At 47.2% G+C, this 129,394-nt stretch overlaps 1 protein-coding gene and 2 long non-coding RNA genes across 9 annotated transcripts; 1 reads left to right on the forward strand and 2 right to left on the reverse strand.

The window, feature by feature from the left end:
- Positions 1–3,724: 3,724 nt before the first annotated feature.
- Positions 3,725–23,504, reverse strand: LOC117086598. Its single transcript, XR_004438470.1, has 4 exons — positions 21,448–23,504; positions 10,211–10,249; positions 9,473–9,559; positions 3,725–3,818 (listed from the first exon to the last, which is right to left on the reverse strand). It is a non-coding gene; the product is annotated as an uncharacterized LOC117086598 (long non-coding RNA).
- Positions 23,505–30,713: 7,209 nt separating this feature from the next.
- LOC117086601 lies at positions 30,714–35,143 on the reverse strand. 2 transcript variants are annotated; one of them, XR_004438473.1, is made up of 3 exons: positions 34,491–35,143; positions 31,664–31,920; positions 30,714–31,109 (listed from the first exon to the last, which is right to left on the reverse strand). It is a non-coding gene; the product is annotated as an uncharacterized LOC117086601 (long non-coding RNA). The 2 variants fall into 2 exon arrangements; XR_004438472.1 differs by having other exon boundaries at positions 34,435–35,143.
- A 178-nt stretch (positions 35,144–35,321) lies between these two features.
- On the forward strand, positions 35,322–92,625 carry DUSP22 (dual specificity phosphatase 22). Of its 6 annotated transcripts, XM_033216023.1 has the most exons (8): positions 35,322–35,799; positions 47,202–47,235; positions 54,135–54,217; positions 76,371–76,420; positions 87,145–87,219; positions 89,359–89,530; positions 89,966–90,038; positions 92,089–92,625. In XM_033216023.1, exons 1-8 carry the CDS (start codon positions 35,779–35,781, stop codon positions 92,133–92,135), a joined length of 555 nt encoding a protein of 184 aa, XP_033071914.1. In that variant the 5' UTR covers positions 35,322–35,778; the 3' UTR covers positions 92,136–92,625. The 6 variants fall into 6 exon arrangements, 5 of the variants coding, with proteins under 5 accessions (XP_033071914.1, XP_033071912.1, XP_033071915.1 ...); XM_033216021.1 differs by having other exon boundaries at positions 35,488–35,799; positions 89,966–92,625; XM_033216024.1 differs by lacking the exon at positions 47,202–47,235 and having other exon boundaries at positions 35,663–35,799; positions 89,966–92,625.
- Positions 92,626–129,394: the final 36,769 nt, after the last annotated feature.

The following is a 129,394-nucleotide window of genomic DNA, read 5'->3' on the forward strand; positions in this document are numbered from 1 at the left end:
AAAAAAAAAAAAGAAAGTTGTGCCTGATTTGTGCGTGAACACCTCATTCTCCCAGGCCTGGCTAACATGTGCTACATCAAAGTTAGGATGCATGGGTCTGAGCCTTGCCAGCCCAGAGTCAGGGTTCCCGAGAGGTCACAGGTTTATACTGACACTGTCTGCCAAGCAGGTAGCACATGGAGACACAGTGGTGGGAGAGCTGTCTTTTTTTTTTTTTGAGAGAGTCCTGTTCTTGTCGCCCAGATTGGAGTGCAGTGGTGTGATCTGGGCTCACTGCAATGTCCGCTTCCCGGGTTCAAGCGATTCTCCTGCCTTAGCCTCCCAAGTTGCTGGGATTACAGGCGTGCACTGTCATACCTGACTAATTTTTGTATTTTAGTGGAGTTGGGGTTTCACCATGTTGGCCAGGCTGGTCTCAAACTCCTGACCTCGGGTGATGGTCTCACTTTGGCCTCCTAAAGTGCTGGGATTACAGGCGTGAGCCCCCATACCCAGTCGAGAGCTGTTATATTTTATGTCAAATTGTATTTATTTGACTTATACTTCTATAAATTTATTCCATAATTTTGTTCAATATTAAATTATATTTAACATACATTATATACACACTTTTGTGACAGTGTTATACTTTCTATAATTTATCTATTTCATATCTCATGGGGACTTTTTAAAGAAAGGAATCTTTGACATTAAAAAAAAGTAAGCTGATCAGGATCTTAAATCAATAGTCTAAAATTTTAACTTAGATCTAAAATTCCTTGAAAAATAAAGTCTGTAAGAAATTTCTAAGCATGACAATTCCACTCATGTTATTGAAGGACAACATATCCATTTACAAAGTCAACACATTTTCCTCTAAAACATTAAATGTGTGCTAGAAAAAAATACTTCCTGGAGAAGCGGTTTCCTTTGTGAAATAATTTTATCTTTTTCTGGCTGCCTTTGGTTGACTAATCATGAGAAATCTCCCCTTGATGCGGTAATTCTAATTCTGACGCTGTCTCCACGGGGAAAAGAAAGCTTCCAATTTCTCTTTAAGAGGAAGTCAGTGCCTCAGACAGACAATCACTTCCCTGGAAGAACATCTCCTCACAAGTGGAGTTTTTAAGTTTAAGAAGTTAATTTTGTAATGCTTAAAAATGAAAACTGCTGCTGGATTTGATAAGCTTAGGAGGGAAGCCCAGAATACCTTCGTCACTACTCGTCGGGCTGATGGTTTAGTTCGAGCCTCAGGTGGGAAGGGGAAGTGCTAATTAGGGCTTCCATGAAGACACCCGCACTGACAAGCGTCCAAGTCCTCCGCGTCTCCAGAACTAAACCTTGATTTCAGCCTTGCCAAAGCCCTGCATAATTATTATGTAAGGGTATTGGCTAATCTTTATTTGCTGACTTTTAAATGTCTTTCGTGCCTAAGGAAAATCAAACCCATTGTTGTTGGGGTTTGAGAAGGTAAATTTACCACACCTCTGCCAGTTACAGCTTTAAGATCAGGTACAGAAAGCAGATATAAGTCAGTGTATTAGCTTTATTTCTGGCAAGGCTGAGTTAAAAAATCTCCACTTGGACCCAAGGTCCCAATGATCTTCCACTGAACTTAACCAGGCCCACCCACCCACAGGCAGGACAGCTGTGAGCCTCCCCCTCAAGGGCTGCACCTGGCTCCTTGGGCTCACCCCATGGAGGGGAGGAGGGCAGGTGCATCCTGTGACCAGGCTGTTCTAAAAAAATGATGAGAGAGAGAGAGAGAAAGCACACCAAGGGGAGGGGAGTGGTGAACTTTACACAGTGACCCCAACTCTTAATGAGCAGCAGAATTAGTCATCCATACTGAAGAGTTAGAAAGGGGTAAGGAGAAGAAAAAAGTTCTTTCCGATGTTTGAAAGGTCAGGCGTTTCCTTTTCCTTGCAGAGGCAGGAGCAGGTGGGGACAATAGAATAGGTCTCCCTTTGGTTGGCCACTCCAGTGGGTCACTGCAAATGCTGCCATGCACACTAGGCTTTGCCAAGTGTAGCTTTGCCCATAGGGCATCAAAATTTGAAAGCCCAGAAAAAGTTTTATTTTATGATTTCAACTTGTATTTTAGATTCAAGACGTACATGTGCATGTTTGTTACATGGGTTTATTGCATGATGCTAAGCGTTAGGGGTGTGAATCATCCCATCACCCAAGTAGTGAGCATGGTACCCAACTTAGTTTTTCAGCCTTGTCCCCATCCCTCTCTCCTGCCTCTCGTAGTCCTCAGTGTCTACTGTTCCCATCTTTATGTCCATGTATACCCAGTGACCAATGCTTAGCTCCCACCTGTAAGTGAGAACAGGCAATGTTTGGTTTTCTATTCCTGTGTTAATTAATTTACTTAGGATAATGACCTCCAGCTGCAAAGGACATTTTATTTTATTTTTTTCGTAGAGGTAAGATTGTGCTCTGTCGCGCACTGCAGCCTTGACCTCCTGGGCTCAAGCAACTCTCCTGCCTCAGCCTCTCGAGTAGCTGAGACTGCAGGTGCATGCCACCACACTTGCCTAAGTTTTTGTTTTTTACTTTTGTAGTGACAGGGTCTTGCTATGTTGTCCAGGCTGCTCTCAAGCTCTGGCCCCAAATGGTTCCTCCACCTTGGCCTCCCAAAATGCTGGGATTACAGGTATGAACCATTGCACCTGGCCAAGTTCATTCTTTTTTTATGGCTGCATAATACTCCACACAGTATATGTACCACATTTTTAAAATCTGCTCCACAGTTGACGGGCACCTAGGCCGATTCTATGTCTTTGCCATTGTGAATAGGGCTGCGATGAAGTTTTAAATGATCGTTTGAAAACTCTGTGAAAGCCATTATATCTCACCTCTTCAGTAAACACTGTGTTCCCAGTACTGCCAGCATGGTCCCACCAACAGAGGCAAAGAGCTGAGCTCCAACCTCAGACCAGGACAGGCACCAGCAAAGCTGAATAGGACTAGGGACCCAGTACCCCTGTGTGGGCTTGGGGGCAGGCAATCGCGTCCTCCTCCCCTCTTCCCTTTCTCTGCTGCTGACACTGGTGCCTCTTTTGTTTTGGGAGTTTTTCCATGTTGCTTGTCCCTAACATCAAAATTAGGCTAAGAAGCTGAAGACAGAAGGATTTCTTTCAAATTAGTGTTAGAATTCTCTCCACAGTTATTCGTTGAGCACTCACTATATGCTATTCTAGTAGCTAGGCATGCAGCACTAAACGAAATAGAATGTACATTCTGGTGGGAAGAAACTGCAGTGATCAAGTCATTAATCTTTGGAGAGAATTTCACATATGTGTGCATTTGCCTCTTATGTACGTCCACATAAATCCAGCTTGTCCAACCCACGGCCCACGGGCCACAGGTGGCCCTGGATGGCTTTGAATGTGGCCCAACACAAACTTGTAAATTTTCTTAAAACATCGTGAGACTTTTAAATTTTTTTGCAACTTTTTTTTTAGCTCATCAGCTATAGTTAGTGTATTTCACGTGTGCCCCGAGACAATTCTTCTTCCAGTGTGGTCTAGGGAAGCCAAAAGATTGGACACTCCTGCATAAATCAACATATTAATAAGGCACATGACAGTTACTTTGAGGATTCTCATTGAGACAGTTCTTCAGGGAACATATAAGAGAGCATAGGTGACAAGTCACAGACACCAACAAGATTTACACAAAGAATTTATTGACCATCTAGGCTGTGCAAGAGACACTTTCGTTTCAAGGCTTACTACATTGCAGGAAGCATGACAACCACAAACTGACTGCTCTTTAAGGGTCAAAAATAAACCCCAAACTCACATCTTTGTTTTGTTTTAACCAGGTAGCTGAAAAGCAAAAATGAAAGTTTAGATAAATTTTACTGCGGTAAAAGACACATAACATAAAATATACCATTTGAACAATTTTTAAGTGTACAGTTCAGTGGCATTAATTGCATTCACATTGTAGTGCAACCATCACAACTCTCCATTGCCAGGACTTTTTTCATCTTTCTGAACTGAAACTCCAACTAATAAATGATAACTCCTCCTTCCCTCCACATTCTTGCCCCTAACAATGACCATTCTGCTTTCTGTCTATGAATTTGCCTAACACAGGTGCCTCACATAAGTGGAATTGTACAGTATTTGTCTTTTTGTGACTAGTTTATTCCACTTAGCATAATGTCTTCAAAGTTCAACCATATGTAGCATGTATCAGAATTTTATTCCTTTTCAAGGCTGAATGATATTCCATTGTATGCATATACCACATTGTTTATACATTCATATGCCGATGGATGCGGGGTGTTCCCGTCGTGTGGCTATTGAGAATAAATCTGCAATAAACACTATTGTACAAGTAGCTGAGTCCCCACTTTCAGTTCTTTGGTTATGCACGTAAGAATGGAATTGCTGGGTCATGTGGCAATTTTACACTTAATTTTTGAAGGAACCAAACCAAACTGTGTTCCACAATGACTGCACCATTTTAAATGCCCGCTGTCAATGTACAAGGGTTTCAATTTCTCTACACCCTTGTAAACATTTATTTTGTGTTTTTAAAATTATAGTCATCTTAGCAGCTGTAAAGTGGTGTCTCGTGGTTTTGATTGGCATTTTTATAATGATTAATAATGTTGAGATTAATGACCAATGTGCTATTTGCAAATCTTCTTTGGAGAAGTGTCTATTCAGGTCCTTTCTCCTTCTTATTTATTGGGTTACATGTTTTGTATTTTTGTTGTTGAGTTCTAGGAGTTATTTATATATTACGGACATTAATCCCATTCCAGATAGATGATTTGCAAATATTTTCTCCCGTTCCGTAGTTGTCTTTTACTTTCTTGGTAATGTCCTTTGATATACAAATATTTTGATGAAGACAAATTGATCTAATCTTTCGTTTCTCGTGCTTTTGGTGTCCTGAGTGTCTACTACTGAACTCAAGGTTATAACAGCTTATTCCTATGTTGTCTTCTAAGAGTTTTAAGACTTTATTATTTTAGAGGAGTTTTAGGTTCACAGCAAAATTAGGTGGAAGATACAAAAACTTCCCGTGTGCCTTTTATCTTACGTATGCACAGCCTCCCCCACTATCAAAATCTCTCATGAGAGCTGTTCATACAATTAATGAACCTACCTTGACACCTCGTAGTCATCCCATAATCACCCCAAGTTCACAGTTTACCTTAGAATACAACTCTTGTGTTGCATATTCTACAGGTTTGAACAAACGTATCCATCATTGCCATATTTCACAGAATCTTTTCACTGCCCTAAAAAAAATCTTCTGTGTCTTCAAAGATTTTATGGTCATCGACCCATGAGTTAACTTTTATGTATCATGTGAGGTAGGGGTCCAACTTCATTCTCTTGCATATAGAAATCCAATTGTCTTTGCACTGTTTGTGGAAAAGACTTACTTCCCCATTGAATGAACTTGGCATATATGTCAAAAATAAATTGGCCATACTGGGCACGGTGGCTAACGCCTGTAATCTCAGCATTTTGGGAGGCCGAGGCGGGCAGATCACGAGGTCAGGAGATTGAGACTATCCTGGCTAACACGGTGAAACCCTGTCTCTACTAAAAATACAAAAAAATTAGCCAACTGTGGTGGCGGGCACCTGTAGTCCCAGCTACTTGGGAGGCTGAGGCAGGAGAATGCTGTGAACCCAGGAGGTGGAGCTTGCAGCAAGCTGAGATCGTGCCAGTGCACTCCAGCCTAGGCGACAGAGCAAGACTCCGTCTCAAAAATAAATAAAGTAAAATAAAATAAAATAAAATAAAATAAAATGGCTATAGATACATGGGTTTATTTCTGAACTCTCATTCTATTACATTGGTTTATATGTTTATACCTAGGCCAGTACCACATTGTTTTGCTTTTTGTATCTTTGTGAGCTTTGAAATCAGGAAGTGTGACTCCTCCAAATTTGTTTTTCTTTTTAAAGATTGTTTTGACTATTCCAGGGCCCTTGCAATTGCCTATGAATTTGAGGATTGACTTTTTCATTTCTGCAGCAACAGCTGTTGGAATTTTGAAAGGGATTTTATTAAATCTGTGTATTGCTTCAGGTAGTATTAACATCTTAACAGTATTAAGTCTTCTAATCTGTGAACACAAAATTTCTTTCCATTTATTTCTTTAATTTCTGTCTTTAATTTCCTACAGCGAAGTTTTATAGTTTTCACTGTACCATTCTTTCACCCCCTTAGTTAAAGTTATCTCTAGGTGTTTATTCTTTTAGAAGTTGTTATAAATGGAATTGCTTTATTTTAATTTTCTTTTTTGATTGTTAACTGCTGGCATATAGTATATTATATACTATATATATATATTTCTGGTATAACACAAACTAAATTTTTCGTGTTAATCTTGTAGCCTGTAATTTTGCTGGATTTGTGTTCCTGTCGACTCTTTAGAATTTTCTATATATAGGATCATGTCCTCACTAATAGAGATAGTACTACTTTTTCCTTTTTCATTTGAATGCCTTTTCTTTCTTTTTCTTGTTTAATTTTTCTGGCTAGAACTTATAATGTTGAATAGAAGGAATGAAAGTGGGCATCTTTGTCTTGTTAGGAGGAAATTTAAAAAATCTTAATGGAGATAGCTTCACTATTGAGTATGATGTTAGCTGTGGGTTTTTTATAATTGCCTTTTATCATATTTAGGCAGCTCCTTTCTATTCCTAGGTTTCTGGGCTTAAAAAAAAATCATGAAAGGGGGTTGAAAATGCCTTTTCTGCATCAATTGAGATGAGCATGCATCTTTTCCCTTTGTTCTATTAATTTAATTGATCTGTTATATTGATTTTTAAAAAAATTTTGAGCCACCTTTGCATCCTGGGTTAAATCCTACTGAGTCATGGTGTATAATTCTTTTAATGTGTCATTTGATTTGGTTTGCTAGTATTTTGTTGAAGTTTTTGCATCTCTATTCATATGGGATATTGGTTTATACTTTTCTTCTGATGTCTTTTTCTAGTTTGACATCTGGGTTACGATGGCCTTATAATATGAGTTCCCATAAAAAGTATTCCTTCCTCTATTTCAAGGATGGGAGGAAGAGTTTATAGAGAATTGGTGTTAATTTTTTAAATGTTTAGTATAATTTACCAGTGAAGCCATCTGGTCTTGGACATATCTTTGTTAGGAGGTTTTGATTACTGATTTAATCTCCTGTTTTATATTTGTTGAGATTTTCTATTTCTTCATGAGTCACTTCAGGTAATTTGTGTGTTTCCAGAAATTCATCAATTTCATCTAGGTTATCTAATTTTTTGGCATACAGTTGTTCATAGTATTCTCTTATAATGTTTTATTTCTGTAAAATCTGTGCTAATGCCTCCACTTTGGTTTCTGATTTTAGTTATCTGTGTCTTCTCTCTTTTTGGTTTGCTACTTTAGCTGAAGACTTGCCAATTTTGTTGCACTTTTTAAACAAGCCAACATTTGGGTTTATTGAGTCTCTACTTTTTTTTTTTGAAACAGACTCGCTCTGTCACCAGGCTGGAGTGCAAAGGCACGATCTTGGCTCACTGCAACCTCTGCCTCCTGGATTCAAGCGATTCTCCTGCCTCGGGAGGATCCTGAGTAGCTGGGACTACAGGTGTGCACCACCACACCCAGCTAACTTTATATTTTTAGTAGAGACAGGGTTTCACCATGTTGGCCAGGATGGTCTCCATCTCTTGACCTTGTGATCCACCCGCCTTGGCCTCCCAAAGTGCTGGGACTACAGGCGTGAGCCACCATGCCCAGCTTATTTTTTTCATTCTCAATTATATTTATCTCCACTCTAATCTTTATTTCCTTCCTTCTAACTTCACAGAAAGAAGTTTAGTTTTCCTCTTCTTTAGATCCTCAAGGTATAAAGTTAGGTTTATTGATTTGAAATCTCTCTTCTTTTTAAAGGTAGGCATTGGCCAGGCACGATGGCTCACACCTGTAATCCCAGCACTTCGGGAGGCTGAGGCCGGAGGATCACCTGAGGTCAGGAGTTCACGACCAGCCTGGCCAACATGGTGAAACCCCGTCTCTACTAAAAATGCAAAAATTAGCTGGGCATGGTGGCGTCCACCTGTGATCCCAGCTACTTAGGAGGCTGAGGCAGGAGAATTGCTTGAACCCAAGAGGCAGAGGTTGCAGTGAGCCGAGATCACACCACTGCACTCCAGCCTGGGTGACAGAGTGAGACTCCATCTCAAAATAAACAAACAAACAAAAAAAATAAAAAAAAGGTAAGCATTTACAGCTGTAGATTTCCTTGTAAGCGTTGCTTTTGTTGCATTCATAAGTTTTGGTATGTAATACTTAAGTTTTTAATCATCTCAGTGCATTTGCTAATTTCCCTTGTGATTATTTCTTTGATCATTGGTTGTTTAAAAGCATGTAATTTAATGTCCACATATTTGTGACTTTTCCATTTTTCCTTCTGTTCCTGGTTTCTGTTCCTGGTTGAAAGACATACTTTATATACTTTCTTTTAAAATTTGTTGAAACTTGTTTTGACTCAACATATGATCCATCCTGGAAAATGTTCCACCAGCATTTCGGAAGAATCGTATTCTGTTTCTGTTGGGTGGAATTGGGTGGAATGCTCTGTACATGTCGAGAAGATCTCATTGTTTATTATGTTGTTCAAGTTCTATGTTTATCTTTTGCCAAGTTGTTGTATCTGTTCCTGAAAGTGGGTATTAAAATCGCTAATTATTATTATAGAACTCTGTCCCCTTCAAGTCCATTAGTTTGTATCATATATTTTGAGGCCCTGTTTTTTATGCATATATGTTTATAATTGCTATATCTTTTTAAATGAATTTATGCCTACACTTTTCCCAATACAAGTCTTGCTATCAAGTATTTTCATCTCTGCTAATGTTCTTGGTTCTTGAATTTTCATTATTGAGTGCAATTGAGCATCTTTTCACAAGATTAAAAGTCATTTTTTTCCTTTTCCTATAAACTTAAGGCTCATAGCCTTAGCTCATTTTTTATTTTAAAATTATTGTTACACATAACAATTATTTTATGCTATTGTTATAATAACATAATTACGTTATCTTAATTTACTAGAAAAGTTACTTCTTAATTCCAATGTACTTTGTAAATATTCATTTTCCAGTATGCCATTTGTTCCTTGACTTGTTCATAATGGCTTTTGCCATGCAGAAATACTTGACTTTCATGTATCTGAATTTATAAAAGTTTTCTGAGTTGTATAATAGCCAATGATTCTTCATTCAAAGGGTGTTTTGAAACATTTTTCCTTAAATGATTTTAGTACTTTTCTCATTTTTTTTAACCTATTATTAATTTCTTCAGAATGTATGCTGATACAAAGTGTAAGGGAGGTATCTATATTCACTCACCTTTCTGGGTGGCTTTCTAGTTATCCCAAACTATATAGTAACAAGTATAATCAATTAGCTTTGATGTGATCTAATTGTGAAAACAATGTGTTGTATCTGCCGAAGCCGACTTGCACCTACCAGAGGATTTTCTAATGCAAGACAATGCAGCTAGTCCCGTATTTTGTTTCCAAATCTGTCCTTAGTAGAAAAGACATCTAAGGGTTCCTAGGTCAGCAAGGCAGATAATTTGTCAACAAGTCAATATTCCTGTATATTCCATTTAACCTTCTGTTCCAGGCTGGGAAATGGGCTTGCTATAACCTGGACTTTATCTGCACTTCATTTCAATGATTATATCTTTTTACAACTTTCAGTGGGCCACTGCCTTGAAAACCTGTTAGGTGCCATTAGGTTTGCTTTTTTTTTTTTAATGAATGAGGAATGCAGCCCTATTGTAATCTGCTGTGAGACCACCCCAAGATCAACCATTGATCTACTGAGTTGTATCTCTGTTTTCTATTCCTATTATGATGTGCTACCCATCCAGAAGAAAATATTTTTAAATCACATACCTGATAAAGAACTTGTATCTGCTATATATAAAGAACTCTTAAAGTCCATTTATAAGAAAACAACCATTAAAAATGGTAAGTTTTTACAGACATTTGAACAAAGATGATCATACGAATGACAAATAAGCACAGAAAAAGATATTCAACACTTTATGTCATTGGGGAATAAGACACCACTTGATACTAATTAGGATATCTCAAATTACAGATGCTGACCAAGCCAAGTATTGGTGAGGATGCAGAACAGCTGGAACTCTCACTAATTACTGGAGGGAATGTAAGTTAAACATAGTCAAATACAAACTTGCTACATGATCCAGGCATTGAACTTCTAGTTATTTACCTAAGAGAAACAAAAGCATAAAATGTGGACATAAATATATATGGCAACTTTATGTGTAATCACCATAAATTAGAAACTACTTAAATGTCCATTAACAACTGCATGGATAAATAAATTGTAGCATGTCCATACACATACAAAGGAATATTCATACTGCTCTACCATAAAAATGAATTAAGTATTAATGCATGCAGCAACATGAATAAATCTCAAAATAACTATGCTGTGTAAAAGCAGGCAGACAAAAAGAGTGAACAAAGTACATTATTCCATTTATATAAACTCCTGAAAATACAAAATACTCAAGAGCTGGTATGGAGTCAGCTGGGTGCAATGGCTCACACCTGTAATCCCAGTACTTTGGGAGGCCCAGGTGGATGGATCACTTGAGCTCAGGAGTTCCAGACCAGCCTGGGCAACATGGTGAAAACCTGTCTCTACTAAAAATACCAAAAAAAATTAGCTGGGCATGGTGGCACATGGCTGTAATCCCATCTACTTGAGTGACTGAGGCAGGAGAATCGCCTGAACCCAGGAGGCGGAGGCTGCAGTGCCTAGAGACCGTGCCATTGTACTCCAGCCTGGGCAACAGAGTGAGATCCCGTCTCAAAAAAAAAAAAAAAAAAGAGTTGGTACTGAGTCTGTATGCAATGGGGGAGCCACTGGAAGGTGTTGCCCATGGTGCTATGTTTTAGGGTTCTCTGGAATTAAATGTAAAACTGCATTCATAAGCTGATATTTCTGGCGAAAAAATGTCAACGTATCACTCCTTGGGAAGGCTAGAATGAACTCTGTGGTACTGGTGGTACTGTATTAGAGTTGGAGACATCAATATGAATTCAGGTTAACTTAATACAGATGGATAGATATAGAATAATTTCAGCAATGTGTGTCCATGAGTTTGTATACAATGTACATCCTAGGTCTGCCCAATGAGAGGCCCTTGAGTCAGTGAGCCCCCAGTGGCAATGGGCACCGCCAGCACCAAGGTCTTAATTTCTAATCATTCTTCAACAAAAGGAGCCAGGGTTCCTTGGAGAACTGGCTGACTGTGGCACTGAGAGGGAAAATACAAGATAGACCCGCAGTGTCTTGCAGTGCCAGCAAGAAAAGAAGTACCAAGACACAAAGCAATTGGGATGTGAACAAGGGACGCAGGAGCCAACTTGGAAGAGCTCCCATCAGCCAAAGCTGAAACCATTTGAACAAGAAAATAGAGAACATGGTATTGAATTATAACCCAAAGTGTAAAATAAACATCACGAGTCTATACTAACATAAACTGCATAAACAAATAAATATGTAAACAGACGAGAACAGACAAATCTTTCATATGGAAGGATTACAAATAATTTGTGTAATACCTTGCCCTCCAGGAGATCCACTTCGTCCTCCCTCCCCACCTCTGCCCACTCGTGCATGTGGGGCTTTGCTGGATGACTTGGTCCCAAAGTGCAGAGCATGCCACATTCTGTTTCCTCATGTATTCATCAATGTGCCTTTGGGTTATTTCTATTCTTGACTAATTTTGAGTGATGCTGCTATAAACATGGTTACAAAAGTATCTGTTTGTGTCGGTGCTTCCAATCCTCTTGTGTCCCTGTGCAGAAGCAGAATTTCTGTATCATATGGTCATGTTATGTGTAATTTTTTGAGGAACTGCTGCGCTGTTTCCCACAGCAGCTGCATCATTTTATATTCCCACCGGCAATGCACAAGAATCCCCATTTCTCTGCATCCTTGTCAGCACCTGTTTTTGTTTTCTATTGCTTTTATATTTTTTATAATAGCCATCATAATGAGTGGGAAATAGTGTTTCTTTGTGGTTTTCAAGTGAAATTCTCTGATAATTAGTGATGTTGAGCATCTTTTTTTGTGCGTATCAACCATCTGCATATCTTCTTTGGAGAAATGTCTGTTTAGTCCTTGGCTCATTTTAAAATGGAGTTGTGTGATTTTTGTTAATGTTCTTTATATAGTCTGGGTATTAAACCCCATTAGATATGCAAATATTTTCTCTCATTAAATGAGTTGCCCTTTTAACTGTGGTTATAGTGTTTTCTGGGCAAACATTTTTAAATTTTGATGAAGTACAATTTGTTTATTTTTTTCTTTTGTTGCCCATGATTTTGGTGTCATATCTAAGAAATATTTACCAAATCCAATGTCATGAAATCTTTCCCCTATGTTTTCTTAATTTTATAGTTTCAGCTTTTATGTTCAGGTCTTTGATTCGTTTTGAGTTAATTTTTGCCCATGGTGTTAGGTAAGGTGCAACTTCTTTTTTTTACAATACGGATGTTCATGGTCCCAACACCATTTGTTAAAAAGATTTATTTTCCCCTTGAATGCTTTTGGCATCCATGACAAAAATCGTATGTCTGTATGTATGAGGGTTTGTTTCTGGGCTTTCTGTTATACTCCATGGGTCTATACGTCAGTTTTTATGTCACTACCACATTGTATTGATTACCCGTGGCTTTGTGGCAAGTTTTGAAATCAGGAAGTGTGAATGCTCCAACTTGATATTTCTTTTTTTTAAGATTTTTGTTGACTATTCAGAGTTCCTTAAGTTCTATATGAACTGTAGGAGTTTTCTATTTCTCAACATAAAACAATGTTAGGATTTTGATAGAGGTGTCATGAAATCTGTGGATTATCACTTGGGGGGTAGTATTGATACCTTAACAATATTAAGTCACAATCCATAAATATGGGATGTCTTTCCATTTATTTATCCCTAATTTATTTTCAACAAAGCTTTATAGTTTTTGGTGTACACATCTTTCACCTCCTTGATTAATTCCTAAAGATTTTATTCTTTTTTAAACGCTATTATAAATGGAATTTTTAAGTATTAATTTTGAATTGTTCATTGTAAGTGTTTAGAAAAGCAATTTTTGTGGTTGATTTTGCATTCTGCAACTTTGCTGGATTTTTATATTAGTTGTGTGTGTGTGTGTGTGTGTGTGTGTATAATCTTTCAGGTTTTATGTGATATAAGATCATATCATCTACAAATAGAAAGAATTTTACCTATTCCTCTCCAAATTAAATGCTTTTTATTTCTTTTTCCTGCCTAAGTTCTGTGGCTATGCTATGGACTAAGTGTTGTATCCTCCCTAAATGCATTTGTTGAGGCCCTAATCTGAATTGAGATAGTAATTAGAGGTGTTGCTTATCCATGAAAAAGAGTTAAACTTTGTCAAATGCTCTTTCTGCATCAATGGAAATTACTGATGAAGAAGAAGATAACTTACTTCTATCCTCTATTTCCTTTATTCTGTTAATGTCATGTATTACATGATTGATTGCCATATGTTGAAGCATCTTTGCATTGCAGGACAAAGTTCCATTTGCTCACTGTGTACGATCCTTGCAATATGCTGCTGAATTTGGTTTGGTAGTATTTTCTTGATGATTTTTACATCAATATTTATAATGGATATTCATCTATAGCTTTTTTGTCATGTTCTTGCCTGGTTTTGGTATCAGAGCAATGCTGTCTTCTGAATAAGTTAGGAAGTGTTTCTTGCTCCTGAATTTTTTGAAAGAGTCAGGAAAGGATTGGTGTTTTTTCTCCTTTTAATATTTGGTAGAATATATCAGTAAATCCATCTGGTCCTGGGCTTTTCTTTGATTGGAAGTTATTTATTTAAGTTTTTTATTATTGATTCAATCCTCTCACAAGTTATAGGTCTACTAAAATGTTTTATTTCTTTTTTTTTTTTTTTTTTTTTCAGAGACGCAGTCTTGTTCTGTTGCTCAGGCTGGAGTGCCGTGGCGCCATCTCGACTCACTGCAACCTCTGCCTCCGGGGTCAAGCAATTTTCCTGCCTCAGCCTCCAGAGTAGCTGGGATTACAGGCGCCGCCACCGCGCCCGGCTAATTCTTGAATTCTTGTGTTTTTTTTTTTTTTTTTTTTGAGACGGAGTCTCGCTCTGTCGCCCGGGCTGGAGTGCAGTGGCTGGATCTCAGCTCACTGCAAGCTCCGCCTCCCGGGTTCCCGCCATTCTCCTGCCTCAGCCTCCCGAGTAGCTGGGACTACAGGCGCCCGCCACCTCGCCCAGCTAGTTTTTTGTATTTTTAGTAGAGACGGGGTTTCACCATGTTAGCCAGGATGGTCTCGATCTCCTGACCTCGTGATCCGCCCGCCTCGGCCTCCCAAAGTGCTGGGATTACAGGCTTGAGCCACCGCGCCCGGCCAATTTTTGTATTTTTAGTAGAGACAAGGTTTCACCATATTGGCCAGGCTGGTCTCGAACTCCTGACCTCAGGTGATCCGCCTGCTTCGGCCTCCCAAAAAATGTTTTATTTCTTTATGACTCAGTCTTGGTAGATTTTGTGTCTCTAGAATTTTGGCCATTTTGTCTAGGTTATCTAATTTATTGGCATACAATTATTCATGGTACTCTCTTATAATCCTTCATATTTCTGAAAAATTGGTAGTAATGTCTCCACTTTCATTTCTGATTTTAGTAATCTGAGTCGTTTCTCTTTTTGTCTTAGTCAATCTTGCTAAAGTTTCTCAATTTTGTTGATCTTTTTGAAGAACCAACTTTTGGCTTCACTGAGTTTCTCTATTGTTTTTCTATTCTCTATTTCATTTATCTCTGCTCTAATCTTTATGATTTCCTTCCTTCTGCAGCTTTGGGGTTAGTTTGTTCTTCTTTTTCAAGTTCCTTAAAGTGTAAATTTAGGTTGTTGATTTGAGATCTTTCTTCTTTTTTAATGTAAGTATTTACAGCTTTAAATTTCCCTCGTAGCAGTGTTTTCACTGCATCCTATAAATTTGGGTATATTGTTTTAATTTCCACTTATCTATAAGTAATTTCTAATTTCCCTTGTGATATCTTCTTTGATCCATTGATTGTGTAAGAACATGTTGTTTAATTATCACGTATTGTGAATTTTTCAGTTTTCTCTTTTTGTTATTGATTTCTAACTTCAACTTGCTATATTCAGAGAAGATACTTTTATAAAAATAATATCAATCTTTTAAAAATGTATAGACACTAGTTTTGTAGCCTAACATATGTTCCATACTAGAGAATGTCCCATCTGCCTTTGAGAAGAATATGGATTCTGTTTTTGTGGGGTGTGACTTTTTCATATGTCTGTTGTGTGTAGTTGATTTATTGTGTTTTTCAAGTCCTCTATTTCCTTGCTTATTTTCTGTCTGGTTGTTCTATTGATTATGGAAGTCTGCAACTATCATTGTAGAACTGTCCATTTCTTTCTTTACTTCTGTCCATATTTGTGTCATGTATTTCGTGGGTCTGTTATTAGGTGTGTAAATGTTTATGACTGTTACATCACCTTGCTGTATTAAAACTTTTATTACTATCTAATATCCTTCCTTGTCTCTTTTCAACATTTTTTTTAACTTAACTCTATTTTGTGTAATTTTTCTATCCCTTCCCCAGCTCTCTTTCGGTTACTATTTGCGTGAAGTATCTTCTATCATCCTTTTACTTTCAACCTTTCTGTGTCTTTGGATCTAAAGTGAGTCTCTTGTAGACAGCACATAGTTGAATTATTTTTAAAAATTTATTCATCAATCTCTGTCTTTTTGTTTGATAATTGACTTCATTTATATTTAAAATATTCACTAGTAAGGAGAAACTTATTTCTGCCATTTTGCTATTTGTTTTCCGTTTTGCCTTTTGTTTTCACCTTTTACATGACTGTCTTACTTTGTGTTTGAGTTTTTGTAGTGAAGCATTTTAATTGCTTTCTCATTTCTTTTGGTGTATATGTTATAGCCATTTTCTTTGTGGTTTCCATGGGATTTACATTTAACATCTCATATTTATAACAGTCTAATTTGAACTCACACAAGCTTACATTTCTGTCTTTACCTTTTAATTATTGATGTCATAAATTACACATGATCAAAAACAATGACTAAAAATCGTTTCTCTATGTATTTGTCTTTTAAATTAGAAAATAAAAGGGGAGTTACAACACAAAATTACAATTATATTAACTTTTATAATTGCCCATGTAAATCCTCTGTTGGCTGTCTTTATTTCTTCATATGGGTTTGAGTTTCTGTCTAGCATCCTTTCATTTCAACCTGAAAATCTTCCTTTAGCATGTTTTACATTTATAGCCACGATATATTTAAATCTCTTTCTTTCTCTCTTCTTCTTGAACTGACACAACACACATGTTTGTCTGCTTGACCAGGGGCCCCTTGGACTCTGTTTACTTTTCTTCAGTCTTTTTCTGTTTCTCTGACTCAGTAATTTCCATTGTCCCATCTTCAAGTCTTCTGATTCTTTCTTCTGCCTGCTCAAATCTGCTTTTGAAACTAAAGAGTTTCAAAACTTCACCAAAGTGAATTTTATATTTGTTATTGTACTTTTCAGCTCCATCATTTCTGTTTTCTGTCTTTACTGATATTTCTATTTGTTCATATCTAATTTTCATGAATTTGTCCACGTATTTCTCCATGTCTTCCTTTAGCTCTTAGAGCATCTTTAAGACACAGCTGTTTTAAAGGCTTTGTGTAGTAAGTCTGACACCTGGTCTTCCTCAGGTATGGTTTCTGTCCATTTAGTTTGTTACTCTGAATAGGCAACTATTTCCTGTTTCTTTGTATGCTTTGTAATTTTTGTTATTGTCACTGTTGAAAACTGGACATTTGAAGCTTACAATGTAAGTAGCTTTGGAAATCAAATTATCTCTGTTTACCAGAGTTTGCTGTTTTTAAATATACATATATATTCTATACTGGGGATCAGCCTGAGATGTAAACTTAGGATACTTCAGGTCTTTTCTGAGTCTGTATCTTTCCCTAGACATGCATACTGACTTTCTAAATTTCCTCATATAAGCAATTTCTTTCAAATGTCCTAATCCTTAAATCTCAGCCAAGCCTCTTTCTGGAAGCTAGACACCTTCAAATCGACTCCAGAGTTCCAAAACTCATTACATCAGTCAGGTTCCGGCATTCCTCTGTAGGTATGTGTGCATATATATATATGTGTGTGTATATATATGTAAAATGCACACTCAGACTGAAGATGAGTCCTTAAAAGTGGAAGACAGTGAAAGAAGAGTGGGTCAGAGTGATGCAATGTGTGAAGGATTCAAGCCACCATTGTTTGAAGATGGAGGGAAGGGGCCATGATCAAGGAATCCTGTGACCTCTGGCCTCAATTTACAGCAAATAAGAAAACATGGGCCTATGTTCTACAGCTGCAAGGAACTGAATTCTTCCAACAAATCATATGAGGAGGAAAAGTTCTCCCCTACAATCTCCAGAAAGGAATGCAGTGTGCTGAAACTTTGATTTTAGTCCAACAAAACCCATGTCTGACTTCTTTTTTGTTGTTTTTCTTTTTTCTTTTTTTTTGAGATGGAGTCTCACTCCGTAACCCAGATTGGAGTGCAGTTGTGCAATCTCGGCTCACGGCAACCTCTGCCTGTGAGTTCAAGTGATTCTCCTGGCTCAGCATCCCAAGTAGGTGGGATTACAGGCATGCACTGCCACACATGGCTAATTTTGTATTTTCAGTAGAGATGAGGTTTTACCACTTTTGGCCAGGCTGGTCTCAAACTCCTGACCTCAGGCAATATGCCTGCATTGGCCTCCCAAAGTGCTGGAATTACAGGTGTGAGCCACTGCACCCAGCCCATGTCTGACTTCCGACAGATGTTACAGATGTTACAGATGTTACAGTTACAGAACTGTAAGCTAATAAATTTGTGTTGTTTTATGCCGTTAAAATTGTGGTAATTTGTTATAGTGGCAATAGAAAACTAATACATGCATCCAGTATTATTCTAGTAAATTCAATTTCTTTCTGCTAAAACCAAAAGAATCTTTGGTTATTTAAGAATTTAAGATTAAATCCATATATTCCCTGAATTAGAAAGAAAATGTGTTTTCCTAAAACCTGTGATATGCTCAGTGTTATCTTTCCTTTGTTAGTCCATAATCTATGAAGACAAAGACATTTCTACACTGCCATTGATTTTTCTTCAGAATTAGATCTGAAGTTTTGTTTTGTGTTGTTATTGCTGTTGCTTCCTCTGCCAACTTGGATAAACTCAGCCAAGCAAAGACAAATAGCTAGCAGATGTTCTTCTTTTAGCAGAATTAGAATTACAGCAGTTAAGAAATATGAAATATGGTATATGAAATAAAAACAAAAGTTCTCGCCTGTGATTCTGCTAATCAGTTTAATCTATGGGAACTTTAATGATGCTATTGAGAATTAAAATAACTTTATTATTTGTTTTAAAAATAATGATTAGGATTTTGGGTAGGATTGTTCTGTGATTATCTCTAGTGGAATACATCATAGTGAATGAGTGTGCATAAAAAATATGGAGGGATTTCATGTAGCAGAGTAGTAGTCAAGTGTTCTCCTCCGAAGCCACACTACCTGAGTGAAATTACCACTCTTTCCACTTACTTAGCACATCACTTTGAAGGCTTACCCTCTCTTCAGTTTTTGATCCATTGAAATGAGGATAAATACAGTACCTGATTTATAGAACTGTAAGTATTAAATGAGTTAATATATTTAAACTACTTAGATGAGTTCTGGCCCATAGAAAATGCTTAATATATTCTATTATTATCATAATAAAAATTATTATTACTATTCAATAAATATTAAGAACATTTAAAGTGGATATTTCAAGTATTTTCAATGGGCTGATTCACTATTCTGAATTGTCAAGACTATTTTATTTTACCTTCAGATATCAAGCAACGTCGTTGCCAAAACAGTTGACTTCTTATTGGTTAGGATACTTTTCACTACAACATAAAACCCAGCTAAATGTGACTTAAGCCATAATGATATTTATTGTTTACCCAACAATTACAGTTTCTTTGCCTTCCATACAAATTTAAGAACAAGCTTATCGATTTCTACAAATAATCCTTCAGGGATTATAACTAGGATAGCACTGAATCCACAGATCAACTTGGGGGAAAACTGGCACTTTAGAAATATTGAGTCTTTCAATCCATGAACATGACATATGTGGTATACATCCATTTATTTAGATCTTTGATTTCTCATCTCAGTGTTTTATTATTTCCAAACATACAGACCTCATATAAACTCTATTAGGTTTATATCTAAGTATTTTCTGTTTATTGGTGTAATTGTAAATAATACAGTTTTTTAAATTTCAATTATTACTTTTTATTGGTATTATATAATAAAACTATTGATATTTTAGCATTGACCTCGTATCCTCTGGCCTTATTAAATTCATTTGCTAGTTCTAGCCATTTTTATGTATTATTTGAGATTTTCTAAGTAGGTAATCATGTCATATGCAAACAGAGATAGTTTTAACTCTTTCTTTCAATGTGTATTCTCTTCCCCACCTCACTTTAGTGTTTTGGCTAGGATCTCTAATACGAGGTTGAATAGGGTTGGTTAAAATGGGCATCCTTGTCTTGTTCCTGATCATAAGGGGAAAACATTTAGTTTCTCACCGTTAAGTGTGATGTTGGCAAATTTTTGGTAGACGCTCACTTGGAGGAAGTTCCCTCATATTCCTAGTTTGCTGATGGTTTTTATCAAAAATGGATTTTGGATTTTGTCAAGTGGTTTTTCTGAATCTAGTCAAATGATAACTTATTTTCTGTAGTCTATTGATATGGTGAATTACATTGTTTAATTTTCTAATATTTGAACCAGCATTGCATTCATGGAATAAATTCCACTTGGTCATGATTTATTATACTTTTATATATTGTGTATTTGACTTGCTAATCCTTTGTTGAGGATTTTTGCACCTATATTAATGATGGGAATTGGCCTGTAGATTTCTCTTCTTGTAATGTTTTCATCTGGTTTTGGCACCAAGGCATGCTAACTTCACAGAATGAATGGATAACTGTTCTCTCTCAATTATCTGAAAGCTTTGAAAAGGAATAAAATTCTGATACATGAGTGAACCTTGAAAACATTACACTAAGTGAAAGAAAATTATTATGCTAAGTTTGTGTAAACTTGGCACTGTTTCTTTCTTAAATGTTTGGTAAATCTGCCCGTGAAGCTATCTGAGCCTGGAGATTTTTATGAACTCTTTTAAAAATGTTATTTTAAAAATTGTAAAACATATGTAACATAATATAAAATTTACCATTTTCACTATTTTTTTATTTTTATTTTTTGAGACGGAGTCTTGCTTTGTCGCCCAGACTGGAGTGCAGTGGTGTGATCTTGGCTCACTGCAACTTCCACCGCCTGGGTTCAAGCGATTCTCCTGCCTCAGCCTCCCAAGTAACTGGGATTATAGGCACCCGTCACCACACCCAGCTAATTTCTGTATTTTTAGTAGAGATGGGGTTTCACCATGTTGGCCAGGCTGGTCTCAAGCTCCTGACCTTAAATGATCCACTTGCTTCAGCCTCCCAAACTGCTAGGATTACAGGTGTGAGTCACGGCACCTAACCCATTTTAACTACTTTTAGATGTCCAATTCGGTGGCATCAAGTATGTTCACAATACATGCAGCCGTAAGCACCATCCATTTCTATAACTTTTTATCACCCCGAATATAATAATTCCTCACTTTTACCTTCCCCAAGCTCCTCGTAACCTCTATTCTACTTCTGTCTACATGAGTTTGACAACTCTTGGTACCTCTTGGATAATTACTGTAGAATTATACACTAGTTTTCCTTTTGTTCTAGCTTATTTTACTTGGCATAATGTTTTCAAGATTCATTCAAGTATCAGAACTTCATTAGTTTTTAAAGCTGATTCATATTCCATTGCATGCATAAGCCATGTTTTGTCTATCTGTTCATCTGTTGATAGACATTTGGATTGCTCCCATCTTTTTCTCCCAGGAAATTTGGCCTGAAGCATCTTTTTGAGTTCCTGCCTTTAATTTTGTTGTGATATACTGAGGTATACAGTATCTATCCCTGGAAATGGTTATAACTCTTCTTCTAGGTAGTTTATTTGGGAACTTGACTCAATTTGGTCAGGAGTTGAGTTCAGCTGGGCTTCTGTTGCTGCTCTGGTTCACTTCAGTGCACCACTGGCTTCAGCAGTCTCTGGTGTTACTTTGTGCTTAGGTCCTGGAGCGTTTTCCTCAATGTTCCTGCTTCATCCTCAGCTTTGGTCTCCTTGGTACTCCTGCACCACAGACATTTTCTCTCTCTGTGTGCTCTTGCCACCTCCCAGGGGTAGACTGTTTCTTCTTACCTGCTACAAACAATCCTTGCGGTGGGAAGCAGGAGAATTCTGTGTTGTCCTGGTCCAGCCTCAACTTCAGGCAGGCCCTGTGTGTCTGGGACTTCAGGGCTGGGGTTTCCGCTCCTTCCCTTGGAGCTGAATTCTCCTGCATATCTTTGGCAGGGCTTGTGTGCCTAGGGTTGTCAGGTAAAATACAGGATTCCCACTTAAATTTAAATTTCATGTAAACAATGAAGTTTGTTAACATTACTATGTCCCGAATATTGGAATATACTTATAGTAAAAATTATTTATTGTTCTATGAAATTCAAATTTAACGTATTTTTATTTGCTAAATCTGGTAACCCTAGATGTTTGGTGTTTTCTACCCTCCCCCAGTAGTAGGAGGCCCAGTAGGGCTCTGGGACCAGGACTGTTTTCTTCTCTTCCCCAAAGGTTAGAGGGTTTCTTGAAAAAATTCTTCCTCAGACATATGCATGTTCACCTGTGCCCTGGGACTGACTGAATGTTTCCTGCTCCTCAAAGTAAATTAAAGCTTTAGTTCCACAGAAGAGAGGGTCTGGGTGGGACTCACGAGTATCCCGCAGTGACAGCGCTTTCCCAGTCCATGTCTGCACCACCGTGAGGCTCTTTCTAATCCTCCAGCTGCAGCCCTGAAATCTCTCTCATGAGAATCTGGTGGAAGGCTGTAGAGAGAACCTGGATGTGGCTTTCTGTCGTACTAGCTCATTCTTGGTTTCTAGAAATCTGTCTTGAAGGTTTATCTTCTTACCTACTTGTATGGTAGCTGGGGTTCTGTTTCTCCCATTCACCACTGGTAGACAAACGCTCATATCCTTTCTACCCTTGGAAGGAATTGTCTTTTTTTGGATTTGGAACTATTTGGTTACCCTATGACCTCAGGTGTTTGCTGAGCTCAGGAGAAGTTATAATTCTATGGTATATCTAGTTTTTACTTGTTAGAGTGGGGGCAATACTCTTGCCTTTCTGTATATTTTCAACTCCTCATCTGTCTTTCTTTATGAGTGGAAATCTCAATAAAGACATCATAAAACAGAGCTTTAAATGTAGGCGTTAAAATCTTTTTTAATTGGTCTTGCAAAGCACATAGGTTCCTCTGTTGTAATAAATAATAAAGATAGTGCCTTATCTTTAATATTCTCTAAATATATGTTAGGGACATTACTTGACCAACAGTATAACTGCAAGGATGTTATTGCAAGGAACTTTCAGGAGGACTGAGAGCCATCTCTCTATGAGGTTGTCTCTCTTTCAAACTATTTCATTCCTAAGGCTACCTGCTGAGCACAACTGGGGCTGCCAGAACTACCAAACTACTGGAAATGAGGTGCATGATAAAATAAATTATTTCAAGTTAAGATCTCACAAAACCATCTTTGAGGTTACTTCTTTAGCACACATTGACTTTTAAAAATTATCTTTACAATTTAGGACATTGCATAGTTCACTTCCTCAATATCCGTTGCCTATTTAAGCTGACAAATTTGAAATGATAGATGAGAAGGAGGCCTACTGCGTGACATGTGTAATTCACTCTGTCAGTCAAATTTAAGAGTCGTTGCCTTCATCTGGCCTTCATGCCTAGCACTACCTTCCACTGCTGACAACAGGACTGGAAGTGGCTCTCAGAGAGGCTGCCTGTGAGGCTGGAGGCTGCAGTTCAAGATGCAGGTGTAGGCAGAGTGCGTTTCCTCTGAGGCCTCTGTCCTTGGCTCATTCTCCCTGTGTCCTCACATGTGTCTCTGTGTCCTCACCTCTTCTTCTTGTAAGGACATTAGTCAGATTAGTCAGATTGGATCCAGGCCACCCTGATGGCCTCATTTGACCTGACTTACCAGAGGTAGCCATCCACCGTCATACGGGTGTTCAGGTGGGAACCTCGGTATCTACCATGTCCACGTTGATTTTGCATTCAGCACTCCATCCTTTTTTTTTTTTTTTTTTTTTTTTTGAGATGGAGTCTCGCTCTGTAGCCCAGGCTGGAGTGCAGTGGCGCGATCTTGGCTCACTGCAAGCTCTGCCTCCCAGGTTCACGCCATTCTCCCGCTTCAGTCTCCTGAGACTACAGGCGCCCACCACTACACCTGGCTAATTGTTTTTTTTTTTTGTATTTTTAGTAGAGACAGGGTTTCACTGTGTTAACCAGGATGGTCTCAATCTCTTGACTTCGTGATCCGCCCGCCTCAGCCTCCTAAAGTGCTGGGATTACAGGCTGAGCCACCGCGCCTGGCCTCAGCACTCCGTCCTCTTTAGCCACCTTTGTTTCAGTTTTGCGACTCCACCATCAGCTCTTCCTGGAAGACTCCGTCTTACTCATCCTTCACTCTTACCTTTTTATCTTCCAATGCTTATTTAAGTATTTTTTGCAAAATTAGAACTCAGCTGCTTTTAAAATTATTAAAATAACATGCTTATAGCGATGACCTCCTCGTGGTGGCATGTGCTTTCACTGCTCCCAAAGGTGGGACAAGTGACCATTTTTAGAGTGATCAAAATCTTGTGATTTTGCTGTAAGATACTTAACAAAATTTAAGTTGTTGTTGGGTTTGCTGTGTTTTCTCATGGAATTTGGCTCTGTCTTTTCTGCTTGGGTAAGCCAGAGGCACCTGAAACTCAGGTGTCTGGACAGCAATCATCATTTTCCCACTGAACAGGTTCCTCCTCCTCTGTTCCCAGCCTTTGGGAAGGGCACCGCCATCCATGAAGTTCCCTAAGCCAGGAACCCAGAGGCACCCTTTGCGTCTTCCTCCTCCCCACTTCCCAAATCCAGTGAGTTTCAAGTCCCGCACATCTCATAGTCCGTGGCTTCTCCCACCAGCACCCTTCAGTCCCTGCTTCCCCACAGCCCATCTTTGGTCAAGGTCCTCATTATTTTTCACCTGGCTTTCTGCAAGTCTTCTAACTGATCGCCCCGCCTTCAGTCTTACTAGCAGTCTTCCTGCTAGAATATGACATCCTCTAAACTGCCCTCAAGATGTTCAATCTAAAATCTGAATACCTGGAAGCCTTCCCAAGCTCCCCGGGAGGAGTGTCAGCTTCTGGCGAGGCAGGAGAGGATGATCTTCATCTGTCCCTGCCCTACTTCCGCTCACTTCCTGCCTCTCTCCACACTGCACTCTCTAGTCCCACCTTGGTGCACCACCTCGGGTCCCCAGAGGTGCCCGTCTCTCTCGCCAGCACGCCTGTCGGTCTGCAACACCCTGCTCTGGAACTGCCCTTCACCCAGGCTTCCTCCTCTGGCTGAGGGCTTTTTCCTCATGGGATGCAGCCTGGAGCCAGGCAGGCCTGAGTGTGGATCCCGGCTTAGCCATTTGCTCAGCCTCCCTGACTCTAACATTCTTATCTGTAAAAAGGAGAAAATAATACCAACCTTCCAGTATTTCTAGGAGGAATTAGAAATAGTAATAAAAATCGGTATGTGGTAAAAACGACGCAGATACCTCTTATTATAGGCCAAGCAGGATTCTGAGTGCCTTCCTCATATTAACTCATTTGTCACTCTAGACTTCCTTCACGATTCACCTCCTCCATGTAGTCTGTCTTGATTTCTCAATACTCGACTGGATGCCTTTGCTGATTACTTTTTCCCTACCTGTTCGCGTTCCCTCTCTCTTTGCCCCACCGGTGTCCTGGGAGCTTGGCGCATATGGAACACACCAGTTGGACTCCTTTGCTGGCTGCCGGGTGGGTGTGGCGTTTGGATAAGGTTGAGAAAGTCTAGGGTGTTTCCTCCCCATGCTGTCCGTGATCAAGCTGTATTTTGGCAGCGGGTGTGTCCCTCCCTGTCTCAGTTTGCGAAGGCTGCAATGAAGCACTACAGACTCGGTGGCATAACCAACCATTATTTACGCACAGTCTGTGAGGCTGGAGGCTGGAAATTCAAGATGCAGGTGTGGACAGAGTGCGTTTCCTCCGAGGCCTCTGTCCTTGGCTCATTCTCCCTGTGTCCACACATGGGCTTCCCTCTGTGTCTCTGTGTCCCCACGTCTTCTTCTTGTAAGGACGTTAGTGGGATTACTGCTAGTAAGACCGATGGCCTCATCTGACCTGACTGACCTTTCAAAAGGCCCGATCTCCAAATGCACTCACTTTCTGAGGTTCTGGGAGTCGGGGCTTCATAGGAATTTGGGGAAGAGGGACCCAACTCAGCCCCTAGTGATTCCCACCTACTCCACAGCTGGCCCCCCGGCCGTGGCTCCAGTGGTCACTGGGCTCCAACCACGCTGTTCTTCCTCTACCCTTCAGGCCTGCGACAGTCACAGCTTCCCACCGTCTGGTCTCCAAGCCCAGGGCTCCTCTGGGTACTCTTCACTCTGCCATGCTGTTCATGAAGTGACTCTCACTGAAGGTGCTTCCGCTGACTGACTGGAGTTTTGTTTGCTGCCGCTGGGACACGTGATGGTGCCTTGGCCGCCAGTACCTTGGGCCACTTTCTTTCTCCTGCCCTGAACACCTAGGCGTGCAGCTCTGTGCTCCCTGTGGAGATGCAGCTTCCGTGGGGTAGAAACCATTCTTGCTCTTTGTACACCCTCAGGACCTTGCCCAGGGTCTGATGTGTGTAGAGTGGGTGCTGGGGTGTTTGGTTCAAGGCCATCGTTGACGATGGTTCCTGGCAACCTCTCCCCAGCACTCTCTCCAGCCTCCCGAGCACTGAGTGTCATGGACTAAGAAACAGCTCCTGGGGATCTCCCGCTCCCACGTCTTCCCCTACAGTCCTGCTCCGGTTCGTCTCATGAGGCGCAGAGAGACCTGGGAAGCAAGGCATCCTGACTCAGCCTCAAACGACCTTCAGTTTCTCTTGCTCCTGCCGTGCCGGTAACCACCACCTCCCACCTTCCAGCACATCCCTGGACTCCAGCCTTCGTGTGGCTGCTCACATCCCTCCTCCCACCAGAAGTGGTGGTTGCGCTCCTCACCTCCTGCTGGAATTGAACTCAGCCTTCCCGGGGATATGCTCAAAATATCACGATACCATGGATACCGCCCAAACACAAAACAGCTTGGAGCAGGACTGGGGTTTAAGGTCCTGTTAGTTGCTAGACAGTGGAAAGGTAGGGGAGCCCCAGAGGAGGGAATCTGGACAGCAAATATTTTCTGATTCTGTCACTTTGTGTGGCCGTGAAAAATCACCTAACGCCTCAGCTGCTCAGTGGCTTAGACTAGCATCTTGTGATCTTCAAGGACTTTTCAAGCTCTACAATTTGATTTTCTTCAACACACGTCAACTTTGACTTGCTGATTTAGCTCATGACCAACCATCTATCTCGCAATGCTGAGTTTTCCTCAAGAAGAAAAGGTTTCCTTTCATAGGCTAAAACGTTCCCAAACCTGTATTCATAGAATTATGCCACTTTTATAGATTTGTAGCCGTTCTAAATTCAAAGGCTTTTCTCAGAAATGGTACTTGTGAGCACCCCACATAAAGGAGAAGGGAAGGGGTGGGGACAGTGACAGGCAGAAATTCACCAAATCAGCTGTGGCTTAGAAGCAGCAGCACAGCCATACGGCCCTTCCACTTGGCATACGGCACCTGCATCCCTCCCTACATATGGTCCCTTTGGAAGTGATGCTTTGTAAACCAAGAGCTCCAGAATTGACCAAGACAGGCCAATCTTGTATTCTTTGCCCTAAGTAACAAAAGTTGTTCATCTGGAAACACATATAAGTATGTATGTTTGAAATAACTTCCCAGAAGTACAGAAAGGTAAGGATGCTCGTTTTCACGGAAAGGAAGAGCCAGCTGAGCCAGTTCCAAGCATGCCTTCCTCTAAGCTCCCAAAGCAAATTTTACAAATTCAGAGTACACTTCATGACACGGAAGTCATTTATGTGTGGATCCTTGTTTCCCACGGAGTTACAAAGCAACACTGAGTGAAGAGTGAGACAGGTTTTTATTTCTGTGTCCCCAGTTACTAGCACAATGCCTAGAACACACGAGGTTCTCAATAAATGTTGGTTGAATGAATTTAAAAGGGCCCTTAACGCTTGGACATAGAGAATGTGCACAGGGCTTGTGAAACCCTGTGACCTGGGGAGCCACCGGGGCTGAGGGACAGTATGGAGGAGGAGACTTAAGAGGGGAAATTAAAAGTGATTATTATCAACACATTGATGCACTCAGCCTCTCCATTTTATGAAAACCTAACACCTTTCAGGAGGCTGTCCATCTCCTTTTAGATAAATACTGTTTGAAGCCTTGGGATTGCCTCAATTTAATGTTATAAGAAAAAGTTATTAGACTCTCATCGTTATTGTAAGATGTTTTCCAGAGAAAATATTCAAATAGAACCTGATACCTTATTGACTCGGTTGAGGAAAAGATCAAAATGTGTTTTTCTCCATGAAGAAATATTGACATTGAAGTTTCCTCAGCCAGTATTTCCTTCTGGAAAGCATCAGTTGCCCGGTCCAAGCCTTGAGGAGAAATTCGTTCCTGCCATGTGTTCCAAGCAGCTGAGGGTGCCTGGCCCTGCCCAGCAATGGAAGGCAGCTGCTCTCCTTCAGCATCTCACACAGGGAATTATTTGTACCTAAAGAGGATGGTGTTTAAATCATAATTGTCTTTTTCTCGTTAAACCTAAAGTATATTTCACCAAAATATACCACGGTTATATGGTAACCAACTGTCCCAGATTGCTCATGACTGAACGGGCTCCTGGGACACAGAACTTTCAGTTTCAGAATCAGGAAAATCCTGGGCAAACCAGGACACGCTGGTGGCCCATAGCCCAGAGGCTTTTATACCAAATGGAAGAACCAAATTATGCCCCCTTTTAATGTGGTAACTAAACATTTTAGAAATAAGAAATTCTAGCAAATTAAATAGAAAGTAACCGATGCAACTAAAGCCGTACATTTAAGAAAACAGAAAAAGAAGGCCAAGGGATTATGAATGTTAAGTCTGTGAAAGAGTTGCACTTAATCCACAACTAGAAGAAAGCATGTTCTGTTTCCAAGGAGTTGTTCTGTGAGCACTTGATCAGATGTCTTACTTCCACAGCCCCGTGATACTCAGATATGTAATGTTACCAATCAGAATAAACTCTTACACTGACTCTGAAGTTCTAGAGTTGCTATGACTAAAAAAACATACTTTTAGACCAAAAAAAAGCTTCATACTGTGGCTCGGGTAAAACGCCAACAATGCTGAGAGCTTCCTGCCCCTTTGGCTTGGTGGTTATCACGGTAACAAAAACAGTGAAATTTTGAAAGCAAAAGTTTATTTTAAACTGTACGTATTTTTAAAAGCACTACAGTAAGATGTCCACATATCTGTCTTATATATCAGTTATCTCTCTGCCTATTCACTGCACCTGCCCACCTGTTAAGCTGCCCTGTAAACCTCAACAAGCAGGAGGGGGACTGCCATTTAAAAGTTACAACCCTTTCTGTCTGTAGAGACAAAGATCTCATCTCACCTTTAAGACAGACTGTGGCTTTGCTTGGGAAAAATTACCATCGTGGACACTTTAATCACATCAGAGGTAAGATAGGTACTGCTTTGTATTTTGGGGAAGGAGGGCAGATAAACTGTTGTCATTTAAGCCAAATATAAATGATTTTAGATTGACACATTGTTCTAGTCTGTTCAGTAATGCGAACTGTGCATGGATGAAACAGGGCAAGCTTAGCCCCAGACTTTTCTGCCCCCCCCCTATTTTTTGCAAGGGGCATATGAGAGATGAGAAAGAAATCTATCCCAGCCTTGTGTGATCAGGCTGCAATGGCTTGAGCCTCTTCCCAGCAGTTGTCCTCATGTTAGTTGTTGTTTGCGGGGTCTGGAGTTGAGGCCCCATGCAGAAAGGGCACACAGGTATGCAGAGAAGGTGAAAAGCACAGGTCAGACTGGGCACAGTGGCTCACATCTGTAATCCCAGCACTTTGCGAGGCCAAGGGGGGTGGATTGCCTGAGCTCAGGAGTTTGAGAGCAGCCTGGGCAACATAGTGAAACCCTGTCTCTACTAAAAATATAAAAAATTAGCAGGGAGTGTTGGCATGCGCCTGTAATCCCAGCTACTGGGGAGACTGAGGCACGAGAATCACTTGAACCCAGGAGGCAGAGGTTGCAGTGAGCCAAGATCGCACCACTTCACTCCAGCCTGGGGGACAGAGTGAGACTCTGTCTTAAAAAAAAAAGAAAATGCACAGGTCAACCTTCACTTGAAGGCCGACGGTCAATGATATTCTCATGAGTAAACATGATATCCTGGTACCAGGTTGTTGCTTCGGATGAGATTGTCTCATCTGGGCAAGGACAGCTCCTCACCTGCAGGCCAAGTGGTGTTTGGTAAAACAAACAAACAAACCAAAAAAAGACCCAGCAAGTTCTCTGTTGTAAAGAATAGAGAAAATGATTCTGGGTCCATCATCTAGCCTGAGGAACCCTCGATACATGATGATTTTCTCAGAATCCAGAGGGTTTTCTTGATGAATAACTAATCAAAAGAATGATAAATATTAACACATGAAACCCAATGGAGAGTTTATAATGACAGTGTTATATCATGTCATACGAAACGGACTTCCCCTCTCATGGTAAGTGAAATTTCTCATGGGACATTCCATTCTCTCAGGAAAACCCCTGCTCCCTGTAGCCCCCTACCCAGACATATTTTAGTGTCTTCAGACCCAGTTCAATTTCAGTTTTGCATGAAAGAGTGAATAACGAAAACAAACAAAAGCAGGGCAAAGCTCTGCACTGGGGAAGAGCTCAATAGTGACACTCGGCAGGCAGGCAGAAGCATCTTTGCGGAGGGCCACCCTAGCCCAGTCACTTCTTTGAGCTGGGGCTTCCCTTGCTGTCCTCCCTTCTGTCTTCACTTCTGGACTGCCCCCTGTCCCTGCAGGCATTTGAAGAAGCAGAAGTGTGCCTCAGAGAGGGTGGCTGACGGTGCAGGTGCAGCAAGTGCAGATGGTTAAGACTCTCTGTGCAGGGACACTTCGGGTCCATTTCCTGCTGTCCGCAAGATTGCAGTCCACATGATCATTTTGAACAGGATTTTAAGAGAGTTGGAGACCTCAGAAAGAGTACCACATCCAAGGCAAATGGTAAGACCTTCCAGCCATGTCTCCTTCTGCCCAGGCGAGTTAGGCTGAGAAAGCAATGCCCACGCTCTGTCTCACAGGAGTCCTGTCAGACACTGATGAAAATGATGATTATTCTCCTGAGACTAAAAAGGCATTCGTGGCTCAGATCTTGTTAATTGTTTTGGACTGGAGTCATTAGCCATAAAATGTTGTTTTTGTTTTGTTTCGTTTTTAAACCATGGAAAGTTTTAAGGGCCTAGTTTGTTGTCCCAGGTAGAGCTTCCTCTGTAGAGACAGGGAAGTACATGGGCCAAGTCAGACCATTCCACACATGGAAAAGGAATGTAAGCAACTTCCATCAGGGCCATGCATAAGTCAGGCATGGTTTCTTAACCAAAGATCAAAGAACAGCTTGATGCCAAGAGGCAGAACCACAGAGAGTATTGTGCTCTGCCAAGTACGGCTACGGCTGCAGACCAAGGGGTGGAGTACAGCAATACGTGGAAGCCTTGTGTGCAAGGGCGCCCTCCTCTCTCTCCTCTCTCTTCTCTTCTCATCTTCTCTCTCTCTCTTCTCTCTCTCATTTCTCTCTCTCTCTCTCTCTGTTGAGTGTGCCCCAATATCTGTTTCAGAAACAAAAGACAACAGGATTCTGGTTTCTCCTAGAGAGCCGCCTCACACGGAAACTACATTGCTCAAGAAAGGGAGACATGAGGAGATGGCAGCATCGATGGAGTCTCCGGCATATCAAAGGGTGCATTATTCGTGATCCTTATGCCTGAATCAATTCAGCGGCCTCCCAGATGTGTTTCTTTCCTAAATCGACAAACATCTACATGGTTTCTCACACACTAGGAACTATTTTAGATGCTGGATACTAAGATTGATTAACAACTGGTCCCTGCCCTCAGGCAGCTACCATTTGGGGGAAAACAATAGTTGTCCTGAGAATACACAGGCATACATGTTCTGACCTGCAGGCTGATAGTAATGTGACCTCCAAATTCTAGGAACCAGGGCTCTGTCTTATTTCCCCTTTGCTTGACACTGTTTTATAATCTGCCTGATAACTTCATTCCTGCAAGCCTCTGCCAATCCTCCCAGGAACTCTGTCCACAGACTTTTGTTGACTCCCAACTAAATGCCTGACATTTTCCCTTTACCTCTCCCAGATTACCTGGATATCCATTCCTCTTGCTGCTCGTCCCTGACCCCACACTCTCCAGATATCTCTGCTGAGATCTGAGCCCCCCAAATCTCTTAAGTGAAAGGAGAAAACCATGTTCGTAATCAGAAGACTGCTTGGAAGACTGGAAATTGTGACCTTTGAAGAGCTGAGGTCGTATACCACAGGGGCCCATCCTCATGGTCAGGCTGCTCTGCATGGCCCTGAGAACTCAGGTATTCAGCTGGGCCGCCTCTGTCTGGACAGTGCTGGAGAAACAGAAAATGTTTTGCGTTTTTGCTTCCGTAATTCCAGGTTCCACCTTTTTGCTTCTTTCCACAACTCTTCAGATTCTAGCTTTCTTTTACTTTTAGTCATGCTTTTGCTAGATTAGCTCCTCATTTTAGCTTCTTGTTCTGAATTTGTTAATAATGAACAATTGTGGCTTAAGAATTCTGCAGAGAACTAACATGATCTATTAGTGTAGATTTAGCGGGTTATTGAAGAGAGGGGAGTTGGAGACATTTCTGATTGTCATGACTGAGAGAGTGCTACTAGAATGCAATGAGCAGAAGTCAGGGATGCTTCTGAATATTCTGCAGTGCACAGGACAGCCTTCGAGAACAAAAATTTATCCAGCCTCAAAGGTCAGTTTTGCCGAAGTTGAGAAACCCTGGACTGCAATATGTTCAAGAGGCCAGTGAAGATTACATAATTACTTCTCTGTTGGGTAGAGGTTAATCTCAATGCTCTGAAATTATCACTAACACCTACAATGATTTGGCTAACTCTAATGGTTGAGCTTCTGTTTGTGGGCTTTTATACACCGCCACCTTAAAGTTTAAGGTTACTGCTCACCAAACACACCATTAACCAGTTATGCTTAACCATGTGTAAGTACGGACTCAGCTGTCCTCCGCACTTTGTAGACCATTCCTTATTGTGCACATATGAAGGCTTTACCTGTTTTGGAGTTGCTGCCAAAATTTGTGACACTGGCAGTACTGAGAGGAAGAAAATAACAAGAAGAAAAGTGGAAGTAAAAATCTTACATAGTGTGAAAATCCACTGGGCTTGTGATGCCTTAACATTTTTATGAGTGGGATAAAGAACAAATGAATAAAGATTCTACTTTGGATGTGAAATATGTCAGCTTTGTTGAAGAGTTTCCTCTCTTCCTTTCTTTCCATAATCAAGAGCTAGATAGTAAAAGTTATAGAACTGCAAGATGTGAACATTGGGAATTATTATTATAATAAAGACAGGTGTTCCAGGGTTAGGGTGGAGGAGAGTACAGGGGGTCTCTTGTGGGAAACTCCCCAACCCCACAAAATCAATAATTTTTTTTTTTTGAGATGGAGTCTTGCTCTGTTACCCACACAGAAGTGCAGTGGCACAATCTTGGCTCACTGCAGCCTGTGCCTCCTGGGTTCCAGCGATACTCCTGCCTCAGCCTCCCGAGTAGCTGGGATTACAGGCACACGCCACCACGCCTGGCTAATTTTTGTATTTTTAGTAGAGACAGGATTTTGCCATGTTGGCCAGGCTGGTCGAGAACTGCTGACCTTAGGTGATCCACCCACTTCGGCCTCCCAAAGTGCTGGGATTGCAGGTGTGAGCCCAGCCAAAACCAATACATTTTTTAAAAAACATCTTCCTCTTCTGACTTCTGGTGTTAATAGTCTCCTCTTTTCTCATTTAACCAAAAAGAAAAATTTGAGAAAAATTTGAGATTTTGATAGCAACTCTGGGCATGTGGACCTTTTAGGACCATACTGAATGCCGATTTTGACTGTAAGGAGGAAGCCATGGCAGGTTCTGAGTTTGGGGGAATTGCCAAGCAGATGGTCCAAGCTGGAGAAATATATCTATAAGAGTATGAATAAGAGAAGAAATATTCCAAGCGGATGACAGAAGAAAAAAATCGGTATGAATTTGTCATTCATGGTCAAGTACCAGTTTATGAACTGGTTGTGTTCTTACACGTTCATCTGACTGTTGGATGAACAGCCCAAGGAGGGCAGAGGGCTGCAGAAGTAATTCATTGGTTGCTGGATAGAAGCTTCAAAAATTCACAGTTTAATGGTCTTGTTTTAAAGAGAGAGAGAAAAAAAGCTAGCTCAGAAAAGTTGATCATCTTGCTCAAGACCTCCTTAAGAATTAGAAATAGAGGCTGATTACGGGATTCCCCAGGCAGTCCACTAACTATTCTGTGTTGTCTCTAAGCAGGAAGGCGTAAAAACAGTTACTTAATGGCAGTGTGTGGCAGAGGGGAAAGCAAGCTGTCCAGGTGACTGAGAAGCAGGCGGGAGAAGAGGAAGTGAAGGCAGTGAAGAAGGAACATTCTCCCAAAACAAGAGGCAGGAAGCACACTCTGGGTCTGGGTCCCATTCTATCCACAGAAAACATGCAAGCGCATATTGAGTGAGGGCTTTCTACATGGAGGGTTTTGATACCATTTCTTGCCCAGAAGATATGGTGTACAAGGACAGAAATGGCGACAGATGGAGTCTACAAGCTCTTTCCAAACGTTCACATTCCTCAGAACCTCACCCGTTTTCTTGGCCACAAGAAATTATTAATTTATTTCACAGATATTTACAAAATCACTATTTTGTGCTAGATTCTGTCCCAAGCCACATGGCTGTAGTATTGAATAAGACAACTTTTTTTTTTTTTTTAATCTGAAAGTTGCTGGCGAGTGAGACAGATAAAAAGAAAGTAAATACATATATTTTCCGATCAATAATACTGAGTAATATGATAGTGACTGGAGGACCCACCTGGAACTGGGTGGTTAGGAAAAGCCTCTTAGGAGAGATGGCATTTGGGCCGATACCTCAGAGACAAGAGGCAGCTATGCAGAGAGCTGGGGATCCAGGTGTCTGGATAGTGAGCACAGCCCAGCAAGCCTGACAGGTTCAAGGAACACACAGGAGACCAGCATGTCTGTAACTCCCTTAGCAAGAAGATAAAATGAGGTCAGCAGGGGTGAGCCAGGGCACATCAGACTGATGCATGTACTCATTCAGCAAATATTTATTAAGCACTTACTATGTTCAGGACATGGTTGAGGATACATACATTAAAAAGAAAAAATACTGGCTCAAGGATTCTGTCCCTGGAGAGAAACTTAAGAATTTACGAACGTTGATAGAATGCCCAAAACAATTCTGGACAGGTTAGAAATTGATCCATTCCAGACGGAACCACAATGCAGACATTAAGGGGTACACATCGCCCAAGGCCGTGAGGTCTGCGGTCAGAGATCCAGCCATCTGCTCCCCCAGGGTAGGGAGGTCAGGCCTCCCTGGGGTGAGTCACGTAGCCCACCTCTCCCCACCCGCGAGCCTTCTCGGTCTCGGTGCACCGGGCAGGGCCGCAGGAAATCCCCCGGCCTAAATCTGTCGCACTCAGAAAACCCAGGCAGGGGAGCCCCCAGAGACCAGGCCTCTGGTTAGCACCTGATTCACGGAGGCAGCCACGGCAGGGTAGCGAATGCTGGTAACTGGCCCCCGGAGTCGCCCCGGGGGAAAAGGCCAAAGGGCTCCGGGCACCCCCGACCTTGGAGCGGGCTAGAGACCGGCGCAGCCGCGGGGTCAGGGCAGCGCCTGCGCGTCCGCCAGGCCCCGCCCCCAGTCTCGGGCGCCCCGGCGGCCGGCTCGGGCCGCGCACGCGCTCTGGGCTTGGGGCCGCCCGACAGCCCGAGCCCGAGCCCGAGCCCCCTCCGCCCGGCGGCCGCGAGCCGAGGTCGGCGAAGGCGGAGCGGGAACCCGACTACAAGTCCCAGGGTGCGGGCGGGCGGACCGAGGAGGGACGCTGGGCCTGCCCGGTGCGCACGGGGCGGGGACTGGCCAGGCGGGACCACTGCCCGGCACAGGCTCCGGGGCCCCTGCGCTGCGCCCGCCGGGAAGTTCCAGGCCGCGGACAGAAAGCCCTGCCTTCCGCGCCGGGTCTCTGGAGCGCGCTGGGTGGCCCGGCCCGTCCCTGCCGCCGACTTGTAGACACTGCGCGCACTCAGTCCCGCCCGCGCGCCTCCTCCCCGCCCGCCGCCGCTCCTCCCCGTAACATGCCATAGTGAGCTGCGAGCACACGGCCAGGGGCGCTAGGGTTCGCCTTCAGCCACCATGGGGAATGGGATGAACAAGGTAACGTCTTCCCTCGTTCGCGCTGGGTGTGCTCCGCTCTGCAGCCTCCTCTGCGACGGGTGCCGGCCGCCCCGTCCTGGCTGCCCGGCGACTCGAGCCCGGGGTGCCCCTGCCCGCGGGGGGACGGGCGCGGAGGGAGGGGCGGCGCGCCTGGGCGGCGACTGCGGAGTCGGGGTTCGGAGGGTTCCCGCCCCCGCCCTGCCGGCTTCCGGGTGGGCAGCCCGGGCCGCCGCCTGGCAGCAGGTGCGTGTCTGAGGCTGGAACGAGCCGTGCGCTTCGGGAGCGTGGACACTTGTTCTGCCGAGAGATCAGCTGAGCGCCGAATGGATGTGGTTTCTTTTTTCCCCTCCTCCTCGCTCCCAAACTGCGCTCTTGAAGCATCACCCTCCCACATCATTAGTAAACGAGCGTCCGCTGTAATTTCCTCTTTCTCCTCAGATTCTGTGTGGCTGCCTGTGGGCGCAGAGACGTTTTTCTTGTGGACAGAGAAGTTAACAGAGTCCTCAGCCCTGAGCTGTTTCTAGATAAGTGGGAAGCAGAGAAGAGATTCAGAGCTGATTAGCTTATGTGACTTCTGCGACGAGGGCAACCTGTTGCTGGCTGCTTGCCCCATGAGGCCTTCTAGAAAATCTGTGTTGCTCCGTTTGTCCGGTCCGTTTCTGGGCCCCACCCTGTGTTCTGTTGTGTCCCCGCACCTCACTTCCCAGGCCGTGGGATCGCCTTTCCTGTCCAAGGAGGTTGCCAGATTCCAACTCTTGCGGCTGAGAGTTGCCGGGGTGTGTTCATGTGAACCACAAGGTTAAAGATTTTGTTACTTGGTACTTGGCTGGTTTCAAGGAAGGATTCACCAGACTTTACAAAGCCCACAACAAAGACAGTCCGTTTTTACAGGTCTTTGAATGGTCCTGGATTAGATGAGTCGTCTTTCCGCTTCACTTTTTGATTGTGCTCCACCCACCCACATCTCTACACGCTGTCAGCTTCCACACTGGGTGGGGATGGCAGCATGGCTGTGTTTTCTTCCATGTCTCTCAACACGGGGTCAGCAGTGGTTTGGGTGTTTGAGCTGGAGTGTTGCAAATGTGGATTCCCGGTAGGGAAGGGGAGATGCAGTGGGGAGTCAGTCCAGGGAAAACCTGTCTAACTTTTCACATGCCCATGTCATGTTTATTGTGTCCTGGTTACTCAGTTTGTGAAAGAACTATTGTGTGTTTGGGGCCTGCATACAATACTGAGGTATTTTGGTAAACGGCATTGTATTCACTTTTTTTTTTTTTTTTTTTTGGCGAGTGATCAAGTTTGGAAACAGACTATCTCTCTCTTGGATAAATACTTGTATTATATTCCCATGAGCACTGGAATCCATCGGCATCACGAGCCTTCTGCTTTTTAAATTAAAACAGAACAATAAAGATGGTCATCGTCAGTTTGTGGGCTCCGTTTGCCTTCCTGTTGATGATGGTGGTGTCTCAGCTTTCCTTTGGTTATTTCTACAGTTTTTCCCACTTGAGCTGTTCACTCTCCACCGTTTTCAGCATTAAATTTATAGTATTTGTGTAATACAATTAAAAAAATATATTTAGGAATACAGATGGTTGCCTAAGGGATCAACGTTATTTTCATGCTTTTCAACAAAAGTAGTAATATTCATACACTTTTTACCTTTCAAAATGGGTAATAAATTGCTTGACTTTTAATATCTTGTGAATAGAGACTCACAGTGTATAAATGAAGGAATATATGATCATGAGGTCAGGAGATCGAGATCATCCTGGCTAACACGGTGAAACCCCATCTCTACTAAAAAATACAAAAATCTAGCTGGGCGAGGTGGCGGGCACCTGTAGTCCCAGCTACTCAGGAGGCTGAGGCAGGAGAATGGCATGAACCCGGGAGGCGGAGCTTGCAGTGAGCTGAGATCGGGCCACTGCACTCCAGCCCAGGCCACAGAACAAGACTCCGTCTCAAAAAAAAAAGAAATATATGTATAGAGAGATTTAGAGACTTCTCTGCTGCAACACTTATTTATTATGTACATACTGTGAGCCAGGTGTTGTGCTAGTGGGTGGGGAGGTTCGAGGAAAAGGGGGTGCAGTGGTAAATGACCCAGAAATCCTTCACAGAACCTTCAGTATAGATCAACGCTTGTCCAGCACTAATATGATGCGAGCCGTGTTTATAACTTAAAATGTTCCAGGAGCCATATTAAAAAATACACTGGTGAAATTAATTTTAATAATATATTTTATCTAACAATGTATTAAAACTATTGTTTCAACATGTAACCAATATATAAAATTATTCGTGGAAGATTTCATGTTTTTTACTATGTCTTTGTGAAAGGAAAAATCTCGGGATCCCCAGATCACTTATATATTCAAAGCCTAGCATGTATTTTATACCTAAATCGCGTCTCATTTTGGACTAGCCGCATTTGAAGTACTCAGTAGTCACTTTGGCTGATGGCTGCTGTGTTGCACAACACAGGGTGTGTATGTGTGTGGGAGTGAGAGAGAGAGAGAGAACAAACAAGGTAGGGAGGAGTAGAGGCTCCAGAGGATAACACATAGGCAATTTCAGAAAAGTGGGGAAAGCAGAAGATGGGATAAAAGGGACCTAGAAGGGGCATATTCAGCCCAGGCAAGGAATCCTGCTGCAGTAAACATGTTTAGGTGAGATCAGGAGGAACTACCCCAAATCACAAGGTTAGTTCGTGGCAAAGTAGATGCTGGAGGCCAGTAACTTAAGAACCTTAACTAGAACTTTTCCACATATTACTGTGTGACTTGGAACGAGGCTTCGTATTTTTCCCATCTGTAATAAAAGAAGAATGTTGATTTGCAGAATCAGTGGAAGGTGCTACCCCTAGAACATTTTCTAAGAACATTTATAAATATGTGCAATGCCTTGGGAACTAACATAACTTGGAATGTGTGTGCCCTGAGGTTACTGGGACAAGATTTCTTTCCAATCTCATACACACACATTGGTCATTTTTGGCAAAAGAACATTTCTGGTCTAAACAGTGCAGGCTCCATTCTGACTGCTTTGGGAGAGCAGTTTCTATTATTTCACATCCCCATGATGGCTCTTCTTGTCAGTACATTCCGGTCTCCTGTATGGCAAAATACTGTGCTAATTTCCATTAGGTATACACAGCAGATTTTCAGAAGATGGAAGGGAAAAAGGCTTTTGTATTCTAGAAAATTAAAGATGAGGAAATGAAGGCAGGACTGGGTGCGGTGACTCGTGCCTGTAATCACAGCACTTTGGGAGGTTGAGGCAGGTGGACTGCTTGAGTCCAGGAGTTTAAGACCAGCCTGGGCAACATGGCGAAACCCTGTTTCTACCGAAAATACAAACAAATAAACAAAATCAGCTGAGTGTGTGGTGGCTTGCATCTGTAGTCCCAGCTGCTTGGGAGGCTGAGGTGGGAGAATCACCTGAGCCCGGGAAGTCTAGGCTGGAGTGAGTCGTGATTGTACCACAGCACTCCAGCCTGAGCGGCAGAGTGAGACCCCGTTTCAAAGAAAAAAGCAACACCGTTGTGAACCATTTTTTTTTAACACTTTATAAAATCTCAGCCTCATGATACCCATATAAGGTCAAACGACCTTATATTTGCCCAGATTGGGGAATGGAGATTTGGAGAGGCTAGGTAACATAAATAAGGTCCAATGCTAGGCAGGGCGGAACTGGGTTTGGACCCCAGTCTCTACTGATTTTGAGGATAGGAGAAGTCTTTCCTTTGAGCTGGGTGCCAATTCATCCCAAGTCAGTTTTAAAATTCCTGAAAAGTAATTTGAAAAGCTCCTCATAGCTTCGATTACTTGTCAAATAGCCAAAATCACCTCCTCTCTTCCTTCATGTTTGACATTGATAAAGAAGGGGGTAAAAGGCAGCAACTAAAACTATTTTTTTTATTGTTTTTGTTTGTTTGTGTGTGCAATCCCTAGGTAGATGCCCCACGCTGGCCAAAATTATAATCGCCAATGAGTTTATGGTGTGTTTTGAGTATGTTACCACGTAGAGTAAGCCGCAACTCCATGAAGCAGGTCCTGTTATTTCCGTGCCTGTTTTCTTGATGTGCACAGAGGTTAGGGAACTGCCAGGGTCACCCAGCTGGTGGGTAGCTGAGCCAGGACTCAAAGCCACAGTCGCTCAGCCACAATGCCGAGTGCCTCTAAGATACTCGTCTGCTGAGATGTTCGTCTAGTAAATGCCTCTGGTGAGATTAGGGTTAAACGAAGCAGGGTGTTGCATGCAAATGTCGTGTTCCTGTGGAGCCTTTGAAAACTCCTAGTTGACTCAAAGTTCTCTTGAGTCTGAACCCTCAAATCTTTTGGGGGAGAGCCTGTAAACAAAACTCCTGTCCTCACTGTCTACTTATTAGTCTTCAGTACTACAATACCCCATTAAAAACAAAACAACGACTAGTCTCTAGCCAAACATTATGTCAGAGAAGGCTGCCCGAAATGCTTCTCATGTGCCAGAAGTCTTTATCTTGATCAGCCTAAAAGTGGGCTGAAGCCTCGTGTTCTAGGGCAGGATATGAGGACCCTCTGGTTGGCGTCTTGCCCTCCACTGACTGCCAGGGTTCGTTCAGCTCGTCAAGCATCTGGCCTGCCTGGCCTTGTGGCCTCTTCCTCCCTGCTGTGTGTCCTCTGAAAGCACCCTGCCTGCTGGGAATGGCTGCCCTCCCTGTACTTCTCAGGAAGCCTCTCGTGATACTGGGAGGCCTCACTTCAGTGGGTGCATCTCGTTCCCTTGGGGAGCCCACTGTTGCTAAGAGGGGCTGGCTACCAAAAAGCCTGACCTGGGGAACCTCCGCCTCTCTGCTGCTTCACGGGTGTGATCTTGAACAAGTCACATAAATGTTTCTAAGCGTCAGGATTTTTTTCCTTCCTGGATTCATGGATGTATAGAACTAAAAGACCTTAGGTGGTTAGCTAATCCTGTCTCCTCACTGGCTCTACCATGAGGGTAATGATACCTTCCCCCAATTACCACTGAGTTATTGGGAGAAGCAAATGGGAATTTATTAGAACACATTTTTCCAAACTGTAAAGTTCAAATATAGTCTGTTTTGAGTATTCTTGGATGTGACTGACACTTGTTTGAGGATGGCTTTTGCCCTGTTAGGAAGATGAGGGAGTATAGTTGGGAAAGGATTATAATTCAAGGGGAATATGTTCCCTCCAGGCATAGACCGGTGTTCCTCAGCGGCTGCTCCTGTAGACATTTCAGGATAATTACTTGTGAGACTGCCCTGTGGATTATGAGAGGTTTAGCGACATCTCAGATCTTCACCCAATAGTTGCCAGTGGCACCTCCTCCCCACCTGTGACAACCAAAAATGTCCCTGACATTGGCAGATACCCCTGGGGAGTGAAATCATCCCCAGTTGAGAACCACTGTTGAGGGTTCTTCCTCTCAGAATTTCCTGAGGCCTGTGTGGTCTGGAACTGGAGAGTTATCAAAAGGTGGAATAGGGCTTACAGGGTTGAGAAGCTGTATTTTCATACGGGAAGGGCTGGAAGGTCAGGCACCTTCGTGCTGCTGAATTCATGTGTTTCCACCTGGCAGCAGGTGACTTGGTTGCCTGCATAGTCCAGTCATCCATCCATTCACCTGTTCATGATATTATTATAGAACACCTGCTATTGTCAAGGCACTGTGTTAGATCCTATAGTGGGTTGTTAATATGAAAGACTCGAAGACCCTGCCATGCAGATTAGTCCCAGGCAGCTTAGAGAGGAGCCTCCTGCAGGAAGTGAACACTCAGCCACTGCTGCAGGACTGACAGACAGATGGCCACGTGCTGGTGGGCTCTGGTTCCTTTCCTCTACACCACCCCCCGAGGGCTCTCTCTTTTCCCCATTTAATATTACATTTTTGTTTCATGTTGAAGAGCAGATGTTAAAGGCAATGTTCTAAGGGCCCAGGAGAATATTCTCATATTCTTCCCTTTTTATATGCAAACTGGTTAAGTCCATGGCCAAATGGCATTTAAAAAGTCTCTGTGACATTTAACCCTTCAAGGAATCCACCAAAGTTTTTCCCCTTCATCCCTGGCTTTGAAACCCAGAAAGTCCTTTCTGACATAGAAAGAATTAAGATTCCACCCCCACCCCCACCCCACACATGGCCTTGTGCAGCTGCTTGCCCGGGAATTTACTTCTCAACATCAGTTTGGGTGGGGTTCTTAGATTCCATGCATCCTGAAGGACTAAAGGAAATGTTTAAAAAATAAACTCAAAATATTTCCTGCCTTAGAAGCAGTATTCTTTGGTGCTTAAGTGCGTTTTTGTGGCTGAGGATTTGTGTTTTTGCATTTCTGTGAAGCTGGAGTTAGCACAGTGTAACACGTGGGTGGGAAGCTGTCCATCAAGAGGAACCATCAAGCATGGAGAATCTTTAGGATGATTTCAAAGCATTTCTGCAGAAGGGTTCTGCCTGTATTATCTATGCCCAGACAGTCTTGTATCAGAAAACAGGAGTCTTTGACCTGCGGAATGCCAGAGACCATCTTCCTCTGTGGCCTGTGCTGTTTCATCACCATTTATTCACTGACTTCCTCTCAGTGTGTTCGACTCTGGGCAAGTTTTAGGGACACATTAGGAGACAAGACAGATGCACCCCCTGCTGCAAGATCAATCCGAAAGTCAGGAAATGAATGAAGCCATTTAGCCACTGATAACTGTGGTGAAGAAAATGAAGCGAGGCCATACGACAGAGAGAGTGCCGGGGAGTTTGGTGGTCAGGAGAGACCTCCCTGGAAGTGGTCATCTCGTGGGAGGCCGCTCAGGACCAGCGTCCCCAGCACAGGGAAAGGACAGTTTCAGAGGCCTGAAGAGGATTAGCATCAATTCCGTGCTTTTTACTTTAGCGTAGTGGGACATTCCCGAGTTGTGTTGACAAACTTTTTTTTCCGACTTGGCCTGGCTTTCTACCAGGTGGTCATGATTTCATTTTCTCTCTGTGTTTCTTGCTTCTGGCTTGAGCTCAGCTCCTGCATGGGCTGACTGGTCAACCAGGTTGTTCCAGATGAACACCTTGTTTTTCCCAAGTCTCCTCTGCTGGAAAGTTACTCGATTTTATTTCATGTTCTCTTTCTCTGTGTTCAGGGATTACCAGCAACAACAATATCGTGAAAGTAGATGGGTCAAAATTTTTGTGATTTCCAGGTTGAAAGCCCACATCAGGGTCTGTGGTGGTGAGCAACAGCATCCAAATGTGGTTACCTTAGGTAGAACAGAACAGAGCAGCCAGCCTGGAAGGCTGGAGAGCCAGACTCAGGGCAACCTTGGCAGGAGCAGATGCTGTAACTGGTCAGTGAGAGCATTTCCGGGGCTACTGCAAGATGCTGATGCTGATGCTGCAGCCAGTGGACACTGAAGGTGCCAACAGCCCTGCTGCCTCTGTTGCCGAAGAGGACACTCTAGGCTGTCCCTGCAGTCGGCGTGCAGACTTGTTACACACGGGTCACACCCATGTAGCAGCAAAGGCTCGTGTGGGCAGGTACCGGCTTCGGCAGCTTCTATATGAAGAGCCGGGCTCTGCTTCCCACCAAGAATCCCTGGGCCCAGGATATCCCCAAACCTAGGGAAGGATTTCAGAGCCTGGAAAACCAATAAAATAAATGGCCATTACGGGGTTTGTGATTTTCGAGCACACCCAAGGGATAAAGGGCCCCACACAGTGGGAACTTCTTCTCTGTTTAGAATGATTATTTGGGGCAAAGAAAGTGCTATTGCAAGGTGGGACCAGTAAGGGGTACTGGGAGAGTGGGGGTGAGCTGGCTCGGCTGGACGTGAGAAGGAAGTTAGGGGAACCCTTCAGAGATACATTGGAGCCAGCCTGCAAAAGCCATGCTGACTGTTTATTGAATGTTTGGCCTTGATTTTTTAAGTAAAAGGGTTGTCACTGAACATTTTGAGGTAGAAAATCACCCAGGAAGAATATGGCTTTAGAAAATTACTTTGATAGGACAGAGGAATGAGTTCAGTGTTTGCTACTGTAACCCCCGTGGGAATTGAGGCTCTGGGCAAGGCCGAGGAGGGATACTGTGAGAGGCCTTCTAATTCCCGGGAGGAGGGGAGCAGAGAATTGAGAGAGGTGCCGCAGCGGTGGGAGCCTCAGGTTTTCCATTTGGGGTGACTGGGAGAAGGTGGCATCGTCAAGGGCAGGAGGACTCGACAGCGGGGGTGGGAAAAGAGTGGTTTGCTTGAGATGGTTCTGCAGCAAGCCGGGCTCCAGACGGTGAATTTAGGAGTCAGAAAATCATGGTTCTATGACATTAGAATGTAGAGATGGTCTACTCTCATGCCCTCATTTAATTTTAAAGATAATATAAAATTTATTAGTTTGTGCTTAGTAGAGAAGACAGTAGACATACAAAGAAAAAAAGCAAAAATGGGCCGTAATCTGTTTTCCAAATAATCCCTCTTGATTTAAAAAAAAAAAAACCACCATAAATTGGCATAGTGCATGCACAGGACTAGAGCGTCAGATGGTGTAGGCAAGCTCAGAGAGAAATGCGGAAGCCCTCCTCCAGGACCCCGCCGTCGCCGAGGTGAGCATGGTGAGAAGGGAGTGTGCTTGCACACGGCTGCACCTTTCCTGTTTTTCATACCTTTTCAAGATATATTAAGTTAAAATGCATGAGATTGTCTTCCTCACAGTCCCACACATCTTGGGCATCTTAGTAGTATTTCATTTCATGGCACCTAACTTGGAGTCTGGATAGCGGCCAGTGGCCACAGTGTCCGCTGTGCAGGACCGTCTCCTTGCACTGGCCCCTGCCTTCTCTCCACCTCTCTCCCACTCCCCCCCAGTAGAGACAGGACCCTTTCTCCAGGGTGACTGTTCTGCTGTCCCCTACCTGTCTGCCCGCTCCTCTTGGGCTGCAGTCCCCCCGAGTGTCAGTGTCCCCAGGAAGCCCTCTGCCACCCCAGAGTGGTCAGGTCACCTCCACTTTCCCTGTGTGAGCTGCTCCATGAGGGCAGGGCCCTGTCTCTCAGTCACACCTGTACCCCGAGTGCCCGGCGTTGTGCCTGAGGAACTTGATCCACGGTGATATGTTCTCTGACTTTGGGCAGATAAACATGCTTACGGTCCAGAAACATTCTGATCTAGAAAATCACCCAGTGATTATAACTGGAGAGATATGGAGCCATTTGCAGTCACTGCTGTAAAAAAAAAGTGTTTCTGACACTTGCTTAAGCCAGCAAGGAGGACTCCATTCAAGACTATTGCAACAGGGGAGGACTCGACTCCAGTATGACAGGGACAAGGGTGGATGGAAAGCCAAGGGTAGGGTGAGGGAGTGGCTGGAATACCACTCGGGAACTGGATTAGACCTCGGGGTGGAGGAAGAGGAGCTTGGTGGGGTCTTAGGGGATACACTTAGCAGGTCTCTGCTCGCATTGGACTCAGTCGGCCAATACCGGGCCTTCTTGAGAAAAGGACTCAGGAACCTGGCTAAAGTTTGGTCAAGGAGGGGTCATTGCACTGCCAGCCAAAAGAGCCACGTGGCAATGATGCTCGTTAGTATCTACCACCACATCCTGAAAAAGACAGGAGAGACCCTTGGGAAGGAGAGACTATACACAGCAAAGCTCTGTGCAGCCAAGCGTCGCCAGAGAACATCAGTGGGATCCACATCCAGGGCGAACTTGCATTGTTCCTGTGTTTCAAAATAGGAATGATAAAGTATAGACTCCACCCTTCCTCCCAGGAGAATTGTAAAGACTGATTATGCTTCCAGAAAGACCTGTCAGGTGTTTCAGCTCACTGGCAGTGGGTGCTGGCGTTGTCCTCTGAGACGTCATCTCACATGCTGCTGGTTACGGAGCTAACCCGACCTGCCTCTACCGGTGACTTCAGTCACAGACATAACTGAGCTCCGTCCCATGGGGCACTCTCCAAGCTAATTTTGCATCCTTCCCACTCTGGGTATTGAGTCAGCCAGGGCGATCGCACAGCCCTGTGCCCGGGTCACTGCTGGCTTTTGCCTGTTGTCCTAGAGTGATGATTAGCAGAGCCTGTTTTCATTCTTGGACTGTCCCAGTTTGGTGGATACATTACGTGGCCCCTTGGCTAGTTGTCCCTCTGCAGAGAGACTAACTCTGGGCCTAGCACTGCTGCCCTGATGTGAGCCACGATAGATCCTCTGCAATGACTAGACAGGAGCCAGCAGTTTTTAGCGAGGCAGCCAGTGGTCAGGAAGATTCTTGAAGAAATCGGCAAACATGAAGAACCGTCCTACAGGCTCTTTCGACTTTCTCAGTGGGAGTGAAGAAAGATAGGGGAGCTGCGGGGATGGGAGTGGCAGACAGGAGGGTGAGGCTGGGACATCCAGGGATCTGTGGTCACCAAAACCGCTGGTTGTATGTGCTTGGAGATCATGGTGAGTGATACAGTGAGCGTATTTTAATGAATGGTACTGTGTCCTTATTTAAATTTCAGAGTGTCCATGCAAAGTGCTGGCAAGACAAGAATTTGCTTCCTATTTCGCAAATCATGGGTGTGAAAGAAACCACCCCCAGTTCTCATTGCTGATCTGCTAAATCGTTCCGTATGGGGGCCGGAGGTGGAGAGGGGGGCTTGCCCAGAAATCTGTTTCTAACAGAGTCTGGAGTTCGGATGGGGAGTTTGGTTTGAGAACCACTGCCTTGGACATTTTGCAGCAAAGATGTGTTCTTATTAACTTGCATATATTTGCAGGTTGGATCATTTATTTAATTATTTAACAACCCCTTGTTGACTGTCCTCCTGGCCTGGGGCTCGGGAGGCAGCAGTGAGCTACAGGATTCGTTTGCTGCCCAAGGAGTTTTCCCCGACAGAAAGATGGGCCTTCACCTGGTCATGCCCTCGCAACAGCATCGCCACCCAGGGGACACAGAGGGACACAGAGGGCTACCGGTACTGAGTCGGGGGCCGAGTCGGGGGCCAGCCCTGGACTCAGGGCTCAGGACAGGCCAAGGGTGAGGTGGGCGGGAGTGTAACCGCCTGCAGCGGGCACCGTGTGTGCAGCAGGCACCGTGTGTGCAGTGGCCTCGTGCAGCAGAGCGCAGGGCTGTGGGGCCGCCAGGGCTGCGGGGCCAGGGTGGGCAGGCGGGGCAGGGGACTTGGACCCTCAGAATGCCCACCAGCACTGCAGGGCTGCAAATGAGGATAACGGGGTCAAAGCCGGGCCCTCAACCCAGCGAGGCGATGGCACCACCTGCAGCCTTCCACAGGCTGCTGGGGGTGCTGGGTCACCCGCGTGTCTGTCAGGGAGGGGCTGTACTGGGGAAGCGCCTGGCCTTTGCAGGGATCCTGCTGCTGGATGAGGCCCCCTTCTGCAACGCCATCCACTTAGAGTCTGCCAGGCTCATGTCTGTGTCTCTTTCTCCTAGATCCTGCCCGGCCTATACATCGGCAACTTCAAAGGTGAGTTCTTGCTTTTTTATTGTTGTGGTAAAATACACATAACATACAATGTGTCTTGACCATTTTAAAGTGTGTAGGTCAATGGCTTTAAGTAATTTGCATTGCTGTGCAGCCATCACCAACTTCCTTGTGCAGGACATTTCCCGTTCCCAAACTGAAACTGTGTCCCTGTTAAACACTAACTCCCCATTCCTCTCCTCCCAGCCCCGGGCAACCACCATTCTGCTTTCTGCCTCTAAGAATCTGACGACTCTCAGAACCTCCTCCTAGTGGAATCATACAGTATTTGTGCTTTCGAGACTGGCTTATTGTACTGAGCCCAGTGTCACAGTTCGTCTATGTTGTAGCATGTGTCAGAAGGGCCTTCCTTCTTAAAGCCGGATAATAGTCCATTGTGTGCATAGGTCTCATTTTGCTTCCATTTATTTGTTCATGGACATTTGGGCTGTTTCCACCAAAAGTGAGTTCACTTTTTAAAAGATCAGCTTTAGACTTCTCATGTGTGAGACTGACAGGCAAAGTGTAGACTCAGTCTGCAGTCTGTTCTGGGAGTGGCCGCCACTTGCACCCAAGCCCCTTGCTGGGTGCACCCCAACCCCTTGCCCGTCCCCTGATGGAGTGGTGTGAGGCTGTGAGGCTCCAGCTCTGCCTTGGGTGCTCCTTTTAACTCTCCACACCCGTTGGGATGTTATCATCAAAAGACAGTGGACAACAGGCACATTCAGCAATCACGTGACTTGCTTATACCCTTTGACCACTTTCATTTTTTAGTTACTGTTGAGAAATTTTCAGAAGCCTGTTCTTTTTAAGTCACCCGGGAAACAAGAGTGACGATTTCATTTCTGGCAGATTCTTCTCATCTGGTGCTGCTTCTCTTTTCACACATTTCCTGCCACTTGTTCAGTGCTGATTGATTTACTGTCAGCTATTGACTCTGTTTTCACTCAGCTCTAGGGCACGGTGGTCACTGGGCTTGTTGGCTTCCAGGGAGGGGCCAAGTCCGCCTGCCAGGTGACATTCAGAGTCTGTGTAAGTGAATCACTGAGAGGAGGTGGGAAGATAGAGATGAGGGCCCTTAATAGGATGGGAGGGGCTTGGGAAGCTTGCAGACAAGGCCCCACCGTGTTAGGTCGGGCAGAGCCAGACGGTGTCATCAGCAGCTCATGCTCCTCCCTGCCCTCACAAGCCGGAACACGGCCACTCCTGCTGGCTTTCTGGATGCTGCTGAAATTTCCGAGTTCAGATTCAAATTGATTGTACAAATAATCTTTGTTATTTCTCTGTGCTTTGTATAATGTTTATCTCCACACACCTCCCGCCCCTTCTCCCGCCAGCTCACTAATTGGCCTCAAAGAGAATTAATCACAGAGAGCTGACAGCTGCTAATTGTACGACAACATGTTAAAAATAGTACTGGACTTGCTAAATTAGTAAGCTTTGTAGTTCTGAAAAGCAGCAAACTCTTTGTGGTGGGTAGGCCAGGGTACATTAATGTAGCGAATGTCAGAGTTATTTAGTGAGGTATTAACTATTTTCATGGGGAAAGGGAGTATCTTTGAGAATAGAGTTTAGGATAAGTTCTTAGAAGTAGAATTGCTAGATGAAAGGTTTGAAATTAAAAATTTTAATAAATATGAACCAAATTCAATACTTCTGACAATAATATGTGAGAGTTTTAGCCTTAATCATGAAAGATTACCTTTTTTGGAAGGACGGCTTTAAGAAAATATTTAAATTTCTTTTCATACTACAAGCTACACCTGTTTTCTAAATGTTCCGTGACATAGGACTCCTTCCAGGTTCCTGGGTCTCGTGCTTTGTGGTTTAGTCTCTGAGACTGTTGTAGACAGCCCATCTCCTCTCCTTGTTCTTCGGGTCGATGCTGTGTTACTACCTTGAGTTATTCTGATATTGGTATGAGGTTGTGTTTTATTCACTCATTAGCCAAATATTTATTAAACGCTTTCCAGGTACGAGGCTTATGTAAAAGAAGGGAATGAGAGTACAGTGAATTGGCAGGTGGGGCTAGAAGGAGAGGAAGTGTTTTTTCCCCATTGTGCTGTGAATTCACTTGTTCATTGCACAAGCTTGTCGGGAGCACACAATGTGCTGGGAGTTGGATGTGGACCAGCGTCCCTGTCCTCAGGCTGTCAGAGTCCAACAGCAGGTGCAGAACAGTGTGTGTCCTCAGACGGGTTACACACCTGGGGGTGTAGACTGGGAAGATGGCATCTGCCTCACAGGGCTGTAGCGGGGCTGACCCAGACGATGGGCGATGCCCTCGGTGGGCTCAGTGCCCAATACCTGGTGCCCTGAGAAATAAACACCCACACACTCACTGCTGCTGCCATGGGGCCCGATGGATGCCAGGTCTGCAGTAGGCAGCTGGGTGGCATTAGCTGGCGAGGGTGGAAACCCAGTGTAGAATGTGGCCTCTTTCTTTTTTCCTGGGCGGCGAATCCAGCTGTCATATGTGCTCTCGCCTGGCATCTCATATAGTCATTTATCTTGCTCTTAAAATCACAAGTAATACGTTCCTCTTGTAACACAAGAACCAGTAAAGTGGAAAGGAACGTGGACAGTCCCTCCCTTCCTCTGTCCCTTCTCCTTCCTCCCCTCTCTTCTCTTCCCCTTCCCATTTCCTCTCTTCCCGCCCCACTTCCCTCCTTTTTCTCTCCCTCCCTTCCTTCCTTCTCCTCTTCCCTCCTTCCTTTCAGTGGGATCCCTCACGTGTCACTCTGCAGCCCTTAAAAAAAAAAAAAAAAAAGCTTTGTAATGAGTCAACAAATGGTTTTGCAGGACCTGGTGATTTTTCCTCCTGGAGAAGACCCACAAACAAACCCAGCTCTGGAGCCCGGTCTTTGGGTCTTCGACGCTTTGGTGAGAGCCTCTCTGTTGAGGCTCCAGGATGCAGCAGGCAGCCTCGCCCACACACCAGGAGGGAAGGCAGGGAGTGGAAGCCAGAGAGAGCAGCCCCTCCCTGGGCCAGAGGGTGGGTCCGTGGCTTCCTTACAACTGTGTGCCAGCAACAGTGGATGTCAGCTGCCAGAGGAAGCCCTCGTTGTTTGAAGATGTCCACAGAATTCTAGAAAAGAGGGAACACTCTTAGGTACTGTGTGTATGCGGGTGGTGCACGTTGAGACCATGTTCACGGTCTAGAGCTTGTGTTTTGTGTCTGCCAGTGAGACAGACAGTCCTGGTGGGTACCCAGTTGTTTGGACAGGGCCAGCCTGGTCAGAGGTAGTCTGCTGTCAGCTTGCTGAGACAACATAACCATGCTTGAGAGGTCAGCATATGTCCATCCAGACTTATTTTTTCCACATGAATTCTAACTGGTAACCTTCCTGTTAGTTTTATGAGTTACTAGCCTGTTGCATTTGTGATTGGCAGTTGGGGAGGGGCCCACTGGCACCAGGCCAAAGTCCGTTCCCTCTGGGGCTCAGTGTTAGGGTGCACATGACCTTGTGGGATTCTTGCTAAAGTGCACGTTCTGATCAAGTAGACCTGGGGTGGAGTCAGCTCCAGGTGATGCTGTGCTGCCGGTTGGAGGACCCCATGCTGAGCACCAGCGTGCTAAGTTCTGACCCTATAGGTCTGTGCTCAGGAGCAGCGCGTTGGAAATATACAAGCTGTGTCTGTGCAGCTGAGGAAGCTCCACCCTGGGCCTTACAGCTGGATTCCCAGCTCGTGACTTCGCTGCTCATTGGCCTTCCAGGACAATCAATAATGTGAAGTTCGTAAGAAATAAAGTTCCAGTGTCATCACCCGGCAGGTTTCATTAAGCATTTTATGCACTCAAGTAAGTGGGCAGAGCCTGTGCCTCATGGGAAGGGATGCACCAGTGGACATGGTGCGAGCGTGCAGTGAGGAAGAGGAGAAGCGCTGGCCCTGGAGTGCTTCCCTTTGCTTTGGAGTCCAGCAGTCCGTTGGCCGTTGTGTGATATCGGGTGGTCTTCTGTATTCAGAAATGTACACTTTTTTTTTCCCCAGGCCACTTTAAAAAGATTCACTCTGTATTATAAAGGCATTTTACTGGGTGAAGAGAATGTTCTAAAGTTATGATTTGTGACAGGTACGCAGCCTTGTGAATGTATGAAACCACTGAATCATGGACTTGATCAGGGTGCATATTATGGTGTGTGAGTTATATCTCAATAAAGCTGCTGTGAAAGGAGAAAAGTAGATTGAAACAAATATGGATTGTTAAAATTCAAACGCCAGGTGGAGTGGGTGTCTGGAGGAGCCAGATGGGAGGGTAAGATGAGCTGGCCCCGTCAGGCTGCCCCACGTCTGCTGGGTCCCTGTCCCACCTTCTGCGGGTTCGGGGAGCGCCGAAGCCCCGGCTTTGTCTGTTTCACTGCTTGTCTAAAATGTCCATACCGGTGGCGATTGGAAAATCCCATTTTGGTGTGAATGTGAGGACTGGCTGCCTGTGTCTTCCAAAACGATTTTAGCTTCTGCCTAATTAATTCTAAGCTAGCCCTGCTGGTACTCCAGCTTGTGAGGGGTGGGGGGTTGGCAGTGAGTCTGCATGTGCTGTGTAGATGGCTCCCATCCATAGCAGGTGGCTTCGAGGTAATGATTTAGCTCAAGCGGGAGTGAGAGGAGACTGCCCTTACGGGATGGATGCCTTTCTGAGCCTGATAAAGGGCTCGTGTTCCTCATATAAAAAGGTTTTTTCTTTCTCACTTCGGGTCAAAAGATGAGCTGGTCAGAAATAAACTTAGGCAAAATGCTTGAAAGTGATAGCCCTGAATCTGAAGCTCGAGAATTTGAATCTGGGAAAGCAGCAGCCTGGAACGTGGAGCCTGAGAGGCTGGAGCAATGGAAAGAGTCTTAAAATGAAACTGGTGTTTTAATGTGAGTTAAATTTTTTTCCTGACATTGCTGAATGTTTAGAACAACGTTTCTTGATTTCTGCATCATCATCAAGGCTTGTTAGAAATGGAGATTCCTCAGCCCCGGGGTGGATCAGGAACTAAGCGTGCGTTCTGGCCTCCGCCTTTCTAACTGAGCCTCTTGGTAGTTCACAGGGTGTTAAACTTTAGAGCCACTCATGTAGAACACACACACACACACACACACGTAAGCGATAAAGAAGGAAAAAAACCACTTGTAATTCCGTCTCTGAGCTGGGGCTGCCTTTGGACCAGTCCCGCCATGCTCCCTGCTGTGGGAGGGAGCATGTCTCTGCGCTTTTATACGTTGGGTCTGTGTCATATTTATGGTTCGCATTATACCCCGAGCATTTTCCCATGCCATGAAATAGTCTCCAGAACCATGATAATTAAACATTTGCCTTTCTTTGTTGTTGCTGTTTCGTTTTGTTTGAGGTGGATTCTCACTCTGTTGCCCAGGCTGGAGTTCAGTGGGATGATCTCAGCTCACGGCAACCTCTGCCTCCTGGGTTCAAGCGATCCTCCTACTTCAGCCTCCCTAGTAGTGGGGATTACAGGTGCACACCACCACGCCCAGATACATTTTGTAATTTTAGTAGAGACCTGATTTCGCCATGTTGGCCAGGCTGGTCTCACACTCCTGACCTCAGGTGATCCGCCTGTCTCGGCCTCCCAAAGTTCCAGGATTACAGGTGTGAGTCACCACACCCTGCCTAAACATTTGCCTTTCAATCCATTTCTCCTGTATCATTTTGAAAAGCTTGGCCAGGCTGGGATGGGGGCGCAGAGAAGTGGACCTCCTCATTTCCTGCTGGCCCCCTGTTTTGTAGATTAGTTAGAAGGGTTCCAATTCAGGGGATCACACCATTCGGTCTTCTTTTTGCAGATAGGAATATTGGAAGGGAATATAATTTTGTTATCTTCTTAGGTTCATATGGAGATAATTTAATAGCCAACTGATAGCTGATAGACAGTTCTGTTTGGAATTTCCAGAAAGAGTTTCATTTTTTAATTGTGCTTTAAAGTGAATATAGATGATGTAAACCACAGGCCTGTCTGAATCCAGAACCGTCCATGCTTTTGATATCTGGGGAAAGAAGTAATGCACAGAGTTAGTGGTTCTTTTGTATTTAGCTTTTTAAGAATTCTAATCATTAAGAGGTCATTGAATTTAAAAAATATATTTTAAATATCCCTAATATTGTGTGTCTCATGCAAAAAGACTGACCTAAGGTCATCTCTTACAAATGCTGACTACAAAATGGTCTTGTAAATTTAGCTTCCTGATGATGTAATCCATCATGATTACAACGTTGATTAATCTAAGTGCACTTCAAGTGCTGGATTAACACTGTTTTTGCCTAAAAGGAAGAAGCTGAGGCAAAATTAATACAGAGAGTTTATCTGGGCCAAGCTTGAGGACTGTAGCCTGAAACACACTTTCGAGTTGCCTTGGGGAGGGCTCCGGAGAATAAAACAGAGGCTCAAGTTTTTAAAGAAAAAAGATGGATCAGGAGAGTGGTGATTACAAAAAATTGTTCAGCAGGAATTCTCATTGGTTTATAGAATTAACATTGGTTAATGACTGGCTATACGATACTGAACTGTGATGTATGGCATCTTATGGCTCCTTGGCATCCGTCTAGGGACCACATAGCAGATGGTTCGAGGTAGCCATTTAGCCACGCGGCAGTGAGAGGAGGCTGCGGTTATATTCCAGAGGCCTTTCTGCGTCTGATCATTTCAAGGGACTCTTGTTCCTCATAGAAAGTTTTTTTCTTTGTCACTCTGGGTCAAAAGATGAGACAGTCAGAAATAAAGTTAGACAAAATATATGAAAGCAGTAGCCCGAAATTCCCTACATGTATGGTCAGTTATGAAGTTTCAGGAAAGAAATAGGTAAGTCATTTTGTGGGTTTTTTTTTTTTTTTTCTGGCTAGACTTTAGGAGTAATTAACTTGCAAAGATATCAAAATGTCCATCCCCTTTCTTCTCTGACAGACGCCAGGGATGCGGAACAGTTGAGCAAGAACAAGGTGACACATATTCTGTCTGTCCACGATAGTGCCAGGCCTATGCTGGAGGTAAGAGGGCACCGGGGGGCGTGTGTGGGCGTCTTCATTTGTATTCCGTGGGAGTGCCTATGACGTTCATGAAGGCAACCACGTTCTCTCCGTGCGAACGTGCTCCTGTGGTCTCTGACGGTGTTCCCGTGGTGCTCAGGCCGTCGTTAGGTCAGCGCGCTGTCTGTGGCGTGGCGCAAGGGTGTGCTTTTTCTGATCACACTCCTGCTGCATTGCCACTTTGGCTTTCTTGGCTAAATGCCTAGGAATAAGCTCATGCTGCATTTCCCGCTGGACCTTAAGGACATTTAAAGCCCATTTTCATTCCTTTCAGAGTTATCTCTGGTTTTAAAATCCAAAACACTTCAGCCTGCTCATTTCCTGATTTTGTCCCAGTTAAGCTCAAATAGCCACCATTGGCATCTAGGGGTAAAAGAAAACAGAAGGTAAACTGTGCCTGGAGGTTTCCCAGGGCCGCTCTAACCTGGAGACTTTTGTGTAGAAGCTGTTGTGTTTCAGGTTTTCAGGGTAAACAGGGTGTGTCTGCTTGTGCACTAATTCCAAAAACATCTTTAAATTTACCCTAATGGACGGTTTGAGCTGTTGGCCAGAGGTAAAATCTGTTTATGTTTATTGGCCTTGACAGAGCCCAAGTTACCTCCTTTTAGAAAATAATGCTGTGTGGTTGCGATGTATGTGTTTTTCTATTTTAGGGTGGGGTGTTGGAAAGGGAGGGGTGACTTGTTCTGAAAGAAAGAATCCTGGTTCAGGCTGTTTTCATTTAAATTTATATTAGGCAAGAGTAGGTAATGTTTTTTAATTGTATCTGTTCTCTTTAGCCATAAGGGCTGCCAGATTTTAGTTAGTATAAAGCAAGCTAAAACTGGTGAGAATGTAGAATAACAAATGATTCTACTAAACATTGTAGTACCAGAGATTCATAGCTGGTGAACAAACCTCAATTAATTTCTCCAGATCGCCGAGCTCCTACTTCCTTGTATTGTTTACTCATAAATTTTTTTGGTAAGGTGCCGTAATTTGTGTTCCAGCATGATTTTATTGGAAATAACAACAACAACAAACATTTTTTGGAGCCTAAGAGTTCCTTTGAAAATGGCCACTCCATTTTTTCATCTGTCAACAATAGTTTGTATTTAAAATACAGCCAAGCTATGGCCAAGATGGTAAGTTAAACTGCAAACTGGTCATGATTGACTTCCTCTTAAATCACAAGATGAGGCTTGAGGTTTCCTTTATTTTAATAAATTGCAGAGATGCCCTCTCCACCCTCAGCCCCAGGCCTGCCTCCTGCTTTATACTCCATTTAATGGAACACACTGTCGTGTGTGCACATGACCCTTCAATCTGCTCCCATTGTGACCTCTGTGTAGACAGGAGATCTGCCAGTGTTAGAAATCAGAGCTGCAGCCCTTGTCACTCGGGAAGCCACAGGCTAGCGAGTGAAGCAGGTGGGTTGTAACTCAGGTATAAAGAGCACACTGATTGTGTAAAACCTCAGAGCTGTGGGCACACTGTGTTCCCAGCACAGCACACTGCAGATGCTTTTTTATTCCCTCTGTAGCTCAGTCTACAAGGACAAATTCTGCCGTTAAAAAGAGAGAGAAGTCTGCCCTTTTTCTTCACTGGGATGGCTTTTCCTTGGAGACATCCTGTTGTAGTCTCTGGGTGCTATTATTATCTTAGCTTCATAATAAGTACTTCCGTGTGATTTTATATTTATTAAGTGTTATACCACTGTTTTGTAGCATAGTGTAGTTTCGTATTGCCCCTCTTAGCATTTTATTAATCTTTAAGTTCACAAGTAATGCATGATCTATTCTTATTTTAAACATTAAAACAACAGCCTCTGATTGCACAGTGGGGAAAAGTGAGGCACCAAAGTTATTGGATTGGTGGTGCACACGTTAAGTTACACTCTTAGAAGTTTCAAATCTTTGTTTAGCTGTCTGCGTGGGGCATAAAGGCAGTCTTCTGTCTTGAGTTTCAAATCCAGATCCGGAAGCTGTGTCCTCACGCAGCCTGAGATGAGTCAGGGAAATGATGTGTTTGCAGTCGGTGGGGAATTAATGGATGGGTTTGACGCCTCAGCAGCTCCATGTTCTGCCGGCCCTGATCCTGGGAGAGAAACGGGGCAGGGATGAAGGTGAGCGGGGAGACTGTGCAGGGTCAAGCAAATGCAGTGCGCTGACCCCCCGGTTGGTGAGAGCCCCGAAGTGAGGGTGAAGGAATAAGTGGTAGGTGAGGAGAGAGCTGGGTGTCCTCTCTTTTCTGAGATCTTCAAAACCACACGTATTTATTGAATGGCCACTAGCTTCTCTGGGCAGCCCCGGGCTGGGGCTTGGTAGGAAGTGGGAGGGTAGCTCCTGTCTGAAATGGAAGGGTTTTAGTCTTACTACGTCCATGCCGGTGTCCCGCGAGCCCTGCTGCTGTGAAGCCGTGTGCTGGGCACTACGCTGTGGATACTTCTGTGGGTCATTTCCAACGAACATCTCAGTGCGTTTAAAGCTCTGGGGTACTTAGCATCCATTACAAAGGGCTTTTTTCTCAAAGAGTTTCTACTCTAGTTCTACCTTTATTGTGATGGAGACTACGTGAGAGAGGGTATTCATATTGTTGGATGTGGTCATGCAAGTTGAGAAAACTTAGCACACTTTATTCTCCTCTGGAAGGTTCGTGGTCGTGTAGTCAGAATAAAGGCTTGAGAGCCCTGTTGTGCAGACATACATCAGCCTTTGTGAGCCGGGAAACATTGTATGTGCTTGCTTATGTGATGCGTCTCCTACTGAGACCCCCATGGAATATTTCCTGTGAAATCCAGGGGATCCAAATAAGGAGGCCCCCATGGGAGCCTCCGGGGTGAGCCCTGGTCTGGAGGGTTGCTTGTGCAGCAGTGGGCTGAGGTACCTGGGTGGGAGGGGAGGGTACCACTCTGGGCTTATTGCTGGCTGAGGCTGCCTTTGTACAGACTGCTGCCTTTCAATCCTGGTTTACTTGGTTTGTTGTGAGAACCTGCTATAGGCAGAATGGAAGGTTGTACAGTTTTTGAGCCTGTTCCATCCTCTCTGGAGGTAATGATCTGTAACCTGTCACAACTCCCGACCAACGACTGTGCTATGAAATGTACCTGCTACGAGAGATCTGATGAAGAAAGTTTTAGTCCTTATGCACTTACTGAGTTTACTTAGGAAGGAACTGAGGAACTTGTGCCTTGGTTGCTTTTGGTTGGATTAGATCGGACTTCATTATTTGGGTAATTTGCTGGGGGTTGGGGTTTCCCAAAATAGCATTCACAGCATCTTGTACTCTTCCTACAGCCTGGCTGGAAAAATAACATGGAAGGTCTGTTCTCAGGCCTTCAGAGTGGCTGTGCCTTGCCTGTGGTCAGGCAGCGGCTGGATGGTCTCTGATGCGTCTTGGGTGGATGAGACAAGGTGTGTTTATCCACTGGACCATGAGGGATGAGGTGGTCAGCCAAGGGAAAAAGGCCTGTGTCTCCACTTACTACCTCTTCAGAAGAGTGGCTGAGGAGTAGACCTTCCAGAACGGAGATCTTAGAAACATAAGAGGAACCTGGGGACTTCTAGGCTTTCTAGTCCGCCCTAAAGTCACATCTGAGATTCTGAGCAGCTCTGGCCCATTTCTGTGCCCCACCGCTGTCTGTCTGAGACAGAAGTCCCAGCTAAGCAGGGTCTAGAGATGAGCAAGCCCAGCTCCGTCGCTGGGTGGACAGAAACCTGGACGACGGGAGACGTGAAAGGGCTTGCCTGGGATTCATTCCCACGGCCGTCTGGGTCACCTGATGGAAGCCGGGACTCCTCGGTCAGACCGGGGTTTCCCAGCATGCCTCGCTGCCCCCGTTCCCTCCTGGCACAACTGATGTTTCCGATATCCTTAGTGGTATTGGTAGATCTTACCAGATCACCTTGGAAAAAGGTTGTGCGATTTGTGCTTGTACTAGCAAGGCATGAAAGTGCCTTCCCCCCATGCCATCACCAGCGCAGAGCTTTGCTCTTCTTTACTTCTAATTAGCAAGATTTTTTTTTTTTTTTTTTTTTTTTTTTTTTTTTTGAGATGGAGTCTCACTCTGTCGCCCGGGCTGGAGTGCAGTGGCCGGATCTCAGCTCACTGCAAGCTCCGCCTCCTGGGTTTACGCCATTCTCCTGCCTCAGCCTCCCGTGTAGCTGGGACTACAGGTACCCGCCACCTCGCCCGGCTAGTTTTTTGTATTTTTTTAGTAGAGACGGGGTTTCACCGCGTTAGCCAGGATGGTCTCGATCTCCTGACCTCGTGATCCGCCCGTCTCGGCCTCCCAAAGTGCTGGGATTACAGGCTTGAGCCACCGCGCCCGGCCCATTAGCAAGATTTTTGCTGTTATTTGCTGCAAATACCCTCTTCACACATCCCGTCCCTTTCCAGATAGTTCTTCCCTTTGAAGACAATGGGTTACTGCTTTATTCATTTCTTGAGCTCCTACCACGTTCCAGGCCTTGGGACGGGTACTGTGGGTGACAGAAATGAGTTCATCCCAAGATCTTCCCTGCCAGAGCCTTTAGTGTTTGCACAAGATATGCATTGTAGATGCTTTATAAACGTTAATGACCATGAGAGAAGAGCTGTAGCTTGGAGCAGGAACAGAGCCTGTGGAAGCCCAGAGAATGAGGTCCCTCTTCTGCCGTTGAATCTGGAGACATTTGACTGGGCCTGTGGCGATGCCTAGGAATTCAGAAAGTGTGATCCCTGGCACTCCGGCTGGTGGGCAGTGCCAGGACATGACTTCCTCTGAGAACTCGGAGTCCGGCAAGGTGGATGGTGTTATTTTGGTGCCTCTATGGCTTACCCAGGCTGCCTGGGTGACTTCTCACATCATCTGTCAGCAAGTGGCAGGGCCAGGGCTGGAACCGAGGCCTTCTCACTACAGAGGCAAGGGTTTTGTAGCCAGCCGTAGCCCTTCAGGAGTACACTTTTGGTATCAAAACTTTGGAGCATATGATGCTGGTAAAATGGCGGAAGATGATTGCCACATATATTAATTTCAGTAGAAAGTAAGCCCAGACCTGTTTAAGAGGAAAAAACAAAATCCTCCTTCACCTGTGCCCATGTTCGGACTTTGTCAGGGAGTCGCTTGTGTCTGCTCAGAAGTGTTTCCTTTTTTGTGGGGCTGGGTGGGGGCAGCGTCTTTAGCGTCTGCTGATGGCTCCAGGTTTGAGGGTTGGTGAAAACTCCGGTTGCAAAGACAGTGATTTTTCAAATCAGAAACCCGATATTGTTTGTAGTTGCTGAGAAAATAATATTGAGCAATGAAAGGTTTCTCCCTTCCCCTGAAAAAAAGAAACAGAACTCTTTCTAATGTAAAAATTTCATGTTTCATTTTTCATTTTGTGTATTTAACCAGAGCACCTGCAGGAAACAAAACTATTTCTCACTATTAACAAAAAAAAAGTTCTAAGAAATATTATCATGCCTTCACTAGGCTTCTAACATGGAGAACCTTACCTTTTTAAAAATAACACATATTGTAAGATTATAGTGTAGGATCAGGTAGAGAAAAAATGATTTATACTCATCTGTGAAGACCAGGGTATTGTTTGTGTACCAGGTAGCTTTTATGAGCTAGAGTTCAGCTTGGATATTTTCTGTTTTCAGTGTGAACCATTTATGGTATTTTTAAAAGAATGGGATGTTTTCATATGCAGACATTTATTCTTGGTGATTCTATTTATGTTTCTTTTAACGCTGAAGACATTTTTTGAAGTGTTGGTGCCAGGACTTCAATTGTGTTAGTTTGTGGTTGGCTTCTGCCTCTGGTTGTTATCTGTATGCCTGTACTTCTGTCTTTATTTACCTGCTTACTGATGAGCAAACTCCCCAAGGTGAGATGCCCAGTCCGCTGGGATGGCCCCGTCCTCTTTCCCTGGGTTACGAGGGCTCCTGGAGGGACCCTGGTTTCCTGCCACATGTTCCTCTTGCTGATCCACCCCATTCCTCTTGAACAGAAGTTTTGTTGGCTCCCCAAATGTAAAGCAAGCCAGAAGCAAGATGATAAAGGGTGTTTAAAGCTGAAGAAGGCATGTGTGTATTCTCTTTCCTCTCTTCCCACCCTCTCTTGCCCACATGAATTCTTCCTCCCTCCGAAAGGGACACCGTCAGGGTCCTCCAAACTCAGGACTTCTGCCCCGTTTCTGTAATATCTTCAGTTTTTACTCTCAGTTGGGTCGTGAGTTATGTGTGCACTGTCACTACTTCTGTAGGGTATTAAGCATCCATTTAACCTGTGCTTGATGACGTAAGTGTTCATGGCCCACATCGGGCTCCTGGGCTGGCCTGCAAGCCCACACAGGCAGCCGCCGTGCTGGAGTTTCTCTGGTCCTTAGAGCACTCAGCGTGGATCCAGCACACAGGGGCCCCTCTGCAGACGTCTGCTAATGAGAGGCGAGATATGCACCTTTTTAGCCCCATTCCAAAGTGAGAAATCATGTCTTGTCGTGTCTTTGGTCACTTGTGGCTCGTTAGGGTATGAAAGTAGAGTTGGGTCAAGAATGATTTCTTTATCACGAGCAATTTGTGAAGCCAGAGGATCGGTTAGTCCAATGCAGCCTGGCTTCTCTGGGCTGTCTGTGTAGTTCCTCCTTTCTCTGGTAAGCAGCGGTGCCTGTGGATGTCCTGCTCCACAGAGCTGCTGTGGCCTCTGGTTCAGAATGATCCTTTCCTAAGTTACTAACAACCAATAATCCCCTGCACAGCTCCTGTGACTTTCTCACTGATCTCTAGAGAGCTACCTTTGGTTGGCATTAAAAGGTTCGCTCTGCAAGGAGGACCATGCATCCACGACACAGACAGTGACAGTCAGTTAAAGGTGGCTTTGCCGTGGTCAAGCCCCATGCCGGGGTGGGGACACAGCTTGTGGAAACGCTGTCACAGACTTCGCAAAGCTTATCATCATTAGGAAAAGCTGAGAGGACATTCAGGGCACAGGGACTTGTGTTCTGGTTGTCAAGAGAGAGCCTCATTGACTGTGGCCCTCCTCCAGCAGCCACTGAGGCTGCCATGCAGGCCGTCACCTCCAGCCCCGCTTTTCACCAGGTGACCACAGCAGGCCTCAGTTCTCAGGACCCCAAGGCCTTTCCTGTCCAGAACTGCAAGTCAAAGAAGCTGTGGGTTGCGCTTCTCCAGGCACAAGGAGGATAACGCCCCAAAGCCACACATCTCACACACACAGATGAGTGCAGACGTTCAGGTGTGCAGCCATTCATGGCAGCCCTGTTTGTAATGGCAACAGATTGGAGCCAGCCCCCATATTCGGCAGGAGGGGAGTGGTCAGTGATGGTTCATCCATTTTCAGGAATACTTGGCAGCAATTCAACGAGAAAAGGAAGACGTCTGTGTGTTCACAGGGTTAAGTCCACTGTTAAGAAAAAGAAGCAAGTTATAGGATGATACCCATAATATAACCACATCTGTGTAAAATTTAAAGTCAGTGGCGTATTTCTGTATTACATTTATATGCATGATGATGCACAGATAAGGGTTGGAAAGGACCATGCCAGACTCCTCAAACTGGCTATTTCCTAGAGAACTAGAATGGAAAGGGAGGGAAGGATGGATGGTTCCCACTTTTTCCTCTATTTAAAAAAGAAAAAAATTCTTGAATTTATTTGTCACAGTAAGATCATGTCCAAGTATCCATTTGAGTGAAGAGAGGGAGAGAGAGAAGGGAAGGGCGTCTGTGGGCCATGCTCTGTGTGTCTGGTAGTGATAGGTAGATTTCATTTGAATGTTCAGGCCTGACTGGAAGGCAGTCTGTGTTTGGCTACATCCTGCTGTCCATGGCCAGTTGGTCCAAAGCAAGTATGCCATCCACTTCATATCAGTCATCTTAATCTTCAAAGGGAGAAGACGGCCCAAGACACTTCTTTAATGGTCTAGACTTTATTTCCTGTGTGCTCTATTTCTACCTGATTGATTGGACACAAAATGAATCTCTGCCCCTTTTCAGGACTCACAGATCCCCGGGGGACACAGCTCGAAGTGCTGGGCAAGCTTTCCTATTCACGTTGGCCATGGTTTCCAGCGTGGGTGAATTCAGCTATCTCACCGAAAAACACTGTGGGTGTCAAGTTGCTAGAAAGGTCCAGGTCTTTTGAAAACCAGTTGCTGTTTGACCTGGAATGGTTTTCAGATTGACAGTTGTTTCCAGCACACCTCAGCTGTTTTCACCTCTCTAGGAAAACCTCTTTGAAGCCGCCCAGAATCAGTGGTACTTGCTGTACCAAAAGCTACAGCAGCTTTCATGTGTTGAGGCAAATTTGTTTGAAGCCAACCCCAGATTTAAATAGATATGACTCAAATAGAAATGATTATAGCAGGGATCGAAAACTGTCTAGTAATCGCTCTTTCTTGAAGCAAGCTGCATCTAGGTTTCTTGTGTGGCAGTCAGGTGTGTGAGAGCGGCCCCTCCGCCTGCTGGTCCTGCTGCCACAGACTCACTTGCAAATGGAGCCCTAGAACCCCTGCATGGCTGGACTCAGAGGGCTTGAGATCTTCCGGTACTTAACTGAGTCTAGGGAGGAAACGGTTTTTTAAATTTCTAAATCAAAGAGCTCTTTTGGCCTGGCTTCCTAGAGGTACCCCGTCCTTCAGCTGGGGAACCGTCTCTCTCGGGCTCATACTCCCTGACCAGCCTCTCCCTACAGCTGAAGACTTTTGCAGAACACTCTTTCTAGATTTTGCCTTCATGTTAAGTCCCAGTGTCAACATGTCCTGCTGACTGCTCTGCTTGAGCAATCACCTGGCACAGGTGTGTGGAGGACGACGTTCTTGGAGTGGGTTTCCTGGTTTGCATCTCACCCTGTCCACGGTGGGGAATGTGTGAGGGGCAAGATCTGCCAGGATCTCCAAACCCAGGTTCTGGGAGAAGCGTGTGGCACGTGGGCTCCTCCATGTTTTGGCTGAGTGTAGTGTGCATAGACGCCACTGCAGCCAGGTTGCCTTTGGGTGCCAAAGTGCCTATCATAGATGGCACGGGCTCTGCCAGTCCACGCACGGGCTGCATGGCCATGGGCTGGGAGATTTGGGGAAGCCTTTGTCACGAGAGGGGTGTTGAGGCAGCCTCGCAGGACTACTGTGGTTCGACTCAGTGGGGAGGGCAGGTGAGGGGCATGTCTTCGGTAGGTTCAGTGCTTCAGGGCAGGTCGGGGACGGGGAGGGGAGCCCCGCCTGGCGATAGTGGTGACAGTGGCCAGCACGGCTGAGGGTGGTGCTATCTTCAGTTCTCCTTTCGGCTGCACTGGAAGTTGTTATCCCTTCAGACTCAGCAAACGTTTATTGAGCGCCTACCTCATAGCAGGGACTGGGAATAAAATACAGAGAGAAGCGGAGTGCGTCCCAGCATTAAGGAGAGACAGGCGTGTAAATCCTGAAACATGCATACCAGAGGCGAGGGCCCTGGGAGCCCAGCAGAGGCAGCTGACACTGCCGGGCAGACAGCAAGGCTCCGACAAAGGTGAAAATTTGGTCCTAAATGATAACAGAGGTTTGCTAGGCTGTGATGGAGATGACAGTTGAGTTGGAGGTGGTATTCTGGGTAGAGAAAGCAGTACGTGCAGAGGCACAGCGCACACTGAGGGATGGGGCATGCAAGGAGAAGGTGTGTCCTGGCACTCTTGAGAGCTCACCAGCGTGGCCAGACTGGAAAAGCAGGCTCAGAGCAGATTAGCAAAGACATTGTTTGTTAAGCTGTGGGGTCTGAACTTCGTCTTGCAGTAAGCAGAGACCCAGCAAAGATTCATGAATAAAGCCAGGTGACACATTCAGATTTCTTTTGCGGGATGTTGCCTCGAGGATGGAGTGGAGTGAGGGAGGTGGGTACCCCAGAGACCCTCGAAAGCTCTTGAAGTAATCCTCGTTAGCAGTGATGAAGGTCTGAACTGGGATGCTGGGGACTGGATTTTTTTTAAAAGTGAAAGGATCAGATTTGATCTGAAAATCTTCCATAAAGTGACATAACAAGGTTGAAAATGAAAGAAGGGTAAAGATTCTCTGGCAAGAATCAAGCAAAAGGAAGATGGCATAGCGATAGTTTTCATGAGATAAAATGGAATCGAAAGCAAAAGAAAAATTAATAATAATTAGGGTAAAGAGGGAAACTACATAAATAAAGGAACAATCCATTAAGAAGTTACAGCAGCCAGAAACTTAGGCACCTCATCAGACATCTTCAGAATACAGACAGAAAGTCATTTCTCAGGCTGGGGAGTCAGAGACGCCTGAGAGTATAGCCAGTGAGGCCGTAAGTACCCACGGCGCTGCCACCCAGGGATGTGAGTGCTCCAGGAAGCAGAGCCAGGTGGAAGAAAGGGACCAAGCTCAGCCATGGGTGGGATGTTCGTGTGATATTCATCAGTGGATAGAAATACAGGTCCAGGGCTCAGGAGAGAGGTCTAGGCTGGACTTGAAGATTTGAGCATCACAGTGTCACAGTGTATGCACGTAGGAAGCTAAGCCCTCGCTCTTGAATAAAACCATGCAAGAGAATGCTAGGACAGCATGACCGGGGATTGACGGTGGGGCCATCCTCCAGCGTCTTGCTTTTATGTGGTGGTATGTGATGGACGTCACAGCCTGTGAACACATGACCTTGTGAGACACACACATCTTTGTTACTCCTGTAACCCGCCGTGTGGGTTCTACTTAGTCTCAGCTCTTCTGAGTACAGTCCTTGGGGTGCCCTGCAGGGTGCCTCGGGGCTCTGTGGCCCCGACGTCGAGTTTGTGTTTTGCTTCCCCCAAGCTGAGATGCTGCAGCGTCTCATTCACAGACCCCAACCCGAGACGCCCCTTGTGTTTGGCTGTTTTAGGTGCTGTGGACACTGGAAAGGGGAGGCTAGGTGACATGAATAGTGAGTCTGGGATGCTTTCAGAGGAGATGCAATTCCGTAAGGAGTTTGAAAGAGAAGACAGGCTCAGTTTGGTAGAAACAACCGAGGGGAATGTCCATGGAGAGCATCCGCGGAGGGAAAGGGTGCGTCTGGTTCTGGGTCAGGACAGCACTGTGTGTGTGGCTGGCAGAAAGCTTGAGCTTCGTGGCGGTGGTGGTGATGGAAGAGGACACCTACTCCAGGGAGATTCCGTGGGTTGTGGCTGCTTGGTGGGGAGGGCCTTCGAGTCTGCAGTCCGAAGTGTAAATGGGAAGTTAAAGGGGGTTGGCTAAGACCCAGCGCCGGGTTGAAGGGCTCTCTGAGCACCACTGTTGTTTTTGGCCATAGGAAAATATGCCCTAGTTTACCAAAGACTGGTTTAAGCAAATCTGCTGTTTTCAGGTGCCCTGAATAATCACTGCCTGCCAGGCAATGCAGGTGGACCTTGCGTCTGCCCACACCTGCAAGGGAAGTGATCCAGCCTTATTTTAAAACTCTGAGAGTGAAGTAATAGCACTTAGCTAGTTTCATCACCTTGTTACAGGCTGTGAGCAAGCGCTGTCCATGCTTTTAAAAATGTGTTCCCCTCGGTGTGGCCAGACTACCTGGGGTGTTTTAAAGACGTGTGTGTGTGTGTGTGCGTGTGTTGGGGTGGACAGTACCAAACCCTAGGTTTGAACTGAAATATTATTTCTCTCCTTTCAGTTATCACCACAACTACCTGCCGGCGTCAGGTTTCAGCATTCATCACTGGGCAGGGGCATCACCTGCTAGCTCTGGCCTTCGTTTCCCGTGGGAAAGTGAATGAAATGCGTGGTAAAGGTTCTGGGCATGGGACGGAGTAGGTGCCTCTGAAATCTGAGTTACAGCCTCTTTCTCTTGAGGTCCAACTTTTCGTTCTCAGATTTTTTCCCGGCTAGTGGAGGTTAATCCACAAGCCCTTGGCTCCTTCTGTGAGAGGTGCAGCCACTGTGAGTGCAAGGAGAGGACGCGGGGGAAGTGGCTCGTAGGGCGTCCCTTTGCCATCTTAGGATGGCTACAAAGGCACAGACTTCGCTGTCAGTTTGTAACTCTGGGGTGAACAGAGCAGAGCTCAGACCTTGGCTTGAGACTCCTACTCTTGGAAATTATTCCTAAGCAGAGTAGTTCAAGGATCATTTCAGCTGTACTGACCTGGGAGGAGGCAGAGCCTAGCCAGGGTACAATAGGTACAAATCAAATATATCTAGTTGATGAAGTACCTTGTTCCGGGAGATCAGCCCCGCAGCACCCGAATGGAAAGCAGTTCGAAATCTCTTCTGAATGCTTGTCAGTGAGAGTAGATCTAGGCTGCAGTTAAATTGCATTATGGAATGGCTCCACCTATGCCCTGAAGAAAAAAAGATCTCATAGCTAGCAAAGGAGGGTAACGTTTCCAAGTGTGTTTGGTTTTTGCTTTCTGGTTTTTAAAACTGTCCTTTAAGCTGAGGTTTCTGACGAACCCTCTGTAGCTGCCCCTACGTCGGCAGTGGGCTTCCCGCCGCACGGCTGCCCCAGTGAGTGTCCTCTGGCCTCCTTGGTGGCCGGGGCACTCTCTTCCCTGTGCTTCCACATGTGGGCTCTGACCGAGGTGACCTAGGGCCTCCTTCTGTGCCGTGGTGCAAGAGGATGCAGCTGTCAAATAAAAATTGCCCATCAGACTGGTAGCAATGGCAGGCATGGAGAGGGTGGAGGGCTTGGAGAAGCACCGTCCCTTCCTGGGGAGGCCGGGGAGCAGTGACCTGCTGGTCCTTAAGCAGAGCAAGGAAGACGCCCTCCCACCCACACCTGCTGCGTGAACATCAGGCAGTGAGTGCTGCAGAGCGCAGGAATGCAGCTCGTCTCTCAGATTCACTTACTCCATAACAGAGGGGTGTCCCTCCCAGTGTGGAGGAGAAACAGAAGAGCTGCTGTTTTCACTTCTCTCCACTCTCCCAACCCGTGGACGTTCTTTCTGCCCTGAGCTCCCGTGGCCCTCACCACGTCCAACCTTTGCACGTCTTGAGCCTCAGCCCTGCCCGTGCAGACCTGGCCAGCCCTGGAGGGCAGCACCCTGCTCTGGGCCAGCGTTTGCTCTTTTTCGAAACAGCTTCTACAGTGTGATCCCAGAGGGAGGACGTGGTGTTCAGCCGGAGGATTCGTCTGTGCTGTTCAAAAAGGACTTCCTAGATGCTGCACATCGTGTCCAAGCCTGAAGATAAGCGGCAGTCTGCAAAGCCTGTAACCCATCTGCAGCTGATGGACTCAGTCCATCACCAGCGAGGGGCTCCGAGAGCTCACTGGCTTAGCCAACCGCAAAGCAGGCACAGTGTTCCCAGCAGTGCTCTGTGCCTCCCTGAGGAGGGAGCTGTGTTTAAGGCAGGCCGCTGCGTCCTGCCGGGAGGGGGAGGCTGGCTCGGGAGGTCGGTACAGGAGACAGCTTGAAGAGCAGTGTGGCCCTCTCCCTGCTGGTGCCTGGAGAGTCGTCTGCCCTGGGCTTCTGCATCCTGGCGTGTGCAGTGCTGTATCTGCTGGTAACTATGCAGATGGGATTGCCCTTGAGGGAGAGTCGCTGGCGACAGTCCTGTCAGCTACCGTTTATTGAGCACCTACTGTGTTCTGGCACTGCACTCAGTATTTTTCACATGTCACATTGACTTTCCTTGTGTCAAGTCCTGTGTTCAAGGGAAATCCTTCTGTCCCTCTCTGCCTTAAGGGAGAACTGAGCTCAACTGCCAATTAAGAATGTTGCAGTTCTCAGAAGGTAGTGTGCGGTAGCAGATGTCATTTAAATGTCGAAGACAAATGGGACGTGCAAAACAAGCTGCCAGCCATGAGAGTGACTCGTGCAATGGGACGGTCTAGACCAGGGCTTGGCACACTTTGTCTGTCAAGGCCCAGGTAGTATCTGGGGCTTTGGGGACTTCAGCTGCAGCCACTCTACCCTCCACCATGAGGTGAGGAGCCACAGACAGTAACGTAAATCGGCGGGCACAGCTGTGCCCCGTGAACATGGGCCCTAGTTCACCCACCCTGAGCTTTGCTGTTGGGCAGCAGGAGAACTACTGAGAGGAAACAAGGAGCTTCCGGGAGCCCAGCCAGGTCTGAAGCTTGGGGCTGGGTCGCCCCCAGTTTAATGCAGCCCCCAAAATGCCCAGCATCTTTGCCTTGTCTTGGCCTGTCGTGGTTTTCTGTGTGGGAGGGCGTGCTCACCACTCTCCCTAGAGGCCGCAGCAGAGCCCCACTCACAGGATGGAGGAGAGCGAAGGTGGAGGCGCGGGCCTGACAGCGCCCTGGACTGGTCGGCCTGCGCTGGACGGTGACTCCAGGGCTGCCTGCAGGTGCCGTGGCCAGCCTGGGAACAGTGCTGTCGGGGCACGTTGGGTTGGTGGCCACATGTTTACAATTCTGAAACGGCGTGTCCCTCCTCATGCATTCCTTTCTTCACTGGGAACCGTCTGCAGGAGAGAGGTGCCAGGAGACTGATGGGTGATGACCACAGCCCTGGGCATTCGAGGAATCCGGGGGTCTAGGGAGAGAGACCGGCCCTTCACACAGTGCCAGTCGTCCCTGCCAGGGCCATGCGCCGTGTGCTGCTGGTGCTGTGGGGTGCCCAGCATGGGGCTGAAGTCTGCTAAGGGGGGGCCGAGGAGGTGAGGGAAGGCTCCACAGAGAGCCTGGTGGGTATGTCAGGGAGGTTTTGCCGAGAAGAGCCACACAGAAAGCCTATTCCAGAGAGAGAAGACCATAGGGACTTGGCAGGATGGCCGGGGGCAGGAGAGCACAGAACAGTTGGGAGACTAAGGGCAGCCAGGGTTGCTGGCGTTCGGGGAGGCAGGGGTGATAGAGGGAGATGTCATGAATGGGAGGTCAGGAAGGGGTTGTGGACAGATGTTGAAGCACTGTGAAGATGGGTCTTCTCTACTTTGCAGAGAGAGCCACTGAATATTTTTCAGCAGCTGAGATGTGTGATCAGGTAATGTTTGTAAAAGATAATTTTTTCCCTAATGATACATACAGAGAAGGCTCCTAGAATATCTACTGCTGATTTCTAAGCAGCAGCTTTCACTCATGGCAAGTTTTTGATACGGGTTGTTCAGGATTCACCTTCATTAAGTAATACCACGGAATGCCAGTGACTGCTGAGGCTGGCCCAGTTTTCATGAGTCACAGTTCTGTACATCAGCAAGTCCTCCAGCTGAACCGAAAGCACCTGAGAGGACTTTCAGTGGTGAGATGGAGCTAGAGTGAATCTCCCTCGCCGCCTTCCCATAACCCAGCCCGTACTGGCTGGAGGAAATCCAGCATTCTGACTGTGCCCACTTTAGCCCTGCACTGAAATATCTTGAACAAAAATAAGCTTTTGAGTGCTCATCTGTTGATCTGACAAGTCAAATGTATGTCGGTTTTTGACTAACCTGAAAGAAGTCACAGGTGTTGGAGGGTTCATTTGCATGTTGTCTCACAGAATCAAACCAGAGGCTAAATCTTGTCTCTCCACTCTGACCTCCTCCTCCCGCCCCGCCCCATCAGTACCACAGAGTTCTTGGAAGTTATTATTTGTAGTATTGTTTCCTAAATTTAGCGGATGCAGGAAGAATCAGTGGCAAATGGGTGCTTTAAGAAAATACATCTTCAGTTTAGAACCCAGACTTAAAACATGAGTAATGCAGCCTAACTAAAGGAGCGTATTTATCTGCCATGGCAGCTTTCTACAGTAATTTATTTGGGACTTTTGCTGTGATGCAAACAAAAAAGAGAGGAGAGGTCTTGTCTGCTGGACCTTGCCTGTTTTATTTTTTTGTGTTGACTTCCAGTACTTAGTGCATAGGCGTATGTAAGTTTTTCCAGGTGTAGTCTTCCTTGGGATGGGATTTCCAATTCTGCTTTTTCCCTTTAACCTTACATAATTTCTGCAAATGTCATGGGCTATGTGAACGTCATACCTGGAGGAGAAATAATCAAAATGCATGTATCCCAGGCACCGAGTTGGGCTTCCACACATGTAAGTGAGCATTTTCATGTGCTTTCTGTGGAATAAGGACACCTTGCAAAGAGGAGACAGCTCATCCCACCTGCAGTGTGCATCGAAAAGCAGTTTCAAGTTTGTGATTGCCGTCTCCTGGGTCTACGAGTGTGGCCAGACTGTTTTCACAGCTTGCTTGCAGTCAGGTTTGTACGACAGTGTAGTAGTCAGAGTCATAGAGGTAGAAAGGAGAAAGGTGGTTGTCGGGCTACGAGGAATGACGGTTATTACTTAACAGGTGCAGGGTTTTACTTTAGGAAAATGGAAAAGTCCTGGAGATGGGTGGTGGTGATGGCTGCACAACAGTGTGAATGTACCTAAGGCCACTGAACTCTACACCTTAAATGGTTACGATGGTTAATCTTTTTTTTTTTTTTTTTTTTTGAGACAGAGTCTCGCTGTGTCCCAGGCTGGAGTGCAGTGGCGCGATCTCAGCTCACTGCAACCTCCGCCTCCGGGTTCAAGCGATTCTCCTGCCTCAGCTTCCTGAGTAGCTGGGATTACAGGTGCGTGCCACCACGCCTGGCTAATTTTTGTATTTTTTAGTAGAGACGGGGTTTTACCATGTTGGCCAGGCTGGTCTCAAACTCCTGACCTTGTGATCCACCTGCCTTGGCCTCCCAAAGTGCTGGGTTTGCAGGCACGAGCCACCACAGTGCCCAGCCTACGATGATAAATCTTACGTGTATTTTACCACAAAACAGTGTAGAGAGAGCTTGTCTCCAGTGAGAGAGTCCTGCTGTGTTTCTCATCATCGTGTTATAAGCTGTGACCTTGCTTCTGATCAGGGGAGGAGTGGTTCAAATTTAAATTTGGCTTTTAATTCTGTTTTTTTTTCGGGGTCAGGCTTCTGGGAATGTGGTGAAAGTAGCTCTTGAGAGGTCACTGGCTGGTTTCACCCCGTTGTGAATTGTGGTGGAGGGTCCATGTGAATACAGTGTGTGCAGGGGCTGCCCAGGCCGGTGCAGCAGGGCACCCGACGCCTCCCTCACGGGACTCACGGTCGAGTAACAGACACCATTGCCGGAGGAGGACCCCTCCTGGGCTCGCCCGTGCTGGCACGGCTGCCGTACGGGCTGAGATGAGAAACCGGGGCTTCTAGTCGTGACGTGCTTATTAGCAGCCAAAATAACGTTTCTATTGCGTGATTTCCTGATCCTGGCCCTTAGAAACGTGCTCTCCTCCTCCTTGTGTTTTGAACAGGCCCCTGCAGGGATCCAGTTCTGTCCTGTGACTGGTTTCTGCTGGCTTTGCAGGAAGAGAGACGTGGCTTCTGAAGGGCTTATCTTCCTTGTGGAAAGTAGAATGTCAGCTGGTCCTTCAGAAGACTCTCCTTACAGTGCCTCAGAAAGAGAAGAACAGTGAATGTTAGAAATCATACTTGAAACAAGCGAGAGTTTGATCTCTCTCTTTACCAGTCGTGAAATCAGAACCTTGGCCCTGCTTTTCAGGGACCTGCCTCCGTATCGTTTTAAGTGTAATCTTTAGTTTCAGGCCCAAAGAAAGGTAAAAACCTTACTTTTGGTGGTTACTATACTTGTTGAAACAGAAAACTGAGAAGTATTAGAGCTTTTGAGAAGATGGACTTAGCTCTAGGCGCTGGTTCCAGAAGAGCTGCTGGAATACTTTCTGAACTTTCTTCTCCTCCAAGTGACGTCTGTTGTTTCTTTCAAAACCTAAACACAAAACCTCCACTAGAAAGCTTTCCTTAGCAGACCCCCATCTCTCCTGCCTCTTGCCTGCATCTGCCTAATTTTGGCATCGCCTGGTTTTATACCAGTTGTTTTATACTAATGGTTTTATATGTGCTGTTTGGCGTTAGTAACGTTCAGTGTACACGTGGGCCCCTCAACACGGACAGAGACTGTTTCTTCTTCCCCCCTTTCCCCTCTCTGGTGCTCACGTCATCGTGTTAAAATGCCGTCATCAGCTGCTCTTTCTTTGTCCTCACCGAAATCATGACGGTCTTGAAGCGTACACAGAGCCCCTTTCTCCTAACGAGCTTGTTTCTGTATTTCAGTGCACTTGAGATTGAAGCCCAGTAACTTGACATGTAATAGCCTCAAAAAACTTTATGTTAATTGGCGTCCCACCAGTCCGCTTTTTTGGAACATCATGGAAAGTGCTGAATTCTTATTTATTTAGTGAGAATTTTATTGCAACAGGAAGACAACCCATTTTATCTTGACTTTTTCAAATAGTAGCGGTAGCATGAAGGAGTGAATACCTTATAGGAAACCCTATACTAATGGAAACATTGCTGCTGTTTTTATTACTTACACATTTTTCAGATTGTTCTAGAATTTTTGCTTTTTTTAAACCTCCAAGTTTGTTATACTTTCCATAATTTATCTAAACATATCCTTTATTTCTATTTCTGTAAACTTCAAAACTGGAGAGTGGTCCTGTCTTTAGGACCTATGTGGTGAAACCATCGATTCCACATCACGTTAGAACATTTGCAGAACTTAACTTCTGTAGTTAAGCAGGCCCAGCTTTCTTGTGGCACTGGGGGACTCATGCCGCTTTCTGAATTAGTAATTAACTGTCGTGAATTGTGCACATGTGCAGGTATCTGAAGCTGGTTTAAGGCAACTCACATTCTGTAGTCTGTGGCTTGGAAGAGACTTTCGTGCTTTGTTAATAACTAAACCAAGATAAATAGGTGTTCCTGGGCGGCGAGCAGCTGGACCTTTTTGACAGTTTTGACTCCTTCCTGCACCGAGTTTGCATGTTCTTATTGTGGATCACGCCGACTGGCTGTCAGCCGCGTCCTGTTCCCGTGGCCAGGAGGGACGCTGGTGTCCCTCGAGCGTGTGTGGGTGGCTTGTCCTTTGCAGGGTGTGGGCCGAAGCCCAGCTCTCGCTTCATGGTTGCTAGGACAGAGGATGATGCTTTGCGGTGTTTTTCTTTCCTTACACTCATCTCGCAGTGTGGTCTTTGTGCTCATTGCACTCATCCTCCCGCTCATCGCTCCACGGACATTTCAGTGGGTGCCTGCGACGTGCCGGGCACCCGTGCAGGGAAGTTTGTTATCGTTGCTGTTGTTATTCCATCTTCGACAGAATATAATCTTGACTTAGGTTTTATATTTTTATCTGTCCTGCCTTAACCGCAGGGGGTCCCCAAATTGTGGTTGGGAGCCATTTTGTTCCTCTGTAGAGGATCCACAGATGGGAAACTGCAGCTCCACCTGCCCACCCCCGAACATGTGGGCAGGGCCAGCGTGGCCCAGCGCCGCCCCTCATCCAGGGTGGTTCCCAGATGGAGAGAGGGCCTTTGCCGTCCTCCTGTGGGTGGATTTGCGTGCCCACCTGACAAGGTGCTCCTGCCTCATGAGACCAACCTGATTTGGTCCTTTTATGCATCGGGTGCCACAAAGGGGAACACAGCGACCCATGGAGACGGCCATGGGAAGCACAGCGCCGTCCAGTCCCATGGCTGGTACTTAGAGTGAGTGCCCTCAGCCAGCACAGAGCCAGTCCCATGGCTGGTACTTAGAGTGAGTGCCCTCAGCCAGCACAGAGCCAGTCCCATGGCTGGTACTTAGAGTGAGAGCCCTCGGCCAGCACAGAGCCAGTCCCATGGCTGGTACTTAGAGTGAGTGCCCTCAGCCAGCACAGAGCCAGTCCCATGGCTGGTACTTAGAGTGAGAGCCCTCGGCCAGCGCAGAGCTATTCAGCAGACCCTCTGTGCATCCTCTTCCTGCCCTTCTTTTTGTTTTTCTTTCCTCTCGATATGTAGACCAGGCTGATTTTAGATTCTGCTAGAATAAAGTGGCTGTCAGTCAGCATGTGTGACAGGCGGGCATTTCCATCGCGGCTTAAGCTTCCTTGCCAGATGGAAGTCGCTGACACTGAAGATGGCTCTAGAAGGGAAGGTGGGAACTTGAGACTCCTTCTGGTCTGTCTGGAGGTCCTGGTCTCCAGGGAGGGTGGAGGAAGAGTGTGGGAGGAACGGATTTCACAAGCTTCTGGACTGATCGACTGCCAACTCTCACTTAAGAGTAAAAGGAAAGAAGTGAATGAGTCATTTCAACGGTGGCTGCAGGAGGTATGTGCATCTATACCGACAAGCTTGTTTGACCTCCATGAAGGAAAGGACTGAAATTACTTTTAACAATAATATTTCCTTTTCCGTTTGCTTTCCCTTTAAGTCCCAGCTGTAATACCTCTCTGGGTTTGAAGATACTTGAGAGTTTCAGACAACTGCTCAGTGTTCCCAGCAGAGCACAGCCCACGGGCCCGGGAGAAATGAGGACAGAGACAGGAGGAGGCAACTGGGGATGACAGAATGAAGGCAAAGGAGGGAGAGGCTGCTGCGTCCCTTTCCTCTTCCACCAGCAGATCCTAAATTAACCCTTGGCATGGCTGAGGCCCATTTGGTCCTAAGGGAGATGTTCCCATGTGGGTAAACAGCGGTAAAACTCATGTCCTTCAAGAACCAAAAGGGCCTTTATTGGAAGGTGTAAAGATTGATGCAAAGCGGGAAGCAAAATATACAGAAACTGTGAGGGGAAGAATGTTTTTGATTCACACTGTACAGAAACTGTGAGGGAAAAGTGTATTTCTGACCCCTCATCACTGTGGAAGGGGCCGCAGGGATCCTCTCACTTAGGTCTTAGTTGCGGTGAACAGACCCTGCTCTGACCCAGTTTCAGCAGGAAACAGAGCTCTTACTAAGAGAGAATCAAAGCTCATGGTTCCCCCAGAATAGATGGAGAACAGTTTTTAGGCTGAAGTTCAGGAGCCATCCCCAGAAAACTGGCCCCAATCTTAGCGCCCACTTTGCCCCGAGCCAGCCCACCTGTGCCCACCTGCACCAGCGGCGTGTGCTCTGTCCCCGCCCTGCGCCCACGGAGCCCACGTGTGCTTCCCAGATCCCACTCCGTAGCTCCCCGTCTGACTCTGAGGGTGGACCCTTGGGTCCATGAAGCCAGGTCGGGAGTCCCTCATCGCAAGGGCGGTTGGGACACGAGTGTGTCTGGTGCCTGTGTTGGAAAGGGAGGACTCGCAATGTCAGGAGTTATAAAATGTGTAGGGGGTGTGGAAGGATTAGGGGCAGCTACACATTTAGTCATTCCTATTAGCAAATACAGCACAGAAATTCCTAACAATAGGAGTTAATGGTAAAAGTTTAATTAAAAAATGCAAAAATTATTTGTGAATAATTATTGAAGATGTGCTGCATTGTAACTCCATCTTCCGAGGAACCTGAGCTTGTTTGTCTGTGTCACTCTTCTCTCTCTCTCTGTGCTTTTAGTCTTCAAAGTTGGTTACTTTTCCAGTTTCTGATGTGCTCCCCTCACCCCTAGTATTGTCTGTGACATGATGGCAAGATTCTGTGAGATTAGGCAATTAAGAGAGGAATAATTTAAAAATAATTCATCTAATTCTTCATCAGGCTATAATCTCTTACAAAGAGAATATCAGATTTTTGTGTTTTGTGTTTCTACTTGGCAGAGCTTTTGAAACATTCTTTCAGTCCCCCCGAAAGAGAAAGAGCCAGTTTTTTAAAAAACTAAACCTTAAATTTAGCATGCCTGTTATAGCATGAATTTCCATAAACCTTTTTCTGAGTGTTACAGAGGAGTATATGAAGTTTATTTTTTTCAAATTTGGCCATTCTTTAAAAGAGAAAAAAGTATGGTTTGTTTGATATATGAACCTTTATTGTCCTGAAAAGCAAGCAAAATGAAACCAGTTATCCCTAGGGTTAGCTCGGGTCGGTGCACCTGTGAAATCGTAGCTGTCATGATACTAAAATTGATGTAGAAAGCTGTAATGTAACACTATAGTTTTCACTCGTTATGTTAAGGCTTTTACGAATAGTGCTTCCTTTCTGAACATTCAGATTCCTAAATGAAACATATAACAAATTTGGAATATATAAACTAGCATCTGAGATGCTGGTTTTGAAAGTAGTTGAAACTTACTGAAAAGCACTCCAGTATTTCACTTTTTTGACGTGTCCTTTGAGTTTTGCCTAAACCTACAAGCTGTTTGCAGACCAAAGCATGATTATTTGTACGCATGGTCACGGAAAATAACCAGGAACTTTAATTAGTTTTTCTGCAGTTCCTTGGCAACAAAAGACGAGTGAAAAACTTCTCCTTTTTATTTTTTATTTTTTGACCTGAGTAAATAGTTCCTTAAATACTTTTCTCCATTGAGTTTCATGTTTTTATTTTTATGTTTTTACTTTTTATTATTCTGCAGGGAGTTAAATACCTGTGCATCCCAGCAGCGGATTCACCATCTCAAAACCTGTAAGTTTCTTTTTTCTGTCTTATTTGGAGACATTTTAAAAAATGAATAGAGGATGGTAAAGTCAAAGAAGTAGAAGATTGTGACGTCGTCAGAGCTCGTGGAACCCTTGCTGACCCTGCAGGCCTGGTGCCCCAGGGAAGAGGCTGTGAGCCTGCGACGTCGATGCTGGGCACACTGGGATGAGCTGCGGCAGGAGGCTCCTTGCGGCTGACTGGTTCTTCCGTTATGCAGAGAGACTCACGGGATGTCCACAAGAAGGGTCTGATGTTTAAAAAGGGTACCTTAAACCTTTAGTGTGCCCATCTTTCCTCTAGAAATAAAACCGTAAGCGATTTGTTGGATTTTGTCTAAAGCAGCACCATCCAGTAGAAGTAGATAGTAAGCCACAAATGGGCAGTTTTAAATTTTCTAGAAGCCACATTTCAAACAGCAAGCAGAAACAGGCAATATTAATTCTAATAATATATTTTACTTAATCCAGTATATCTGAAATACTATTTTGATATGTACTCAATATAAAAAATTAATGAGCAAGTTTATGTTCTTCTTTCATACAAAGTCTGGGGACTCTGGTGTGCTGTTTCATACTTAGCACGTCTCAGGTCAGACCAGCTGCATTTCCAGGGCTTGAGAACCCCAGGAGGCCGGCAGCTGCCTCACGGACAGCATGCTGCAGAAGCCTGGCTGAGTTGAACGAATAGGTCGTTCTGGCTTAGGAAAGTCCGGTCCTCTATTTCTTCGTAGCCGAATAAACCTTTGATGTCGTTTTAACTCTGTTTGCACCTAGAGAGAGATTCATAATTGCCCCCTTTTCCGTATTGAAGAAATCCTGTGGAGACAGGTAGGATTAGGTTTTGGCAAGATAGGGGCAGGGCCCTGGAGACCCACGGCAGCTACAGCTTTAGCAGTCACTCGTGGCTGTGTAGAAGGAGCCCGGAAATACCGTGGTGTGGAGTAGATGACAATTTTCCTGAAGCACAAATGTGACTTTTGCAGGCTGAAAGGCTGGGGCTGGAAGTGAAGTACTTAGCAGCCCATGCTGCTGAGTCCGGCCTCTGGTTCTCAGGTTGGTCCAGTGCTGTATGACGCAGGTCAAAGACACAGCAACCCTCCTGGAACTACATGTTACTGCATTTCACAGGGAAGTTGTAGGCTGTGGCGAAGTTTGTGAACCTGAGAGTCCCCAGGCTTGTCTGGATTCACCTTTTATGCCCCAAGCACTGGTGCATGCATACCCTACGAATCAGGAGTGCAGGCCGTGTGCCCCGATGTTCAGGATCCCAGGTGTCCCACCACTCTGGGAGTTACTAAACGCTGGCCACCAGCCGACCTGGGAGTTACTAAACGCTGGCCACCAGCCGACCTGGGAGTTACTGAACGCTGTGGCCACCAGCCGACCTGGGAGTTACTAAACGCTGGCCACCAGCCGACCTGGGAGTTACTGAACGCTGTGGCCACCAGCCGACCTGGGAGTTACTAAACGCTGGCCACCAGCCGACCTGGAGTCTTCACTGGGGCAGAGCAGAGAAATCACAGGTTATGCAATAATTTTGTGAGATCTACCTTTTTGGGGAAAAAAATAGAGCTGGAGTAAGATGGGTTGACACGGGAAAAGTGAGGTGGTAGATCAGGAGGGGAATGGGAGGTGGGAAGCTGGAGCCACTGTGTGCTACCCAGGGCTGTGTCTCCACATGCTCTCTTGATCCTTCACAGAAAGGTGAGCCTTTAAGATTGAGGATGGTGGAGGAGGGGTTTTCCTAGGAAAACAGAGTAGCACTCTAGGCCTGGAAGGAGCAGAAGCAGCATTAGAGAACTTCCTTGGTTCCTAGTCGTGTCAAGAAACAGAAGTGGTTGGAAGGCATGGTGCACACGGAAGGAAGTGAGCCACTGCCTTTCTCTGAAGACCATAGCAATCTTCTGCCCGTGTTTTGGTGGCTATTTTTAGAATGGTTGCTTTGCTCTTATCTCAAACCGAGATTCTGACATGCTGTTGAACTTGTCAGTACCTGATTGGCAATTTGATTCTGTAGAAGAAAAACTCAGATGTGACCCTGGACACCTGTTGTCAGAGCAGGTGGCTACGTGTCCTTGAGCTGTCCCTAGTGCTGCTCAGCTATGCTCGGAGTTGAGTGCCGTCTTTGTCTGTGACAGTGACTTGATCTAAGCGTGGAGTGGCCCCTCGCACTATAGACACGTAAGCAGTCGATGTAGATGTTAAAAAGTCTCAACTGTAAAGCCAGTTACCCCTGCCTTGGGCATTTTAACCATCTACACCTCCGTTCTCTCATCTGAAATGCCTGCCCTCAGGGTTCTGGGAGGCGAGGTCATGTATGTGAAGGTGTTCTCTGTGAACTCTGGGCACTTGTAAAAATGAGTCTGTTTTTACTCAGTGTATATTAATGTATCTTGAGAGTTACAGAAAAGGTAGTTGCAATAACAAGTTTTGGTGCCCAGGAAGCCTGCTTCAGTTACTTGAGAGACATGCCGAGTGGAAGGACAGGGGAGACAGAGATACGCCAGCTTCTTTTCTGAGTTCCAGGTCTCGTGGGTCAGTTCAGATCATCTGTCAAAACCAGCCTAATTGCAGGCACCTTTGGTGCTGAAGGACTAGCCCATACTTTTTCTTTTTAAAATACGTATAGATTTAGGGGGTGCAGGTGCAGTTTTGTTCCATGAATATATTGCTTAATGGCGAAGTCTGGACTTTCAGTGCATCCGTCACCCGAATAGTGAACGTTTTACTCTGTAAGTAATTTTTCATCCCCCACCTCCCTCCTACCTTTTTAATTAGTTCTCTCCCATCCCACATATGTAAAGTGGTTCTGTTGAGTTGATGGTTTGCCTTTGTAACTCGTTCTTTGTATCTGGATGACAAAGGAAGAGTTACAAAGGCAAACTATAAATGTAGGTGGGCTTAGGGGTTAGGTAGGTGTGGCAGTGCCGTGTCTGGGGCCTACGTGTGGAGGGTGTGCCCTGCCGCGCTTCCCAGTGAAGCTACAACAGGAAGACTTCTGTTTCAGCTGGAAGAGGAAGTCAGGGCCGCAGCTCGTGAAAAGGCGGAGAAAGGTGGACACTCTGCTGTTGGGAGTCATGCTCTTTGTGATTTTTGGGGAAACGTTTATTTTTAATCCATTAGTAACAGCAAAGCTTATGAATAAGTCAGGCTTCAGCACACATATGTCCCTGACTCTAAACAGTGCTTGCTGTACTAAAGTTATGTGGAAATGGGGGAGTTGACTTTGGAACTTTGAGTGACTCAGCTTGTGAAGAGGCAGGTGATGAAGTGGCTTGCGTTTCTTTTTACCGGTTACGGTGTTCTGCTGGAAGGCATAGTGAACTTTTTAATGGGGAGCGTATTTTCACAATGTAATCAAATGATTCACCTCAGGTTGGCAGGCAGAACACCTACCTCTCTCAGGGCATTTATTAGGGTGTTTATTACTCACCGAGTATCAGGTGCTGACGATCCACTTTTGCTTTCTGTATCATCAACCAATGAGGATGGTCAGACGACAAATGTTCGTTATTCTCTAGTTAACAAAAGCAAAAGAAGTCTTGCCTGCCACTTGGAAAATGTGTTCTGCGGGACCTGAGCGATTTGAAATCGTAGCTCTTCAGCCACTGAAAACATTCTTGATGCCCAGGAGTTTCTCTATTCAATGATAAAATAGATTCTGGAAAACTATGCTGCTCATTGTTTTAAACTTAAGTACAGATTTTAAAAATGAGTGGCAGTTTTGATGTAATTTAATACTTTATATCTTAAACTTTCCCCCACAAATCCCTGCACTAACAGGAATTCTGGCTAGTTATGCTTAGTAAGAGATCTGTGACCTTTGAGACTAGCTGTTGTCACTTGACATTCAGTTGCTGCAAACTGTCCAGAAAGGTCAGTTTTCTGTCTTGGCCTTAATCCTCTCAAATCTCCCTCTCTGATCTTCCAGGAACGTAAAATGCAGCAACCTGGTTTGAGATAACATTAACATGTTAGAATTTCAGCTCAGTTCCCCAACCAGCTGGCCTTGCCAAGTCAGGAAATGTAAAGTTCAAGTTCTCAGAGTTGTAATAACGCCACAGACCTGTTGTGGTGTGTTTTGCATGATTTTGTCGTAATTGGAGGCATCCTAGAATTTGTATCAAATGCACGCACTGCATGTTCCCCAGTGGCCAGCGTGGTGTGCGTTAGTGAATTAAGGGCTTTGGAAATACTTGCTTGTTTTGCTTTTGCTTTCTCTCTGGGATTTCTTAGGCAAGTCATTTTAACCTTTCTTCTCTTATCTGTGAAATGCCTGTCTCACACGGCTTTTATAGTGTTAGGTGGGATGAGATGGGTGAAATTGTTTTTTATGAACACTAAGCATTTCTGAAAATATGATTATGTTTTCTGTCTATTCAAGTACAGAGAGTATTAATGTATTTTGAAAGTGAATGGTTAGGTGCATATTAACTTATATGTACTCATCCTGTTTTAGTATATATTACATTGGCATTTTGTAGTTTGACATCATGAAGCAAGTAATCATAGATTTTTTTTCTTTTTCTGTGAGGTCCAAGGGCATTTGATCTCTGCCAGGCTGTGGGGTCGGTGGGGCCGCATCATTGCAGTAACGCCTTTGTGACATTCAGTGGTTTTAGAATCTAGCAGGTCTGTAAATGTCTTGAGGTTTTTGTGGGGAGAAGCAGCATTAGCAATACAGAGAGCCTGTACTGAAAACGTCGGTAAGACGTCTGTGCCTTATTCTATCTCCCTCTCTTCTTGTCTGTATTTTCTTTAACTGACACTTTCTGTACTTTCAACTCTCTTTTTCTCTCATTTACGTTTTTCTTTATTCTATTATAAAGGAACACTTTTGCAAGATTAGAGCTAGATGGGCCCTTGGACGACTGTGGTCCTGCTTCCGGACACTTCCTGAGGGCTCTGCCAGCCTGTGCTGATGTTCTCCTGCTCCAGGAGAAAGAAATGAGAGCTGAACGTGGCATTCAGTGTTAAAGACGTCATTTATTCAACTTGAAGAACTGTCGATCAGTCTTAGACTGGGTCCTTCTTTTTTGATGTTGAAATTTCTTCTGGGGATGGTGCTGCAGTCAGTCGTAGAGAGGTCTCTCTCCTTGTTTCAGTTTGGTTTTAAGAAGACCTTATCTGGCAAAACGAGAAGTACAATATATGTATCCCCCAATTTTATTTTTAATGTTGACAGTTCATGAAATATCGAAGTTGGGGAATCACTGATACAAACATGGGCTGGTTTCGTGTGTAGTGCCGGGTCCTCCCGGGGCGGCTCCTCCGTGCCCGTCTGTGCCGGGTCCTCCCGGGGCGGCTCCTCCGTGCCCGTCTGTGCCGGGTCCTCCCGGGGCGGCTCCTCCGTGCCCGTCTGTGCCGGGCGCTCCTGGGGCGGCTCCTCCGGGGCGGCTCCTCCGTGCCCGTCTGTGCTGGGCCCTCCTGGGGCGGCTCCTCCCGGGGCGGCTCCTCCGTGCCCGTCTGTGCCGGGCCCTCCCGGGGCGGCTCCTCCGTGCCCGTCTGTGCCGGGTGCTCCCGGAGCGGCTCCTCCGTGCCCGTTTGTGCTGGGCCCTCCCGGGGCGGCTCCTCCGTGCCCGTCTGGTGAGGACGTCCTTCCCACTTAACTCTGGGTGGAGTGGGGACTTCACTGTCAGCCTGTCCGCTGGAGAGCTGCTGGGGCAGGGCCTGTGGGTGGGGGCTGTGGACAGATTCTGCCCCAGGAGGAAGCAGCTCTCTGATATGAAACCCCCTTCCAGAGCCTGGACCCAGATAGAATACTCTACTCATTGGCTATTAGAAAACAAACAAACAAAAACTTTTTTTCTAAGCAAAAACATACATATTTACATACGTAATGTATAAAAATACACATTTTTTTATATATAAGGGCGCTTGCCTGTTTTGGATTTCTCCTTTGCTTTCATTGGCACACACACTTCTGCATCGTTTGAAGGAAGGAGGAGCCACGGGCCTGGCACCGTGGGCTTTTGGGGTAGGACCGGCTGCCATTCACGGTGCTCAGCCCGATCTCTGGGCTGCCACTCCAGCAGGCAAGGTCCTTTTGAGCGGGGCAGGACCACCTTAGATCCTGCAGTGGGAACTGAGGCCTCCAGATCTTGCAGTTCTGGAGTGAGAAGTAGTTGTCCAGCCTCAAAAGTGAACACCGTGTAGTGTGACCTACAGGCTCACCCACCCTCTTCAGTAGAGCCGTCTGGGCACTGGCTCTTGGCCTTTGATGCAGAAAGGAAAGGAACCAGGCAGAGGGTGCTGGTCTGTGAGGAGGAGGGAGGCAGCTGCGGGTGGCTGGGCTGTTTGCAAGTTCCCTCTCCCTGGAGGTGCCCCTGCTGCCCTGGGTGTGCTCCAAGGACCGAGAGCAGGAGCGGGCATGATAGCCCCAGGCACTGTTTGGTGCGTTTCTAACCAAGTGCGGTCCGGTCCATGCTTCCTTCTGCCTTCCCTGGCTCTGTGTGGACAGAGCCTGTTCCACACGGCTGTGCGTGGACGTCAAGGTGAACTGCCGATGAAACGGAGAGCAGGAACAGGGAACTTGCGTTCATCGAAACAGCCTGCGGTGGGATAGTGCTTCACACGCGCGCTTCTGCTTCTAACTGCAATTGAGCAATAGAAGGACCAGGACTGTGGGTATTTCCCACTGTGGAGGAGAGAGTTTAATGACCAGAGCTGGGACTTCTGTCATCAGCTTCCCTGGAAAAAACACCCCACACACAGTCCTGCACCAAAGTGGCAGAGTGCTCGCCTGCCTCTGGGCTTTTCTTGGAAAAGGCATTTCTAGGAATATCTCTTTGGCTTGGCCTTGTGCCGAATTGTGTCCATGAGTCAGGTTTCGCGGTGGGGCTCCGAGCAGCCGCCTTGTTGGCATCCTTCCAGCTCCTGGCGTGGCGCCGTGAGTAGCCCTGTCGTGATGCCTGCGCAGGGGCTCTGCAGCCCAGGCCCCTAACACGGTGGTGGATAGGAGCTATGTCCCGTGGGCGCTACTGGACTAACTCTTACTACAGACGGAACGAGCTCCCGGTGGGGGTGGTGCCAAGTGGGGTCACCTCTCCACAACCTCCTCAGCTCCTTCCCGTGTCCACTCGGCTGCCTGGGCACGGATGGGTTTGGATGGTGCCAGGCTGAGCACACACCCCTCTTTTATTTTGAGATGTGGCAGGGCTGACTCTTGGACCCAGGTTCAACCCCACAATATGTAAGAAGCCCGGTTTCACAGTGTTTGTGGTTGGGGACGTGCAGATGTCAAAGCCAGATATCAGAAGTGGTTCCCACTCCAAGGTTTCAGTGAAAGGATTCAGTTGTCGTCTTTACAAGACCTTGGTGAGGTTGATAGAACTGAGTGTGACCCGGTCCCGTCCCACTCAGGGCACTGCTGGCTTTCGTGTTGCTGTGCGGTCTTTGCAGTGTGTTCTGAGGTGCCCTGTGGTTTTCATTTACTCGGGCAGTCGTCATTTCTAGATTTGCTTTTGCTTTTTTGGCTGCTGTGCCTGCAGACACGGCTGTTTCTGAGCAGAAGGAGACCCACCCAGAATAGACCAGAGTGGGCCCTGCAGCAGGGGCAGCGTCTTGGCACCCTGGGGGGCCACAGCAGTGGGACCAAGGAGGGTGCCGTCCAGCTGCACCCCTGCAGCCGGCCAGTCAGCTGCCCCAGCCTGTGCACTGGCCTGTGTACTGTGTGCAGTGGCCTGCAAGGAGGGCAGGCACCTGGTGTCAACCACCAGGCAAGTTGCAGACCAGCAGTCTGGAGCCACTTCTGGGCCAGATGAGTTGGCTCAAGGTTTTAATCATTGTTGAATTAGTTGCATAATATCAGGTAGCAGGAATTTGGCCATGAGTAGCGGAATACCGTGTCTGACCGACACACGGCATTCTAAGGGAGAGAGAGACTTGGCAGCAGGTAGTGCAGGTCTGAGCATGGCACTCGCTCCCGGCTCCACGGCGGGAAGTCAGGGGCAGAGAGAGATCCCTTTCCTCTCTTCAGGAAGGGAAAGGTTTTCCAGAAGTCCCTGCCCACGGCCTTTCCATTACTTCAGCGTGGACAGAGCTGCGGGAAGATAGGATGTCCTTCCCAAACAAAATCAGTGCAACGGACATGTCTTGCTCCAGTTCCAGTACCTGCAGACCACAGGCTTCCCTGCCAATGCCACATGGCTCGTCCTGCTGACAGGGTGGGCAGCTCCCACCTGGCTGCCTGACTCTTTGCTGGGGGCCAGGCTCCTGCCCAAGAAGTCGCCCTTGGTGCCCCACTCTGCTGTACACTTGGCTTCACGGCCTGGCTGTAGTGGGTTCTGCTCCGAAGTCTCCTTCAGCACTGATACCTTAGATTTCGGGATTACAGCAAGAAAGCAAGAATCCTTTCTTGCCTGCTGTGTACCAAGCCACCCTATGAGTTTACATCTGGGAGCAGTTATTCCTGGAACAGCTAACAGAAGCAGATGTGCTAGTTAGAGACGTCAGGTCAGAGTCCGGAGTCCTTGATTGGGTCTGGGGGATTTGCGCTTTGCCGACACTTGGAGTTGTTGCAGAACATGTGTGTGCATGTGTGCGCGTGCATGCATGCACATGGACAATCGCTTCTGCTCCCTGGCTGTCCACATCTCGCTGAGCACCCACCATGAGGTCGCTGAGTTTCTTCTGCAGTCGGTACTGGGTGAGTTTATTAGGCCGTGCCTGAATTTCTCATTCTTACTACATTCATGTGCCCTGGCATTCTGAATGTCTTACAGTTTATCAATCCCTGGCAAATTGTCAGGATTCAATCAGTGTTGAAAGAGAAGTCAGTTTAGTCCATGGGCAACTTTTGCTGCTTCATAAGCCATTCAAAGGTAGAAGACATTGGAGAGGTACACGTGCTCCCCGTCCCCTGAGGTATCTGCACTTAACCCACAAACCAGTCCAGAATGAGGTCTGAGTGGCGCGGGACACACGTGCCAGTTGGGAGCACACCAGAGTGGGGCTTGAGTCCTGCCTGGCTTTGTGTCTCAGGCTCGGCACAAGGCCATGCAAGTAGGCACTCCCTGAACTGCTTGCTGAATGAGTGACAGTTGGGGGCTGATTGAGTGACAAGAGAAAAGGGCGGTCTGAAGAGCTAAGAGTTAGGAAGAAAGGATTAAGCCTGTGTCGTCATTTAGAGCTTAGTTCTGTTATTTATTTATTTATTTGTTTATTTATTTATTTATTTATTATTTATTGAGACAGGGCCTCGCTCTGTCGCTCGGGCTGGAGTGCTGTGGCGTGATCTTGGCTCACTGCAGCCTCAACCTCCTGGGCTCAAGAGATCCTCCCACCTCAGCCTCCTGAGTAGCCGGGACTGCAGGCGTGCACCACCACACCCAGCTAATTTTTTTTTTTTTCTTTTTGGTATTTTCTGTAGAGATGAGTTTCGACATTTTGCCCAGGCTGGTCTCGAATTCCTGAGCTCAAGTGATTTGCCCACCTCAGCCTCTCCAGGTGCTGGGATGATAGGTGTGCCCCTGCATTCAGTCCATTAGGACCTCAGTTTGCAGAGCATATTGGCACGTATTACCTCATCCGCCCTGTAAGATGCCAGCCCCACTTTATAACTGAGAAGATAAGTGGCTTGTCCGGGGCCACATGGTCCAGTAAATGGCAAAGAGGGATCAGAGCCAGAATTTCCATCTCCCCACAGCTCCCCACAGAGCTACAGACAGGACTGCCAAAGTCCAGGGAGACCAGTCTGAGAGAATGCTTCTAGATTTTCCAGATTGCCGGGAATGAATTAGCTTTTAGGACTTGGAAAGCCCACACGACATGGACACCTTCCTCGCCTGTGTCATGGTGGCCTGCACCACCCACAGCCAGTGTGAGGGGCCCTGTGTGCTGCTGGGGCTTTGAGGGGCTCAGATTGAACATGGGGGGCTGGCCAGACCCAGTCCGTGGTCACTGTGAGTTTCAGGGATTTCTTACAGAGAAATTCCAGACAACGCACAGCCTTCCCTAGACCTCAGCATTGTAAATGATGGCTTCTGAGGCTGAGACGCTCCAGCCGCAGACAGTGTGACCAGGTTTTGATGGTATGGGACTGGGAGAGCTTTTGGTAAACTACAGGAAGAACAAATTCTGGTTTCTTCTTTTTTTTTTTTTTTGGCTCTGTTGCCCCTGGAGTGCAGTTGCGTGATCTCAGCTCACTGTAATCTGTGCCTCCTGGTTCAGGAAATTCTCCTGCCTCAGCCTCCCTGGTAGCTGGGATTACAGGTGCGCCGCCACACCCAGCTAGTGTTTGTACGTTTAGTAGAGATGGGGTTTCACCACGATGGCCAGGCAGGTCTCGAACTCCTGACCTCAAGTTATGCGCCTGCCTCAGCCTCCCAAGTTGCTGGGATTACAGGCGTGAGCCACCGCACCCAGCTGTGTTCTGGTTTCCATTACATGGTGGATTATTTGATTATAGCAAATAATAATGCAGTATATGTTTCAAGAGAGCTACAAGAGAAGCTTTTGAATGTTATCACTACAAAGTGATAAATGTTTAACGTGATTAAACATTTACCAGGTAATTATCCTGATTTGATCATTTATACAATGTACACACGCATTGGAGGGTCACACTGTAGCCCGTAAATATATAGAATTTTGTGTCAATTATACATAAAAATCAATGAACATTTTAAGAAAGAAGCCTCAGGTAGAAATTTCTTTTCATCGTATGTTGAGTAAAGTAGACAATGTTGTTTCTCTTTTTTCTTTTCCCAGGACAAGACATTTCAAAGAAAGTATTAAATTCATTCATGAGTGCCGGCTGCGCGGTGAGAGCTGCCTTGTACACTGGTGCGTGTGTCTCTCGCTTTAGCGTGTTCTGGTCGGCTCGGCTTCCTGTCAAGTGCTTTTCTGTGTGTGAATAATGGTTTCACCTCCCAACAGTTTGCTGTAAACTCTCAGTCTCAAATGCGTGCTCCGTGTGTCCGGTGCTGCGTGTTAGTCACCGTTGCCTTGTGTTGAAGGAGAATCCTAACTCATTTTGCTTTTATGTTTTTTTTTCCATTTCCGCTGTTAGGATTTCTGTAGGGACCGTGAAGGTTACTGGACAACAGAAACTTCTCTTTGCTGGCTTGCCTCCAGCATTTCATCAGAACAGCCTCTTACAGATGACACAGATTCTCTAGGCTCATCCTTGAAACCTCAGTGGCTTTTTGGAGACACTGTTGTTTTATTCTTTAGGAGACTTCATTGCAAACGTGGATTTTCAGTATCGCCAAAATGACCCAGTTTAGTGACAGCTGTCTGTTTGCATTCTGCTGTGTTTTGTGTAGATACACACATACATATACACAGTGAAAAGAAAGCTGCTGTATCACATTTAACCCGAGGATGATGCATCTGAAGCTCTTGGCCGTGCGCCTGGCACAGAGAGAGTTCTTAGTGAAAGTGGGTTGGCATTTTTATTACCACTCGTAATCATGCTAATAACATGGCTAATTTGTTCACGGAACCAGTAGCCAAAATTCTGGAGCCAAGGCTCTGTTTTCTAAGTGCTGGGCCGGACGTGTCCCCTCTCTGTCTTGAATGAAGTGTGTTATTAATTAACTGAAAGCCTAACAATCTTTTGACCTTCCCCGCAGCAGTTACTCTTGCACTGTAAGCTTATTAGGTCTGTGAAGTGATAACTCCTGGGGAATATTGCTGCTGAGGTTGGTGGCAGCCCTGCCAGGACAGAGGGGACGCAGGGACCCAGCGCATGACATCCAGAGAAGCCACCTGTGAAAGCTGTCGTGTGTTCTGAGGGCCAATAACCCATGACGGGAGGACGCTGATAGTTCAGTTGTTTTCAGAATGGTGTCTGCAGTTTCATACAGTTCTTGAAATCACATGATCTTTCATCTCACTTTTTTAAAGAGTAGAAAGTGTAATAAATACAAAGGGTAGGGTTTTAACGTTCATTTCTGTTTGGCTTTAACATACCTTGGGGGTTCAGGGAGCCAGTGAAAGCGGAATTCTGGAGCTCCCACTGCTGGGTTCTGGCTCCGAGTGAATGTGAGTCTCCAGGGTTGCAGCCCAAGAGGATCTGTCTTCTACAATCACTCCCAGCAGTTCTAGTATAAAACCCTAGTGAAGAGCCACTACTTGAGAGTGGGATTTTCAAATTATTATTTGTATTTGAATATGTGTAGGCCTGATATTCTAGGAATTAATATTTCATACAGTTATATACATCTAAAGATAGGTTTTTCTAAAAGTGAGACGTTTGCTAAATTTCCCCATCTTAACCTGTTGCTAGAACTCTCCAAGTCTGATGAAGCGCAGCCTTTCTGTGACCACCTTCATTTGCATGTACATGTAAAATGGGTCTCACTCAGCCTGCTCCAGGTAACTGACCCTAACCGTTACCGCCTGCAGGATGCCTTGCTCGCACCCGGCAGACACAGTGTGCCTGCTCTGTACCCTGCATATTTATGTCAAAAAGAGCACAAAAGTAAGATTGGGTAACGGCTTCTGTATGTCATGGGCTTTAAAAACTACAGATCTAGCCCTCATGTAGCTAAGAAAACCAGACTTCTAGGGAACATGAAGCATCCTAAACAAATGTAGGTTATAAATGGGTTTGTTGTGTAGATCCTGGAAGCCTCAAGTTCCCTTGGAATACCTCAGTTATGTCCTCTGTCTAGGGAAATGGGGAGACCTGAGGAGGAGCTTTGGAGCAAGGGGCATCTGGAGCCACAGCCCATAGAAAACCAATAAACAAAGCTCAGGCAGCGGAAGAAAGCGTGCGATTCTGGTGCCAGGAAGTAGAGGAAGCTGGGACGTTGAGTGCTGAGTGGCTTCCTGGTGGTGAGCTTGCTGTCCACATATAATCCAAGGCAGGAAGACTTTCTAAACAAGGTCCTTAGAACCCCCCGCTCCATGTGGACTGGGCGATGGACCCGGGGATCGGAAACTGCTCTCACACGTGTGCTTCTCTTGGCCCCGCAGCCTGGCCGGGGTCTCCAGGAGCGTGACGCTGGTGATCGCGTACATCATGACCGTCACCGACTTTGGCTGGGAGGATGCCCTGCACACCGTGCGTGCTGGGAGATCCTGTGCCAACCCCAACGTGGGCTTCCAGAGACAGCTCCAGGAGTTTGAGAAGCATGAGGTCCATCAGGTAAGCAATTCCTAGGGGACATCAGAGATTCACGCAGGTGCCCTGGGCAGTGCCCACAGTCTCTCTGTACACAGCCAGCATCATGGCGCTTGGAGTTGAAAGGCCCACAGAGGACGTCGGCTCCCAGCGCGCCCCGCTGCGCCCCTCAGAAGTCATCACAGATCCCTTGTGCACCTGCTGAAGCCATAGGCGCCTACCTTTTGTCGTTTTCCTTGTGCCTGGTGCCCCTACTAGCTTGTTTCTCTCCCTTTGGGTGACGTACCGTTTCCCTGGTCTGGCCCGTTTTCATGTCCTAGGCCAGCACCTTGAAGGAGCAGTTACTTGTTTTGCTTGACCCTGGCTGGCCAACCACGGAGCTTCGACCTCCCACGGCTGTTTCCCTGGTTGTGTGTGCGCCTGCGTGTGACATGTGGGGTTTGTTTCCATCCTCTCCAGTATCGGCAGTGGCTGAAGGAAGAGTATGGAGAGAGCCCTTTGCAGGATGCAGAAGAAGCCAAAAACATTCTGGGTAAATATAAGGAGCAAGGGCGCATGGAGCCCCAGCCCGGCGCCAGGCGGTGGAGCAGTTTTCCGGCACTGGCTCCGCTGGCCTACGATAATTACACGACGGAAACCTAACGCAAGGGACCTGCTGCCTTCCTTCCCACTGCTTGTCTTCCGTGTGCCCGGCTGGGCGGCGGTGTGGTGGGACCTGCTGCCTTCCTTCCCACTGCTTATCTTCAGAGTGTACCCAGCTGGGCGGCGGTGTGGTGGGACCTGCTGCCTGCTTGTCTTCCGTGTGCTGGCTGGGCGGCCGTGCGGTGGTGTTGGCCGCTAAGGACAGGAGGGGGAGATCGCCAGGGTGCAGTGGGCACTCAGGGCTCCTTCCCAAGCCACACTGCCCAGCCCTGCTTGAGGCCCCTTCACTCCACCCACCCCCACCCTGGTGCACCTGAGCTTCCTGCCCCCAGGATGTTGCCCAGTGGCTGTGCACGTGGGTGTGGGTGAGTGTAAGTGAATGGATGCATGCGTGTGCCTGTGTGAGGGTATGTGCACCCTAAGTGTGTACCTGTGTGTACGCTGTGAAAGTGTGTGTGTGCCATGAATGTGTGTGTGTGAACCTTCTCACTGCTGGAAGTCACAGGATGCATATTGCTGCCTAGGTTGGTGTGGCCACCTTTCCTTTTGTCCAGGACTCCACATGGAAGGCATTGGAGCTCGACCTCTGAAAAGCTACGCAGCAAACAGCAGTCTGTGCTTGTGGGCAGACCGTGAGAACTCAGGGAACGAGTGGCTGAAAGCGTGGCCTCTCCCAGAACCCACGCAGGGTGGTGTGGTGGGCAGCAGGGGCCAGACTGCCCTAGACGGAGGGTGGCTTTGGGGCCCTGGAAAGTGTGAGAGACTGCCCTGAGCTGGTCCAGTGGGCCAGTATTTTATACCAACTCAGCCGTTGAGGGGTGTCTTAGATTGCCTCAGTCTCAATGTGAATGCACCAGGCTAAGCGTTCCCTAGCGCCTCGAGTCAGGGCCACTTTCCAGCCCATCGAGCTCTGAGTTCTCCTTGGTGTTTGTTCTCTGGAGCTGATTGCACTTGAGCTCTGTGGTGGGCAGGTGCACTAGCCTAAGGTGGCTGCACCAGGGCGCCCCTCCTCTCTGCTGCTTGCCAGCTTCACTCACTCCCAGCCTCTTGCTGTGCTCACGTTGCAGGGGTTCCTCCTCAGGGTTTGCGCCTGCAAGAACGGGAAGAAAGAGCATTTATTAGGCACTGTAGCCGTTTGCATTTTAAAATGCCTGAGCATTTATTAAGCTTCTTGGTGTTCACTTGGGTTTGATAATTGACCTGAGCTACCTCATTGAGTGTTTTTGGGAAGGTGTTTTTGGTGTGCAAGTCACCTTTGCCTTGCAGTTGAAAATGCTTGGTCATGATTGCATTTGAAACCACAGGGGCAGGTGCCAATATCATTGCGCTATTTAAAGTTGCCAGTTTGGGCTCCAGCAGTGCTTTCTGGTGGGTAAAATTCCACATTCAGGCCACGAGAGCATCCACAGTTTGTACTTGGGGACTGCAGGCATCCTGGGACGCTGTACCCGATTCGGTGGTCTAGTCCTTTACACCGACTCAGATTCCGTCAGCAGGCGATCACTCAGATGAAAAAACATACTCGACCTCTCCCTAAAAAGATGTTGCAACCCCGTTTCTCTGAATTCCACCCCAAAAAGAGCCCCTGAATGAGGAGAGCGGTTTTCCCTTGCACGTGGAGGGTGTGTCAGTGATGAGCTTTCTGGGGAGCGGGGAAAACATGTTGCCTGATTCCGCGCACGTGCGCAGGCCCTGGGTGTACACCCAGAAAGGGGCCTGTGGCTGTAGAACCATCCGTCCATCTACAGCTAAAACAATTTGCCAATAAAGTACATGTTTTTCCTAAGCCAAAAATAAATATAAATATGTTAACAGAAAAATGATTTAGGATATTAGCTTGAACACTTAAGTATGTGCATCTTACAAGCCTCTCAGTGTGTCCTTGGAGTTCCTGAAGTGTTGTTTTAATATTTGTTGCCAGTAATGTTCTTTCTTCACAGCCGCTCCAGGAATTCTGAAGTACTGGGCCTTTCTCAGAAGACTGTAATGTACCTGAAGTGTCTGAAATGTGCAGACCCACAGAGTTTAGGCTGGTGCTGCCAAAAAGAAAAGCAACGTAGAGTTTATATTTTTAAGTATCCAGTAGTGATTTGTAAACTTGTTTTTCATTTGAAGCTGAATATATACGTAGTCATGTTTATGCTGAGAACTAAGGATATTCTTTAGCAAGAGAAAATATTTTTCCTTTATCCCCACTGCCGTGGAGGTTCCTGTACCTGGCTTGGATGCCTGTCAGGACCCGGGAGCCTTGCTGCACTGCTGTGTGGATGGCTGCGCTCGCGATGCCTTCCTGTGAATGCCCCCCAAGGACGAGCCCAGTGTGGTGGTGTGGCGTGAACTCTGCCGTGTGTTCTCAAATTCCCCAGCTTGGGAAATAGCCCTCGGTGTGGGTTTTATCTCTGGTTTATGTTCTCCATGGTGGGATTAACCGAAAGCTCTCTGTTTTTATTAATAAAGGGCAACTTAGCCAAGTTTAAGGTCATGTGCAGTGCTTTCTTCCCGAGCCAAGGGGCAGCCACCACGTAGCCTTCTGCCTGTGCGATTGAAGCCTGCTCCTGGTTTTATTTTAGAGGCTATTGTTTTCCTCCAGAAGGCGCTAAAGCAGATGCTACAAAAGGTGGATTCATGTCTCCAAGAAAGAAAAAAAGGCCATCAGTGTGAGGTGAAAGAAATTTGGACATGAGAGTTAGGTTTTGCCTGCACGGAGTGGGAACTGCGTATTTGGTGCCTGGAATGAGTTGTGTGTGCAGCCAGCCCTGCCCTGTACGTCTGCTGCACAGCATTGAATACAGTTACTCTGCTTCCATAGTCAGCTCTTAATCTGAAGGGACATCACCTGACTTGAAGAGAAGTTTGGTTTGTAACATTTTCCTTCTCTGATTTGGTGGGGGAAAAGGGAAATTTAACTCGACAAGGGTAAGTTTGGTTTGATCTCAAGGCAAGTGAACTCACGAGCTGATTGACTGTAGGTGGCAGACTTTATGTAGATTCTGATGCCTGGAAGCTCCTGGCAGTGGCTCGGGGGACGGCTGGGGGCCACAGGTGAGGCAAAGCGAGGTAAGGCACCTTGCCAGGTTCCCAGAGGTCTGACTCCTAAGCTTGTAGCCTCTGAGCAGTCCCGAGGAGCGTGAGGGGACCCTCTGATCAGTTTCAGGCGACAGAAACACCTCGGGTGTGACGATGCTTATCCTGAAGCAGCCTGCGTGCCTGGAATGGCACAGGTAGCTCTGTCCTCGGTGCCTCTGAGTGTTTTCATGGGCCAGACCAGCGAACCCTGGGTGTGTCTCCTGTGCCCACTCTGGAGGCAGCAGCCAGGCCCCAGCACAGTCCCGGGAAGACCTGTGTGTGTCTCCCGGAGTGTGAGGCAGTGGCCACAGCAGGAAAACAGGTTTTCATGCAACGGCGCCCGTCTGCAGGGTCACCCAGCTCTCAGCCAATGTCACTTCCCACTGCCATGTCTTAACCGCGGGATTTATCTGACACCAGCACCCGCCATCTCATAACGGCGAGCTGCTCTGCAGGTCACGAACTGTTGCCCCTAAGCTTTATAAACTGACAGAGAAGGTATTTCACTCACTTGAGGCTCAGAGGGGCCGTGAGATGCCCCTCAGAATGCGCCTGAGGATGTCCACATTGCTGGGACTGGAACCTGCTGGATCTTTTGGTCCCAAATCGGTGGGCGGGGAGGGAAGGAATGTGGGCACAAGGGCGGCTGTGGCTGGAGCAAGCACCTGGGAGGAGCTCAGCAGAGTCCCTCACAGGCTCCGGAGGGTTCCACTGAGGCAGGGCCAGGCCCCACGTGCCAACAGTTGTTGGCACAAGTGTTGAAACCAGGAACCTCTCCTTGCCTGCCTCCTCCAGTCTCTGAGGGTTTGTTTTGGGCCATCGAGCGGGACAGTCAGTTCCGGACTTCTGTCTGGAAACTCGGCCATGCTAAGATGGTATTGACCATCTTCCATGTGACGAGCCAGAGATTCCGGTCTGTTCACCACCCGGCCAGGCCGTGTGGGTCACCCTGGAGATGGTAATTGTCCACCTCTGAGGCTCCGTGAAGACCTGGGCGTGCACAGTGGGGTGGGTTGAGGTCCGTGGCACTTTCCGTTATGCTGGTTTTTCTTCGATTTCTTTGAACATGGGTCTTTTCTAGCCTGAAACTCAGAACTACAACCCACAAGCAAAGGAGACTTTACCGGGTCAGCTGCCTCTCCATTCACTCATTCATTCATCCATTCATTCATCCATTCGTTCATCCAGCTGCCTTTCCATTCATTCATTCATTCGTTCATCCATTCATTCATTCATTCGTTCATCCAGCTACCTCTCCATTCATTTGTTCATTCGTTCATCCATTCATTCATTCGTTCATCCAGCTGCCTCTCCATTCATTCATTCATTTGTTCATTCACTTGACAAACTTATGTTCATCGTCACAGGCACTCTGGGATCCAGCCAGGCCTCAGACACACCCCTGATTCTCCGAAAGACTGTGGCCGGGGGGGTTGGCAGTTAGGAAAGCTGTCACATCAGGGCTCCCCAGCCCCTGGGGCACAGACTGGTACTGGTGCATGGCCTGTTACAAACTGAGCCACAGCAGGAGGTGAGTCGTGGGTGAGCGAGTCCACGCTCCTGAGTCCCGCCTCCTGTCAGATCCGCAGTGGCATCAGATGCTCATAGGAGCACAGACCCTATCGTGAACTGTGCACACGAGGGATCTAGGTTGCACGCTCTTGATGATAATTTAATTATGCCCCAGTGATCTGAGGTGGAACAGTTTCTTGAAATCATCCCTGCCCCACTCCGGTCCGTGGAACAATTGTCCTCCACGAAACCGGTCCTTGGCACCAAAAAGCTTGGGGACCGCTGGCTTCCAGGACGGCATGGTGAGGACTATTGCAGCTGCCCTGGTGCCACGTATGGGGAAAGGGGCGAAAAGACACATTCCAGTTGGAGGAGGTGGGCGCATTTAAGGGAAGTGTCTTAGAAAACGCAGTACCGGCAGGGCGTGGTGGCTCAAGCCTGTAATCCCAGCACTTTGGGAGGCGAGACCATCCTGGCGAACACGGTGAAACCCCGTCTCTACTAAAAAGTACAAAAAGCTAGCCGGGCGAGGTGGCGGGCACCTGTAGTCCCAGCTACCTGGGAGGCTGAGGCAGGAGAATGGCGTAAACCCGGGAGGCGGAGCTTGCAGTGAGCTGAGATCGGGCCACTGCACTCCAGCCTGGGCGACAGAGCGAGACTCCGTCTCAGTACTTACTTTAAGACCTGCATTATAAGCCATGGAATGAGCTGGGCATGGTGGGAAGGAAGGAGAGTTCAGGTGGAGGCCCAGCCCAGCACGTGGGCATGAAAGACCTTGGCATCAGGAACGACAGCCACTCTGCAGAACTAGAGCAGCCTTCCCAGGACTGGGCAGTAGTGGAATCGTGCCGGCAAGGCTGTGAGCGCAGCCAACGCCTGACCAGTCAGGTTTGCTTCTTAGGCCAGCCCTTGGAGCTAGGCAGGCTCAGAGGGGCAGCACCTTACCATGTTCTCAGAGGTCTGACTCTCTGAGCCTGTAGCCTTGTAAGTGCTGCAGATGGTGAGGGAGTGGGGGACTTGCTGAAGGGTGCTGAGCCAGCGGGACATACAGCGGGTGTGCAAGCAGAAGGCTTACTCGGGTGCCCATGTGGGCTGGGACTGCACATTGGGGCCAGTCAGGAGGCTGCTGCTAGGACTACCCCAGTGAGAAAAAACAGCAGCCTGCCACAGGTCATGGTGGTGGAGATGAAGAGGGGCCCAGCAGGCTCATGGGCTTGATGGAGGGTGGGGAAGGACACGCAGCTCTTCTTGGTGACTGACTGCATGTTGGGGAATGAGGGCCCCGTGCCCTGCCCGCTCCCTGGGATCTTGCTAACTGCAGTGGCCCTTTTGCCGCAGCATCTTCCTGGGCTGTGTGGTGTGCGTGCCTCTGCAAAAAGGTTTAAGGAAGATGCTACAGAAGGGGCCGACCGGGTCCCAGATCCGGGGCCTTCAAGTGGGGCTGTGCTTGGGTGTAACCTGGCTCTGCAAGTGAGGTACTCATGTTTGTACATCATCCAGGACACATTCCCAGGGACCAGACTCATGAAAATGAAGGTTGAATTCAAATTTCCAATTTCCTGTTTTACTGTGAAGGATAAAATATTGGTTCTCCAAAGACTAATGTTATCCCCTGGTCAGGCTGGCTCTGTTTCTGTCGTTAGCAAGATCTGGGGAGATTACCTTAGTCCTGGAGCATTGTGCGGTGAGCACGAGTGGCCAGGACCTGAAGCTGGCAGCCAAGGCTCTGTCTGTGCCTGCCATGGCCCTGGGCTGGGGTGCTGCGGGGGCAGCAGATGAGGCACACGTGGTCTGAGAGCAGGGCTGCTGCTCCTGAGGCTGCCGCTCTGGGTCCCAGGCAGACCCCTGCTGCCACCTGCTCTCTCTGCCCATGGTGATGATGATGATGATTATTTTGTGTGTGTGACAGAGTCTCACTCTGTTGCCCAGGCCAGAGTGCAGTGGCGCAGTCTCGACTCACTGCAACGTCTGCCTCCTGGGTTCAAGTGACTGTCCTGCCTCAGCTTCCCAAGTAACTGGAAGTACAGGCGTGTGCCACCATGCCTGGCTAATTTTTATATTTTTAGTAGAGACAGGGTTTCACCATGTTGGCCAGGCTGGTCTCAAACGCCTAACCGCAAATGATCTGCCTGCCTCAGCCTCCCAAAATGCTGAGATTGCAGGTGTGAGCCATTGCGCCTGCTCTGCCCAAGGTGATTCTTTTCTCAGATCACTTTCCTTAAACTTGAGTGTTTCCAGATCTTCTCAGCACCATTTGTGCTTTTCCCTGGGTTTCTGCTCGTGGCTTTTTTTGTTTATTGGGTGCCAGCTCTTTCTAGTTTCAGTCTCAGCAGAGAATTCTGTTTCCAACTTCTGGAGCTGCCTTATGCTATTTGGACACAAGACAGCCATAAATTCTGCTGACTAGGGTGTGCGTGTGTGGGCAATGTGTATTTTATTGTTTTAATTTTATTTATTTAATTTTACTTCAAAGAACACCTTAGCCTCCAGGCTGTGCAACCTCTCCGAGCGTGCTGAGCTCAGGTACTTGGCCATTCAGGTAGCTCAGGCAGCAAGTACCTGAAAACACTCAGGGAAGTGGCCAAGCCCTCACCGTACAGCCAGAGCTGGTCACGGTGCTGCTCTGCACACCAGCCTCTAGTCATAAAAATAAGGAACACGCTAAGAATCACACCCCTGTGATCCCACATCAGATGTCTCCTCCCATCCTGAGTTATTAATAATTTTATTAAGAATATGCTTTCAACACGCTGTATTTATATATGTACTTAACAAGAAATCACCAAGACTGCAGTGGGCAGTTCCTCTTCCCTTTCCTTTTCATCGCCCTGAGAAAGGGAGAAAAAGAAACAGCCCTGCATTTGACTTGGCACTTGGAGGCTGAATTTCCTTCTTACACCCAGGGGTCTCCTTCCGCCCTCAGGCACAGCTTGCTTTGAGCCTTGCAGTATCACAATTAGTGTTCTCTTGCGGCTTGGACTTAACCAGCTTAAATTACCATCTGACTGAAGGGTGCCAGTGCTGCGCCTGCATGTGTTTCTTTCCATCGGGGGAAAGATTTGCCAGTGTGTGTTTGAACATTTGCAAGTGTGGGTTTATTTTGGCTTCAAATCTGTATGCAAACTGTTGGTCATAAAGAGTTAGAAATTCACAGCAAACCTTCCTGAAGCTTCTAGTTCAGTTTTTAGAGCTTGGTGTTGGAAGAAATCTATTTCAGCAGGTGCATGAAAGTATGGGGAGTTCAATATTCTAATTGTGTGTGGTGGCGGCTGTTGGTTTAGAGGTAGGTTTAGCAGAAAAGACATTTTGGATGGGGTCATTTCTGTGCGTGTCCTGTGTACACTGGCCTGATTTTAAAAGCTATATAGGCCGGGTGGAGTGGCTCACGCCTGTAATCCCAGCAATTTGGGAGGCCGAGGTAGGTGGATCACTTGAGGTCAGGAGTTTGTGACCAGCCTGGCCAACATGGTGAAACCCTGTCTCCACTAAAAATACAAAAAATTAGCTGGGCGTGGTGGCATGTGCCTGTAATCCCAGCTACTTGAGAAGCTGAGGCAGGAGAATCGCTTAAACCCAGGAAGTGGAGGTTACAGTGAGCGGAGATCACGCCATTGTACTCCAGCCTCGGCAATAAGAACCAAACTCCGTCTGAAGAAAAAAAAAAAAGCTAGATGACGGGTGAGGTTAGGGGGATGCTTTTTGGGTGAATAATTTCTTCAAGGAATAATGTTACAGAGGACAGGGCGTGGAAAAGTGCTAATCCCAGCAAGAGCCACCTTCCCAGCTTGGCCCAAGGAGCCACATCACCACGCAGCAGCCCCCACGATGCCCAGTAGTGGCGGAAAGGTTGGCCCCTCTCTACCTCAGAGGCACGTCGTCCATCGTTCTGTGCTGGGCCTTGGGCACCCAGCCCCAGCAGCGGCCCCATCAGCTCAGACAGGAAGTGCACCTCGCCGGGGAGCAGGTTTGCTGCTTTGCAGTCAGCCCTGGGTTTCCCCAGACACTGATGGGCAGCCTTTTTGGAAAACAAGAATCAGAAGACTCCAACATAGCACCCAAGAAATGCCACCTTCTGCTTTACAAAGGGTGTGCCCTTCCTGGCAACAGGCCCAGCCCCACAGAGCTTCCTGACAGCCAGAGTCCTGGGAGAGGCCTGTCGTGCCAGGGTCAGCTGCCGGGATTCTCCTGGGTGTTGTGTGAAGCCGGGCCAGTGTGGTGACACAGGGAAAGCCAGGAAGGTGTGAGGAGAGGAACCGAATCTTGGCTGGTTACAGCGGCTGTTTGCAGGTTCAGGTGTGGCTGAGGGGTGCGGCAGGGTGGGCTGCCGTCGTTTCATGCCTGGAAAGTCACTTCCACAGCAAGAAACCCGCTCCATGCCTTGCCAGGCCCTCCCATCACCGTGACCCTCCAGCTCCCAGGACCACCAGGTGCACAGGTTGGGGCGGAGGTGGTATCGGCAGATGAGAGCCTGGAAGTGGCTGGGGCCAGGCGGACCTGGCTGAGGTTCAGCTGGATCCTGATTCTCTGGAATACCTTGGGGAAGTCCCCAAGGAGGCAACACACTCATGTGGGGAACTTCTCCCCTCCACTGCCATGAAAAAAACTCCCGAGAAGGGATGAGGGTGCAGACAGCACCCTGTCTCGTGGCATTTGATGTGGCCAGAGCCAGCCTCTCTGGGTGGCATTTGATGTGTCTGGGAAGGCCGCTTCTATCCCCAAAGACCTCCCATTGGACGGCAGGGTGGTCGACCTGAGCATGGCCAATAGCCATTGGGCACTGATTCGTGGTGAGAACTGGCAGAGGACCTTTTCTTTCGAAATCACATCCTCATGACCAACTTGTGAGATAGGTTTTACTATGATCCTTGCTTTCAGATGAAGACACTGAACGCTAGTCTGTCAGCCAGGAGGCAGCCAGATCAGGACTGGAATGCAAGCAGTCTGACCCCAGTCACAGGCAGGGTGCGCCTACAGTCACCCCAGTGCCTTAGAAGTGCCAGTACGGTGAGGAGGGTGAAACCCAGGCACTGCTGGCAATCACGTGCCACCGTGTTCAAGTTCTTCTGTGAGGATGGGGGTGCGTTCGATGAGAGGCCTTGTCGAGTGTAAAGGAGGAAAGCAGGCAGTGGCAGAGCATGATTCACTTCTCGCTTGCAGCCAAAGGGTGCTCGTTGGGTGTGCAATAGGACGACGACACACGCCTCTGCCCAGACCTTTCTGCTTTAGCCTGCTGGGCCCTGGGCGTCCTGGGCCCCGGGATGCCCTCCGCAGGAATATAGAATTGCCTGTGTGTGCAGTGGTGGGGGCTTTCTGTTCTCGATGCTCCATCTCTGTGAAAGGTGAGCTCTGCATGCCCCACAAGGTATCTTCAGAAGCGCAGAGATTTGCTGTGCTTGTCCAAGAAAGCACCCTGTGTGTCCAGAGTGGTCGAGGCAGGACCTCCCCCACAGCCTGGCACCAGGTCCTGGCAGGAAGCAGCCCATCCCAAAGAGCTCAGATGAAGAAGGGCTCCTCAAGACCAGGCAAGAGAAGCAGCCCTGGGTGTCAGAGCAGCCAGACTGGCAGCAGCTCCCTCCAACCCTGAGGCTGAGGGGCAGGGCTGGGCCATGGTGGCAGCTGAGTGCATTGGGACCTGGACCCTGGAGGGAGCCAGCAGGCCCTGGGCAAGGCAGGCTTGAAGAAGCGCAGCGAGGAAGAGTGTGTGGGGCAGCCTGGGTGGTGGGCACAGAGCGGGTTGCTTGCCTTTCACACAGGCAGCCCTGGCCATAGCCATGGGTAGGGCTGGCGCCTCAGTGATTGGATGGAGGAAGTGCTGCCAGCTTGTGAGAAGCATCTGACCCTGAAAGTGGGTCTGAGTGGGGAGTCTGTGCTCCAGAAATGTGCTGTTTGGAGCTTTACCTGTGACCCCTGCTTTGGAAGCAATTCCTGCCTGTGTGCCCCACTGATCTCTGCTTTTCCTGAAAGCCTGTCTGGAGAACCGACCCCTCCTGGGAAGGTCATCTGCGCTGTGGGCATGGGAGCATCTGCTGTGAACGGTGGCCTCGTAAGAGACCTCCATGAAGAGGGATGGCCTCGTCTGCAGCCCCGTCAGCCGCTGTGCCCACAGCCCCCCCCGTGAGAGCAAGGCTGGCACCACACAGACTGCCGTGAGGGAAAGGAATATTTAATCTGGGCAGCCTCTGTTCAGAGACTGTGCAGAGGAGGTGGGGAGAGAAGGCAGTCACTCCGGAACATTCCGTGAGCAGCGCGAAGCCTGGAGCCCAGGCAGGGTGGCCCACAGGGGCTGCTCGGTGGGGGGTGCCCTGGGTGGGGATGAGGGTCTGGGAGGTGGGGTGACAGCACAGGGGTGTGAATGGCCTGCAGGGAAAGGCCCGGAACTGGCATGGCCTTGGCAGCGCACTTGCAAACGCTGAGGCCCTGTCCTGGGGAGGCCAGAGACTGGAAGGCAGGAAGGGCTGGTTTCCAGGTGCCTGCCAGGAAGCTCCTGTGCTGTGAGCTGTGGGCCGCTGTGGAAGGCCCTGGGGCTTGATTTAGGCCTGGGGAGGCTGGGCTGGTGGCTGGGAGGGAAAAGCAGTCAGAAGTGGGCAGGAGCCACTGCCTGGACTGGATGCCTCAGGGGCCTCTCCGTAGAAGGATTGAACAAATGAGGCGACCATGTGGGGCCATCGCCATCGTCTCCTTGTTGTGACTGGCTGTGGTGGCTTTAGGTTCTCCAGAAACAGAAGCAGCATTAGGGGTGCAGACGGCACACTGGGGGGTTTACACCTGTGACAAGAGGAGGAGGCCGCTGGGTCCTCCAACTACCGCTCAGTCTCACCTCATCGCCACCTGCCCATGGGCGCTGCCTGCAGGGACTGCTCTTCCGAGGAGCCAGGGTTGGGGAAGGGTGCAGAGGTGCCCGGCCCTGTGCCCCCACCTCACCTGGGTGTGACCAGAATAGCATGTACTGCCAGAAGAGGCCGGAGCTCAGGGGCACCCTCCATGCTCTCAGACTACCTCTACTGCAAAAACAAAAAGCAACCACAGCGCACCTCTGTTTAGCGATGTGATCTGATTGAAATACTTGTCATGGAGCGGTGCCAAGAATCGCCACGTTCATACCCCTATTTTACTGTAATATTTATTTTCTTGTTTTTTTTTTTTTTTACTGGTATGATAAATATAAAGTTCAATAAAAGAAAAGTTTTACTGCATGCCTTTTTTCTGTCCCTTATTTATTTTATCCCATGATTATGAATGATTGTCACATAGAATGCTGACATTAATCAGATTTCCCTAACACCTGACACTTGCCAACTGGTTCCATTTCATTTTTTTTACAGAAACAGAAGTGAAAAGGTCTTGAAAATTATCTGACTTTTCACAGCTTCTTTCATTCTTTCTAGTCCTTTCTTCAAAGATAACTGAAGATAACTGGGGATTGTTGAGGACCCTGGAGGGGAAGGCTGCTTTGTTTTTCTGAGTGTGTTCTGTGGTGTCCCTCCCACTCAGAGACTCGGCTTGGGAGAGTCGACATCTCACCGGAGGCTGATAGAGGCGGAAGCTTTCCCCTTTCTCTTTGTCAAAGAAACCCTTTAGGGTGTCTTGAAATTACCATTTCCCCCAGTGCATTTCAGAGTCAGATTTGCAGTAATCTTATGTAGATACAACTTGTTAAGATGACCTCTACTGCGCCAAAAAAAAAAAAAAAAAAAAAAATCACAGAACACCTCTATTTGATGATGTGATCTAACTTCAGTATTTGTGAATTTTTGATGAGGTCCAGTCATGCCAGTGCCTCTTTCTGCGCAGAGAATCACCGTGTGCATTTCTCTAAGGTGGGGCTCCAGCCTTCCTGCCAAGAGACCTTAAGCTTCTTGAGGGCAGAGCCTGGGGCTTTTCCGCCACTTAGAAGGGACTAGTGCACAGTAGGTGCTGGGTCACCTCCCACCACGGACCCTTGTCGAACAGGCAGGGCCAGCTTTAGGCCACCTGGAGCTTCATAAGCTTCTCCACGTGTCGTCGACATTTGTTTCTGGGCCTTTCTGTTAAAAAAGAAGAATTAGGAATTGACTCTCAGCCTCTTAAGCTTTCTTTTTTGCTTCCTTAAGCTTAAAAAAAAATCATTCTGACACGTTCATTCCCTTTTCTGCATTTAAATCAGATGATAAAGTTACTGTTGGCCCACTGTGCCCCCAGCCATGTGCCATACCCCCACCAGCTGATGCCAGGTACCCACCTGAGAGGGAGGGGCTGCACTTGGAGGCAAGGAAAGCCTGGTGCCCAGCGCCTTCGTCTCCGCCTGTGTGCCCTGCTCCTGCAGCTCCACCCTCCAGCTTCTCTCACCTTCTGGTTTGGGTCTTTAAATTACTCTCTTTCTGAGCATATCATTGACCTGATTCTTGTCACCTTTCACTCAAATCCATGCACTTAATATCTGATAGCCTTGTTCTGTTTCCTGGGTTTTTTCATTCACTACCTTTCTCACAATGTATGCTCATTTCTTGGAAGAGTTTGATGTTGACTATTTGCTGTGAAACTAGCTCTGAACAAAGTTCACTGTAGCAGTTGAAACGGTTGTTTAAAGCAACTTTTCTTTGAAAGATGCACAGCGTCTGATACCAGACTCCCACACTGCTCTGTAAAATGCCCAAATTAACACTGAACAACTTGAGCCATCAATCCTGAGCCACTGGACTGACCACCACGTCCCTGCTGTGGGCCCCCAGCCTGGACTTCACACTGCCTTTGTGAACACTTTCAGGACCACACATGGCATCCGGGTTTACAAATCTGTTTTAGTTTGCAACATCTTCTATGTAGTTTTTTAGGAAAAAAAAAAAAAAACAGATTGTCTAGATTTTCTGTCCAATAGTTTCTTTCTGAGATCACAAAAAAAAAAGTATTGTTCCTTCATCTATGTCAGAATCCAGAAACTACTTTTATTTGGCCAATTCTAGAATGCTTTCAAAATGTTTTCTGCTTACAAAGCACTTTCACAAAAATTAACTCTTTTTCCCAACAAACTTGTAAAATGACTAGCACACATTTAGCTCTGAGCAGCAGGGCCTAATCTACACTGCGGCCCGACTCTGGGACCAAGGCTCTTCGCCCTATACCGCAGGACATAGGGACATGAGCTCGCCAAGTAGCTCATGGAACAACGAGGACAGTTGTTCCTCGTTGGAACCCAGGGACAACGAGCTCGCCAAGTAGCAAAACAAAGCCGTTTCAGAATAAGTTAGAAGCAAAGGTCAGGATCACCTAACAAATGACATAATTGATTTGAAATGCATTTGTTTTTAAGTTAATAAAAAAACACAACTAGCGGAGGGGACCACAGTTACCTAATCTACAGGACAGTGTTGTCACCACTCAGTACAGTCATGCAGGAAAATGGGTTTCCTTGAGGATATGCCTTGAGGCTATAGGACTTTGAAGTCATCTTGGAGGCCAGTAGTAGGCATGGACTCTGTGTGCAGGATCCCACTGAGGAAGTCTGGACACACAGCTGGCCGCCATCATGATTAGGTGGCAGTGAGTAGACATGGATTGGTCAGGAAGAGACATTGCTGGAAGAGGCAAAGACAATTCCAAAGTCTCCCAAATTCTTGGAAGATTCAAGAAAGACAAAGGTACCAAAAAGAAGCAAGAGGCCCCCAGAAGCTTCATGGGAGGGTGGATGAGGCTAGTGACTCAAGCACTGAGCAAGCAGGGAGGAGGAAACTGGACCTGGGTGACTGACTGGGAGCAGGGGCAGGTGCTTCCACCAAAGGGCACGCTCTGAGGAGCACTTGAGGTGAGCAGAGCTGCTTCATCCACAGCTGGACAGACCGAGCACTGAGTTATGTGTTCTAAGAAATGCAGTTCTGACTCAGTGACTGCTCTTCAGCCTAATACAAACCATCAAACACAAATGAATATCCTTTTGAGGTGGTGCAACCAACGTCCTCTTGCCCCAGAGGTAGGAATTGTTTTGCCCCAAAACTTTTACAAAAGAAAAAACAAAAAAAAGCCTGCAAGTCCTTGGAAAAGAATGATCTTAAAAAGAAAAATCTCAGTGGGAAAAGAAGCAATGGGGTGATTACAAAGTGGCTGTGACAACCACCCGTGTAAAGAGACGATGATTCAGTGGGATGGTGGGCGTCCTTCTGACTTTCTGAGCCGGACTAAACTGAGTCAGCACCACCACCACCACCACCCTCTTCGACGTCTTCCAGGTTCAGACTCAAAGGTTAGGAAGCAGAAAACCGTGACATTCTTCAGAAGTGAAAAACAACTTGAGATTTGGGAAATTAGCCTGACTGGCATCACTTGGGCGGCAAAGATTTTCTTTTGTCCCAGTTGTATACTTTTCGATCTGATAATAATAGCACTAGACAAATGTTCATATGTGGAAAGAAAACGTCTCAAAATGGCCTCTGAAGCTTATATTTATTTATCTATGTGCCGAAAGGAAGCAGGTGAGCTTTAAGGTAAAAACAAACAAAAAACTGCGTCTTCTGTAGTGACATCACCTTTTTCTTATTTCCATATTTTATGAGACCCTTGTTCTTAGTGTGCGTGTTGCTCAAATCTCACTCAAGGAGACCTCACTGTAAAACCCCCGATGTGTATTTCACAGAACAGGCAGGGACCACACTGCTGTCCTGTGACGCTTCAGTGCCTGCCGGCCAACAAAAACCAAAGAGAATGTTCTACACGCCGTTTTCTAGGAAACAAGTGGGATTTGATCAGGTGGATCCTGACCTCCCACTCAGAATGATTTACGGCTTCGGTGGCTCTTCCTGCCGTGTTGCCAGGTGCTGCTGGGCTCGTCTCCGGCTTCGCTGCCCTCCTACTCAGGCTCAGTGCAACCTCTCCAGTCCACGGTGTCCCAGTCCTTAGAGTAGGAGCAGGATTTCTCGGAGGTTTGCTCTTCTGTAACTATCAGATGGAGAGTCATTAAAGGAAGTGTCTTTTTGATGTGTGGCCTTTGGGAGAAATTGGAATCATGAAAATTATTTCCGCTCGTCACTGTCGCCACAGCCAACACATCTAGAAAATGATAGAATTTTCTATTATCACCTTTATCCAAAACTTTGCCAGATTGGGGTCCCAGAATAATTTATCCCAAAACCCCAGTTTCTAGCCCATTTCTCACGTTGCTTGGCTCCGAAGAGCTGAGGATTCCTTGAGTGGCAGATGCCGCCTCCCTCGGGCCATGTGTGCCGCCTCCCTCGGGCCGTGTGTGCCGCCTCCCTCATGTTTATAATTGTGGCAGGAAAGGGCTCTCCAGGAGCAGACAGATGCCCACCTCGTGGCTCTCCAGACAAGTCATGAACCCCCTGAAAATCTAGGTCTCTAAAAGAGTGGATATTTTTTCCAGTAAATTAACAGCAGCTGATTCTCCAAGAAGACATGGGTTACCCCATTTACACTAAGGGTCCTCAGAATTTCTTTGAATAGCAACAGCAGCTGTCCTGTAATGCAAACCAAAGGACAGAGAAACTTTTTTTTTTTTTTTTTTTTTTACTGTGGTAGAGTTTTGAGTGGGCCATGGGGAATTCTGAGTGGTTTCAAGCCTTTTTCCTCTTTAGATAGCAGGTCACACTGGGCATGTTTCATCGCTGATACCAATTGTTTTATATCCTAACAGGCGACGCAGACTGCCTTACGAGACACGCCCGTGCTGACCCCGGCCCCACCCCGGCCGTGTAGAACTTGGGTGATCATGCATACACATTATTTTCCACAGAAAGATACACACCAGAGCTCATTAGACAGCCCACTGGGTTGCATCAGGTGCTAACAGACATCGCAGCTGTCTGACCAGCAAAAATATTGTGGGCTTGCACTAACGGTCATGTGGCTAGCTAGAATGTGGGGAATCTGATCTCTCTGTTTTTAGGATTATTTCCCGTAGTTAAAGGAAGTCACTGGGATTGGTTTTAAGTCCTATTTTGATTTTCTTCTCCTACAGAACACCATCCTCTCCTAATTTTTTTCATGCTTTTTGAAAGCAGCTTTATTGAGGTAAGATTCACCTATCATAAAATTCACCTGAGGTCAGGAGTTCGAGACCAGCCTGACCAACAAGAAGAAACCCCCGTCTTTACTGAAAAATACAAAATTAGCCGGGTGTGGTGGCACATATCTGTAGTCCCAGCCACTTGGGAGGCTGAGGCAGGAGAATTGCTTGAACCCGGGTGGCAGAGGTTGCAGTGAGCCGAGATCAAGCCATTGCACTCCAGCCTGGGCGACAAGAGTGAAACTCCATCTCCAAAAAAAAAAAAAAAAAAAAATCACCCATCTACAGCGTACAAGGATGTTTGGTGAATCTCCCGTCCCGTGGTGTGCAGCCATCTCCTCCATCCAGTTTCAGAATATTTTCATTGCCTCAATGAGATCCCACAGCCTGTGTGCTTCCCGTTCCTGCTCCCCATACTGACAACCACCAATCTCCTTTTTGTCTCTATCAGTTTGCCTTCTTAGGGCGTTTCATATAAAAAGAATCATGCAACCTTTCACGTCTGGCTTGCTTCACCCAGCATCAAGTTTTTGAGATTCAGCCCCCCAGGCACGTCTGGGCAGCTCTTTCCTTTTGATTGAACAGCCTGGTTTCTTTCTTATTGGAGTGCAGGACCGATCACGAGTGAGTTGGGCCAGTGGTTCTCCCCTGGGGCCGACTGCCCCCAGGGGCATTTGTCTGGAGATATTTTTGGCTGTCACACCTGGGGTGGGGGCCACTCCTGACATCAAGAAGATGGGGAAGCTGCTAAGCCCCTGCAAGGCACAGGGCAGCTCCGCACTGGGAGTTACCCCGCCAAGTATCACCAGCGCCAAGGTGGAGGATCCTGTGTTAGACTTCACCGAATTTTCACTTACCATCCAGGCGCCTTCCTAGAACCAAGTGGTCCACGACGTAAACCTCCTTCCCTTTGAGAGTGCTGCATGCCACTGCACTGGAGTTTTTGTTTAATTTTTACATAGATTTGAAATACAAACTCTTTTGTGGAATTGATGACTTTTCTCACCATTTGGGTAAATTCTGGAATCTCCTAAAATATTATTGGTAGTACGCGCTGTCCACGAGAGGAAGATGAGGAGAAAAACAGTACAACCCTTGCTCCTGGTTGAGATATCCACACAACCTGGTTTTAGAAACAGAAAAATCTCAAGTGGTTTGGCTGATGCAGGCTAAGATCCCATGAAGCTGCAGAAACAGGTGGGAAGCTTATGGTAAAATCATATAATAAAGTACATTCAGTTTATTCAGCAACAAGTTGCATTTTGTTTGTTTTTGTGGTGTGAGGACCAGTGTTCCACATTCTGGTTCCACTGTTCGTGTGAAGGAATAAAGTTCACAGTGGAGTAGAGGTGAAAAGGAAACAGATCTAAAGAAACAAAACTAAACAAGTTCTTATCATCCAGCATTTGGCACAGCATAAAATCCCTTTAGGAGCAAGAAGAAATCAGCCTGAATTAAAATATTTTGTTTTATCTGAGACCAGGGACTCGCTGACCGCTCACTTCTTTTTCTCTGGGGTGGCTGAGATGCCAAGACATGAAATTCCATCTCTCAGTTCTTTGGAGCTCTGTGTGTTGATAAATTAGAAACAAAGCACTCTGTTTGGAGCTTAATAACATAAAAGGAGACTGCTGTGATGTGAGTCGGTAAACTGTAGCTGGCAGAGGGTACCTTTGGAGATTTGACGAATAAACAATGGCAGCGTTTCAGCTGCCCAGGCAGTCTCCTCTCCCTGACCCCTCTTTTGCTCCAGTGGGCAACTCTGTGTCGGCCCTACGAGGACACGGGGAGGTGGTGGGACCTGCCCCGGGGGCTCTGCTGCAGCCTCGGGTCCCTCATCTCCTTCCTCTTTGTTTTGACACAAAGAATAACCGCACCAGAAATATATGGTGAGAGTAAACTGAGGGCAAAGCACACACATACACACACAGAACACATGCATAAACACGTGTGCACATGCGCATGTACACGTACACACAACACATGCATGTACAATACAACATGTGTGCATATGCACACGCAGACACGATACACACAGATACACCTATGCACAGATGCATCCACATATCCACATGTACAGAATGCTTGCATACACTTACAGTATGTGCGCACACCATACATGCATACCCACATATATGTGCATGCACATGCAGGCAGACATACATGATGCATGCATACACATATACAACATGTGCACATATATACATATACGCAATGCATGCAGACACATGATTCATGTACATACACATACAAAGTGTGTATGCACACTAATACAGGACTCACATACACACACACATTCTTCAGAGTTATTGCAGGCACTTGGACGCATTCTTTATTCATCACTGCCAGATCAATATTGTGTCCTGTGTTACAGAGGAGGAAGCTGATGCTAAAAGAGGTTAAATAATTTGCTCCAAGCCACACAGCAGGTAAGTAATAGAGCCTGGGTGGAAACCACGTTCTCTCCAAATCTGAACTCCAAAGAGAAGCAGCACAAAGGAAGTATTCCCTTTAAAAAGATGTGCCAGGAGATCGAGACCATCCTGGCTAACACGGTGAAACCTCGTCTCTACTAAAAAATACAAAAACTAGCCGGGCGAGGTGGCGGCGCCTATAGTCCCAGCTACTCGGGAGGCTGAGGCAGGAGAATGGCGTAAACTCGGGAGGCGGAGCTTGCAGTGAGCTGAGATCCGGCCACTGCACTCCAGTCCGGGTGACTGAGTGAGACTCCGTCTCAAAAATAAAATAAAATAAAATAAAAAAGTAAAAAATAAAAAATAAATAAAAAGATGTGCCTCCACACGCAGGTGTTCCAGCCCAGTCATCCCAACACCACCAAGCACCACTCACCTGTGCTCAACGAGGGCATGGAATTCTACCTGAACGTGAAGCACAGGAGTGTGATAATAGACGTAATCTCTCTCTCCCTTCCCCACCCATCCCCCCGAAAGAAGGAGATGTAAGCGAAGCCCCCTGCCCCGCAACACATTTCTCTAAACCATTCCAGGAATAAGTAGTTTGCTTTTTGGCTGTTGGAGGTGGTGGCAGTGGGAGGGGTTCTGAATTCTCTGTGCACATCTTTCTCTCCAGAAATGGAGATAGGATGAAGCTCTGAGAACCCCAGGGAGGAGACTGGTGAGTGGTTTTGCTGTTACAGTCCTCTCAGGAGAGTGTCTGTTCTTCCCTGAAGGTGACTTTCTGTCCCCCAGAAAGGTTTGCGGCTGATGGAGGCCTGCGGACTCTCGAGAAGCAGGAAGCTCCCAGCTCTGTGAGAAGCTGTTACCTATGAGAACTCGACGCCCAAGCTCTGCTCCCTGAACCCACACAGGCTCCCTGGGCAGAGCTGGGCTCACAGCCCCCAGGACTTCCCTTCTCTTTGTTTCTGTGATTGCCTTCTCATTCTTGGGTCTTCTTTGGAGACATTTTATTTTGTAAATTTGAGGATTTCAATTGCTATTATTATTATTATTTTGAGATGAAGTCTTGCTCCGTTGCCAGGCTGGAGTGCAGTGTCATGATCTCTGCTCACTGCAACCTCAGACTCCCTGGCTCAAGCGATTCTCCTGCCTCAGCCTCCCAAGTAGCTGGGATCACAGGCATGTGCCACCACGCCCACCTAATTTTTGCATTTTTAGTAGAGACGGGGTTTCACCATGTTGGCCAGGATAGTCTCGATCTCCTGACCTCGTGATCTGCCCGCCTCAACCTCCCAAAGTACTGGGATTATAGGGGCGAGCCACCGCGCCCGGCCATCACTATTATTTTTTAAACGGGGACTCTGGCACTCAGGAAATGTTTATCCCAACTTTGGAGACATACTATGAGCTAATGTGCAGCCAGGGAGAAGTGATATCAGCCCTAAAAATAGTGAAATTCCTCAGGCCACTCAGCCCTTGCCAGAGGCTGGCTTCCCGCACGGCCAAGTGACTGGACTGTGAGTCCATTCCATGTGTATTGACCACCTTCTCTACCAGTGAATGCGAAGCATTTCATTTCTTCTTAATGTCAACAAATTTTAAAGGACAAAAATTGTATATGTTTATGGTGTACAATATGTTTTGAAAATATGTACACATTGTAGAATAAGTACAAGGCATCCATTGGGCAATTCAGTGAATATAATTAATAACAATGTATTGTATGGTTGCAAGTTACTAAAATAGTGGACTTGAAGTATTCTCACCACTCAAATATAAGTATGTGTGGCAACGAATATGTTAATTAGCTTGATTTAACCCTTCCATGAAGCATTTTGATGAGTTTTTAAATCCTCATCCTGTTGTCCTTAGGAAGAAGTCCTTTTCACAACTTCTGAAAGGAAAAGGAGATATGCCTCATTTTCACTCCAGAGGGCAGGATGGCCACTAGAAGAAGAGGCTTCTCCCTGCCTGCTCACTCGCCAAGGATTTTTCAAGCTTCGTGTCCTTCAGCGTCAGGCTGAAGCTGCGAGTTCCCTCCTCAGACTGCTGGGAAACTTGCTTAGGGTCACAGAGTTAGATACGGCCTCGCCGGGTCGCCAACAGAGCCCTGGTCCCGAAGCTGTCTGTGTGGTCCTGCCTGGCAGACCCCAGGTTTTCTGTGGCTTGCCGCACGGTGAGGGCCCATGGAAGCCCTCCCCAGAGGGGCTGGTGGAGAGAGTTCTGGATTGCGGGCTCTGGGATGTGAAGGGAGGAGACTGCGGGGGAGAGGACTGTCAGCTTCCAAAATGCTGCCGGCATAAATGTTGCTGAATGAGTGATTCATTCTGGGAGTGTGGGGTTTGGGTGACTCTGAGTCCCCGTCCTCCAAACATCTACACACGGCACCTCCATGTGGGCAGGGAGCATAGGTGCCCACCTCCCATCCCCTGAGATAGGGCTGATAGCGTTGGCTAAAACCTTAGGGTAAAACACACGCCGGCACATGGGGCTCAGCATTGAGGACTGAAGATAGAAATCCATAGTCAAATAGCCATTCTGAGGATTTCTGCTGCACAGGCTGATTTCTGGTCAGATCTGGTCAGGACTTCGTGGTCTGGGCCTGGACAGGCAGCTGACCAGACCTGAGCTGGGCTGGGGCCCGGCTCACCATTTTTTGGCTGGCTCTTTATTGGATTCTATTTCTTTCAGTTTTGTTGCTAAAAGTTCTTTTGGGGGTTTTCTGCTTAAAACCAGAACCTGCACATCCACGTAAAGGGGCTCCCTACAGTGGGCTGCGGCAGTGGCCAGGGAGGTTTCCCACACACTGCTGTGACTTGTGATAACATGAGCATTGCTGGCTGGCGCTCTAGGCCTAGCGTGGCTTCAGCTCATTTTTGATATTCTAGATGCAAACACGTAAAGACGGATGTTCTGACATGTTATTTTGGAGACCCTTCTCGTGCTCTGCCCACCCCAATGTAGACTCTGAGGGGACCCTGGAGCCACTTTACCGTGCTTACCCTAGAGCAGTGCTTGGCACGGGGTGGGCACTCTGCATATGCCTTTAGAGGGAGCAAAGCCATTCGGGTTGAAATCACCTTCTCATGAACCCAGGGCTGACACAGTGGCAGGGAATAAACGCATGCAGAGTCACAGACTCACGGCTGGTTGTGCATCCGAGCCTGTCCTCTCCATGCTGGCGTTTCCTACAGGCAGACGGGCCTCAGAGAAGTGCCCCAGACCCCCTGGCACGCTGCATCCATCGAGTCTGAACAACTTCGCTGTGGATTAACAGAAGGGTTATGGAGAGGCCAGGATCCAGTCTGGGAGTCCTCAGGTATGTCAAGAGCTCACTGAAAAGAACTTTGATGACAGCTTCCCAAATGGGAGTTAATGACAAAGATACAGAGAAATAGTAGTAGCAACAGTTACAAGAGCCGTAGCAATAGCAGCGGCAGTCACAGTAGTAGTGCTGTCGTAGTAGTAGTTGTAGTACTCATATTAGAATTCACAGCAGTAGCAGTAGCAGCAGTGCAGGAGCAGTGGCAGGAGTAGTAGTGGTCGTAGCAGCAGTTGCAGTAGTAGCAGCAGCAGCAGTTGCAGTAGTAGTGGTAGGAGTAGTCCCAGCAGTTGCCGTAGTGGTGGTAGGAGGAGTAGCAGCAGCAGTTGCAGTAGTAGTGGTAGGAGTAGTCCCAGCAGTTGCCGTAGTGGTGGTAGGAGGAGTAGCAGCAGCGGTTGCAGTAGTAGCAGCAGCAGCAGCTGCAGTAGCTGTGGTAGGAGCAGCAGCAGCAGCAGTCGCAGTGCAGTCGTGGCAGTAGCAGCCTGGGTAGCAGTAGCAGTGCTATAGTCACAGCAGCAGTAGAGCCTCAGTAGCGGCAGCGGCAGCAGCAGTAATAATAATAGTAACAGGAGCAGCCACCCTTTTGTGAGCACGTCCTGTGTGGCGAACACTGTAGTAGATATTATTTCACTGGGTACTAGAAGGAGCCCCTGGCCGCGGTGCCTGCCCACTGCTCAGCCCTCCTCTGGCCACATGCCCCACCAGCACGCAGCCTGCATCCTCCTTTCACTTCCTCAAAGGCGCTGTGCCCTCTCCCCTCTGCACTTTCCACCCCGACCCCACTGGCCTGTCTCCCTCACCTCCATGGACCTCAGATTAAGTCATGCGTGGTGAAAGCTCCTGCATCTCAGACATGCTGGTTCCCTGTTACTGTCATTGCAGCTCAGTCCTTTATCTCCCCGTCCAGAAAAGAAGGGTGTGCTGGAGAAAGGACAGGGCCCATGGAGGGGCGCCAGTGCCACCTGAGGGAGCGCCCACGGCAAGAGCTGGAGCAAGCTGAGAAAAAAAGATGTAGCATTACATTCTAACCCCCAGAGCAAAATAAACACCCACAAGCCCATATTGGTACAGAAAGTGCAAACTCAGCGAGAGGAGCACGTTCATCTGCCTTTGCCCACTGCCCGCCGTTGTGCCCCTCCAGGCCCTCGCAGGGAACACAGCGCGTCGCAGGTGCTTCGTAAAGGACAGTGGCGTGAAGACAGTGGATGTGTGCCAGGTGAGGGTGGTGGCCGGAAGGTCCGCTGGTGCCCAAGGGAAGCGGTCGGGATCAGAGTTGGAACTCTGCAGCTGGCTTTAAACTTGCTTTTTTCTGACTGTCTCCCAAAGGTGAGGAAAACTCAATTGGATTCTTTGTTCTCACATCCCAAAGACAGTCAGGAGCCAGGACTGGCATTTTACAGCTCGGCAAGAGGCTGACCTGCCCCCAGAAAGTGGAAAGGATTGGTCTTTACAGTTCATGATGCCACATTTCATGAATCTGAGAATCCATGCCACACATGGTCTTGCTTTACCAATGCAAAAGGGCAAATCAAAGCATCATTAAACTTGTATCATTCAAACTGTAGTTTTGAAAAGTTCAATGAGAATGCTTTGCCCGTGATAAGAATCACAGGAGAGTCTTCGAGTGCTTTATCCTGGGAGAGCTGAGTGGCACGTTCAGCAGTGCGGATGCTTCTCACGTTACCGTCGGCGGCCCCTGCTCCACGGGGCCGGAGCGGTTCACCGCCTGGCTTTCGAGTGTTCGTGTGTAAATTTGGCACAGGCATGCCAGTGGGTTCCACAGAATCCATGTAAGGATTGCACGTTGGATACCAAGCTTGCCGGTGATGCACTGGCTGACATGCCCCCGGCGTTCCCTGTTTCCTGGCCGCTGCAGCAGCCTGAACTCAGCTCCGCAGAGCAACTTAGCTTTCCTGAACCTTAGTTCTTTAAGAGCTATTTTTAGAAAAATTAGGACTGAGGTTTGATTCCTGGTTTTAGGCTCCCCAGGCTGGCAGAAGCTGGAATTGCTTCAAAGCCACCAATTCCTTCTTTGGCCACTCACCAGTACTCCTTCTGCTGAGGGATGAGGAGCCACCAAGGGAGACAGAAGTCAGCCGAGCTCTGCTTGTTCCCCTCACACTGGCGAGCTCCTAAGTGTGTCAAAGGCGCCTTCCTCAAAGGCGCTGTGCCCTCTCCCCTCTGCACTTTCCACCCAGTCAGTGGCTGCTCCAGGTAGTGTGGGCATAGCCGGGGCCAGAGAGACCAGCTCCCTGCTCTCCAGGGGCCAGCATCTCCATGGATTCAAATGCAACTGACTGTGACATGGATTAAAATATGTGAGTACAGGTTTCATGGAGAAGTGATCGATTCCTTGGGCTGTAGCAGGGAAAATACCAGAGGAGTCTCAGACATCTTATGGGGCCAGAAAATCAAGAGGTGCTTGAAAAAGAAAGGGATGTGTCAAGAAGTCACATGACTAACCTGAAGGAGCTTCCAATGGCCAAACGTGGAGCAATTTGAGCAACAAAATAAATAATGAGAATAATGGATTCTAATCCACAGAATAAAAATGAATATCCATAAGTCCAGATTGATGTAAATAAATAATTGAATAAATAATAAACAACAGAGAAGAGACGGTTCTTCCTCATAGAAGAATCCAGGTTAATGATTGTGGAAGGAATGAGAAAAATACAAAATCATCACTAGGCAAACTTTACAGCAGCAACTGCTGTCAGCAGCAGCCACAGGTGGACACTGAAACCACTGGGCAAGGCTTCGAGAAGCAGCTGTCGCAGCTGATGGAGAAATCCTGCAAGCACCACCTTCGCCAAGTGATCCAGGGAAACAGCACCACCCCAGGACCACGGACATCACATCCCCCAGACACGTGGCAGTGAGGAGGACACATGCCCCTCGGTGGGATTCCTGCCAAACGTGCACTGACCTCATTGCAACCGAAGGAAACAGACAAACCCAACAGAGAGGCAATCCGCGGAGTAATTGACCAGTACGGAGTGTGGGGAGCACGAGAGACGTGGCAGCTCTTGGACACGCCGTGAAGAAGACTCTACTGACCAACTCCTCTGTGGAATAAAGTGAAAGCGCTTAGGACAAAAAGACACTTTTAGCTGGCCGTGGAGGCTCACACATGTCATCCCAAAACTTCGGGAGGCCGAGGCGGGCGGATCATGAGGTCAAGAGATCAAGACCATCCTGGCCAACATGGTGAAACCCTGTCTCTACTAAAAATACAAAAATTCACTGGGTGTGGTGGCACATGCCTGTAGTCCCAGCTACTCAGGAGGCTGAGGCAGGAGAATTGCTTGAACCCGGGAGGCAGAGGTTGCAGTGAGCCGAGATCGCACCACTGCACTCCAGCCTCCAGTCTGGTGACAGAGCAAGACTCCATCCAAACAACAACAACAAAAAGACACTTTTAAACCCTGGCAGCAATGAAGCATCATGTGGAAACCTTGAGAACCAAGTAAAATGTGCAATAGCAGGGCGGTCACCGGAGGGGCCAAGTGAAGTGGAGAGGGAAAAGGCAGCTGAGTCTGGCCAATGTCCATGGACAGTTAGGGTAATGCAGACCAACATGTCTTATCTTTAATAGCAGGTTTTTACAAATCAGCCTTATTTGAAAAACTGTCTGAATTCTCCTTTGCCTGATGGGTAACTTACTTTGTGCACAGCACTATTTTAGGTTCTATTAAACATAATTAAGAAATAGAATAGAAAATAAGAGTTTACAAGGAGAAATGCACAAGTCAAAGATCAAAAAGCATATCCATCAAAGAAAAGAGAACCCTGGTGTACTGTTGGTCAGAAGGTCAATTCGTATAGCCATTATGGAAAACAGTGTGGAAGCTCCTCAGAAGATTAAAAATGGAGCTACCATACAATCCAGCAACCTCACTACTGGGTGTATGTCCAAAAGATATTGAAATCAACGTATTGAAGAGATGTCTGCCCTCCCATGCCCACTGCAGGATTAGTCACAATAGCCCAGATCCAAAATAAATCTTAGTGTCCCATCAGTGGACACACGGATAAAGAAAATGTGGTAGATACACACCATGGGATAAGATTCAGCCTTAAAGAAGAAAGAAGTCTTGTCATTGGTGACAACATGGATGAGCCTGGAGGACATTTTTCTAAGTGAAATAAGCCAGGCACAGAGACAAATACCACATGATCTCACTCACATGTGGAATCTAAAAACGTCCAACTCATAGAAGGAGGTAGCACAGTGGTGGGAACCAGGGCAGGTGAGGGGCTTAGGGGCATGTTGGTGTAAGGATACAAAATCTTAGTTAGACGGGAGGAATTAGTGCAAGAGAACCATTGTTCAGCATGGTGACTATATTTAATGACAGTGAATCATATACTTGAAAGTAGCTAGAAGAGTAGATTTTAAGTATTTTCAGTGCACAAAAATGGGGAGTTTATGTATACATGCTTGATGTAGCTATTCCACAATGTGTGTGTACATGTATAAACATATGGTACACCATAAATATATACAATGTTGACTTTTCAATTAAAATAGATAAAAGGAAGATTTTCTGACCAAAGTAAGTAGCTGATATAATTATATTACACTGTTATTAGATGCTAATTACATTACAACAAAATTTCCATTTGGTTAGGAAATATCTTTTTTAAGTGCCCATAGAGACTGCATGTATTCTGAGCTACAACTTTGGGCAGCCTACTACAGGTGAGTGGGTCCGAGAGGCCCCATCCAGGAAGAGGAAGCTGTGGTTTAATTAGAACTGGGAAGGGGGTTTGCCTGTTTCTGCCAAAGATAGAGACTTGAGTCATTAGGAGATGGGAATAGGCTGGACGTGAGAAGCAGCAATGAGGTTTGTTTTCTGTTGTTTATCTTTTTTGGGCTGAAGAGGGCAGCTGGGCCACTGGGCCCAAGGTTAGGAGAACAACTGGTGTCATGATAAAGATCTTTCAGGGTTTTGGTCAGATAACTGGGGTTGATTAATGTCATGGTGGGGCCTAGAGATTCTGAGAAGGAGGAGAGGAGTTCAGCTAGATGCCCAGCAGGCCATGAACAGACTATATGTGCAGAACACTCCCAGAGCCCACAATGAGGTGGCAACATGAGGAGGGGCCGTCGCCTTGCAGAAGGCCGAGAGGCCCAGAGGCTCAGAAAAGGGATGAGGCCATTGGATTTTTGCCAGGAAAATGTCACTGGTGGTTTTGGTAAAAGTAGTTCCTCCAAGGTAAAGACCGAACTAGAACTACTCAACTGAAAGTTTATTGAGGGGAGGAACCATGCTGTCATATATCTTTGTATTTCCAAAAACATCTAGCCCAGAACATCATCTTCAAATTTTTGACATTGGGGTTCTGTGTTTTCCTGCTAAAAGCTTCAACCAAAGCCGCATTTCAAGCAATTAAGAAAAAGGCATCTTGGGAGGCCAAGGCAGGCAGATCATGAGGTCAGGAGTTCGAGACCAGCCTGGCCAAAATGGTGAAACCCCATCTATACTAAAGATACAAAAAAATTAGCTGGGTGTGGTGGTGCACGCCTGTAATCCGAGCTACTTGGGAGGCTGAGGCAGCAGAATTGCTTGAACTTGGGAGACAGAGGTTGTAGTAAGCCAAGATGGTGCCATTGCGCTCCAGTCTGGGCAACAGGGCAAAAAACTCTGTCTCAAAAAAACAAACAACATAAAAAGGCATCAACATGAAAATAAGTAAACAGCATCAAGATGTGTTTAAGGAATACGTTTTACAATGGAAAGGAGGAGAATGGAAGACTGGCATAGAGGGAGGGCTTGAAAAAAAGTTAAGGTCAAGAGATATTGTCCTAGGGTTTGACATAAATCAACGTGGTTCATCAATTCTAATGTGTGTTTTCTGCTCTTAGGAAAATATCTATATGGTTTTGCTAATAATACATGTTTATCCCCCCAAAAAGTATAAAGTTCAGGGAAAAAGTTGAGACCAGAACAATCTATACCAGTAACGTGTGACCCCATCACCTATGTTGGTAACACGTTGGGGATTTCCCCGAGGCTTGCGGAGTTTTCTCAGAGTTAAGATCCTATCATGCATGCAATTTTGCGTATGCTTTGTTCCCTTAACCTCATATCATAAGCATTTTCCCCAAATTAACCAACATTTTCATATAGTTTTCCTAACTGTGTAGATGTGCCACTGCGTATTTAGTTGCCCCCCCATGTCTAGATACTTAAAATATTTCTAAGTTTTACAGTAACCAACGCTGAGATGGCCATCTTTGCAAAAGAACGGTCCCGTTGCTCCCCAGAAGGAAGCATGTGCATTTCAGCTGCATGGTTATTGCCTTGTGTGTTCTCATTTAAATGGGTGTGAGTTTGTTTTTCTTTGTAGTAATCATTCACTCCTTGATTCATTTATTCGAAAAGATTTTATTTGGAAATCTAATCTGTGGAAACACAGTTCTAGAATCGGCAGTCTCACAGAGCAAGAGAGACGAGGCCCCAGCCCACGTGGCACTCACAGAGACGAAGGCCGCACATGAGAGGCAGAGGTTGGCCAGCACAGGAAGAGAGGTGCTGGGGCAGAAGGGAAGGCGCCTGAGATGTGTGAGTGCCCGGGACACTGAGGGTCTCCCCGAGATGCAGCCTTTGAGTGAAGACCTTAACAAAGGCAGGGAGCAGGGAGTCATCCAACAGGGATTATTACTGAGGCTGAACATGTTTTCAATATTGATCGCATTGGGCTCATTCCTTGATGAAACGTGTGGCAGGGACTGTCCTCACTCCGCAGCTGCTCCTATTGACTTCGAGCAATTCTACCAACCCGTCCACCTCCACGTGTCCTCTCTAAATGGAATCACAGTGCCTGCTTCACCTCCCTGCTGGGTTCTGTGAAAAGTTAGAGGGCTGGTGCAGAGAATCCCACTAAGTCAGCTGCAGACCAGACATGAGGTTGGCCCCTCTTCAGCTTGTCACTGAATGCCAGTCTGACGTGACTGCTACGTGGAGTCCTCTGACCTCCTTGGGGGCCTCAGTGTGTAAAGAGGTGCCAGGCTGAGCCACCTCCTCCAGGCTCCTTCCTCCCAGCATGTGGCTTCATGTTTCAAAACCAGTTTTGGAGAGAATCCTCCCTGCAGTGGCTGTGCTCATAGAAAGGGCTGGGCAATCCCGCCCCTCCACCCACACACCCCCTGCCCTGGTCACTGTGCTCCTCCCAGGGCTACTCACCGCGTGGGTCTGCCCAACAGGCATGGACACCTGCGGCACGTCCTTCCAGAGCCCGGCAGCCTGGACAGGAAGTTACCTCGTTGTTCCCACCCAGGGCCACTCCAAAGCTGTGCTGAAGAAAACCTGCCTGAGGGAAGTGATCAGTGCTACGGTCAGAGGAAACCTAGTTCCTCCTGACCTCCCCTTGGCCCTAACCTGAGACGTCTGGGGCCGGAAATAGAGAAGCTTGCTGTTAACCTCAGTGCCCCCGGCATTCTGCACAGGTCACGAGCCCTCTCTTCCCTGTGTGTCTGCCCATGAGAGCCATATTCACACACCCAGGCCGAGCCACCTACCTAGCCCGCTTTGGGAGTGAACTTCCAGCTGCTTTTTACAGGACAGTCCTCCTGAACGTCCCTCTGGCGCTGCAAAGCCGGTTCTCAGCCAGACTTGCTACCTTCCATCCCAAATGCCACTCCTCAGTCATGGTTTCCTGTCCCCAGTGATGGCACCGCGGCCCCTGGTACTCAGCCTGTCTGGAGTCCTGCCTCCCGGGGTGTGCAAAGACAGCCCTCCTGAGCAGCACCCTCCCTGATTCCCAGGACCACCCTGGCCCAGCAGCACCCCGTCCTTCCACTGGAGCTCTCTTGCGCCTCCAGTCCAGCCTGGAACCCCTGGTACCAAATGTCTAATGTGCCTCCCTCAGCCGCCTTTTTCTCCAACTGTGCTGTTCAAAGACTGTGGTTCTCAGATCCCATAAATCAAAATCTCACAGCTGTCGGATGGAAATGCAGGTTTCTGGGTCCACTGGCTGAAGCCAGATCGCTGGTTGGGGCCTGCAAGTGACTCTGACATCCAGTGATGTTGAAGAGCCAGTGACCTGCCCGTGGAGTACGGACTCTCGCTGGCGTTGAGGCTCCCCACGGTCTTCCTGGATGGGCCTCAAACCTCCTTTCTGGCCCCACGCCCTGGGTCCCACCCCATCCCAGACTACTTGCTCTTCCACTCTCACATGGGAGGAGCTGCTGTCAGGCTGCGCTGTCCGCCTGGAATTCCTGCTTCTATGGATTGAAATCTCAGGACTTCGAAGTTCAGGTGAAACGCCGCCTTCTTCATGATGCTTCCTTTAGTTCCCCCAGCTGCCTCATCCCCCTTTCCATGTTGTCATCATTGTCTTTCATTCCATCTTCTGCTGCCCTGGAGGGTGACACTGCCCCCAAGTGAGTTGACGTGCCCCCAGTGCCAGGCCAAGGGCCTGTGCGTGCCCCGCACAGTGGCTCCGTGCCCTAGCCATCCTTGTGTCTTCCTCAGTACCTTGGTTCTGTGCCTCACAAAAGCTATTGGGTTGAAAGAAATCACAGAACCTGAGAAGAAACCCATGCTTTGTCCAGACTCAGGATGCGATTCTAGCTGGAAACCGTGGCAAGAGGAACGCCACCAACGTCAAATCCTGCTTTTGCAAGCCCCCTCACCAGAAGGCAGAGAGGATGTGCAGTAGAATGTCCCCTCGCTTCACAGGCCAGGGCACCACTCCGGAGCAGGGACTCAGAAAAAGGCAGAGAAGTGTTTGCTGGCATGTGGGGAGTGCAGCATGGGATACCAGTCAGGAGGGGAGGAAGGCTTGGACGGGCAGTGGCCCCGCACCCCACAGCATGGCAGGTGGAGGGGAGGAGGGCGTGGCACGTCAGCAGGATGTGCATGGCTCCTGCTTATGTTTCTCTGAGACACCTGGTCACATCATAGGGTTTGTGGTCCCTGGAAAAGTAAAGTCCCTCCTGGGGTTACACAGCGCATGCTGGGACATCCTCCTCCACTACACGAGTGAATAAAGCCAACAGAAATCTCGCTCAGACTGCCACAGGGATGCATTCCCTGTAACTCTCAAGTGTCCTTCCGATGCCAGATGGCCCCACAGTGCCTGAGTCCTGAGAATCTGCTGCCAGGGGAGATCACAGCAGAGTCCCCCACACCTCACCATCAAAGGCCGGGGAGGTGATGGGCCCCACCTCCGCTGAGGATGGTGTCGCCAAGACTAGAAGCTGAGTATAAGTCGACATTCAAAGAATAGACTTTCCTTGAAAATTATTCAATAGGCCAGTGCGAGAAAACAGTGCCCACTAAATACACAGTCATCAACTTCATGTTTTAACAGGGATATCGAAATGACCACATCCTGCAACTAAACTTTGCACCTGGAACTTGAACTTGATTTTCAAATGGAATTTGGAAGTTTCCATGAATGAAAAAAGGAGGGTGGTTTATAATGCATAAACCAGACTGGCAGAGGAGAAGAATGTGTTAGGGGCTTTTTACTGTAGACATTATAAAAAGAAGTCAGGAAAGAATACAGACTTCACCCCCAAAAGGAAGGCAAATAACTCACAAAATGAAACGTTCACATAAGTCACAAATTAGCAACATTTAACATTTTAAGCTTCCCAATAGCTCTGTGCAGTCCACTCTTGATGAGCAGATGAAACCTGGAAGAATTAATTTGTGAAACTGTGACGGTCTCATAAGAGACTGCAGCCACCCATGAGTGTTCAAGGTAAAGCAAAATGCATCTGCCAAAGAAGCGTAATTAAAACATGCACAGCATAACTCGTGGGATCTTATATTTGATATAAGTTAGCTCCATTTACACTTAGCAGATAATACCGAATTAAAACAGAGACTAAATTCAGTGAGCAGAGAGAAAAGCCTAGCCCATGGATTTATTCTCAATGCACTGCCTCCTGGCTTTGGTGATTTTGCAAAGAATTGAAAGAAAAAGCACAACATTCAGAATAGAAAGGGAATTTCTGAAGGGAGTTTCATAACTGAAATTTCAGTTTGAACTGGATGAGGGACGCTGTTTAGTTCTGTGACCACTGAGGACCTCCGGCGGGCTTCGGGGTGTGCAAAGACAGCCAGGATTCAGCCTGCCCCATGGAGGACCCCGCAGCACAAAGGCACCAAGGAGGGATGGCGAGAGGACAGCCAGGGTGCTCACACGCTCAGCAGGAAGGAGGCTCACATCTCATGGAAGACTCAGGATGGTTCTGGTAGAATTGTCCTCTTGAAACTGCTGCCATTATTGGGTGCTGTAGCATCCACCTTTCCAGAATGCTGGCACGTTCTGGGCAATGCTCAGACTGTCCTGTGAGTTGAATGCCCCGGCAGGATGCATGTCCACTCCCGCAGGGCCATGGGGCCTCCCTTGTCTCACTTCTCTGCTTTGACCCTTCCCAGAGCTCTGAAGGTTTGAGGTGAAATGACTGAGCCACACCTAGTGCACAAACAAGCACCAGGGCCTCTCTGCAATGGCTGCTTCAAGGGCCACCAAATAAGCATTGCGCGGTGCCCCCAGGTATTCACCAAATAGCATTGCGCGGTGCCCCCAGGTATTCACCAAATAAGCATTGCGCGGTGCCCCCAGGTATTCACCAAATAAGCATTGCGCGGTGCCCCCAGGTATTCACCAAATAAGCATTGCGCGGTGCCCCCAGGTATTCACCAAATAAGCATTGCGCGGTGCCCCCAGGTATTCACCAAATAAGCATTGTGCGGTGCCCCCAGGTATTCACCAAATAAGCATTGCGCGGTGCCCCCAGGTATTCACCAAATAGCATTGTGCGGTGCCCCCAGGTATTCACCAAATAAACATTGCGTGGTGCCCCCAGGTATTCACCAAATAGCATTGCGTGGTGCCCCAGGTATTCACCAAAAAGCATTGCGTGGTGCCCCCAGGTATTCCCTCTTTTGCTCGTTGGACCACCCTGAGAAGCCTCAGGGAGGCAGGAACCCCCTCTACGGCAGCAGGAGAGGGTGGAGGCGCAGCTGACAAGTGCATCTCACACCTCCATGTTCTCCATGGGGAGGGAATGGGCTAAGAGGCGAGTGGGGCAGAGGCCTAGGCCAATGTGAAGGGTCAGGAGTAAGGGGGTAGAAGACTGGAGGGGGTGAATCCAGGAGGCAGCTGAGGCTGCACTGTGCAAACACAAGCCTGGTTACATCTGTGTAGCTTAACTTCACCAGCCCACCTGAGCCACACAGGTCTGCCCGTGCTCCCCGCTTCCATTGACATCCAGAAACTCCAAATGACCTCTCCCATCTCGATGTGCTCATCTCCGAAGCCAAATCTTATAGACTGCCTCTCTTCCCCACCAGGCTATAGTGGAAAATCATTGAGGAAACTATGGCTGAATACATCGCACGGCCTCTCTGGTGTCTGAGAGGAGGCTTCATAGCCAGCAGGCTGCCGCTGGTGGGCAGGTGCTGCATGGAGGTTCTGTGCCTCCTGTGTGGTGAGTGGGAAGGGCAAGGAGAGCTTGTCAGTGGAGTGGGCCAGGCTGTCACATCAGATGGAACAGGCCTCCCATCGCTCTCTGTGTCCTAAGAAATGTCTGGACTTGAGTGCGTGGGTTTGTGGTTCTGCAATGCCACAGTGCCTTGGGGAGGCCCCAGGCAAGCCCAGAAAGTTCTAGGAGGCCACAGCCCTTCACTCAAGTTCAAAGGTTCAAAGCGGGGATTCCACGTCACACTTGTGAAGGTGCCCACCCCAACAGACTCTGCGGTTCTGCAGGGCACGTCGGGGGCAGACCCCTAAGGCCTCATCCCAGTGGAACTGCCCTCCCACTGGGCCTGGGGACCCACTCACGCTTCTGAAACAGGAAACATCAGCTGCGTTCCTGAGTGGGAGCCTCAGAGCATTAGCAAGAAGATAATGTTCCAACTTTTTAAAGCTAAATATGTGTGGAGGGAAGCTGAAAGAGGACTTTTGACAGTCAACTAATGTTGATGTTGAAATTGACTTAACGACCCTCTGGCTAAAATCTGTTCTCGCTTGGGAAGCATTTGAACCCTCGTTCTCCCGCCGCTGCTTTGACCCCTGGAAAGCAAGGAGCAAAGGCACATTCAGCAGCTCCCACTCCAAAATGCCCTCCCGAGTCCTCCCAAGCAGCCAGAGGATGACTCCACACCCAGAACCCAGCGCAGCCTGGGAACCAGGCCTCAGGTTCCTGGTCCATTTGTCATTGCCCAGGGTCCTCCTGCCAGGAAGGAGCCAACCTCATCTCCCACCCTGCCCTGCCTAGAGAAGCCCAGTTCTTCCATCAGCGTTCTGCTCAGATGTCACTGCATGTTACGTCTTCCTCACACACTCCCACCAGCCTTACCGCATCGTGTTTGGTTTGCTGAGCTATGTGTGGGTCTTTCCTTCCCAACCCTTCTCTCCCTCAGAGGTGCAACGACTTCATATTGAGGCTGTCCATTCCCCCACTCCTGACCCATCCACCAAGCCTGGGAGGTACGGGCTTAATGTATCATGGTTAAAAGAAATGAATGGTTGAATTGCACAGAGAAGACACTGCGCCCCAGGAGATGTGCCCTGCGCAAGATCCCTGCAGCACATGTTGGGAGGCTCTGCCCAGGTAGCACTTGGGAAAGAAGGATGTATGCCCTGGGCTGCTGGGAGCACTGGGGGAACTCTGGGACGCCCTCCTCCTGAGAGCTGTGCTACCCTGATTTGGAAACAAGACAGAGGCTTCTCTCCGGGAAGAAAACATGTCCCCTTTCCACCCAGGATCCACCTGGCTGGGGAATCGGCCTAGCTGGGGACCAGGTGGGCATGCTAAGGAGGAACGGGGCTGTGTCTGAAGGAAAGATGCCAGCAGGATGCAGGAGAGCACTCCTGGTCCTGGGGTCTGAGAGTGCTGGGCCAAGGAGGTGTGGGGAGCACGGATTCATACGAGAGAGACCGGTTCAGTCTGTGGCCATGCTCCTGGGGCACAGCCCTGAGCACCCAGCAAGGCCCCAGGACATGCTGAAACACACGGCTAGGATGACTCCCAGGAACGTGACTACATTGACTACATTCCTGCATTGACTACAGGAAGCCAGGCAGAAATGCTGCAGCCAGGGCGTGCTGTGGGAGAAGGGCTGGGAGGATGGAGCTCGCACACTGTGTCGGAAACCTTCACATAGCCCTTGTCCTCAGTAGGAGCCAAGGCGGGGGTGAGGAGAGGCCCCACTTACCAAAACCCTCAGAGACCCCGTGTGGAATCTGTGCTTCTCGTTTCTGCAAATCTGGGCTCTGCAAGGTTCCAGGAGACACAGCAGGGGTGCACTGGACTCTAAGCTATGCCTCTGGGAGGCTCGTTGGGTGGAGCTTAGCAGCAAGAAGGCCCATGTTGACCCTGGTCATCAAGAGGTGTGGAGCTGCTGCTATACAATGGAGCAGGACCCCGGCAACCCATCCAGGCACCTCTTGGCTCTCCCTATGTGTACTGATGGAAAATGGTACGTGGAGATGCAGCACCCCTGGACCAGGAGGCGCATGGTGACCAGTTCAAAGCCCTCAAGGATGAAGGCTTGGGTCTGGCCACTGAGCTGTTGAGGAAAGGTGGGAGTGTCTAGAAAGGACAGAGTGGGAGGCACTTGATGAGTCTTCACTGGGGTTCCGGCTGCAGTGGCTGAGGCTGGAATTTGTTCCACGAACTTTCCTCTTCTAAGTTTTCTCCAGGATAATGTTGCTGTTTGAATTTCAGATAAACAAGTAGTTTCTTTAGTGTAAGTACATCCCAAATATTGCATGGAATACACCTATACTAAAACAAGTTATGCAATGTTTACCAGAAATTCCAATTTAACTGGGAGTTTTGCATTTTTATTTGCTAAAACTGGCAACCCTCCTCCAGGGACGGAGGCCCACTGGAACCAGGAGGAGCTGCCCTCAGGAGCTGTGAGAGAAAATGGGTCACAGCAGAACGAGTTGTAGACTTGGGTGGATGTTGCTGGGCACTGCTTGGATTCCCACTTGGGAGTGAGAGGTTCATGCCCTCGGGCAATGGGACTCCTCCTGGGAGGTGGTTCTCAGCAGGCAGCCTTCTGTGGCGATTGCACCAGCTGGAGAAAACCACCTTCCCAGGTCACGTCTCCTCTAGAGGCGGCTGGCACCCAGTGCCAGCTCAGTCAGGGTGTGGGGGCTCTATCCCTTCACTCCTCATTGGAACAGGCTCGTCCTAGCTCCAGAGCTTTCTGTAGCATTGACTGGAGTCCATTTGGCTTGGCGTTGCATCCAGGCACCTCTCGGCCAGTTCTGCTCCCTTCCCCTTGACTTCCAACCAAGCATGCTCCCTAAGAATACACGCCAGGCCGGGCACGGTGTCTCAAGCCTGTAATCCCAGCACTTTGGGAGGCTGAGACGGGCGGATCATGAGGTCAGGAGATCGAGACCATCCTGGCTAACATGGTGAAACCCCGTCTCTACTAAAAAATACAAAAAACTAGCTGGGTGAGGTGGCGGGTGCCTGTAGTCCCAGCTACTCGGGAGGCTGAGGCAGGAGAATGGCGTGAACCCGGGAGGCGGAGCTTGCAGTGAACTGAGATCCGGCCACTGCACTCCAGCCCGGGCCACAGAGCGAGACTCCGTCTCAAAAAAAAAAAAAAAAAAAAAAAATACACGCCAACCTCCATCTCAGAGTCTGCCACTGTCCTTGTTAAGGGCTGAAGGGGGACTAGGATCTTTGCCAACAAAAGCACGACCCAAGAGGCAAGACATAGTCATTTTTAGAGCTTATTACTCTGAGCCCCTCACTGCTTCTAGATGTTATGGTTCATGGTTCAGAGGTGATTGAAAGACAGCTGTGTTTCCCAGTGTCTGCTGGAGAACTAACTCGGCACGGCTGGTGAGACAGCGTCTCTAACTCTGCCTGTCTCCCCGGTAAACTTGTTTCTCCTCCTCACTTCTCTATGGAGGTTCTTGGTAATAGTACCCCCCATATTCTCAGAGGATAGGTATGCCCCAAAACCCCTAGCAGATGCCTGAAATAGAAGATAGTACGGAGCCCTTTATAGACTATGCTTTTTTCTGTACGTACATAGCTAGGACAAAGTGTAACTTATAAATTAGACAGAGCGAGAGATTAGCAACACTAATAACAACATCAGGCAATGATGGCCATGCGCTGTAATGACAGCTGTGGATGTGGTGCTGTCTCTCTAACGTCTTACTGCATGGCACTTGCCCTCGAATGGCCTGAGGGCTAGTGATTCACATCCCAGGAGGGATGAAGCGGGACTCTGCGCGATGTCACCACCCTGCAAAGAATGGCATGCAACTTAAAACACGAAGTGCTGATTTCTGGAATTTTCCATTTCACATTTTCCGACTGAGGCTGCCCTCAGGTAACTGAAACTGTGGAAAGGGAAACGGTGGGTACAGGGGACTCCTGTGTCGTTCCCGATCCTGGAAACCCTCCGGCAACCCCTGACTCCCCGACCACCCCACCCCCCGCCAAGCCCGTTCACTCAGCCCCATACCTGCTTGTCCTTCCCCCCTCTGCCACCCATGCACCTGCCCATCTGAGAGCTCTCTGTCTCACCCTCGAGGCCTCCCAGGCCTCCTGGCCATTGTTCTCTCTCGGTGGTACGCACATTATGGCCGGATAATTCCTCCTTTACTGTAGTTCTTACCGTATTACGGGGGAATATGAGCCAAGGCCATGCGACTCGCTGCCAGGTAGAAACTAACAGGGCCAGCACATGCTTCTCCCGTATCCTTTCTCCATCAGGTGGCCGGGAATGTTCTGGATCCCCGTGGCTTTGCCATGGATATCTCATTTGAAAGAGAAGTAATCCCCCAGAATCTCAGGGGTCTCGTTACCACGGCATAATCTAACCTTTCTAGAAGGATACACTCCTCTATCCAGCATGCCCAGAGTCTTATATGTGACAAGTGACGGTATGCTGTTTCACAAAGTTTCACTGCAAGAGCCGTTGATGAACTTTAGAATAACCCAACATTAGGAGCTGTTACAAATGGGTGGAATTAGACAAGCCATTTGCCTTTCACCTCTTGCTTCAGTTTTCAGAAAAATGCCCAAAGGTATTGCAAACCATTTGCATTTTCATTGGCTTGGTTAAGGAGTTGGCAGTGTCAACTGGCCCTGGGTAAAGCCACGTCACTGTTTCCGTAGAGAGCATGACACGTCAGAGAGGAGGGAAGTGTTGCCAGGATTCCTCTTAGAACGCTGGCAAGAAGAGGAGGCGAAAAGGGAAGAGCTGTTTGTAAACAGGGAAAGGCGACGACTTCGCCTCGTATCCTTGACTTCTCATTATAATCGATTGTAATCGCTTACAATCACAAGTCTCATTTCCTACAAGCCTGAAAGTGGTTTCTATTCTGCATCTAGGAAAAAGCCCTGCTTACTAACTCTGTGCCCTCAAAGAGATCACAAGCTGGTCCTGAACACCCTGTGTCCTGGGAATGCTTACTGTCGAAGCTCTGCAAATTTTCTCATTGAAGGCACTCAGGGCATTCTGCAAATTAAATTAGGAAAATGTATACAGCTCTACATGAAAAAATCCAGGTTTATGCTCTGTATTGTATTACCAAAGAATTTATCACTTTTCAAAGAACATTCAATTATTTTAAACTGAGTGTGCAGTGAGAGGATTTATAATATAATCTCATTTCCAGAGTGTTCCATCCCAACTCCTCTCTGGTATAAGTAGCTTAGAAGGTTAGATTTTTTTTTTTTTCCCAGAGGATTAAACGTTCGAGAAGAGTGGCTAAAAGGCAGCACCGGCTTTTTCTCATTTCCTAAAGTGAATTTAGCCTTGTGAAGAAGAATAAAGTGAAGGTCAATGGTTAGATCCATGGCTTAAAAAAAATGCAGCTTTCCTTAGTCTGAACGTACCATAACCAAAAAGGCCACGAGGCAGCCATTAATGATCCGAAGTTGCAGCAGAAAGAAGAAAACACTTAGGGTTAAACGAGGATTCAAT

This window comes from Trachypithecus francoisi, unplaced genomic scaffold, assembly GCF_009764315.1.
Source record: "Trachypithecus francoisi isolate TF-2019V2 unplaced genomic scaffold, Tfra_2.0 Lachesis_group10, whole genome shotgun sequence".
Lineage (NCBI taxonomy): Eukaryota > Metazoa > Chordata > Mammalia > Primates > Cercopithecidae > Trachypithecus > Trachypithecus francoisi.

What these genes read in the sequence shown, in the direction of transcription:
- DUSP22 (XM_033216020.1), top strand. Translation starts at nt 73,945, where the DNA reads ATGTGTGACAGGCGGGCATTTCCATCGCGGCTTAAGCTTCCTTGCCAG. An exon ending in GAGAGCTGCCTTGTACACTG is followed by an intron (nt 87,220 to 89,358) that starts GTGCGTGTGTCT and finishes TTGGCCCCGCAG; the next exon opens with CCTGGCCGGGGTCTCCAGGA. An exon ending in AGAAGCATGAGGTCCATCAG is followed by an intron (nt 89,531 to 89,965) that starts GTAAGCAATTCC and finishes CATCCTCTCCAG; the next exon opens with TATCGGCAGTGGCTGAAGGA.